Source organism: Onychostoma macrolepis, chromosome 03, assembly GCF_012432095.1.
Source record: "Onychostoma macrolepis isolate SWU-2019 chromosome 03, ASM1243209v1, whole genome shotgun sequence".
In the NCBI taxonomy this organism is placed as follows: Eukaryota; Metazoa; Chordata; class Actinopteri; order Cypriniformes; family Cyprinidae; genus Onychostoma; species Onychostoma macrolepis.
Window position 1 is genome coordinate 26,107,041 of NC_081157.1, and position 144,179 is coordinate 26,251,219.

At 37.6% G+C, this 144,179-nt stretch overlaps 6 protein-coding genes across 23 annotated transcripts in view; 3 read left to right on the forward strand and 3 right to left on the reverse strand.

The window, feature by feature from the left end:
• Window positions 1-604: 604 nt before the first annotated feature.
• Window positions 605-4,084, reverse strand: atp5pd (ATP synthase peripheral stalk subunit d). Of its 2 annotated transcripts, none has more exons than XM_058771925.1 (6): window positions 3,949-4,084; window positions 3,250-3,381; window positions 1,926-2,022; window positions 1,774-1,845; window positions 1,266-1,328; window positions 605-903 (listed from the first exon to the last, which is right to left on the reverse strand). In XM_058771925.1, the coding sequence occupies exons 2-6, from the start codon at window positions 3,369-3,371 to the stop codon at window positions 772-774; spliced, it is 486 nt and encodes a 161-aa protein (XP_058627908.1). In that variant the 5' UTR covers window positions 3,372-3,381; window positions 3,949-4,084; the 3' UTR covers window positions 605-771. The 2 variants fall into 2 exon arrangements, with proteins under 2 accessions (XP_058627908.1, XP_058627909.1); XM_058771926.1 differs by having other exon boundaries at window positions 3,945-4,084.
• A 2,838-nt stretch (window positions 4,085-6,922) lies between these two features.
• Window positions 6,923-22,025, forward strand: slc16a5b (solute carrier family 16 member 5b). Of its 4 annotated transcripts, none has more exons than XM_058771920.1 (5): window positions 6,923-7,111; window positions 9,137-9,503; window positions 16,036-16,179; window positions 16,269-17,132; window positions 17,443-17,894. In XM_058771920.1, the coding sequence occupies exons 2-5, from the start codon at window positions 9,158-9,160 to the stop codon at window positions 17,592-17,594; spliced, it is 1,506 nt and encodes a 501-aa protein (XP_058627903.1). In that variant the 5' UTR covers window positions 6,923-7,111; window positions 9,137-9,157; the 3' UTR covers window positions 17,595-17,894. The 4 variants fall into 4 exon arrangements, with proteins under 4 accessions (XP_058627903.1, XP_058627904.1, XP_058627905.1 ...); XM_058771921.1 differs by having other exon boundaries at window positions 6,924-7,111; window positions 17,446-17,894; XM_058771922.1 differs by lacking the exon at window positions 17,443-17,894 and adding an exon at window positions 20,377-20,508 and having other exon boundaries at window positions 6,926-7,111.
• A 150-nt stretch (window positions 22,026-22,175) lies between these two features.
• Window positions 22,176-38,262, reverse strand: ndel1b (nudE neurodevelopment protein 1-like 1b). Its single transcript, XM_058771923.1, has 9 exons — window positions 38,104-38,262; window positions 34,225-34,319; window positions 31,795-31,948; window positions 29,644-29,792; window positions 29,318-29,454; window positions 28,283-28,456; window positions 27,900-27,991; window positions 27,603-27,748; window positions 22,176-23,491 (listed from the first exon to the last, which is right to left on the reverse strand). The coding sequence occupies exons 2-9, from the start codon at window positions 34,308-34,310 to the stop codon at window positions 23,401-23,403; spliced, it is 1,029 nt and encodes a 342-aa protein (XP_058627906.1). The 5' UTR covers window positions 34,311-34,319; window positions 38,104-38,262; the 3' UTR covers window positions 22,176-23,400.
• A 2,746-nt stretch (window positions 38,263-41,008) lies between these two features.
• LOC131538081 (RING finger protein 222) lies at window positions 41,009-48,448 on the forward strand. Its single transcript, XM_058771924.1, has one exon. It carries the CDS (start codon window positions 41,118-41,120, stop codon window positions 41,709-41,711), a length of 594 nt encoding a protein of 197 aa, XP_058627907.1. The 5' UTR covers window positions 41,009-41,117; the 3' UTR covers window positions 41,712-48,448.
• Window positions 45,820-111,495, reverse strand: arhgap44a (Rho GTPase activating protein 44a). 14 transcript variants are annotated; one of them, XR_009270464.1, is made up of 24 exons: window positions 111,227-111,495; window positions 80,189-80,228; window positions 79,952-80,071; window positions 79,786-79,862; window positions 78,139-78,250; window positions 77,375-77,451; window positions 77,167-77,284; window positions 76,934-77,002; window positions 76,761-76,842; window positions 76,473-76,600; window positions 75,099-75,210; window positions 74,642-74,723; window positions 73,144-73,224; window positions 72,410-72,523; window positions 71,423-71,514; window positions 71,146-71,329; window positions 62,721-62,738; window positions 61,481-61,669; window positions 58,272-58,796; window positions 54,121-54,266; window positions 52,674-53,051; window positions 48,874-49,173; window positions 48,602-48,706; window positions 45,820-45,948 (listed from the first exon to the last, which is right to left on the reverse strand). XR_009270464.1 is itself a non-coding variant. In XM_058771912.1 (23 exons), the coding sequence occupies exons 1-22, from the start codon at window positions 111,277-111,279 to the stop codon at window positions 50,937-50,939; spliced, it is 2,805 nt and encodes a 934-aa protein (XP_058627895.1). In that variant the 5' UTR covers window positions 111,280-111,495; the 3' UTR covers window positions 49,044-49,173; window positions 50,893-50,936. The 14 variants fall into 14 exon arrangements, 10 of the variants coding, with proteins under 10 accessions (XP_058627898.1, XP_058627897.1, XP_058627891.1 ...); XR_009270463.1 differs by having other exon boundaries at window positions 48,602-49,173; XR_009270462.1 differs by lacking the exon at window positions 45,820-45,948 and having other exon boundaries at window positions 48,595-48,706.
• Window positions 111,496-137,491: 25,996 nt separating this feature from the next.
• hs3st3b1a (heparan sulfate (glucosamine) 3-O-sulfotransferase 3B1a) overlaps window positions 137,492-144,179 on the forward strand; it is an 11,173-nt gene continuing 4,485 nt past the window's right edge. The window contains exon 1 of the mRNA XM_058766086.1: window positions 137,492-138,216. Coding sequence (XP_058622069.1) covers window positions 137,729-138,216 — 488 coding nt within the window. The 5' untranslated portion in view covers window positions 137,492-137,728. The remainder of the gene's footprint in view (window positions 138,217-144,179) is intronic.

Consider the following 144,179-nt stretch of genomic DNA (forward strand, 5'->3'; position numbering starts at 1 on the left):
CGAATGAAAACAAATGAAAAAGAAAAGCTTACAGCAGCATGATCGTGACTGTCATGTTAGCCTGATGGGACCAAACTTCCTCTGTAAGTGATTTTAAAACATAAGACAGTACCCAGATTTGAAGACTACAATAAGATTTCACGTCTACTGATAATAACATTTTGGTAGGCTACTATGAGTTGGATAGCCTAATTGTTATATAATTCAGATGGGCTACCTGTTATTTCAATGGTATATCAAAATTCATGTCATTGTTGGTACATTTTACCAGTATTTACCATACTTTCAAAACAAAAATTAGAATTGGAAAAATATGCAATATGAAAATAATTTAAGAATAAATGTGTTTTACAGAGAGAGAGAAAAAAAAAACAAGATTTGGTTTTCAAAAAGCCTTTTTCCAACAGGTACATCTGGAAAAAGGGGGGTCGTCTTATATTCGGGACAATACGGTACTCAATTATGGGTGAACTAGCCTAATCCTTTAACAAAAGCATTTATTGGTTAAAATCTTTAACACATCCTTTCTTGGCTTATTGCTTAATATATACTACAAGTAATTTTGCTTCAGTTATTAAAATACAGTGCAAAAATAATTAAAAAGTCATTATTTAAACAATTTATTTTTTATTTTCATCCACAAATAAAACAGTAATGAGTCATTTCACGATTGGAATCACTTCTACAGCAAAAGCATTACTTAAACCAGATTATACAGAGCAACCTCAGACTGAAAGATACATGACTGAAGCTCTGGGTGCTGCTAATAAATTACAGGTCAGCAATAGGCTTGTGTGGCCAGTATGGATGCTTTGCCTTGTCCAGCTTGGTCTCTGGGAAGGTGTCGTTGAGATCTTCTATAGTCATCTGATCGAAAGGAATCATGTTCCTGAACTTCTCAAGCTGCCAAGGACAAACAGTCAGATGGGGAAAAATGAATTTGATCAAATCCAATCATTTTATTTATGAGCAAAGTTTTACTTATAAGCACAGTCTGACATACTTTCAGACACACTGAGCACCTAATGTGCATTTTTGTGCAAGTGCGTTGCTTCTGTCGTTGTCAACAGACTATTCAATATTAATTGGGTCAGCAAACAATCATTATTTATTATAAATATTCATGTTCTGGTCTATCTGCCCAAACATGAAATGGGTTGGTGCTTAAATGCACTTTAGACTAATTTACTAAGATTGGAATAAACTGCTAAATGACTTTATCGACACATTTAACATGATACAGTGACGCTGCAGGTTGAACTTACCGCCTTCTCGTACTCAGCAATGCGAGTTTTAGATGCTTCCAAGTAAGCAGCTGCGGTTTTGTTCTGAAATACATAAACAGTTATTAAAATAATGAATTTGGCCTAGTACAGTAAAACTACCTGTATTTACAAAACGACATATTGACATGCTGTTAAAATTGTCAAGTTTGATTCAAAATTCTGTTCTCTTCAATCATTAATTTGCATTATTACTCAAAAATACACTGAAGTATTAAAATGTCTAAACTTACTGTGGGCAATTTTGCAGTTTATTACCATGTATTGTTATATAGGTGTATATAAATGTAAAGGAATATCTTTGGTTACTCATTTAATCAATAACAATGTGGAAAGCATGCACCGTTTACTAAAAATAGGTTAAAGTGGCTGTTGGGTCGATATGATGGATCCCCCGTGAAACCAATTCGATACACAACCGACATCAACCAATTCAGAGCAAATACATAAATACTGAAAAACTTTAGCTGAGGTATGACAAGTGACTCACAGCTTCCTGCTCCTGGGAATCAATCTTTGCTGTCTGAGTGTCCACTGGCTCAGGGACCGTCAATGCAGCGAACTGTAGATTGAGAAACAAAAGCCTATAAGACACATAGCAGAGCAAAAAAACTGAGAGACTGAGCAACCACAGGATCTCACCTTCTTCTCAAACTCATCCACCATGCCTGCTTTAGCCACAACACTCCTGTAGTGACTCCAATCGATGGTAACTGGTTTCTCTGGCAAGGATGTAAGTCTGCAAGTAAAAATAGTTCGGCGCAAATAATAATCCACTTGTTTGATATGAAATTTCAGTTTCTGTAATTTGCTAAATCTATTATCTAAATCCAAAAACCTGCGTTTGTGTATTTCAGCATTTATTCACATGACTAGTCAAAAGTTTGGAATATTTAAGATTTTAATATTTCTAAAAGTCGTCTCTTCTGCTCACCAATTCTAGATTTATTTAATCAAATATACAGCAAATCAGTAATATTGTGAAATATCATTACAATTTAAAACAACTGTTTTCTATGCAAATCTAATTTAAATATAATTTATTCCCGTGATGCAAGGCTGAATTTTCATCATCATTACTCTAGTCTATAGTGTCCCACGATCCTTCAAAGAAATCAACTTAATATGCCGATTTGCAGCTCAATTATTAACAATGGCTCTTACTATTATCAATGTTGACAGTTTTTGCTGCTTAATACTTTTTTTCCCAGGATTGTCTAATGAAAAGGTTCAAGAGAGCAGCATTATTTGAAATAGAAATTTTGTGTAACATTATAAATGTCTTTACGGTCACTTTTCATCAATTTAATGTGTCCTTAATGATTAAAAGTATTAATCCTGAATGATAGTGTATCACCGTTTCCACAAAACTATTAAGCAGCACAATCTTATTTTTATTTTATTTTTTTGGAGCAGCAAATCAGCATATTTGAAAATAAATTACATTTTTAAATGCATTCAAATAGAAAACTTATTTCAAATAGTAATATTTAACTATATGTTGTAAACGTTGAGACTGAATCGTGAAGCATCACAATGTTGGAACTACACTGACGACGCATCAGAAAATAAAATTTTTGCCTAATATTGTCTCTGACTGGACTGACACAAACTTTGAAACCAGCCTATGTAGAAAAATATTTAAAACAAGGTGCACAAGTAACTGATTTAATATCTTGAGAAAGAAGAATTGCTAAATAATGCATAAATAGCTTTAGTCAAGTCAAGTCCCCCCCCCCCAAAAAAATACAGTACACTTATTACCAGGACAGCCCATTGACCTGCACCTGACCTATGGTGTTTCACTCAAGGGTACAATGATGATGGTTTATGTATTGCCCCTTGATGGTTCAAAGCCAAAAAAAAAAAAAAACAGCACGGCTTTGAAACCACTGGGGTAATAAACGATGTGCTAGTAGAAATCGTGTAGTTGATGTCCTTCATGTAGAGCAGCAGTCAGACTCACTTTGCTGCGATGGAATCACTGCGGGTCTTTAAGCTGTTGAACATGGCTCTCTGGTTCGGTGGGACCCTCTCCGCAAAAGCCACCCAGTCAACGGCCTTCATAGCTGCACGGCGACCTGCCATCTCTCTGCTCCTGCCAAAACATTTCATGCAGACATGGTTATTAAGAATGACAAATACCTTTCACAAGTTTAGCAAATTGAACCAACTGCATGCAAAGCTAATTGTAGGGCCAGCTGGTGTAATAAGACTTTAAATATAATATAATTGTTATTATTATTTTGAAGCCAAGCATTTAATGTTATCCAGATTAACATACTCAACATGTACATCTAATCAGTCACAGCACATTAACATACACTGAGAAACACACCAGCCGTGTGGCTCGAACTTAGCATACTGAAATAAAAATAAAAAACAGGTTTCACACTTAAAAATATTTCATAACAAGATTAATTGTTCTCCGTTCCTATCAGAAATGAGGTTAATAAGAACATCTGCAACTAAAAGCCTTCTGTACACAAGTGAACAAGACAAGGTCAGCGTATGACTTATATAGGATAAACGCAAAATAACCATCCCAAAATCGCGTCATTTCTCATAAACAGGCAAGATAAAGCCTAATGTTAAATATTTATTGAAATGAACACAAACGGCCTTGTAATATTTGTCAAATGAATGAATTTTGACACGTACTTACTGCTCAAGGATCAAGCCGCTGCAATGACAGAAGCGTGATGGCCGCCGGACAGAGAGCGGAAGCGCGGTTAAGAGAGCCGCGCTCGCTGCTGACACCCAGCGGACTGGAGAAGACACGACACTGCGGCGCACTCACACTAGACGGCGCCAGACATACAGACGTTCATCGCTTTAGTTTGTGTAGCTTTCAGGCCATTCGTCTAAAGCTGACAAAATGTACTTTTAGCAGAACAAAATTCTCTTTCAAGTTTTAAGTTTTTTAAGTTTTAATAGGAAAGAGGTCTGCACACATTCAGTCTAAAATATGAAAATAATTAGGCGATTCATTATGTTATTAAACAATTTTAGCTACCTTTATGACAACCTTGGTGTTGCTGTTATTTTAAAATTTTAATGAACTGTTGTGGGACCTCCCTCGATGCTTTCAGAATAGTGTTTAGTGTCATTTTTATTTTTGTATATTGATGGAACCTATGTTTACCATGGTAACATTTTATAGTTATGCTAAAGGATAGCCTATGTCAACAAGGTAATCAGAAACAAAAATCAGCTGTTACAATAAGTGGATGAGTCAAATAGCCTATTTGTTTATACAGGCCATGTAAAACCTTCCATCAGGAGACTGATGTCAATATATAGGCCTATATATATATATATATATATATATATATATATATATATATATATTTTTTTTTTTTTTTTTAATCATTATTTACATATTTACACCCTTTCAATGTTCAGCTGCCCCATGTTGAGTTGGCTCATTTGTTTCTGTAAGTGGATGACGCAAGTCTCCTTGTTTACTAAGGCACAGCCATTTTAACCTGTGCTGGTCTTAAATTTCACCTGTGGCCTTCTGCCTGTGTGTGACTCTCATTGATTCTCTGGGGCATCCTATAGGAAGTAGTGAAACAGGTTCCATTTCCATTTTGAAAAGGTGATTTTCATAGTAAATTTCTGTATGATTTTTGAAATTAGATAAAATTGTCTTCAGAAAAGTAACAGGGTTGGCAGTTGTACAGTTAAATTACAGTTTCAGTTCCATTTTATATTAGCCTACAGGCTTTGTTATGAAACTACAAGATGCTTTTGAGAAATTTTCCACAAAATATCCACATATCTTTGCTTGTCTTTGTAGAGTTTCTCCTGAAAGTATAATGTCATTTTGTCAGTTTCGGATTTATACACATAAGGCACCGTGACCCTTCTGCTTGTCTTAAAGCGATGCTTAAATGTCTGACTTATTTTTCTGCACTTTAAATATATATATATATATATATATATATACAGGTGTATCTCAAAAAATTTGAATATCGTGAAAAAATGTAAAAGATTTTGTAACTTATTTAAAAAAGTGAAACTTTCATATATTCTAGATTAATTACATACCGCAAGCTTGAGAATACAGTCAAGCAAAGCCGATTCAAACACTTGAGAGCTTCACAAGGAGAGAACTGAAGCTGGAGTCAGTGCATCAAGAGTCACCACGCTCAGACGTCTTCAGGAAAAGGGCTACCAAGCCACTTCTGAACCAGAGACAACGTCAGAAGCATCTTACCTGGGCTGTGGAGAAAAAGAACTGGACTGTTGCTCAGTGGTCCAAAGTCCTCTTTTCAGACAAAAGTAAATTTTCCATTTCATTTGGAAATCAAGGTCTGGAGTCTGGAGGAAGAGTGGAGAGGCACAGAATCCAAGCTGCTTGAAGTCAAAGACTATAGAATACCCAAGACGTGTCACTCGTATAGTTTTGAATGGGGAAAAATGTAACGCTCAATATGGCCGCTCTATTAGAGATTATTTTACTATAGTGGATTTTTGACTTTTATGAACTGTAAGCTCTAATCATCAAAATTTAAAAAAAAATAAAAAATTTGAAATGTTTCACGATATTCTAATTTTTTGAGATGCACCTGTAATATACACTATATTGCCAAAAGTATTGGGTCACCCCCTTCTAATGAACTGTTTTGACAACTTTAGTAATTTCTATGAGTACAAATCTTGATGTTTAAGCATATAATGATATTCTAGGGAATTGTGTGCTTCTAATTTTAAAGCAATAGTTTGGACAGGACCCTTTTCTATTCTAACATGACAATGCCTCTGTGTATAAGGCAAGGTTCAAAAATAAATGATTGAGTCAGTTATTGTGGAAGAACTTGACTGGTTGCAGAAAGCCAAGCCCTGAATTATGTTTCCATCTTTGTTGCCACAGTTTTGGAAGTGCCTTTTTCTGTTCTAAAGAAGGGGGTGTCCCAATGCGTTTGTCCATATAGTGTACGTACAAGTCATTGGTGTTTGTTAAAGAGTTTTTGGCTCAAGATTTGCATTTAAAGTCACACCAGAAGTGTTCAGCTGGGATTAGGGTTTGGCTTTCTGCAGACCAGTCAAGTTCTTCCACAATAACTGAATCAATCATTTCTTTTTGAACCTTGCCTTATACACAGAGGCATTGCCATGTTAGAATAGAAAAGGGTCCTGTCCAAACTGTTGCTTTAAAATTAGAAGCACATAATTCCCTAGAATATCATTATATGCTTAAACATTAAGATTTGTATACTCAAGGAAATTACTAAAGTAGTCAAACCTGTTCATTAGAAGGGGGTGACCCAATACTTTTGGCAATATAGTATATATATATATATATACACATGTATGTATGTATATGTATGCATGTACAGTATATATATTGCATGTGTGTGTGTGTGTGTGTGTGTGTATGTGTATAGCCTATAGTGTACTTTTACGTTTTTGCTTTAACCCTATAACAGTGGTGACTGGGAGTAGCTATAACTAGCCTACCAAATATCAAAAAAAAAAAAAAAAATCCCATTTGCCTATATATACATATTGTGAAAAAGCAAAACCTCACCATGTCTTATCATGGGATGCTCTGCGCATTGACTTGGATGTGACTGGCGACACTGTCGTGTTATTACGTCAGAGTCCGATAGCGTGTCAAAGGGGCAGTGATTAAGAAATCATAACGTAGTTTATAAAGTACAGTCACGGGTTGTGTCTAATCCCGTCTGCATGCATCCCGTCCCTCTCATACCGTTCAGTCCCGCGGGTCACAGGGGCAGGGCGGGCGGTCAACAGCAGCTCACACTCACGGAGGACCACTCAGCGTCAGCTACAGATGTCATCGAGGCTACCTCCTGAAGGTGAGGAAACACATAGGCTATTGGTGTTTATTTGGTCGCATTCAGCCGGACATAATAACCTGCTGGCTGCTTTGTTTGGAGTTCATGCTGAGCAATAGATGGCTGACCGTAAATGAAGCAGGTGTGGTGTCAGCTTAATTTGCGTTATTAGGGTTTGCGGTATGGTGAGCTATCTGGTGAACTAGATACTTTATATCGTGAATCAAGGCACTTTTAATTATGTTATGATCAAATTATTAGGCTATTCGCGCTGTGCCAACATGAAACAACCGATAGCCTGCGGCGCGTTCAAGTTCTGGCTTGTCAAGCCGCTCTCATGGAGACAGGTGAACAAAGTATGAAGCGGATGAACGAATAAAAATCATTTTCGGTCGTCGAGACTGTTAAACGCGTCCGTGTGGATAAGAACTGACTGCGTTATCTGCGCGTGATGCTGCCGCCGGTGAACGTTGGCTTATTATTATTATAAACAGTTACAATGGAGCAGAAAAGAAAAATTAAAAACTAAAAAAGCTACATTGTAGGCTGTCAAATTTATGCTACGTCAAATCAAGTCAAATGAATTCGTCAATTATTCTTGTACAGAACTTGTCAGAAAGCTTAGGCTATTTTGTCCGGGTGTAGGCTACCTATCATAAAGAGACATAGCTGAGATAAATTAAATATGATAGCATGCAATTTTGAAGTAGCCAACGAATAAAATTCGTAATATAATAAAAAAAAAATCTGTTTCAAACGAGGCGAAGTGAGAAGAATATGAATTTAAAATGGACAGTCAGAAATCTGAAGACTTTGAGACCAAATTAAATGTTTCACTAATACATTTCCAAAATGCAAAAATGCAGAAACCCTAAGATCAATAATGCACATTGTTTATAATCCTGTTTCTATATAACCTTAAGTCCAAGTGCAAAATAAAACGTTTTCATACTTAGCCTACACAGCCAAAATATACTATACAAAACTCTAATAATATAATATAATATAATATAATATAATATAATATAATATGAATAAGAATATGCCTTAAATGAAAAAAAAATAATAATAATAATATTATGTATTTATGTTTGCTTTGTCACAGGATAATATGGCTTTCAGTGTTTGACACAAATAATGATAACAGATATAGAGTTACTCAGCACTCAACAATACACACACAGAGTTGTGTGGCTAAATGTTTGTGACAGTTTATATTCATTTAAAAGCAAAGAAGTTTCCAGAGAAATTGCATGCAAAAAGGAGTGTTTAAAATCGACCTCCCTAAAAAAATGTTTCTGTTTGAATTTAAATAAGCAAATACTGAAGAGTCTAGGATTGGATAATTATTGCAGTGATTAATATGTTTCTGGCATGTTGTATGCTTGTCAACAATTCAAATCCTTTAACCCTATAACTGATGTAGAGTGTAGCTTTTATTTCTCACCATCATGTCAGAAGACGTGGGTGAGTGCGGTTTTTCAGTGTGTCGTCAGGGTGTTCTGTGTGGATTTTGGTGTGTTGTTAGGGTGACTGTCAAGTAATTGCTGTTCTGACCGTCAACTAATTGCTTACTAGTGAATTAAGCCTCACCAGAAGTATATAATGTTGATATGGAAACTAGTAAATACTGTAAATTTTGTTATGCTAGCATGTGTGGAAATATTTAAACCACGTGTGTTACAACTAACCCCGCGTTATTTTGTGCCCCGCGCTCCCCTACCCACGTAGGCCTACATATTCAAGAATGACAATGTCAAGATTCATTAGACCCAAATTGTACAATAGTGGTTCAGTGATCACAAGGAATCATTTTCACACATAAACTGTTCACCACAAAGTCCTGACCTTAACCCTTTTGAAAGTCTTTGGGATGTAGTGGAGTCAACTTTAAAGAAGTTTGAATCTCCTGTGACAATACAAGATTTTTATTTTGATTTATTTAAGCATACATTGCAAAATCATCCACAACATAAACCCACATTTAACATGTGTTTAGATAGTACTGTAATAGATGATAATTTGCTTGTTGTCTCAACCCTGTAGACGCTTGAGTGAGGAGACATAATGACGGAGGGTGTGAGGGTTCATCAGGCCCAGGCAAACAGCGCTGCTGTAGAAACAGATCCTGGGTCTGAGGAGCCGGACCAACAGGAAGAGGACTCCTCCAGTATTTTAGAGGTGCAGCACCGCTCCACCGGAGGAGCGGAGGACAGCAGCGGTGGCCCGGTGGCTCCTGATGGTGGCTGGGGTTGGGTGGTTGTTGCGGCTACCGTTCTGGTCTTAGCAATGACTCTGGCTTTCCCTTCTTGCATCGGGATATTTTACACAGACTTGCAGAACAACTTCCAAGCCAGCAACACTGAAACGTCATGGGTGCCAGCCATCATGATGGCAGTGCTGCATGCAGGCGGTAGGGAGGATCTCTAATACTACTGATTTATGTGTTTGATGCATTAGTTCATCCAAGCTTTGTGATGCAATCCTCACGGCGCTCCTGCATTCACCTGCACCACAGGGTTACGTACAGTATCTGAAAAACACTTCTATCAAGTTACTGTACTTAACTGGTTGTGCAACACTGATCTGTTGCATAACATGAAACATTCACAGTCAGAGGATGACAGCAGGAGTTTTGGCCATCTTAAGGGAGATTATAAATTGTTAGGAGTGTGCATTGACATATCACTTCACAGGGAAATGTATCCAGTTATTGCACACCATCCCAGTCAGTACTAACTCAAAGAATAGTCGACATGCTGAAAAGGATTTGGGAGGCCGGCATTTTTATTCAGCTTAATGCAGCTCATTCATCGTTACTAGGCAGCTGTGCTTGAGGACAAAGTACACCAGATATACAACCATTACAATCCATTACCATTGTTACATAACAGTAAAGACACAAATCATACATTCTGTATTTGATTTAAATCACATTAATCTTCATATGAAAAAATCCCATTAATTTAGTAATTCATTTTGAGTATTTCATATAATAATTATTTACTTTTATAATTGATTTATCAATTTACCACAATTAATTTATCACTAAATACAGGATTTCTGAGTATGAAAGATTACGCACTATATACAATACATACACTACCATTCTAAAGGTTGGGGTCTGTAGGATTTTTTAGGGTTTTCGTGTTTTCCATGACTGCATTTCTTTAATCAAAAATACAGTAAAAACAATAATATTTTGACATTTTATTACAATTTAAAATAACTGCTTCCTATTGAATAAATAGTAAAATGTAATTTATTGTGATGAAAAGCTGAATCTTCTCCATCATTACTCCAGTCTTCAGTGTCACATGATCCTTCAGAAACCATTCTAATATACTGATCTGATGCTCAAGAAACATTTCTCATTATTATCAATGAAAAAAAAACTGTCCTGCTTAATGTTTTTGTGGGAATCATATATGTTTTTTAGGATTTATTTTTTATTTATTATTATTATTATTTCTTTGATGAATAGAAAGTTCAAAAGAACAACATTTATTCTAAACAGAAATCTTTGGTAATGTTATGAATATCTTTACTGTAACTTTTGATCAATTTAGTGTGTCCTTGCTGAAACCCCAAACTTTTGAAAGGTATATACTGTACTCACACACACACACACACACACACACACACAATACGGTAATTTGTATTGTACTGAACATCTACAAATATCGCCTTAACTGTATTTTAATAGTCCACTTTAGATAATCTACTGACCATAAGTAACATGTAAGTACATGTCAACTTATTCTACAAACCCTAACCTAACAGTATACTAATGAGAGTTAGTTGACATGTTGTTGTGAAGTTACTTTTAGTTAGTAGAATGTTTCAAGTGGACTATCGAAATAAAGTGTAACCTAGTGCACACTTTATAGGAACCAGTGAACTGAAACGCTTATGCTCAGCCAGACAGCTCTGAATCAGGCAGGAGGTTGTTATTATATTCCTGGACTGGCTCTGGAACAGCCAAGATACCATTGTTTTTCTTTGAGAAAGATTTATTTGTCTTTCCAGCCCTTTCTCTTTGCTGTCAGCTGGGCAAGTTAGTGCCAAAGACAATGTTAAGGAGATCTTATGAGTTTGTTTTCATGCAGTGCCGTGACGCCTAAAGCATTAATTTAAGCAGGGCAAATGTTCAATCTCCCTTGATGTTTTAAAGAGCTTGAAGTAATTTGCACTGTACTAACTGCTGTGCTCATTGCGTGCAAAGTGTCACATCAAATCAAGTTTCTCATTTAACACAAAAAAAAGGTCATAAAGTGATGATGATATTCTTTGACACTTGTTTTCACTCTTTGTATCTTGGGATATGATACCTTCTCAGACTCTAATTGAAAAAAAAAACACTTTTTAAAGGTGTGTAATTTTTTTTTCCCAAGCTAATATGCAAAGACAACCATAAATAAGCCTAATAGGCTGATTTCCCGGAAAGTATAAACAATTTCAGAACATTGCTCAATTTGTTTGAGTGGTTAGACATGCCAGCCAATAGCATGAGTTTTGGACAGGATCAAAGTTAGGAGGATTACATTAAAAAATATATATACTGTATATACAGTGGGTGCGGAAAGTATTCAGACCCCCTTAAATTTTTCACTCTTTGTTATATTGCAGCCATTTGCTAAAATCATTTAAGTTCCTTGAGATGGTTCTACACCTTCATTTGAGTCCAGCTGTGTTTGATTATACTGATTGGACTTGATTAGGAAAGCCACACACACCTGTCTATATAAGACCTTACAGCTCACAGTGCATGTCAGAGCAAATGAGAATCATGAGGTCAAAGGAACTGCCTGAAGAGCTCAGAGACAGAATTGTGGCAAGGCACAGATCTGGCCAAGGTTACAAAAACATTTCTGCTGCACTTAAGGTTCCTAAGAGCACAGTGGCCTCCATAATCCTTAAATGGAAGACGTTTGGGACAACCAGAACCCTTCCTAGAGCTGGCCGTCCGGCCAAACTGAGCTATCGGGGGAGAAGAGCCTTGGCGAGAGAGGTAAAGAAGAACCCAAAGATCACTGTGTCTGAGCTCCAGAGATGCAGTCGGGAGATGGGAGAAAGTTGTAGAAAGTCAACCATCACTGCAGCCCTCCACCAGTCGGGGCTTTATGGCAGAGTGGCCCGACGGAAGCCTCTCCTCAGTGCAAGACACATGAAAGCCCGCATGGAGTTTGCTAAAAAACACCTGAATAAGATTCTCTGGTCTGATGAGACCAAGATAGAACTTTTTGGCCTTAATTCTAAGCGGTATGTGTGGAGAAAACCAGGCACTGCTCATCACCTGTCCAATACAGTCCCAACAGTGAAGCATGGTGGTGGCAGCATCATGCTGTGGGGGTGTTTTTCAGCTGCAGGGACAGGACGACTGGTTGCAATCGAGGGAAAGATGAATGCGGCCAAGTACAGGGATATCCTGGACGAAAACCTTCTCCAGAGTGCTCAGGACCTCAGACTGGGCCGAAGGTTTACCTTCCAACAAGACAATGACCCCAAGCACACAGCTAAAATAACGAAGGAGTGGCTTCACAACAACTCCGTGACTGTTCTTGAATGGCCCAGCCAGAGCCCTGACTTAAACCCAATTGAGCATCTCTGGAGAGACCTAAAAATGGCTGTCCACCAACGTTTACCATCCAACCTGACAGAACTGGAGAGGATCTGCAAGGAGGAATGGCAGAGGATCCCCAAATCCCAAAACTTGTTGCATCTTTCCCAAAAAGACTCATGGCTGTATTAGATCAAAAGGGTGCTTCTATTAAATACTGAGCAAAGGGTCTGAATACTTAGGACCATGTGATATTTCAGTTTTTCTTTTTTAATAAATCTGCAAAATGTCAACAATTCTGTGTTTTTCTGTCAATATGGGGTGCTGTGTGTACATTAATGAGGAAAAAATGAACTTAAATGATTTTAGCAAATGGCTGCAATATAACAAAGAGTGAAAAATTTAAGGGGTCTGAATACTTTCCGTACCCACTGTATATATATATATATATATATATATATATATATATATATATATATATATATATGTGTGACCCTGGACGACAAAACCAGTCTTAAGTGTCAATTTTTTGAAAATTTTGATTTATACATCGTCTGAAAGCTGAATAAATAAGCTTCCCATTGATGTATGGTTTGTTAGGATCGGACAATATTTGGCTGAGATACAACTATTTGAAAATCTGGAATCTGAGGGTGCAAAAAAATCTAAATATTGAGAAAATCGCCTTTAAAGTTGTCCAAATGAATTCTTAGCAATGCATATTACTAATCAGAAATTAAGTTTTGATACATTTACAGTATGAAATTTACAAAATATCTTCATGGAAGATGATCTTTACTTAATATCCTAATGATTTTTGGCATAAAAGAAAAATCGATAATTTTGACCCATACAATGTATTTTTAGCTATTGCTACAAATATACCCCAGCGACTTAAGACTGGTTTTGTGGTCCAGGGTCACACGCACAAACATATATATATATATATATATATATTATTCCAAAATAAATGACTAATTGCTTACTAAAATTGTAATCAATAATGTTATCCAAAAAAATAAAAATAAAAAATATTATTGTAATCCAAATATCAAAACATGAGTATAATTTTACTTACTTTGGAAGATTAATTTTAATTACCTTTGAACTTCATCGCAACATAATCTCATCCTCCATCACAGTAATTGTCATACAGTATCTCACAGAAGTGAGTACACCCCTCACATTTTTGTAAATATTTTATTATATTTTTCATGTGACAACACTGAAGAAATGACACTTTGCTACAATGTGAAGTAGTGAGCGTACAGCTTGTATAACAGTGTAAATTTGCTGTCCCCTCAAAATAACTCAACACACAGCCATTAATGTCTAAACCGCTGGCCACAAAAGTGAGTATACCCCTAAGTGAAAATGTCCAAATTGGGCCCAAAGTGTCAATATTTTGTGTGGCCACCATTATTTTCCAGCACTGCCTTAACCCTCTTGGGCATGGAGTTCACCAGAGCTTCACAGGTTGCCACTGGAGTCGACATCACCGAGCTGGTGGATGTTAGAGACCTTGTGCTCCTCCACCTTCCGTTTGAGGATGACCCACAGATGCCGGCACTGGGGAGCTACAGTTCATCGAGGGAACCATGAATGCCAACATGTACTGTGACATACTGAAGCAGAGCATGATCCCCTCCCTTCGGAGACTGGGCTGCAGGGCAGTATTCCAACATGATAACGACCCCAAACACACCTCCAAGACGACCACTGCCTTGCTAACGAAGCTGAGGGTAAAGGTGATGGACTGGCCAAGCATGTCTCCAGACCTAAACCCTATTGAGCATCTGTGGGGCATCCTCAAACGGAAGGTGGAGGAGTGCATGGTCTCTAACATCCACCAGCTCCGTGATGTTGTCATGGAGGAGTGGAAGAGGACTCCAGTGGCAACCTGTGAAGCTCTGGTGAGCGCCATGCCCAAGAGGGTTAAGGCAGTGCTGGAAAATAATGGTGGCCACACATAATGAAATGCTGTAAAACTGTGCGTCTTTACACATACTAAAAAAACATGAAGAAAACTGATGCTTTAATGTGTTATCATGGACAAATCTACTGTGTGTTGACATGGTAAAATTTCATGCATTTCATTTAAAGGATTTTGGCTTCCATATTGAGAGCTCTTACCTGATTTACATGCACACATTAAGAAAAGTGTAGAGCAAAATCATGACGGATTTCAAATCCTGGCTGAAGAAAACCTCATATTATAAACTGGGGAGTAATTAAACTTGCAGTATGCCTTAATTGAAAGTAACATCATGTGTAAAAATCAAGGACATTTTATTTTCCATTTCATAACCCCTTTACGCATTTTTTACTACCAAAATGTAAACAGTGACAGAAGTATATCAGTTGAGTGCATATAATCCAACAGACAATACTAAGAAGGTTTAGTTCACCCAAAAATAAAAATGTTAATAAAAACCCTCATATCTTTCCGACCCTGTATTTTTATTCTTCTGTAAAACAGAAAATGGACATCTTAGACAGAATTTCTAAGGTTCTGTTTTCATTGAAAATGAGAGCTCTGACAAAAATAACTACTATAATGCTTTTCTTTGTCCTTGTTGGAGCCATCTACTTTCCTTGAAGGGAAAGAGCAGTTCAGACATTCTGCCGACACATCTCATTTTGTGTTGTGTAAATAATGAAAACAATTTTATGTTTGGGTGAACTGTTTTAGAACAGGGTTGGGCAACTCTGGTGCTGTTTTTGAAGCCAGAGTTGCCCAGCTATGCTTCAGAGTCTAAATTATGCATTTATACGGAGCCCCGCACAGAAAAATCCCACAAAAAAACAAATTGTGGCCACAAATGAAAAATTTGTTCTCACAAATTATTAACATGTGGTAACATTTCAGACACAATTCACTCCGTTTCAGTAAATCCTTTAAATTTTTACATCGTTTTGATAAAATCAAAACTAGGGAACCAATAAGCACAAAGTGACCACCATTTACTAAAAAGAAGGTCCGAATAAATAAGTCATGAGAAAAAAATTCTTAAGTTGTGTAGTTTTTCCCCTTGCATGTCATTGTAAGGTTCCATACATTTGAGTGATTTGTGTAAATCTAGTCCATGTTTATGTGGGCAGCATCACATTGGATACATGGAAATGGCAGCCTGATCCCATAATTGAATTCAGGCCTTTCTACCAGAGCTTATCAAATGCAGCGACCAAACTTTAATTTGCAGATATTGAGAGTTTAATTTCCAAATAGCTACCATTGTTTGTCATCATCTGCATATGTGTGCAGACATGAAACGGGATCATCTGTAAGTCAGATGCAGCTAATGTGTGCACACCGTGACACTGTGTATTCGCGAAAAATCGTGTTCATCATTGTTCGCATTACAATGCCTTTGTCTTTCTGTAGGCCCCATATGTAGTGTTCTCGTGGAGTGCCTTGGTTGCCGTGCTACAATAATTATTGGCGGGATCCTGAGCGGACTGGGAATGGCAGCCAGCTCATTTGCACAGACAATGGTAGAGCTGTATATCACTGCTGGCATTATCACAGGTAGGTAGGCCTGTAAATGACCTTCTTAGAAACGTTAAAATGATTGCTCAGTAGGCCGCATGGACTGAATTATCACCTCTCCTTCTCAGGAATGGGATTCTCTTTGTCATTCCAGCCATCGATCACAATGGTGGGCCACTACTTTGTGCGGCGCAGGGTGTTTGCTAACGCCTTGTCTTCCACTGGCACCGCACTCGGGCTGAGCACCCTACCATTGCTAGCCAATTATCTGCTCAGCAGCTTTGGCTGGCGGGGCAGCTTTCTGGTGCTGGGAGGGGTCCTGCTGAACTGCTGCGTTTGTGGGGCCGTAATGCGCCCCCTTGGGGCCAAACCAAAGATGGAAGCCAGAAGCGGACAGACGGACAATCGCCAACTCAAAACCAATTGCCTTTCCATTACTCAGGAACGAGAGGGTCTGAAAGGCCGTCTGCGGGCCACTCTCTCCACCGTCATGCCTTTCCTGCGCAGACACATGGCTTTCGACCTGCTGTGCAGTAACCCGTACTTCTGTGCCTATGCTCTTGGGGTGTCCTGGATGATGCTGGGCTTCGTGGTGCCCCTCGTTTACCTGGTTCCCTATGCCACCGCTTACGGTATGGAGCAAGACCGAGCCGCTCTACTGATGGCCATCCTGGGGTTGATCAACATCACCGTTCGGCCAGCGACGGCGCTGGTTTTTGGGCTGCCTCGCTTCCGTGGAAGCCATAACTTTGCCTACCTGTTTGCCACAGCGGTGCTGATTAACGGATTAAGCAACTGCATCTGCGGGATGGCGACGAGTTTCCCAGTACTGCTGGCGTATGTTATAGTGTTTGGGTTTTCCATGAGCCTCGTCGGCTCCTTGTTGTTCACCGTACTGATGGACACGGTCGAGATGAGCCGCTTCCCATCCGCCTTGGGCCTCATCAGCATTATGGAGAGCGTCATGCTGCTGCTTGGCCCGCCGTTAGCAGGTGATGTAATGCTTTTTTTCTAAAGTTTGCATATGCTTTAGTACTGCATTAGTAGGTTAAAACAGCATGCTTGCTTGTATTTCATGTGATTTTATTTTGTGTAAGTGCATAGACTGTATTCTTTTCCATACAACAACGAAGTGGCTTTCAGGCTCCAAAACAAAAAAAAAAGCACCATAAAAGTAGTTCCTTTGAAGTTCATGTACAATATTCAACCATTAAAGGCATAGAATAGCTTTGTAATAAACAAACCACAATTTAGATCAGCATTTCATCTAATTTGTTTCCCCTCCACTTGTACTGTACTTAGCAGGCCCGGACTGGGCATCAGGAGAACTGAAGAAAGTGCTGGCCGGTCCTATGAATGATTTTTCCTTGTTTTTATTATTATTATTTTGTAATGTTTTTATTTTCCTACTCAGTTGTAAGTGGTTATCATTCAACGCCGAATGGCTTCTGTAAATTACTATACTCATATTTAGTTGGAACAAACCTAAAAATCAGCGGAGGTTACTTTTTTATTTAGTTTATTTATTTATTAATTTACAATTAATTAATAAATATTAAAATATAAATGTTTTAATATTAATTAAATAAAAGTAAGTAATTAAATTAACAATTAAAGATAAATATAAGTAATTACTTTTATTTTCTCTTGTTTGTTTTTAAGTTGGCACTGTAGCCCTGTGGGCCGCGGTATCCGTCTCACTGCTTCCATTTATAGGTCAAATGATAGGGAGCTGGGATAAATTTAAATGTTAGGATCAAAGGAAATACACATTATTTTTTATTTTTGTTTTATTACTCTTGATGATATATATATATATATATATATATACTGTATATGAGCATGAGCATGAGCATTAGACGTCTGGGGCCTCATTTATAAAATGTTGAGCAGAAACCATCCTAAAATTGATCTTACGATCATTTCTCGAATGTATGTGTGATTCATAAAATGAACATACAGTACGTTCAGAAAACATACGTACATACATAGATGTGAAATCTATGAATCGCAAATGAGCTTGAACTTGCTCGCAAATTAATGGTTTCAGTTCTCTGCCTTGCAAACGACTTCTAATTAATGTCATTAGCATGTAAAAGATCGCAGTCATCATCCAAATGATTTAATTTAGAACAGCAAGCTGCAAGAACAGCTTACATTTCCAAAAACCTGCAGTACTCCCACAAGAAAAAGTGTGCACGTCTGCTAAGCACTTTTCCATGTCAAAGACCGTTTTTACAAATATGAGCGTTGGCCTGGATTTAAGCGTACGCACACTCTAAGATCAAATCTGAGCGTATGCACGCTTTATAAATTTTACTCCAGTCTGGCTCTGGGAGTTTGGAATATAGAGCAATAGTTGTATGGACTGCATGGTACTGCTTTTTGGAGCTTGACGTCCCATAGTCATTATATGCTCTCATAAAAGATTAGACCAGCATATTTTGCCTAACATTTTTGTGTGTGTTCCAGGGAAGTACGAGTAAATGATGAGAGAATTTTAATCCATTTATAGAAGGAAGAAAGAAGTCTGGTCAATGTGTGTATTTGGCATTCCTTACTTTATGGGGACCAAATGTGTTATTTTTGACCTTGTGGGGACATTTTCTGGTCCCCATGAGGAAAACAGCTTATAAATCATACAGAATGAAGTTTTTTTTTTTCTTCTGTTTTCTGTGAGAGGTTGGTTTAGTGTGTGTGTGTGTGTGTGTGTGTGTGTGATTCTGTGAGGGTCGTGTCATTGGTAGCTGGTCAGTCGTAATCCTGTTAGTCGATGAGGTTGTCAGTTCATTTACAGGCCGGTGTCCAGAAAGGCTTGTATAGGTGAGCAAAACATCAAGCACTAGGGATCCTCTCCAGTTACCATTACCAAGGAAACTTAAATGTCAAGGCACACGGCAATTAGCTGATCAGTCTATGATAGGAGCACTTCATTGCACAACAGCAGGCTCCCAGAAATAAATATCCATTCATTTTCTTTACAGAGAAACAGATGTTTAGCAATGACAAAACATTTCAAGAAAGAGCTCTAAGGGTGTTAAACAATGATATCAGCCTGATTTTTTTTTTTATTGTCCTTAAAAGGTTAGTTAGAGATTTTTGCATCATCTAAAAAGTTGAATAACTAAGCTTTCCATTGATGTACTGTATGTATATTTACGGTTGGAAATTTACAAAATCTCTTCATGGAACATGATCTTTACTTAATATCCTAATGATTTTTGGCATAAAAGAAAAATCAACAATTTTTCCCCATACAATATATTGTTGGCTATTGCTACAAATATACCCGTGCTACTTATGACTGGTTTTGTGCTCCAGGGTCACATATTTATCCAAAACTGAGTGACTTTCTTTCTTCTGTGGAACACAAATAGATATTTTGAAAAATGCTAGTTACCAAACAATGTTGGTTTCCTTTGACTTGTATGGACACAAATTACTGTTTCAAACTGTAAATATTCAGTAATTAAAACTGTTTAGTTAGAAATATTCTTCAAAAATACTTATTTTCAAATTATACTTTATTCAGAAAGGATTTGATTGAAAGTGACTGTAAAAACAATTATAATGTTGCAAAATAACTTTCTATTTATCAAAGAATCTTAAAAAATATGCATCACTGTTTCCAAAAAAAAATATTAAGCAGCACATCTGTTTTCAACATTGATTATAAGAAATGTTTCTTGAGCAGCAAATCAGCATATTAGAGTGATTTCTGAAGGATCATGTGACACTGAAGACTGGAGTGATGATGGAGAAAAATCAGCTTTACATCACAGGAATAAATTACATTTTATATATTCAAATAACAACAACAACAAAAAAACAGTTATTTTAAAATGTAGTAATATTTCATAATATTGTTGTTTTTAATATAACCCAAACTTTTAAATGGTAGTTTAACTGAGTATTTTGCAATTCTTATTAAATTACAGAAGCAATTAAATGTTATGCCACACACAATATTGTAGTTACTACATCATTTGATTAAGTCAGTGATTCATGGTTTGGACTGTTTTTCAAATTTGAAATACAGTCGCTTTATTTAATTCATGGGTTTTCATCCATGCATTTTCATTTCTGAGAAAATGAATGTCAAACCTAATTTTGGAAACAAAAGCTGCTGAGAAGTGGGGGTCGCCGTTTCTCTCTATTATGTGACTTTTGATTTTTTCCCCCAGGAATGCTGGTTGACAGCACTAGCCAATATGCCTATGTGTTCTTCGCCTGCAGCATAACCGGCTCCACCGCCGGTCTCTTCATCATGCTGTCCTTCTACTGGCTGGACAGACAGAAGTGCAGAGAGGTCAAGAGCTCCTTTACTCATAAAGACATTAACTCACTGAAGCCCAGCACTAAGATGACCATAGACTGTGATTACAGTCCAGTGCCTTTACATGGTAACAATATCAGAGACATGGAGACTGATGTTTGATGTGTGACTCATTTTGTTCATTCAGTGCACAGCTAGTCTTTTCTTATCCTTATCTTGTTAGTGGACAATCAGACGTATTTGCCATAGCTTATGTACACAGATATGGTGCAGAGAGGTTCTTGGACTGCTGTAAAAATAGACTGGACCAGCATTGCTGGTTTAACTTTGCATAGTCCTTTTCTATTACATGGTGCCACATGGGAACTTCAGATCATCTCTCAAAACATTTTGAAAATCTCATTTCAGTTATTACTCTAGCCTCCTTCAGGATTGCTAACACAGGCCAGTTGTAATTGACATTCACACATTACTGTAATTTAGATTCTTCTGGGATCAAATGAATGTAGAAAACACAGAACGTGAGATTTTTTATTTATTACTAGATGCCTTAAATTATAAATGGTATATCTATTATATATTTTTTTTAGTTTTGTGTAGATACTGCTTTTTAAAATCAGTAACTTATTTATATATTTGTATGTATTAAAGGAAATGGTTGCTTTGTGTGTTGTCTGTTAGTTTCATTGTTTGAGCTCTATGGTAAATAGTTGACTCTGCTGAAAGTGTAAAACAGTAATTCTCGAGGACCAATAATAAATCAAGTAATGCTGGACAGTCCCATATTCCCCCTTTTTTGTACACTTTATACAAACAGAGTACTGTGTGGTGTTTGTTCAGGACAGTGCTAAAAATCCAATGACAAATTGCATATGAATACATAATATTATTTGTGTGTTTATTGCATTTAATGTCATTTTAATAGGAATTTAGTGTTAGCACAGTGCTGCTTCTTATAGACTTGTTTCCTTTTAGTAATATTAGTCTCAGCTCCTAAGAACCACAAGAGGGCAGCAATGTAATGATATTTAAATTCTTATCAAAAACTTTGTATGTTTTTATTTGTAGTTTTTTGTTCGTTTTCATCATGAAGATGTCTAAACAGTACACGACAATTCAATTTCACAATTCATGCGATTAAATTTGCATGTTAGTTTAATAAACATGAATTGTCCTGTTATGGAAATAAATGTCTGATTAAAATGATTAATAAAATACATTTTATGAATGCATCATAAGATATTTTACTATAACCATGAATACATTTTATTTCCCGTTATTCACTGGTGAGCATAAGATATTTCTTTTGAGAACACATTAAAAAAAAAAAAAACTTGTGAACTTTAAATAAGGCATCATTCGTTAACATTCCTTAATGTACTAACATGAATCTGATCTCTGATCTTATGGCTGTTTGAGAAATTTTTTTTTTTTATTATTATGTGTATTATATGTTATTATTATCATCATAGAGGATGGATCGTGTTCATAATGTGTTATAAATCATCACACTCTTAAAAGCTATAACCACAAATAACTATTATAATACATTAAAACTGTTCTTATGAATATTCATGAGATAATACAACAAAGTTATTTATAATGCATTCATTATAATGCCTTAAGAATACCTTTATAATGTATTATAAATACGGGCTTCATAGAAGTGTTACCAAGAGTTTAAATAACCCTAAATGTATGGTTATTAATATAAATAAATACATTTCACTTAAAAAGAAAAAAAAAGGTAACTCCAAGCCCATTTTTTCCCTTTATTTATTTGCACATATTAGACAATCAATTTTACATCTTGATATATGTTTTAAACCAATACACAGTATGTAAAATTCACTCATTGTGTCAAAACATGCCATAAAGATTCTCAAATAAATTAAACAGCACATCAGCCCAATTTTAGTATCTACAGACAGGGCATGGCTGCTATGTTTACAAATCTATATACATGGGATATAACAAAACGGCCAACAAAGTGCATGATAACTGTGAAATCAAAGACTCAATGAGGGAAATTAACACTAAAAAGTGCTCCTATACTTGATGTTAAAAGTTTGGCGTAAATGAACTTAAACACTGTGACAAACAAAAGTTGGCTTCAGTTCCACAAATGAAATAAATAAACAGTGAATACTAAACTCACCAGTAGATCCAGCAGAGGCACATGGGATAGAAATGAGGTTCATACAACCAGACAAGTTCTGTGAGGAAGGTCACACCGCACAGAGACTGATTTACAGTCAAAGCAGTCACACGAGTGAAACAGTATTTGTGGTTTGCGCCATGACCACTGCGGCTCGTGAATCTAGACACAGCAAACATTACTCATCTGTGGGATTTTGAAGTGCAGTTTCAGAAACATACATACAAACCTTTTGAAGCCCTAAAATAGTGGTTGCATCATGCAAACTGGTGACCAGTCAGCTGATGTAACTGGGTTAATAATTCATTAGAGTGCTTTTAAAGGTAGCTGATGTTTCCATGCTATTGAACACGTTTTCTTGGCATTCATTCCAGTAATAACATCTGCTGACCTCCACATTTAGACCCTTTACTGAAGCTGAAAACAGTGAACGTGTAAATCAAGGCTGAGGGGACGTTCCGATCTACCTCAGATCACACACACGCATTTGCATCAAGCATACAGTGACGTTCACCTCAAAAGAAAATCCCTTTAACGTCTTTTAAATTGTGCGACACACTGAAACACTCACACAGAAGCTGTGGCCTGACTCAGACCTTTGTCGTTTTGCTGGCTTTAGGTGAGACCTCGTGAGAACAGAGGTCAACTGAAGCTCGCGCTCACAGGAACGGACCCTCACGCCCGACATAAATCTGTCAGACACGCTCGAGGCACGTCATCTCAGTCTCTCTCACGCACACAAACACACACACACACACAATCTCTCAAGTGTCCTCTCCGATTCACATAGTGTCCGAGCTTGTGTGGAGGTCGCTGGGAAAGTCTCTCACACGCTGAGAGGGAGCATGCCGGGAGGAGACACGGCCCGCTGGGAAGCCATGGCTGTCAGGGCACCGGGATCCAGGCCATTCATATTCCTGTGAGGAAAAGAGATGGGCAATAACTTAAACTGTGAGCAATGTGTTATGAATAAGCATTATAAATCTTCAGTTAAACTGCTTGGGGTTGGGTGATATGATCAAAATGTTTCACCCTGTCATATGTACCACTTAACCATGTCTGTGTGTATACATGAGCAAATAGTTATTAGGCGTTTGACTGCACCAAATTGTTATATATTGAACACAAACTCACAGGTTTTGTAAGTCCCAGTATCACCACATAAATGATTAACCTGAATTAATTATAAAACTACTATAAGTATCTCCAAGCTTACCTGGATACACAGCATGTGACATTTTTTGAGTACAGTATACTCGTGTAAAGCAATACCTACTATGTGTGACCCTAGACCACAAAACCAGTCCCAAGTGTCAATTTTTTTATAAATTGAGACATAAATAAGCTTTCCATTGATGTATGGTTTGTTAGGACAGGACAATATTTGGCCGAGAAACAACTATTTGAAAATCTGGAATCTGAGGGTGCAAAAAAAAAATGGAAATATTGAGAAAATCGCCTTTAAAGTTGTACAAATAAAGTCCTTAGCAATGCATATTACTAATCAAAATTGAAGTTGATATTTACGGTAGGAAAATTACAAAATATCTTCATGGAACATGATCTTTACTTAATATCCTAATGATTTTTGGCATAAAAGAAAAATCGATAATTTTGACCCATACAATGTATTTTTGGCTATTGCTACAAATATACCCCAGCGACTTAAGACTGGTTTTGTGGTCCAGGGTCACATATAACAAATCTCTTTCATCACACAACTCTTCATATAAGGTTGAATATATAAGCGTGTCCAACTTTATCTGCATACATATTAGGGCTGAACGATTTTGGAAAATAAACTGTGATTTTTAAAAATTTTTTATTTATATTGCGATTTAATATGCAATTATTTTTTAAAGCTCTTTATGTTCTGTATTATTCAACAAAGACAAGCAATAAATCATTGTATAGTATGACCAACAAACTATTAGATAGATTAAACAAATATTCTTCTCTGTAGGCCAGGCCTATGTGTTACGATGAAATTAGGTGATGCAGGAATTGATATGAATGACATTTTTATTTACTACTACAAATCACAGTAGTTTATTGACTGATTTTTTGAACTTCCAGCCTTGTAAGCATGTAACAATTATTATGACAACAAAGCATTGACAAATAAGCCTGGTGTAAACATTAATATGAAAGTCAGTAACAAATCACACAAACTAAAGTAGACTTTACCACACTTAGTATTTAGGTAATTCATTCAAAGTCACTGTAATTAACATATGTAAAGGTGGATTGCACTTTTTAAACACTGTCTGTTAACTTTAGACAGACTTTAAATAAATAAGAATATCTATATATACAAATAAATAAATGTAATGTAATACTGTTACTGCTTGAGTAATTTCCATGTAGTGTACCACGGTTGCCAGATTTTCACAACAAAACCCACCCAACTGCTACTCAAAAATAGCCAAGTTGCGTTGCAAGGGGGGGGTCCACCGGTAAAAAATAAAAATAAATAAATCGCATTCCGGGGGGGGTAAAATACATGTTTTTTTGGAGGGGTTCTCCTGGTAAGATTTGCATTTCAGGGGCTAAATATAACGCTTTTGGAGGCAAATACTGTAGCGTGCCAACTTGATGCTTAGACCGATCGGAGTGTCAAAGTATTGCGAGAGCTATAAGAGTGCGGACGTCTCCTTATGCTTTCTCTCGCAGTACTTTGATGTCATACACCGATCAGTCTTCAAGTCAAACACACCTCTTTACTTTGCGTGTCACGTGACAGAGTAATCGCAAACTTTGCAGTTAAAAATAAAAAATTAAAAATTTATAATACAGTGTGTGCAGAATTATTAGGCAAGTTGATATTCTGGTCATATTTTTTTTCCAAGAACATTTTACCAATTCCAAACCACATCAATCTTAATAACTACTATTGATTTTGTATTTAATAATTTATAAGTGATATATAATTGTCCATGAAGACTGATAGTCAGAAACTTCTTATTTCAGATGTGCAGAATTATTAGGCAGGTTTTCCTTTACAGATAAAATGAGCCAAAAAAGAGATTGAACTCAAGAATAAAAGTTAAAAAAATTATTAAATGCCCATGAGAAGGATGCAATACTAATGCAATAATAGAATTAGCAAAGTTAAGGCATGACCACTGGGCAGCGAAATGCTCATTGGGTCAGCAAGTTCAGAAAAAACAGGTGGAGAGGAAAAGACATGTTAACTGCAAAAGAATTAAGAATTAAGGTGAAGAATTAGGTGAGAAACCATCAGGAACCATTTAGTCTCCAGCACCATCATTTTCCAGAACTGCAACCTTCCTGGAGTCTCCAGAATTACAAGGTGTCAGGTTCTCAGAGACCTTGCTTGGGTAAAAAATTCTTTAAAATGGCCCTCACTTAATAAGAATAACATGCTGAAGTGTTGTGAAATACACAAAGACTGATTTTTGTATAGGCTTTATGGACAGATAAGTTGTGAGTGACTCTTGAAGGACCAGCATCACATCCTCTTGTGGATGTTTAATCAATCCTGCAAGACAGACTTTTCAGGATAGGAGATGAACTAAAATGAGCTCCCAAAACTTACTGCCAGATTCTGGAAGATAAATTCTTCAAACTGTGGCACAAGAGGATGTGATGCTGGTCCTTCAAGAATCACTCTCAACTTATCTGTCCATAAAGCCTATACAAAAATCAGTCTGTGTGTATTTCACAACACTTCAGCATGTTATTCTTATTAAGTGAGAGTCATTTAAAATATTTTTTTACCCAAGCAAAGTCTCTGAGAACCTGACACATTCCACTTCTGGAGACTCCAGGAAGGTTGCAGTTCTGGAAAATGGAGCTGGAGACTAAATGGTTCCTGATGGTTTCTCACCTAATTCTTGACATTAATTATTTTGCAGTTAACGTGTCTTTTCTTCTCCACCTGTTTTTTCTGACCTTGCTGACCCAATGAGCATTTCGCTGCCCAGTGGTCATGCCTTAACTTTGCTAATTCTATTATTGCATTAGTATTGCATCCTTCTCATGGGCATTTAATAATTGTTTTACTTTTATTCTTGAGTTCAATCTCATTTTTGGCTCATTTTATCTGTAAAAGAAAACCTGCCTAATAATTCTGCACATCTGAAATAAGAAGTTTCTGACTATCAGTCTTCATGGACAATTATATATCACTTATAAATGATTAAATACAAAATTGATAGTAGTTATTAAGATTGATGTGGTTTGGAATTGGTAAAATGTTCTTGGAAAAAAAAAATATGACCAGAATATCAACTTTCCTAATAATTCTGCACACACTGTAATAATAATAATAATAATAATAATAATTCCCAAATGCAATTAATCGATCAGCCATAATACATTTAGTACACTTGCTTAGAATGATAATATATAGATTGTATATTGTTGCAAAATGTAAACCTTATTATCACTAAGATGTAATTTGCTTAATGAAACCACATGGTATGAAGACATTAAAGGTCATTTATTCATCCTAATGTTGTTTCAAATCAGTATGATTTTCTTTCTTCCACTAAACACAAGAGAAGATATTATGAAGAATGGTAGCTATTGAGTTCCATGGTATTTTTTTTTCATACTGTGGAAATCAAAGGCTACAGCCAACTGTTAGGTTACCAAAACTCTTCAAAATATCTTCTTTTGTGTTCAACAGAAGAAAGAAACACATAGGTCTAGAACTTCTTGAGGGTGCGTAAATGACAGAAACTTCATTTTTGGGTGAACTATCCCTTTAACTTAATATAAACATTAACATCATGATTTTCTGTAAAGCTGCTTTTAAACAATGGCAAAATAATGTTATCAGAGTTGAGAGTACTTATTAGAAACTGTTATTGTTAGTTAAAAAAATCTAACAGGCCAAAATATTTAATAATCTGTAATATTAATAACACTACTGATTATCTATAATTATCAATATATATTAAATACTTAATTACTTTAATAAAGAAATGTTCAAATCTCCACAGAAAGCTGTGCAGTTGTGTGGGCCTGGTGAGCAGACAAAATAGAAAGCTAAGGACTTACGTCTTGTCAAAATACGTAGTGTGGAGCGAATGAGAGAACTTGGTTGCGTTGCTGCTGATGAGGTTTCCATTTCCTGTTGCGTAATTTTTCCTTGCTGCCTGGTCCTTGGCAAAGTTCCTACAGGCAGCTAGTTTAGACTCAAGAGCCTGCATAAAAAGAGACATCCCATGTTTTTCCATTAGCATGTGCATCTAATATTAGTTTGAGTCCATTCTGATATGAGATCACAAGTAGTTCTTTCTAAGTGTTAAAGTGAAATGCATGTAGGGCCAGTTTCACAGTCATTCAGGAATTTACCCCAACTTTCCGCAGAAGATCACCAACAATGTTAAGAGCTGAGATCCGTGCAGACGGTGTGAGGGGGGAGCTTCCACAGCCATTGGTCAATGCTTTGGAGGAAAAAATAAATAAATAAATAAATAAAGGTAAAATGGATGTAACTACTAGCAGTCAGACTGTTAAGAGTGCGAGTGAAAAATATTGCATTTAGTTTCAATTGCCAATGTGGTTATGATAATTAGAGAACAAGGTGACCAATATAACGATAATATACAATACACAAAATGCTGATATATAATACACGATACTCAATTGCTGAAATTGATTGAATATTTAAATTTTACAAAAAAATAAATAAATAAATAAATAAATAAATAATCTAAATGACAAATAACACCAACCTTTGGATGCAATGAAAGGATGCTCCATGTTCTTCCCTACAGGCGTAGCTGGGAGGGACAGGGAGGCCTGCACTGCTGAGTCTGTCGTATCAATGTCTATGGTGGGAGAGCTGGGGGCCGACATCCTGGAAACATCTGAAGTCCTCTCTCGTACTGCCAACTCTTGCCTCAAGTCTACAAGAACATGCATATTTAGCACTGATAAACCTGGCTGCACATACTTAATGTTTTGGGTTTAATTCTTTGACAGCATCTTCAGAATGCTTATTACCACAGAAACTGATCATTTTGACAATTCATTTTGAGTTTGACATTTCAGTTTCACTTTCTGTCCAGAATAGAGTGCTGCAGGGATGCATGTATTTTTTTAGGCCAAAACCTGGGAGTAAGTTTAGCATTTGAAATTTTAGCACTTCCAGTTCCATCACCCTGAAGACATTTTTTTTTTGTTTGTTTTTTTAATGGGTCTTTGGTTCATGCCTAAAACAAAGTCTGTGGTTCACACAAACTCAAGATATTATCATGCTTTCTTCTCCAAAATTTGTAATACCCCACTTGGATTTACACATTTTTTTGTCTTGAAAAAAGTGGCTGCTAATAAGTGGCTAAATGGGACTAGAGGTTGTCGAGACATTAAACGTCATAACGTAAACTCATATACAGCTTTATGTTTATAATCACCATGAAATCAGAATGGACAATATTGTAGGGTTTCTTATCAATTATTTATCTGTGCACATCACTTTGTGGGTCCATGTATTGTCCAAAAGCTAGACTAGTTTCAATCCCTCCCCTTCGTTAACATGTCTCTCACACGAAACAATCACCCATTTAGTTTGAAGAGGCCACTTCTACACCGCAATCAATTCCCAATGGACAACCTGAAATCGTGCCATACATTTTTCTGCTTCATTCAAAAAGCCGTTTCACTCGGATACACGCCATAACAGTGAAGAAATGTCAGTCATAATCTCTGCATCATGAGGGATTGTCCGCTATACTCCTTGAATGGCAATGCTGTGAAATGAAGTTTACCTCTAGCTTCATCTTTCAGCCGCTGCACAGACACCAGCAGAGACTCCTTCTCGTCCAGTTCGCTCTCCAGGAAGGCGTTCCTCTCTATCGCTTGGTTTAGCCTCTGTTCAAAGTCCTCCAGAGATGTGATGGTGGCCCTGCACAATCCAGGTTATCATTTTAAACATGTTGAACTGTTAAAGTATCTTTAGCATGTCACTTGCACAATGTATTTTGGTCTGCATTTGTTGGGCATTGGTGACACGTAGGCTAGTTTTGCGTAGTCTAGCAATTCAGGAACTCAGGGCCAAGTAAGTTTAGAATGATAACACGATCCCGTCTCGTACCTCTTAGCTCTCTCCAGGTCGTCGTTGGCCTGCTCCAGCTCCCTGACATATTTGTGCAGCTGCTCCTTGATGCCGCGCGTTTGGACCAGGTCGTCCTCCAGCATGGAGATCTGCTTATAGCTCTGAGCGTACTGCTGCTCCAGTTTCTCCTGCAGTCAAAGACACAGGGGAGACACAGTCTGAGTCATCATCAGAAACAACATGTACTTTCCGCCAGCGGCGGGTGAGAAAATTTATCAGCTATAAATACTTCTTAAAAAAAACATTAAACTGCATTTTACATATTTCTTAACTAAGGATTGCGCAGTCCTATTCAGAAAGGACTATTTTTCCTTGTGTGTTCCTGTACCAAACATTTAAAAATTAAGAGTCAAAACCGTAACAAGACCATGATGATCTACAGTAACTCATCCAGACATCCCCACCTTAATAACTACAGAGAGCCCAATCCTATCCAAATTAGAGAGGTTTTGGTTAAGCTCAAACCTCATTTGGAAAACCAATTCCATTTTTCCTCAGTGGCACAATATAGTGACAAGTTGGTTTCAGTTTACTAACATTTTTATCTGCATTTTAGTTGAACTGCCCCTTTAACGAGGAGCAAGAAACGGAGGAATACCAGTACACATTGCAACCCTCCCGACTTCTCTTGTAGGTAACCTACTTTATCCACCTCATTTCTTTGCTTCTAAATAAGCGTATTGTTTTGGGCCATAGCAAAATAACAAGTGTCCCATATTCTCCAAAACAAATGCAGGGTCAGTGGGCAAAGGCTACTTGTCTTGCTAGTCTTTCTGAGAATGTGATCATTTAATGATCATGCTTTCTAGGACAGCAACGAGATCAAATTTAATTTGTATGAGGAGACCTTGCACAAATATAAATCACAGTCTGTTTGCCGGGTCTACCTAAACCCAAGCCATTAAAAATATATTTCTGTAAGGGTCTTAGAGGGACAACTGTGCTATAAGTGAACTTTTCTGCTTGAGCCATTAGCCTTCTATTTTCTTCCTCTTCATCCTGACATCCAATTACAGCTCACTTGGGATTAACAGAGACCCTTGACGGCTCTCACACTGGGCAATGCTGCATCACAGAACAGAGCGGCTACACTGCTGATGCTTTACAGATAAATCAGCAGATTAAAGGTGTGTGGAGGTACCTCTGCCATTAGGTGCTATTGTACCCATATCTGCACCAAACTGTACAGTTTTATAGCATTTTATTTCCCTGCAGTCCACTTACTACATATTTTTCAGCATCAAGCTTCTATTTTAAATAACCTCTCTTATGACTCACTAACCCTTCTAAGGTACAACTTTTATACTTGTGACAACTAGCATGTCAAATTTATAAAACTAAAATAATATATTATATCATTTGTGTATATTAAAAAAAAAAGCCTATTAAGTTTCTGACACTGCCACACTATTCTCATGAAAATTAAGCATTTTTAAATGCTTAAATATTTGGCATTACAGTAATTAGAATTCGGGTGATAAATGTGTTTCATTGAAAAAATAAAAATACACTAATATTATTACAATTTGAAATAACGGTTTCTTATTACTTATGTATATTTTAAAGTGTCATTTATTCCGGTGATGTCAAAACTGAATTTTCAGCAACCATTACTCAAATCTTCAGTGTCACATGATCTTCAGAAATCTTTTTAATATGCTGACTTGCTGCTCAAGAAACATTAGTGATAAAATAGTTGTGCTGCTTACATTTTTTTGTGTGTGGAAACAGCAATAGATTTTCTTAGGATTCTTTGATGGATTTATTTGAAACTGAAATTTTTTGTAACATTGTAAATATCCTTCCGGTCACTTTTGATCAATTTAATGCATCCTTGCTGAATAAAAGTATTCATTTGATTTGACTTTTGAACAGTAGTCTTTATTTGAAACAAAGATGATCCCAAATAGACTTCATTTCAAGAAAATTACAGTTTTCTATTCTTTTTTTATATTGGAATGAAATTTGACTTGGACATGCTTGAGAGGCATCGTGAGATTCACCCCAATTTAAAGCTGATTTCTAAATGATGCATTTTCAGAGTTTAGTTTCCATAAACGGTCTGGGTGGCCTGAGGAGGGAGCTTTGTGTCATTTCAAAAGAGCAAAGACATTTCAGCTCTTGTCCTACCTTGAGTGTATCCACCTCGCTCTTCAGCCTCTGGTTCTCTGACTGCAGGTCTCGGATGCGGTGCTCGGCCTGCCCCAGCTGAGCCTCCAGCTCGGCCTCCAGCTCTCGACTGCCCTCCTGGAACTCCTGCAGCTCCTCCTGAGCGTCATGATAACTACAGATATGCAAACATATCAAAAACCACACGTCATCACCAGCAATCTGGAACAGCGGCGGCACATTCATCACATTAACTATGCAAAGCAAACTGACACCCAGACTGCAACAAAAGAGCTAACATGCTCTAAGCATTTAGGCCTTGACAGCTGGTGCTATAGCAGATAATGAATTCCAGTCACTCAGGGCTGTGGCCACTCTGGAGGTCCTAAGACCAATTTAAAATAGGACACCCTGTTACCTAACCATGTCCAACAATAACAACACAGCAGAATTCAGTACTTCCTGAATATCAGGAACATCTCATGGCCAGAAGTTATGGAAAAAGATCAGCCAAATGTTCACTTTGAGCCCTTGAAGGTCAGGGGTCGGGGTCACAGGCAGGTTTGAGATGAATAGTGAGGTCTGGCGGCAGGAAATGAGCTCAGCAGACTGAATGCATGGTCTTGGTTGTTTTTAGACAGCGTTTCCGAAGCTCTGGTAGACAGGACATGTCCCTTTAACCCTGGTCACTTGCCCCAGCCTCATTCTGTCATGTGCAGAGGGAACCTTAAATCTGTCACTTCACCCCTCCTTCACTGAAATACCAGACATGTGCCGGCCTGCCTCCTCAGCACAAAACATGAAAACACTCACTCCACAACAGGAAGCTGCTCAAAAGCACATTTACAGTCCTTAATGAGATACAGTAACATTCAAAAGTTTATGGTCAGTACAATTTCTTTTTTTTAAGAAATTAATACAATATCAAACACTGAATTGATCAAAAGTGACAATAAAGACATTTATAATGATACAAAGATGACTATATTTCAAATAAAAGCTGTACAATGATGCTCTATTAATTGAAGGAGCCTCTAATCAACAAATCAGCATGTTAGAATGATTTCTGAAGGATCATGTGACACTGAAGATCAGCTTTGCAACACAGGAATGAATGAAAATTTAAAATATATTACAATAGAAAACTATTCTAATACTATTTCACAATATTCCTGTTTTTACTGTATTTTCCATCAAATAAATGCAGCCTTAGTGAACACAAGAGGCCTTTCAAAAACACAATCTTACCGAGTCTATGTATAAATTTTATTTTTACCTTCCCCTAATGTAAATGTGAGTGGTTGCTTACGTCTTCGAGACTTCATGTTCTGTCAAGCGAGTTAAAGGGGCTCATTTGTGTAACTATTTCCAGGAAAGCATGTTTTGCTCCTTCCTCAGCAGGAAATTCCTGGGATTTGAGATCTTCCTGTGCTCCACCAAAGCTCTGGGGCAGTAAAACCACAGCTCAGGAGGAGCATGTGCACATGCTGAAACTGTGTAGGAGTTCAGAGCACCACAGACAGAGACCACCAGCAGACACACGGTCAGCATTAGCGCCAGCACCAACTGTGAGCTCTGTTTTAGATCAGAGACACTCTCAGGCCACTTTTGGTCAAGTCAAAAACATGGCCCAAGCTTTAGAATAGAGAAGGTTACGCAGACGATTCACATACTAGCATTTTGAGTCTGAAACCACACAAAATAATCACATAAACCAAGTGAAACTTTAAAAAGACATCAAGCCTACCCACAATGTAGCCAGCAGCACAACATACACTCTTAAAATAAAGGTGCTTAAAAGGTTTTTCACAGCAATGCCATAGAAGAACCATTTTTGGTTCCACAAAGAACCATTCAGTCAAAGGTTCTTCATCGAAAACCATCTCTTTCTTACCTTTTTATAATCTGAAGAACCTTCTTTTTGTCACTTTTGTGAAACAGAAAGGTTCTTCAGATGTTTATGGTTCCATAAAGAACCTTTTAGACAAAAAGGTTCGTCTATATATGGCATCGTGAAGATGGCACCTTTATTTTTAAAAGTGTAAGGTTTTAATAAAAGAGACTGCAAGACACTAAACACAACAGCTGGAGCTATGGAGCATCTTCTCAGGTTAACAAAGGGTCTCTTTTATCAAGGGCAGTGAAAGGCTCTCTGTGTGTTGTGGCACTTTCTCCATTTTTCCATGACAAAAAGTGCTGCAGTCATATTTACAGCCATTCATCACCCGCGGGGCTTGTGATTGTAGGTCTGAACACAGAAACAACAATTGTCGTCTCAGCTAGCCAAAGTTTAACTAAAATACTGTGGCCAAGTTTTTAAAAGCCAATCAGCATTGTTTGTCTGAACATAAATGGTTGACTCCCCCATGGCTTTTGTGAGAAGATAAACTGCACACGGTTGTAAAAAGCTCAGCTGGTTGCTATATTTAGTAGTTAATGACTTCGGCCTACCTCTTCTTGTATTTGAGAGACAAGCACTTCCAGTAATCGATTTCCTCATCTTTCGAGGAGAATTTGGGCATCATCTCTGTGTCCATGATGGAGACCTGTGGAAGCAGATGGGAATTAGAGCAGTCCTGATAGACACACAGAGCTTGTTCATTTGCACCTCCTACTGCAGTTTTGTACCAGTACAACCCCACAAACAGATCACAGGGTGAGGTCCCATGGTGTGTGTCCTCATTTGACACAAAACCAATAGCACTTTTTGTTCACTTGGCTTTCTACCAGGCTCACATGACTTACTTCATCCTTTACAAGCTCACAGTTTGACAGGTTGCAGCATTCACTTTCATTTTTGGGGGGATTTTTACTCATGACTAATTGCATTGCACTCAGCTGAACATGAACTAGTATAGATGTTGATTTGTGCTTAGGTGACACTTCACTATGAATGTATAACTGATCGACTTGAATGCCTTGTTGCTTGATTTTAGTGTTCTGGGTTTTTTTTTTTTTTGTGATTGACTTTGTACCTTCAAAAATATATATATTTTTACAATTATTATTTAAAAATTTCTTAAAATAAACAAGAATTTTTCATAAAACATGATGTGAGCTTAATGGGAAAAAAAAATATACCCATTAAGCACAGCCAGACTTTTGAATTTAATGATGTATATCTTATAAAATAAAATGAAATATTTTTGTATGAGAGATTAATATTTTATTTTAACAACTTTTTGTACTGAAACCAATATCTTGTGCACTAAAAATGTCTCAATATAGATTTTGGTGAGCTTAATAGGTACGTTTACCCTAGTTCACCCAAAAATGCATATTCTGTCATCGTTTACGAGAGTCAGCCTCATGTTGTTCCAATCCTGTATGACTTTTATTCAACTTGGAAACACAAATGAAGATTTTAACAAATCCTGAGAGATTTTTCTGTCCCTCTCCTGAAAGCCCATTCCACCAAATCTTGGAGGCTTAAAAATGTTTACAAAGACATTGTAACAATAATCCATATGAACTGAGCGGTTTAAACTAAGTCTTCAGAAAAGACACAATCGCTTTATATGATGAACAAATTAAATTTAACTTGTGTCTCTCCAGAATTTTGGAATTAACTGCTGGATTTACATGGATTACATCTGATGTTTCTACATTTTTACATCCGTGGACCATCGATGGTGGGACAGAAACACTTCGGGTTGCATTAATAACGTCTTTTATATTTGTGTTTTGAAGATTAATGATTTAAAGTCTAATGGCTTTGGAAACTGGAGCAACACGAGGGTGAGTAAAGGAACAGTTATAATTTCGGGATGAACCGTCCCTTCCATAACTCGACTGTCTGATTTCACTTGATTTCTCTATTCTTGATAATATTAAAGAAACAGTTCTCTTAACAATGAAAACATCAGTCATTTTATGGTTAAATCATGGATATCCTGTGTAAGAGCTCCTTCTGTGTTTCACAAAAGAGAGAACATATTTGGAATAACATGGAAGTAAAGGACAACATTTTCAGTTTTAGAGATGAAACGTGAAGCCATTTATCACAAAAGGACAACGGAGTAGTCCTTCCATACATAAAAGCTTGCTCTGAATAAGATTAATGGCCACAGATATCATCCTTTTAAAACATTAAGCACACTTGGATGTTTGTGCCTCTATAACTCACATGTGTCAGAAAATGACCTCTCATTAACATTCTTCATCCTTGTCTTGTTTTGGGACATCATTTGTTTGACCAGCAGCACAGAGATCCAGTGTTTAATTAATTTGTGTCATAGATCTTTTTGCATGCAATCGCTCATTAGATCTGACATGATGAAGAGCTGTAAGCCGAAGCCATCAGTTTCATTCAGCACAAGGCCTCTATCAGCAGACAAACCTGTTTCAGCTTCTAAAACAGGCAGACATATTCCAGACATCTCCGCAATTCTCCTGATTCTTTTCCGGATTCTCAGGAGTGTCACATGTTGTGACCCAGCACTCCTAGATTCCCACTTTAAATGACTACGAGGGATTTCCAAACCAAATTACCCATTTAAATAGAAAATAAAACTAAATCACCTACAGCACCCTCGTTATTGCCAGTTTGCTTGCTTGTCATATTTCCATATTTATGTCAGGTCTGAAATGTTTGAATTAAGATTTTTTCAGTGATCATACTTAAAAATATGTATCCTGTACATTAATAAGTCATTTATTTGATTTTAATGTCACAATATTAAACTTTCTTTGTATTAGGTCAAGTCTGTTTGTTTAAAATGCCATTTTTAATTGAGAATAAGTGTAATACATAAGTACAAAGTCAAATAATTAAAAATGGCAAAAGATAAATGAGTTGTGTAATAGTCATGTTAGGTACTATTCTTTAAAGACCCGATAAACTGAGGCATTTACCGGCAGGATCAATATTAAAGAACAGATTAAGTACTGATTTGAACGAAAAATGAACGAAAATGACTACAGATCACTCTCTAATGTACAGAAACAACATACAAAATCACAGGTGTACATAATAATAAAGCCATCAAACACAAAAGCAGCAGTGGTTTTCTACTCTGGAGCAGAATGGGGTTGCAATGGGACTTGCTCTCCTGAGGGCTGTCAAAACTGATGTCATTTCAATTGTGGTCATTTATAAATGTCTTAAGCCACCACGCAGAGATCCTCACCCCTCCCAAACTGACTCCTGACAGTGAGGCCATCTGTCCGGCCACAGAGCGCCTGTCCCGCACCACAGGACAGTGGGATGGTTCCTGTCTAACGCAATGCTTTCCGCAACCTACACTCTTTGCCAGTAATACGCAGTCAGAGGTTCAGAGGAAAGGCCAGATTTTTGTTTCCAAGTATGACATTATTTCCAGAATCACAATCCAGCACACACACCGTCCTGCTGAGCAATCCACTATAAACATGTGACATACCCTCAAAGATTAGGGGACGAGATCTGTGCTACCATTGAGTTATCTGACCTGCTTGAAAGTAGTGTCCATATAGTTAAATGTACAGTCAGCTTCATGCAAAGAAGTGTTTTTATTTACAACAATATGTTTTGGTAGGACGACAGAAATGGCATCAGACGACAAACTAATGTCACAAAATGTAAACAGAACACATAGTTGCCATACATTTAACTAACAATTTATTTCTGTATTAATGTGCAAGACATAACGTTAGCATTTATCATTAATGTTAAAGCGCAAGATAACTGACAACAGATGAAAGAACCTAACGTAAATCACATAAAGTAAACAGTGAATAATACAAACGGAGTGTTCATGCCGTTACACTGAATATCCATGTAGTTAACGAGATGCGAGTATCATGACTTAGCAAACACATGCTAACGTTACATTTGTTTGCTGAGGTTAAGACGTAAGACCAATGACGTCAGAAGACGACTAGCGGTCATCATTCAATTAAAAACATCACGAGGATGAAATTAAATACTTAACATTAGCACAACAGTTCACTGAAGGCGAGACCAAAGCGCTTCGTTATCGAACAAATCCGCATGTAAATAAGTCAGATTCTCCCGGGAGGACAGCGGGTGTCACCAACATTTAACGTTACAAACGACAGTCAAATATCGAGTCTGTGTCATTTAAATAATCACCATCAAAACTCAATCACCTGCGGTTTAAATTCTCAGCGATAAATCGGTCGGTCAAAGGAATTTGGCTGTACGCCAGAAGAAACCGGCACATGAAAAAAAATCAGGTTTCGGCAACTGTTGGTCTTCACCGGCTAGAAAATGACAGTTTAAGATAACAGTCTGTTTAAATTATAAAACCTTGCATTTCATTAGCGTCCCATCGAACACGGCGTTTCTGTTTAACACTGATTAAATCAAAAATGTCATGAAATGTTTACCTTATCATGTCCTGCTCCTGAAGTCGGCGAACAGGCTCGGTGTCTCCTGCGCTCGCGCGTCCGCTGATAGAGAAATGCCAACGCGACTCCACTGACTTCACTTCAGCTTCCGGTAAGATGACCACACCGCGTCATTGCGTCACGGTAACGTCAGTGGAACGCATGCAAAGCACTTCTTATGAAGCAAGGGTTCTCTGAATCTGGGTCGCCGTGATTTTGCCAAGTAAGACATGTTCCTGGATCAACATCTTTTGTTGATCCTGGATCAACATTATTGTCCAAAAATATAGACTTAACCCAATCTCTACCCCTAAACCTAACCCTACCCATAATTTATTCCTAAAATCAGTGAGAAATGATAGCTGATTAACAAGGGTGTCGAAGCACCTAACCCTGATCATAAGCCTAAAACTTACATTTCCTGAAAAGTTATCCCTCAAATCTGATTGGTTGATTGGAATGACGTTCCAGGATCAACAAAGATGTTGATCCAGGAACATGTTGTACTTGGTGAAATCACGCTCACCCTGAATCTGAGACGCACACGGTATGCGGATATTGGTGTGTAATAAAGCGGGGAATAGTCAGTGGTTCATATTTCGTTTTTACAATTTAGCAAACATCACACCACAAGATGGCGCGTTAGGTCTCCAGTATAGCCTAAATAATAATAATAATAATAATAATAATAATAATAATAATAATAAAAAATGTAGCACAGTTAAACCAAAAATTATTCAGACACCTTCAACATTTCTCACATTATCACAGTTTATTCGCTATAGTTTAGAAAATGGTAATAAAATATGACAAGAACTCAAGAGTCAAACTGTGTCAGACTCGGAACAAATTCTTCTAGATAATCACAAATTACAATCAAACAGAGACCTAATAATATGTGACAAGAACTCATACTGTGTCACAAATTCATCTTGATAATGTCAGATAACTTTGATAGAAAGGTAGGCTATGTAAAAACATGGTCAGGTCCAATTAAGTGTCCATTGTATCAATTTGACTGGCACTGCATGAAGAATCTTTGGGTATAATGTCACAGTTTGCTTTATTTTGCTATCCTCTCTTACACTTATATAAATTAACTATAGTGTCCTGCACCCACTAGTAAATATATAATATATTTAACATAAATATATATTTAAGATATAAAACATAAATTATATCTGGTGTATGAATAGTTTTTGGTTTGAGTTTATTAAGTGTAGATTTTATTTAAATCGTTATAATAAAACAGCATTTGGAACTATTAAGTGTTCTTTTAAATTGTAATTTTATTTATTTCAAACATCTTTGTGTGACTATTATTGTTTTCAGTTTTATTTTTGTGCATTTATTTATTTATTTTTTCACTTCTCTCTAAAAATGTTTCCTATTTACTACTACTACTACTACTGATAATAATAATAATAATAATAATAATAATAATCAGAATCAGAATCAGAATGAACCACCAGCTTTATTGCTAGGTATGTTTACACATACGAGGAATTTGTTTTCGTGACAGAAGCTTCCACAGTGCAACAGAATGACAGCGACAGGACAAAAACACAGATAATAAAAGAATAAAATATAGAACAAGTAAATAGGGAATAACAATATACAAATTGACAACATGCAATTTATTATATTACAATAGACAGTTTTGTATGTACAGGTATATTATGTGCAAATTGAAATGTAGACTAAGTATGTGTGTTAGATAAATAAATGTATAAATAGTGTTGTGTGTTCCACGTTTATTGTCAGGTGTTCATGAGATGGATTGCCTGAGGGAAGAAACTGTTCCTGTGTCTGGTCGGTCTGGTGCTCAGAGCTCTGTAGCGTCGACCAGACGGCAACAGTTCAAAGAGGGAGTGTGCTGGATGTGAGGGGTCCAGAGTTTTGCTCACTCGGAGTACAGTTCTTGGAGACTGGGGAGGGTTGTACCAATGATTCGCTCAGCAGTCCGGACTACCCTCTGTAGTCTTCTGAGGTCAGATTTGGTAGCTGAGCTGAACCAGACAGTTATTGAAGTGCAGAGGACAGATTCAATGATGGCGGAGTAGAACTGTTTCAGCAGCTCCTGTGGCAGGTTGAACTTCTTCAGCTGGCGAAGGAAGTAGAACCTCTGCTGGGCCTTTTTAGCAATGGAGTCAATGTGAGTGTCCCACTTCAGGTCCTGGGAGATGGTGGTGCCCAGGAACCTGAATGACTCCACTGCAGTCACAGTGCTGTTCATGATGGTGAGTGGGGGGAGAGCAGGGGGGTTTCTCCTGAAGTGCACGACCATCTCCACAGTTTTGAGCGTGTTGTTAAGATAACCTGCTATTTATGTTATTATTACAACCTATTATTGTTGTTAAGGTTGTTAATAATAATAATAATTGAAAATGTTTAATAAAATAAGGAAATATTAAATGTTTGTATGAAAATGTAAATGTATGCGTTTCATTTTCATTTGTCTTTATAAATATTTCTATACTAATGATACTTCTAATAATAATTATTATGATTTTATTATTAAATAAAGTATGTTTAATTTTATGCGTTCAACTTTTTCCATTTTTCTCTATAAATATTTCCATATATTTTCGTGTATCAATAATAATGTATTAATATTATTGTAATATAATGTAATAATAAATTATTATTAGGCTATTGTTAATAATAATAAATTCTATAAATGTATTATCATCATTATCATCATTATTGTTGTTGTTATTATTAATACTTGACACTAATAGGCTACTTGAAAACTGTTACGTAGGCTCATATGTGTAAAAAAATAAAAATAAAATAAAAAAAATAAAACACTAATACATGACACACGCATTGTTTACATTGAACTGGATCTTTCTTCTCTCGAGTTCAGATCTAGTTTTTCAACATTTCTGTCGTGACAGCGGCTGTCGTCACGGTGTCCGCATGTTATCTTACGGGAGTATCAGTCACCTGCGCCAGTGTGCGTGCGTGCGTGCTCCCGCGGGCTGCTGTGGATCCAGGAGGACCGGAGAGATATGGACGAGGAGGCTCAAGACAGCGAGTGTCCGGTGTGTTACGAGAGTCTTTCGGACAGCACCAGGACGCTGAGCTGCGGGCATCACTTCTGCCATGACTGCTTAGTACGAACTCTGCTGAACACCAGCCTGAACGGATCCATTAAACGGGACAATATCATCTGCCCCGTCTGTAGACACCTGACATTCATCACAAAGCTCCACGGATTCACAGTCTCAACGGCTGAAGCCAAAAGGATCGAAAAGACACTGGAAGTACCGCCTCTGCCCTCTCCTGTGTTCCCTGTTGGGTCTCACACTGGAGGTCTTGGCTGTATCTGCAGGTGTCTGAGGAGTATTTCAGCATGCAGACTATGTAGAAGAAGACTCGTCTGTCCTAAAGACGCTTCAGAAGTGTTCATCATCAGTGAGCTGGGTCGACCCATGGCAGAGGGTGATGTTATTGATTTGGGGACAACTTCAGCCATGCAGCAGGACTACAGCAGCAACGGACAGAGGCTTTGCACCATCTCCTGCTGCCTTCTGATCCTAATGATCACTTTCAGCTTACTGGCTCTGGTGGCTGCCACACTTCCTTGGGTTTTGTTGGCTTAAAGTGTCCAGAACTGCTTCTATGCGGTACCTCGTGCAAGATAAATCACTTTAAGACTAGCTGTATGATTATTAAGTCTTACCTTTGTATGTGTTACTGAAAACGAGATGGTTTCACAAGACACAATGAATGTTTTAAGCAGAACAGACGGCTATTGTGAGATCTTTTCCAAGGCTTGTTCTGGCATGTCTTGAGGGGAGGCATATGGAGGTGGTTTCCCTACGAAACAGTTAAATATGTAGTGTTGCTTTTTGTTTTGTTCTGGATCTGAATGCACAAAGCTGCTGATCGTGTAAAAACGATTTGATCTTGAACCTTCCATGCTCATCGAGTTACTGTGAAGAGACTGGGCCATTTAAACGTGAAGAAGAAAAGATGAGCTGGTCGTCTGGTTGTCACTTGATCTTGTAGAAACAACATGGGATTCAGTTACAACTACCATAGACACAGCAAGTTTGAGAATGGAGGACGGGGAAGGGTGTGATGAGGCTTGAGCTTTTCTCTACAGCTTGCATTGCCTGGAAGGAATGAAACACACCCTTGCTTGTCCAGAAATTCTTGTCACACGGGCTAGCAACATTTTTTAGCTAGTTCCATCCCTTAAATGACTAATACCTCACATTCTGCGCAAGTCGACAGTCATTACTTGATTGGAGGGTGTTTCTGTGACGTACCTGTACAGCAATGCTATCTCAATGCACTTCAGAATCGTATGTGTACGTGTTTGTACTAGTTGACCCCGTTGACCCATGTGTCTTCTCCCAGAGGTCAGTTATATTGCTCAGAGGTTGCTCAAGTGATGTTAATGGATTGCTCAGTTTGAAGTATCAATTTGTCCCAAATGTTTTTTCCTAAGTCTTTTGGTGAAATGCACACCAATGTAAATGTGTAGTAATTTCAATGGACCCTTTTCACAGACTGTGATGAAGCGTTTCCATAGTTAAAAGCGTGCAACTATTTTTTTCATTAAAAAAAAAATAAAAAATGCAGCTACATAAAACACTACATTTTGTGTTAAACTACCTTGCCATTAAATTACAGAAAATTAGTTATCGCTGCTGTCGTGAGTGTTTCTAATATAGCTAACAGCTGAGAGAGTGACCGAAAATTGGACAATCTCTTATTATGATAAGTTATTATTATTATTTATTCGTTTGATATTGGAGCAAATGGAAAAGCAAAAAAATAAATAAAATTGTGCTGTCAACCGATTAATCCCGATTAATTGCATCCAAAATAAAAGTTTTTGTTTACATGATATATGTATGTGCACTGTGTTTATTTATTATATATAAATACACAAACATACAGTATACATTTTGAAAATATTTACATGTATATACATTTATATATTTTAAATACTATAAAAATATATATTAATATAATAAACAAAATATTTTTCTTAAATATATACATGCATGTGTTTGTATTTATATATACATAATAAATATTAATTATTCATTTTATTTATTTGTGATTAATCATTTGACAGCACAAAAAAAAAAAAAAAAAAAAAAAAAATACTTGTTTTGTAATTGTAGTTTTGGTTCACCACTATCAAAGTTAACACAACTATAGAATCCCAGAAATGTGAAAAGGGCCCAAAGGAATCTACATGATTGTGAATTTTATGTGAGGGTGAAAATTTTGCAAGGGTTTGAAGTTGATTGTGCCGATTCATAGCATTGACCAGCAGAAATTTCACAGAAATGGCACTAATGTGACCATACATGAAGAGTATAGAGCTATAAAATTAATATGAATTACATAGGATCATCTGGCTTTGGAAGTATTAGATGAAAAAAACAAACAAACTTGAGTTAATAATAAAATATATTGTATACAGTATTCAGTCTTTTGCTTAACAAAAAAATTAATGTGGATAATCTTCCAATAGTCAACATAATTTGAAATGTTTGAGTTTATATTTGGATAATCACCAGACTTCAGTTTCAAACATCTAGCTTTTCACTTTTTTTTTCTCTAAAAACATAAATGATCAATATCCTGTCTCCCCTTACATCATTTCAGGATGTAGACATTGTTATTACAGCAGTTTGAGGTGAACAATACACAAGAAAACAAAAGACCAAAAGTATTACAAATGTAGAGTTTAATATATATCTATGTATTTCTGACATTCTGATAAGGACTGCGGCAGGCTTCACAGTACAGACTGTGTTCTTCCACTGATATGCTAAGCTGAGGAGGGTGATTTACAGGCAGATTTGTACATTAGTTCGGTAAGCGGTGGTGAAGAGGGCTGTACATTGTTGGACAATGTGCACTGAACAACTTATCACCTTTGAATCACCTGATCACACATCCCTGGTTCATCGTTGACTCCCTTTATTATCTGGTAATGTTTTAATGAACACACATGTGATTTTCTAAAGGGAATAATTAAATGCATGCTCTGTCACTCCAAATTGCTGGTTTTCACAGGATGATGTAAATGATTGATATACTAACCTAAATGTTCAAAACAGATGACTGAGACATCTTCAGTTCAGTTCGTCACTGTTATAACTTTGTGGCTAATTTGTATCATTAGTTCTTTTTGAACATATCATTTCATGTTGAAAATGTCAGATAAATTAAGAAATAAATGTATCAGTACAAATTATGTCTTTGTAATAGGTGCATTAGATGACTGTTTTATTTGACAAATCCCATTTTGAAAAGAACATTTGTACTATAATTGCACTATAATCATTTTCTTGAATCAAGCAAGTAATAAGAGAATTTGTTAAATCAAATCTGTTTGACTCATTATTAGGCCTGCATGGAATCTGTGCCTGGGAAAGATATCTTTGCGGATTTCTGCCCTTCCCATGTTGGTTTAACATCAATTTTGACTCGATAATAACAAAATATTTCCCATTTAGATTCTGTACTGATTTCCCATGATTTCAGTGCATCAAAATGCAATGAAAAGCATCACAACAACAGGTCCAGGTCAGGGCATTTCACTCCAAAATCGGAAAAAAAATTTTGTTCAATATTTATGACTATCAATATTTTATTGTAATTTTTTTTTGCATTTTGGCATTACATTAAAAATTACTGTTATACAAATTTTTATTAATTTTTTTAAAAACATACAACACATACTATTATTATGATAGTACAAGCACAATTAAAATATATTACAGAATTTTTTAATCGTATTAATGACATTTGGGAATGATATTGTGCTTAATCATCATGAAAATCATTTGATTGAATAGCTTCTTGTTCTTTAAATAAAACATAATTTCTTGATTTTTTCTTCTGATTTTGGGGTGATACATGACCTGTGCAGATTCTGTGTGGGTCAAATCATCAGTTAAAATGACGTATGTACAATTCATCAGGTTTAAAAAGTTCCATCATGGCTATTACATCCATTCTGTTTCGACCAAATCCTTGAACATACTGGATATAAATGTTAAACATCGTCAACCTGTAAATTGATTATCTTAATTTACAAATCACATATCCCTGTGCCTTTTCAACTTAGAAAAGCATGTGATAACAGATGTAGTACTGAACCGGAATGAGAATGCATGTACATACTGTATAAAATCCTCCCACGTCTTCATTAACAACAACATAAGCATTCATTATGAGCGCTAACAGAGAGAGATGAGCATAAAGAAAATAAACCATGCGTCTATTGCAGCTGCTATAAGGCCTTTACTCTAGTGCACTTCCAAGTAAAGGCGAAATCACATTCAGTCAGCACACTCGAACAGACACCACTGCCTCCTCACAGAACACCGCGGGAAACGGCACAGACAGAACCTCACGTACACACGAAACTCGCCGTTAGCTTCAGGTTATAAATACTGAATGTGAGGGCACTTGCAATTATCATTGTGTAATCACTACAACTATAACTCAGTCACCAATAATCATTAGACTATATTTCATCAAGAACACACACTGAGGCATATCACAGATTTCAGCAAAAAAAGTCCTTTTGTCCCTGACGTACACTAATGCTTATTCAAAGAGAGAAATACAAGCCATGGCTATCCATCGTTGGAAGTAGAGTCCTTCGTATGAGAACGGAGACGGTTCGCTGTGCCCATTCCTTCCACGGGACAGAAGTGAGCTAATGCTTGTTTGACCTTAATACAGTTCTGCGCTTTTTGTACAAGTTCAGACAAGAGAAATTGCAGCATCCAGTAGTCTCGTAGTGTTGTATACCCATGAAGCAAATGTGGTATCTCAGTGTGGCATCAGACTATGTGTCTGGGGAAAAGCAAATGAGACTTTGAAGGATCTTTAGGGCCTGATATCTTTGAGATGACATTTCGAAATGCTCCCTGCCAAGTTAGAAAATCTGTATTTTTCCATTGATTTTATGGCGAGATATGCTATACAGTGGCCCTAAAAAGTATGCAGACACATAGTTCATGTGATGAATGACATCAGTGAGGAAATAACCTCATACATCCACTAAAAGCGATACCAGTTGACTACAAGTAGGCTAATTGGACGAAATCACTAGTTAGTTCTAAGAGAAGATCTAATAGTATTATTTTGCAGATTCCACACATCACAACTTTTTAGGGCCATTGTATTTTCATTGATATAATCTACCAGTTTTTATACAAGAGTAAGACTGAACCGATGTTATACGATTATTGTTATCTGGCGACTTCATATATTTTCTAATAATAGTACTGTAAGTAGCTATACAGTTGATTTATGCTGTTGATTAAGGCTGTTATTGATGAGGTCGGTTTAGGGATAAAATCTCTCTCGGGAGTAACTCTACCTAAACTTCTGCCACGTCTGCATTCATATTTCTACATCTAGTTCATGGCTTACAAAAGTGCAAAAAACTCACTTGCTATGTGAACCTGACAAAAAGTGTTCAGGGACAAAATAATACTTAGAACATTATTTCTATACAAGATAAATATGGCATGTCACATTTATGAATATATAATTCATATTTGCCTTTACATTTGTCCTCTCGTTGACACTTATCTACACATCTTTATATACAGTATTGGTATATACAGAAGGGATAGTGTGGCACTGCGTTTGAAGCACTTTGGAGGGCATATGAGTGCGGAAAGACAACAGAAAATGCAAGGCAGTGCATTGGAACAGAACCAGTAGTTGATCTCAGTGGCTGCCAAAAGTATTATATGAAACATTTGCAGTGACCCATTTTAGCACATGCACTGTTTCTGTTTTGCAGGTAAAGAGTGAAGAATTGAGATTTCCAGGGTTCCCGCACTTTCTGACCAATGAATTTCCATGAACAGATTTCCAGGATAAGGATTTTTAAATATCATTATCATTACATAGAGATCGCAAACTCTCACAAAATAAGAAATACTTCAGAACAGAAAAAAATATATACAGACTATAGAAAATTCCATGATTAGTTAGAGGGATTTTAAAATTTTCCATGACTCTATTAAAATTCCCTGATAGTTTCCATGACTGTGGGAACCCTGGCTTTCCTACCTTGCTTCCGTGTACTGCATTATATTGTACTGGCTCTTTAAGAAAATGCACTTTACTGCAGTAGTGGTCACTGTGTTGCTGTATTATGTGCGATTCAGAAAGTTCTGACGATGTTCTGCCACAGATAAATGCACATATCAATCAAAACGTTACAGCAAATTGATTGACTCCCTGCTAAGCCCCGCCCCCTCAGTTTCTGTTGCTGACTCAGAAAAACTTGACTGAATCCACCGAAGGAATGAATTGGACATTTCAGGCCCTGTCCCAAATGGCACCCTAAACCCTCGCGGCCTTCCTCTGAGTCTGCACTTTGGTGACATAATGCCGCTTTGACAGCATCTGATTGCTCGCGAGCACCCTTCTGAATGCTAAAATGATGAATGGGACACCCAGGGTCTCGTGGACTTAATGGACATGCGCGCACGCGGCGGCCACTGTAAGTCCGTAAGACCGCAAGTGCACATGAAGTGTTCCAGTTTACCATTCTACATGTTCAGGACACATTATTCAATTCACCTCATGCAATTCCCAACTTCTAAGATTTGGAAAAGGAAGGAAAATTTGATCTCTCTTTAGTGGGTATATTTACTTTTATATTTATGAATTTTGGCAGACGCTTTTATCCAAAACAACTTGTATTCAACCCAGCAGGCACAGGACGTCAATATAACATCAGAGAGACGTTGCATTTTGGTTGAGAATGAAAATCGGGCTGACATCAGTATTTGATGCCATTTTGACATTGACTTAACATTGGATTTTGGTTACACATCCTAAAAAAACAAAAAACAAAAAACAAATATCAACATCAGCTGACATCAGTATTGGACATCAAATTAACATTAGACGTTAAATCGACATTGGATTTTGGTCACCTGAAGTTGCAACCGAAATTTAACCAAATATGTGCCTGCTGGGAAGGTACATATTTACATTTTATCAGTTCTTGCTCTCCCTGGGAATCGAATCCAAGACCTTGGCATTGCTAGAGCTGTGCTCTACTGTTTGAGCCATAGGCAACAAGGGTTTAATGTATTCTCTGATAGTTTTAAATGTAATTTTACAAAATTACTGTCCATAGATCTACTTTAGAAATGAGCACTTGTCTGATAATATAATGGGCAGCAACAGTTGCTAAGGCCAGATTGGTCAGTAGCACTTTAAGGCGGGACTTAGCAAAAGGTCAACTGAATTGGATTGCTAAAGCAGTGATTAGTGTAGGTTAGAGAGATTGAGAAAGAAAGAAAGAGGGAGAGAAAGAAAGCGAGAAAGAAAGAAAGAAAGAAAGAAAGAAAGAAAGAAAGAAAGAATAACCTCAGCATTGCAAAATTAGACTTAAACATGCTATATGCCACCAAGTCATCTATAAAGAGCATAGCATGGACCCTGTAGGGAAAACAAAGACGGCCTACTCTCATACCATGAGGGTGCGTCTCAGTTCAAAGCCTCCAGCAAGACAAAGTGTATGAGGTTCCTTTAAAGTCAGCAGACCGCTCCATATGTGCATTGTATTGTAATTGCAGCTCTGATAAGGCAGAAATAAAAACATCCCAATCAAACGAAACCAACAACACGACAACAAAATGAAACAGACAGAATCGTTCAGAGAGAAACAGGAATCAGAACACAAAACTCCAGGTTCCTCCAGTGGCAATTTGAACGAAATCCATTCTGTTGCTTTTTTTATGGCACCTGTTGTGTGGTTGGCGTCTTATCGAGTCTCTCATGTAGTATCCGTGACTGAGGGTTTGGCCATGGTGGGGTTCCAGTTGGGCCTCAGCAGGAGTGGATGGGTTCTGGACGAAGCTGGCATGCTGCTGGGTGGGCTCAGGGGTCATAGCGTGGTGCTTTGGCCCTCCTCCTCGGACACGGACTCCCCCTCCGGAGAGCTGACCGCAGCAAAGGAGCTCCGACATGGGACCACCCTGAACTCGTCCAACAGGCTGTCCAGATTGACGTTGATGGAGGGAATTTCCAAACTGAAGAAATCTGCTATAGGATCATGCAAATGAGAGCGATGGCCACAAAGTGAAGCGACAAGACAAGTTTACAGTACAGAGAGAAACGATGGAAATGGCGATGATGAGGATGTTGAAAACGACACAAGGAGAGAGAGAGCAAAAAGCAAATTCAGTTCCAAGACCACTGTTAGAGGCGAAGTCAGCGAAGGGTGTTGAATGTGTGTTGCAGCAGGAGAGGGGCACATCAGACTGTTTCCTGGCATTCTGCACAGGGATTCTGTTACACTGAGCCATTGGGGAGGAAGATGAAATATCTGTTTCATTTGAAATTAAACCTGTCCTGCCTGAGTGCAAAATCTCAGCTATTCTCATTTAACTACATAAAGCTTTTTGCAGTTTTTCAGAAAGTAACAACAGTTCACCACAATCAGTGCTGGGGGATGTTACTTTAAATAGTAACGCGTTACATGTACGATGCTCCTAAAAAAGTAACTAATTAGATTACATTGTTACCTTTTATGAAAAGTAATGTGATATGTTTGTGTTATTTTGTCCAGGCATCAATTAGCCAAGGCACTCGGTCTTCTAGAATGGTGGTTTCCTGCTTGGCTTGTAGATATTTTTAGGTAATTTTGCTGTGAAAAAGTATTTGTCCCCGACATGATTTGCCCACAACAACAAACATAGCATGAAACCACATTTATGGATGTTTAAATGCCACACAAAGACTGCATAAGTGTTTTTACACAACAATTACAATTTCTGGAAACAATGCACTACACACGTGTCTGTTTGTAACATGCTTGTTACAGATTTTAAGGTGGCTTTAGTATGCTATTTATCCGCAACAAAATTTAACCATGTGAAGACGCTTTACGCAAGTTACTTGTAATTGGAAGTTTCCAATTGTATCAGATAATTAACAGAAAAGTAACATTACTTCAACCTTATGTGCCATTACCATTACTTATGCGCTGTTACCATTACGTGTTTACGTAATGTTTGCCAAACAACACTAAACCTGTTACATGTTTGAAAAAGTACCGCAGCGTAAATGTAAAAAGCAACATGTTACTTTACTTGATACTTGACAAGAAATATGCACACATAACGTTATGTTACTTGTAACACGTTACCCCCAACACTGACCACAATGAACAAAATACTCCACACATAGACAACAAGATGGTGCAAATTGAACATGTGGTAACATTAAGAACCTTGTCAGTGGACTATGTGGATTGGTGGACTGTATCTGATTGTGATGACCTCCCCTGTGTCAGAATGAGATGGACGCGAGATGATGTAGTCACGACTGTGGGGGCGGAGATTTGTACTGTCGTCCTGCGATGGACTCGACTCAAAGAGAGTTTGGTTGGGGTTTACCTGGGCCCACCTATGTGGTGGTGGAGATATCGGGAGGGGTAATGGATCACGATGTGAGGTCAGGGCCGGAGGCGTTGAGATGGACTTCATAAGCGACGACGTTGGCAAATGTGTGATGTTGCTCGGAAAAGTAAGGCCGTAAGCCATGCATAGACCAGTCTCACACCATGCACAGACTACACTGACAGAATGAAGAAGCCAAGGACAGCCCCGCGACTGGGAGAGAATGACAGAGCCGGAGAAGGAAGTGTTACGGTATGAGACAGAGAGCAAGGCTGCGGTAGAGGCCCCAGATTCAGCCACAGCACCAGGCCAGACGGTGTGAGATGAGGCTATGGCACGGGCACAGCAGGTTCTGGCTTACCCTAAATGTCCCCCTCACACTCAGCCCACACTCAGTCCCTGGCCTCACACAGCTGCAAGGTGCACAACGATGACAGGGGATAAAAGAGTCATACATCAATCAGTGCTCAGGAGAATGGCTGACAGACACGCCTCACATGAGAGAACATACAATCAGTGCCATACAGCGGGCCACTAGAATGATACAAAGACCACAAAACCTTACTTTAGAGAAACAGTCTCACACTAAAGCTGAGAAAATAACTATAGGGCTTATACTGAACTTCAAAGATGAAGTGTGTAATTCTTTGCATGTTAAAATGCTTCATTCTTGATCAGCCTCATGTAGCCAGACTGGTCAACATAGCAGTTTGTAACGTGACCAACCGAAGTTCAATTTGTTCGTATTTTGTTGTTTAGAGGCAACTTTATGAGAAAACTTGGTGGTAGATGTGACTGCACCTTCAGTCCTGAAAGTTGAATGTAAAGTTAGCGAATCAATTGGATTTGGTGATTTTTAGCAATTTTTTTCTTTCAATCTTTCACCCTCATGTGTAATTCCTGAAATGTGAGTAAACATGTACTCCTGAAAGTTGAAAGCAAAGCTACCCATAAATTTGAAGTTGACGATCTTCAGCAACTGCTTGCCCATTTTTTTTCCATGTGACCAATTTAAACCCTTTGCGAAATCTGCATCTGGATATCTCTCGCCTGGATATTCCTGACCACATGGATTCCTGTTGAAACGGCTGGACCCGTGAAAATTCGCTGAACAATGGTAAATGTGACTGCACCTGTACCCCTAAAAGTTGAAAGTAAATCTAATCAGTTGATTTTCAGCAAGTTCTTGCCAATTTTTTCCATGCAACCAATTTGTGTTCTCTATGAAATTTGTGCTTTCACCCTCATGTGTGATTCCTGATCATTTAGATTCTTATTGAAATGACTGAATTTCACCACTGAAAATTAGCTAAACCATGGTAAATATGACCGCACCTTCAATCCCTGAAAGTTGAATGTAAAGCTAGCCAATCTAATTGGAGTCGAAGATTTTCAGCAAGTACTTGCCAATTTTTACTCTTTTTTTAAAACCCTAAAGCAGGGGTGTCAAACTCAGTTCCTGGAGGGTCGGAGCACTGCAGAGTTTAGATGCAACCCTAATTAAACACACCTGATCCAGCTAATTAAGTCATTCAGGCTTATTTGAAAATAAGATGGTTTGTGTGTTGGAGCAGGGTTGGATCAAAACTCTGCAGGGCTGCGGACCTCCAGGAACTGAGTTTGGCACCCCTGCCCTAAAGAATGTAAACTCAGTGGCGCTTTTAAAACACTGCTTACTTTGTTTGAGCGGTCCGACACGTCCAACAACTTCTGGATCAAGTAATGGTATGAAATTGGTGCAAGACTACCTGTTTGTGGTGGAGCAGAGTCGTCGGTGGAAACTTTGTATAGAAAGTCAATATTTTTACAATTCCATTGGTGGTGCAAGAATTACACACTTCACTTTGTAGTAAAATATATACAGTATGTCCCTGGGCTTAAAGTGAATTCCCTCGGTTTCCATTTTTTCTTAAAATCGTAGAGCTAAAATATAATCCTTGGGATTCAAAAAATAATTATCATACTATACATCTCAAAGGCAACTGAATCTATGGGCACTCCATATTTAAGTCAAATGTCTTCACATTTCATAAGGGGATCTGGCTCCTTAAAGTCCATCGCCTGCGTAGGACGGAGAGACAGACAGTTTGAGAGAGGGACGCTGGACTCCCACTTGTGATGTTGCCACTGAGGCATGTTTACCTGTGGACATGCTCTCCCCGGGGGACAATCCGTCAAGTAGACCCTGCTCCAGGGGCTGGGGGACCGTAGAGGGGACGGTGGGTGGCTGGGGAGGGGGTAGACTGGGTCTCTGCCTGGGCTTTGGGGTAGGTCGGGACTTTGTGAGCGTACCAGTCAGAGAGGGTGGCGAGGACAACGTATGGGGTCCCCCTAATGGGGTCTGGCCAGGGGAAGAGGTGGGCGCGTGTCCAGTGGGACAGCCCAAACCATATGGGGAGGGGGTACTTGGGGGAGTGGGGGACAGGCTAACCGGAGACGGCTGACCTGTGGATTGGTCTGACATCCCCCCCGACTGGCCGTAGGGAACCTTGGGCGGCACAGGGGCCAGTTTCTTAGAGGCTGTAAGGAGAGAGAGAGATAAGACAAAATCAAATATGCATTCAAGTAACCTTTACTCTACAATCCTGTTTACAACTGGTATTAACATTTGTTTTGGGTGATCAGATCACAGATTCAAAGTGCTTCAAGGTGAAAACTGGGTGCAATGCATCTTGGGAATTTCTTTACATTTAATGATTCCGAAGTAAAAATAAATGTAATAATATTTTCCTTACACCTTACAAAATCTGTAACAAGCATGTGAGTATACACATCTTAATCATTTTTTTAAATATACCCTTCAAAAATAAGAAGTATTTTTAACTTTATGAATATCATTAAGCTTTGGGGGAGTTGCATCAAATGACATTTTACAACCTGAACATTGCAATAAATAAATAAATAAACAAAATTAAAAAAATTCTTCAATGTGACTTTAGATATTAAGTATTATTTTCTGAAAAATATATGAAAGGTAACTGAGCTTATGCATAAAACAAGAAAAAAATATCTGTCACCGGGTTAAGAAAAAATAAACTTGTTTTCTCTTTGAATTAAGTTTTTCTTAACCCATTGACAGGTATTTATTATTGTTTTATGCATGAATTTACTTAATGTTGATACATATTTCAGAAATCAAGACTTAATATCTTAAATCATTTTCCTTAATGTAAACAATTAATGAAATAGTTTTGTTAAAATATTCTTGTTCTAAGAAATACGATCTTTCCAAACTAATTAGGTTTTCTTTTCAAGAACTGCATTATTTTAATCTTTAATTTGAGTTTTTAATTTTTCCTTATAATATCAAGACTTTTTTTTTTTAAATTTATGGATATCTAATGAATTTTAATTCAGAAATTAAAAAATGTGTAATAAAATCCACCTATAATCTCATGCACAAGACTTCACAGTACAATAAAGAACAAATACTGATAGTAAGTGATGTATGTCGTCACAAAATCACCTTGACAGAATGAGAAACGTGTTATTACCAGATGCATACAGTGATCTGATCACCCAATTATACCAGATTTAAAGAGGGTTTTATCTGTAGATTGAATTAAAGAGGAATCCCAGTGGGACGAACCTTTGTGTAAGGTGTGGGGGCTGTGCTCGGCAGAGTGGGGAGACTGGCTGTTGCTCTGCTGACCGCTGACAGGGGGCACTGTTGCTCCTGACGCCTGCACAGCCTTGTGGCCAATCACAGGAGAAAGCTCCTTGCTCTTCAAAGTGCTGGAGAGAGAGACACATATGACTGCCTGCCATCAATCTGCACCCACTGTATCATTAATGACTAACAGCGTGCAAGGACCCCTCACGTCCCCCATCATCAAAACTAAAAACATAAGTGCTAAATAACACTCTGCTGGTTTTAATCATGTCTGAATGCACCTTGACATAACTGACATGGGAATAGAACCCATGACCATTGTGTTGCTGGCGTCATGCTTTACCAAATGAACTACAAGAAGGTAAACAAAATGGTGACAAAATAGATGTTACATTTTCGTTGTTGCTTGAACATCCACAACTAGAATCTGCTTTCATGTGGGTGTGATGTGATTTTTTTCAAAGACATGTGAAGGTGGATTTACACCGAATGTTTCTCATACACGTCAGCAGGAGGGGGATTGAGTGTCCTTGCCCAGCAAACACACACACACACACACACACACACACAAACAGCATGTATCTTTAATATAACTGAGCATGTGGAGCTTGTTTTTCACTCTGACAGCTCTATTCGGGCGCCTCTCTGCTAAACTCTGGGGAAGATAAATCTATGTGCACACATGGACACATGAGTCCTCCACATCTATATCCGTGCAGACATGCAGAGAATGATGCTGCAATATCTGCATCTATGTGACTACATTTGGAATGAATCCGCCACATCTATGACTCAATCTCTGCAGTTCCCTGCGACATTTGAATGAAGGCTCGTGAGGGTAGATGGGGAGGGGAACCTGTGCCATTGCAATACACAGTCAACACCATTGGTAAAATGGCTAATATTGGCTCTACTGATGCTAAGCTCTCTAATAAAGATCTTGGATAGATCTTTATTGCATTGATGGTGTCAAGCGATGGGAACTCATGTAATACCACTGACATTCCTGCCACCTTTCAAACAACCCGGGAGATTGATGGTCCAAAAAAAGAGCATTCGTATACACAATTCCCACCTCAATTAAATTTATGGCCTACATTGCTGTGAAACGTCTGAATTCTAATTTGATTTTGGTAATTGTTTCAGCCTTATGACGATTTACCAGTGCATTTGGCTTTCGAGTTCTCAAATTCAGATGGTTATTAAGTAGGGAACCCTTTAATCTTGGTGAAATGATTACATTTTATGTGGCCCTGCTGCTTTTCAAAATCTAGTGAGCTGCCTTGTTGTCCTTCTTGTCAGCAGCTCCCGAATTGTAACTGAAATGAATATCATAAACGAGCACCAGCTCTGTAAACCAATGAAATTATAGTTTGTGCTTTTTAGTCGAAAGTTTTGGAGAACTATGGTAAATGTGACCATACCTTCAGCCTTGTCTATGTTGGTGTACTCCTTAAAGGTTAGCAAAACAAACTTTGAGTAGATATACATTTAAAATGTAGTTTTTGTCTTCAGGGAAAATGAAGTGAGAGACTAAATATAGTGACCTGCACTATCCAAATGTTTGTCCAATTAACTGCTCTCTAGAACAAGAATGTATTTCCTTTTAAAACCAACTATTTCTGAATAGCAAGAGGGAGCTTATCATGGTTCACAGCTAAAGCCCAAAGTATAATATGATGCAAATCCTTAGCGTATGCACAATGGCAAATGCGAAGCCTTTCGAAGTAAACTCCATTTGTTACTGTGCACAAACACATGCACACTAGAATGTTTTGCACAGAAACTAAAGTATACATTGGGCTTTAGATGAAGATAGAAAAGCTAAAGCATTTTGGCTACTAACAAGAAGTCCCAATATGCCCCATGCCAACTTCCTGGTTTAAACACTTGCAAATTTTTCATGGGGTTTTAAACAATCCCTTACGTAAATTAACCATAGGTTTATTATGGTAAAATTGTAGTAACCATGTTTTTTTGACGTATTATTGATTACCATTTGTATAACCACAGTTTTACTACAAATACCATGATTAAACTATGATAGTGTAGCAAAACCATGGTTAATTTGTGGTTACCATGATTTAAAGGGTTACTCCACCCCAAAATGAAAATGTTTGTCATTAATCACTTACCCCCATGTCGTTCCAAACCTGTAAAAGCTTTGTTCGTCTTCAGAACACAATTTAAGATATTTTTGTTACATTCTGACTGCTCTCTGACCCTCCCATAGACAGCAAAGTGATTAACACAATCAACATTCAGAAATGTAAGGAGATCTGCGCCATGCGGATATGCTGTTTATATTGTTTATGTTTTGATTTGAATGAAAACAACGTCTCCGCATTGTGTAGCTGACACAGAAGAGCATACACCGTTTGTGTTCAGCGGACACTCTCCAAAATGGCGCTATAGGGTGACGCGTAGGAGACGAATTGTTGAATAAAGTCATTATTTTTGTTTTCTTTGCGTACAAAAAGTATTCTCGTAGCTTCATAATATTACGGTTGAACCCCTGATGTCACACGGATTATTTTACCGATCTCCTTGCTACGTTTTTGGATATTGATTGTTTTAATCACATTGTTGTCTATGGGAGGGTCAGAGAGCTGTCAGAAGGCAACAAAAATATCTTAATTTGTGTTCCGAAGATGAAAGAAGCTTTTACGGGTTTGGAGCGATGTGGGGGTGACTGATTAATGACAAACATTTTCATTTTGGGGTGGAGTAACCCTTTAACTATTGAAACCATGTTTTTTAAAATTTATTTAAAAACATTTTTGTAGTAAAACCTTAGTTAAGTTTCATAAGGGATCACTGACATCCATTGCCACAAACACTCCTCAGGTACAGTGCACAAGAGACTCAACATTCACAGTTCTTCTAATAGAGTGCTGCATGGATAACACATTTTTGCAGGTCAAAACACAGTTCCTATATAGGTTAGTGTATGTTTAAGCTTTTTTACTTCTGAGGATAGTATTTAGGCTTTAAAACTCCTTAGTGAAGATCATCCTGTAAGAATCATAAGAATCTTTTGTTGATCACAGAGCTAATTTTCTGCAATAAACCAAAAGCCAGTGGAAAAACCCTATTGGGGTTTTGTCGAGGGAACCAGGGTGATGCTAACTTACAAGTTGGCCTACAAAAATAAGTCATCACTGCAGCGCTCTACATTGTCAGAATGGATGCATTTTAATTAGATGGAATTTCTAAGAAATTAGTAAATGTAAAGTGGCAATCAGATTATATATATCATTGCAATTGATTTTGGGAAGTCCTTAAATTTCTTTTCTCAAAGCTAGCTCATAAGGCCAGAATAAATCCGATTCCTACTGTTTGGAGGGGTCTTTGTGTTGGGAGAGTGCCTATGATGACTAAAATAGATGCCTATTGGGCAGCTCATTAGGTTTTGGAACAGAGCTGATGTTAATATTCATGCACATCAAACACAACTCTTGACTCAATGTCACAATCAATACATTCATAAGCATAATACATTCATGTCACCATATGCAGCTCCATCAATGTATTTATTTCTACCAGGGTTAAAACTAAAACTGAAACTAAAACCATTAAAAAAAAAAAAAAAAATCATTCATTGAAACAAAATTAATGTTAACTGAAATAAAACATTAAAAAAAAAATGTTTTTTTTTTTTCAGCAAGCTGCCAAAGCAACATTTTAATTCAGTTTAACTTGATGTACTAAAAGAGCTATAAGTGAAATAAAAATACATACACATATTAACTAAAAACACAAGAAAATTACTAAAATTATAACTAAAATTTAAATAAAAGCAGAAAATAAGAACTGATTCAAAATATTAATAAAAGCTATCAATGACAGCACTGATTTCAGGTGAAGGATCCACTTTCACTAAACGCCAGTAACATCCTCAGTTGCTAGGCAATCTCAGGCTTCCCCGGACAATGAGAATGTTACGGAATCTGCGTGATGGGATTGAAAAAGCAATAACATTACAAAGCAAGTTCCAAAAACAAGATGGAAAAGTGGGAGCCAGTATGGAGTGATCTGAGGTGAGCGCTCAGACAGTGTGGGGAGCCCTGATGGCCGTCACAGTGTGTTTTGCGAAGGCGGGGTGGCCGCAGGCAGGTGGTATTTACCTAGTCAGCCTGGGGGGTCCTCTCTCGCGGGCACATGGACAGGCGGCCCACGGCGGGGGGGCGGAGGAGGGGAGGCTAGGGGGGTTTCCGAGGGACACGTCGTGGCGGGTCAGCACGAGAGGGGTTTTAATGTAGAGGGGTGAGGCACTGACGTCAGGCGGAGCGGCATGCGGCGCGTCACACACGGGGCCGTGTTTGGGAAAGTGCAGGCAGCTAGGCTTGGGGTTGGAGTTGATATCGAGTGAGGAGGAGGAGGAAGAGGAAGAAGAGGATGGGGGTTGTTGGGGCAGGGGAAGGGGAAGGGGTGGGCCGAAGCCTGCCCAGCGCAGGGGCGGAGGCGGGGAGCCAGGAGGCTGGGACTCAGGACCGGGGGCGACTGGCCGAGCGCAGGGAGGGGGCTTGGGGTAGAAGAGGTGAGGGCCGGGATGGGAGGACGAGGAAGGGTACGGAGGGGGTGGACGCTCCTCCGCGTGGGACGAATAGACATGTGAGGAATCCGGCCGATTGGGCGACACGTCGTCTGAGCTGCAGATATTGAAAACAATAAAGAGCAAACACAGGAGAGAGAGCTCTGGTCAACTGCACACGCATGACAGCGCAACAGGAAAGTGGATGTTTAGCTCCAGCTGTGGCTCGCTAGCGTTATACAATGTTGATAATACTCTCAGGATCCTTTGGTCTGCATGTGTGTCTCAAGCTGGTATGAGCATTTAGCCAGTTTAGCACGCGGCAATGAGCGACAGGTTTAGCAAACAGCAAGCTTAGCAACGAAAAACAGGCGCCATCTGACTCCACTGGGAGGAAAAGCACAGCGATGCATTGAAATTAAAAAAGAAAACAGAAAATTACACTGAAAATGACCTTGTGTCTGCGCACTGCACCAAGGCAAGAAAAAAAATCTCTTCGAACGACCAAACGTCAGAGAGTCTGGTGAATAGCGCTGCAAGGTCTCTAAATACGGTGAAAACCCAGAGCAGTTAAACACAGACACAAAAACCCTTTCATGGCCTGAAAGAGTGTCAGAGGGGGGGAGGTAAGCCAGTCAAATCATCAGCCATGACTGAACCATGGCGTGACCTTCACTTCATTAATGTATGTTTTGCATATGGGCTTATGGGTTGATTATTAGTGAAATTGAATGAATAGGAAGCCACAGCAAGAATGTCTTACATTCATGAGACCAATCCTACCAAACTGTGACGGTTTAACCATAAATGATCACGTAGGCCTGTACACACTGCAAAATTGACAACTGCGTTCAAATCCAGAAGTGAATCCTCTAAATTATAGTTTTGGGTGTGAACAGAATACAGGAGTCACTCCTGAAATGGCAAATTGGAAACATGCCAAAAGAAACATACTGTACTGTGTTTCAGCAAAGTTTCAGGAGTTTAGGACACACGTTTATTCAATAACTGTTTTATTTCCTATTTGCGTTTATGTATATGCTTTATTTTTTAAAGATTAAAGGTCCTTGCACACTTATTCCAAAATGTTTGTTTGTGTTTTTCGCATTCGTCATCCTGAAAATTCATCACGCACAGAAACCTTGCACACTGAGTCTGAAATTTTCATATGCGTTTTTTTGTTTTTGTTTTTTCAAAATGCTTGCAACGGATGCAAAAACGCAGAAAATTGAACCTGATCCAACTGTCCTGAGGCAGTGTGTAAAACAAAATTCGCAAAACAATACAAAATGGAGCCTTCAAGCAGTGGGGATGATTTTGTTGTCCTCTCGCTTCTTAAAAAGAGAGAAAAAGAGAAGAAATATTGGGTCCAATCCTGAGATAGCGTAGAGAGGAAGGAGAGTTCCACTTCCTTATCAAGGAGCTGTGGTATTATCCCTAGCGATTCAAAGTTTACTTCAGGATGTCAGTGGCTCAGTTTGATGCTTTGCTAGCGATACTGGAGCCACAAGTTAAAAAGACCACCAATTTCCGTGAACTTGGTGTTCGCTTGTACGGTGGCTCTGAATTGTCAAAACACCTCTCAAAATACTTGCTGTGCATGCAAAAACTGCAGAAAATCGAACCCGATCTGAATTTTTTTGAGACAATGTGAGGTCGTATTTATTTTTTAACATGTGAAAATTTCTGACTCAGTGTGCAAGAACCTTAACTGTCTTTTTTTTTGGGGGTTCCAAGGCATTGTTAGATGCCAGTGTTTCCTGTCGTAGCTATGCAAAGATTTGATGTTAAAACAGTATCACAGCTACTAAACTATTTCTTGTTATGATGTAAATCTGCATTTAACCAGGCCATGTTTTAAAATGATTAATAATTCAAGTGATGAAGGATTTTTAAAATCTGACAGTAATCAGTGTTGAGTCCTACTGTAAGGTTAACCCTGCCTGCTTTAAATATTTGAAAATGATTAATAGTTGAAAACATATTATTATAGAAATTCAGAGAGGTAATCAAAAAGTAATCAAATGTAATCAGTTACACTGCTTAAAGTAATTGAAATAGTTACACTACTAACAGGGTAATCTGTAATCTATTACATTTCCAAAGTAATCTTCACAACACTGCTAATATGCTGCTCATTTCTTATACCAATCAATGTTGAAACAGCAGTGCCGCTTAATATTTTTGCGGCAACTATATCACTTTTCTTTGTTTTCAGGATTCTTTGATCAAAGTTCAAAAGAACAGAAATTAAAAAGTCTTACTGACCCCAAGCATTCAAATGGTGATGTACCTCTTTCCCTGAGATCTTCTTGCCTCGCATCAGAAGAAGAGAGAATCTCATGGGCTTTTTATTACATTACAAGAACTAGTTATTGAGTTTGGTATTGTTTAATGTATATGCGGTTAATCTGAATGCAGATGTCAAACAACTGAAGTCTGTGTGTACAACAGAGGATGAAGAACTCAAAAGAGGACTGGCAATCGTATTTAGCTGCAGTGTGTACACGGCCATACTGTCTGCACTACTGTATGTAAAAAAAGAAAACAAGAATTCTATTTATAGATAAAGACAAAAAATAAAACATTAGGTAAAACAAGGAAAGCATGAAAGAGCAGAGGAAAGGATGTCATTAATACACAAATGCAGGGAAAGCAAGAGAGTCAATTGCTTAATGGAAAACAATGAGGTCACAAGTTAGTTGATGCAACAAGTTCTACTATGAAATGCATATACAATGCATTGAAATGACAATGGAAAACATGTAGAGGATAATGGGAATCGTGTGTTTTTTTTTTTACCTGCCCCTGTCTCCAGGAGGGGGAGTGGGGATTGGAGATGTGGCCAGCTCACCGGGCTGCTCAGTGATCAGGGTGTCCGCAGGAGAGCCGGGCGGTTGTGCGCTGGGAGGCGTGGATGAGGATTTGCGGGCCAGTGTAGAGGAACTTTTGCCCTTCACCCATGATGTGTCCATGACTCTGACACCCACACTGCCCACATAAATACCCACAAACCATCAATCACAACCACTGCAGAAAACACAACGTCTAGATGTACTTTACAGAAACGTTAACCCTTTGATGCAATATGCCAACTAGCCACATTATCTTTAACCATTACCCATAATTCTATATGACTGTTCTCTACATCTCAAGTGTGCTTTTTATTTATGATGTAATATTACAATTTCAAAAAGGCTGGCAAAAGTGTTGAAGGTCATTTAAAAGAGAGGCCAGATGTGTAGTTCTATAAATTAGGATTATATTATTATAATTTTTTTTCTTATAAAAATAAAATGTTTTTGTCATTTAATAATCCATGTGTCAGAGGGTTAAAAAACACTTTATAGTAGCTTGCATAATTACAATCAACATTAATTACTGTAATTGTTACAAGATATAATTAGAGAATAGAATACGATTTTGATTCAAATTTTGAATAATACACATTACTGTTCAAAGGTTTAGGGTTGGTAAGTTTTTATGAAGGAAGACTCTTATGTTCACCAAGACTACATTATTTGATCAAAATTAAATTACAAACAGTAATTTTGTGAAATATTACTAGAATTTAAAATAACTGTTTTCTATTTTAATGTTTTCAGCATCATTACTCCAGTCTTCAGTGTCACATGATCTTTCAGAAATCATTCTAATATGCTGATTTGCAGCTCAAGAAACAGTTCTTACTACTATCAATGTTGAAAAGAGTCAAGCTGCTTAATATCTCTGTAATATATTTTTGTAATATTAAAATATATAATAGTTTTGTAATATTACAGTATTTATTCAAAAATAGAAATCTTTTGTAAAATTATAAATGTTTTTTAATGCCACTTTTGATCTATTTAATGTATTCTTGCTTAATAAATCAAATAAATAACCTGACCACAACCTGAAAAAAAAAGATTTGTTTTTAGATTTGAACATACATGCATGACCGTCTTGTTAAGCAATACAGAAATGAAATGATTGTTAATTAAGTTATTAAAAAGTGTTACCAAAAACAAAGCCACAGTATAACAGAAAAGGTGAACGGTACCTTTGAATTTTCCTAATGCTGCATTAAGTGTGGATAAAATAATGAGTTTAGAGAAAACACAGTGAGTTCACATTTAACAGTAATGTCTGTAGAGTAAGCAAAAGCAAACGACATGGGGACAGGGGAGTACAGCTAAATGAGAACTGTGTAGCGTGCAGTGGGGGACATATGTAGTTTGACAGTGTTTGGAGGATCAGGGCTGTCCAGAGGTGAGAACATGTCAGCCTAAATGAGCAGCTGGCACTTTTGCCTGCTGCGACACCATTAAGCCTCATTTACTCTAATTGCTTTTACCCCGAGAGCTGTGGACATAAACAATCAGACATTAGCCTCCCCTTTACCAAAAACACATCAGTCCTAAAATACAGTGGATCAGAGTCTCTAATTGTTATGTAATCTGTAAAACTTTGAAATGACAGCAGACATCAGGAGCATTTTAACATCAGGAAATGTGAGGGAAACACAAAAATGTTTAGTTGTCATGGAAATATTCATATATAAGATTAAATATGAATGCTTAAAAGCTAAAGCTTCAAGAAAAAAGTTAGTAGCTCCAGAAAAAGTCATAAAAACTTAAGTTAGAAAATGCATAATTTTGTAAAAGATGCATGTTTTCGCCATGGGATAAATAAATTTAAAAGGTGAAAAAAATCTGAATTGTGAGAAAGCAATTAAGAATGCAATTTGCAATTGCGAATTTACATCTCAACTCTAAATTTATATCTCACACTTCTAATGTTTTATCTCTGAATTCTAACTTTACATCTTGCAATTGTGGTTTTTGTTTACGCCACAGAATTTAAAAAAAAGGGCAATTGAGACTTTTAAATATCAACAATTCAGGCTTTTTTCTAATAATTGTGAGTTTATATCTCACAATTCTGACTTTTTTTTTCTTTTTTTGCAAAAATTCTAATCTCATGGTTCTGACTTCTTTCCTCAATTTTGAGTTTACATCTTGCAATTCTTTTTTTTTTTTTTGCCATGGAATTAAGCATAAAAAAACCTTTCAAACTTTCATTTACATCTCGCAATTCTGAGTTTACTGTATCTTACAATTCTGACTATATATTTCACAATTTTGACTTTATATTTCACAATTCTAACTTCATATTTCAAAATTCTCCGACACAATTCTGAGAACAAAAAACTGAATTGTGAGACAAATTCAGAATTGCAGGGAAAAAATAAAAATGCGATTTAAAAAAAAAAAAAAAAAAAAAATTAACCTGTAGAGAAAACGAGCTTCCATATTTTTTTCAATGTAGCCAAGCAAAATAAACATCCAAAAAAGGTAACACTTAAGCGTTTTTTTTATCAAAAATATTATCAAAAAAGTAAAAAAAAAAAAATTACTTAATATCTCCAAATCAACCTAAATACATGAATATTTATATTTTAGCACTTAAATTAGGTAGAAATATAGGTATAAACTGCAGGTCACCATTTCTTTACAGTGTAAGGGAGTGAAATTAACAACGTCTAAAAGTAATGTGGACATGTTCCCTCCAGTTATAATGGCTGCTATTCTCCTTTCATTAATCATTTCATTAAAGCACTTGCAAAAATGATTCCACACAGCCTTGTATTTAATATGTGGTAATTTATCAGCAATTTTTGCCAAATATTTGCCAGAACGCAATATTGGTATTGGATGTTTATATTGGACGTAAGCTAGTCTGGAGTGGGACTGCATCTAACAGAAGTCTGGATCTCCTCCTCCGTATGCGGTATTTTTCCACCTGCTGGAGCATTGCAGGTGGCATGAGTCAGAGCCTGGCACATCTGCCACGTGTCTCTGTCGATAGCGGCAGAAATCCAGCCCCCTCAGTGAATGATAAGCGAGCCGCGGCCCTCCTTCATCACTCCATCCACGTTACCATAGAGACTGTGGCAGCCCATCAGCCCGAGACCAGCTCTATTCAAATGAGGGCAGGTTGTGGGAGTCGCTGAGATGTTCAACTCCAATTGAGAAGAAATGACACTGAGAGGTTACTGGATAACGACGTGACTGACGTCCCAGTCTAAGTGAATTAGTCGCTGAACACATTAGCTATCCGCCGCTGTCTCCTCCGCCACTGCTAATTGGTTTAAGCAGCACTATCGAACCCTGTCAGTAATAGGCAGTTACTGCAATGATGTTTAATTTAAAAGGATAGTTCACAGGAACGTGAAAATTCTGTTGTCATTTTCTCATGTTGATCCAAACCCATGTGACTTACTTTCTTCTATCGAACATTAAAGATTAATAAAAGAATATTTGAAATATATTTATTTCAAGCTAAGCATACTACACGTACATTCACAGTAAATGGTCCACTCATGAGAGAGTCTTCTGAAGTAATAAGACGCTTGTGGTCACCCTCATTATTTTGAAGAGAAAAAAAAATTAAAAATCACTGTACGATCTTGGGGGAAAATGTAATTGTGTTTTTCTAAATAAATTTGCAATTTAAAATGTCATTTTTTCAAAGCTTCAGATTTGTGGTGCTTGTTTAAAGGGGTTGCACAATTTGGCCAAAACTGTTGTGATCACATATCAGTATGACAAAAAAAATAAATAAATAAACACACACACTACATATACATATGAAAATACTACAACTATAAAATACAACTACTACTATTAATAAAAAAAATAAATAAATAATAATAATAATAATAATAATAATAATAATAATAATAATATATATATATATTATATTGGTATTATTATTAAATAAAATATTAAAGAAAAATTACTATTGTAATATTTTACTGTAAATTTAAAAAATAACTATTTAAGTAAAATAAATTAAATTTTACAGTACTCCTGTTAAATTGCAAAATGTCTTAGATTACATATGTAACCCCAGTTCCTCGAGGGAACGAGACGCTGCGTCCAAGAATGCTAGGGGAACGCCTCCAGCATGACCGCGCTCTGATACAAATGTAATCTGTCCAAAGGATGGAAGCATAAAAGCACATGCGGTGGAACCGGCGTCAGCTTCAGGAATGAAGCAACCGCTCGTAGGGATGCCGGAAGTATGGCTTCGAGACGCAGCGTCTCGTTCCCTCGAGGAACTGGGGTTACATACGTAACCTAAGACTTTCCTCTTCAGGAACTCGAGCTGTGTCCAAGAACGCTAGGGGAACGAGATCCTCACGCCGCCAGACTGACAAATCCCTGCCTAGAGTGGATGGAGCACAGCTAGGGCGAGAGAAAAAAGGCCACAGGTGGCTAAGGTGAGTGGGGCATGCGTCGCGAAGGCCAACTTCTGAAGAGTGAGTCTTGATCCCCAAGAGGGGAGAGCAGAGGACTCGAGGCTATGGAATAGCATCCTGATCCACCACATAGCAAACGCTCTCTGGCCGGAGGCCTCGGCCTCTGGAGGAAACATGTACTAGGGGGTGTCTACCCACTGAAAGGCCACCGAGAAGGGCGCGGTAGGCCAGTATAGCCGCCACGTAAACCCTCAGGGTGGAGTGGGTTAACCCTGCAGAGGAACAGGCCCGCACAAACTCCAGAACTGTACCAATCGGGCAGTTGGCTGGGTCGAGCTGGCAACCTCTGCAGCAAGAAGTGAAAAGTTCCACTTCAAGGCGTACAGTTTCCTCGTTGAGGGAGCTCTGGATTGGAGGTAGGTCTCAACAACCTCGGTTGGGAGACCGGAAGCTATAGGCTGTGCCCCCTCAGGGGCCACACCTACAACTTCCAAAGCTCCGGGCGGGGGTGACAGACCCCCGCTTGTGAGAGGATATATCCCTCCTGACGGGAATCTCCCATGGAGAGCCGTCGAGGAGAGAAATCAGGTCCGAGAACCCTGCTCGGCCCGGCCAGAACGGTGCTACCAGAAGTAGACTGACCTCGTCCCAGTGCACTCTCGCCAGAACTCCCGGGAGCAGAGCAATCGGGGAAAAAACGTACAGATGAAGCCTCGGCCACATCTGTACCATGGCAACAAGCCCCAGTGGAGCTGGATGAATTTAGAGAGTACCAGAGGGGACATGCGCTGTGTACTTACCTGAGTAGCAAATAGGTCCACCTGAGCCTGGTCAAACACTCTCCAAATGTGCTTCTTCCCCTCGGGGTGAAGCATCCATTCCCCGGGCCTCTGCCCCTGCCTCGACGGGATGTCTGCTCCCACACTGACATGCCCAGGCATGTGAACTGCTCTCAGCGAGAGGAGTTTGTCCTGGGACCACCCAAGGATCTGGTACGCCAGCCTGTACAGGGGGCGTGAACGCCGACCTCCTTGGTAGTTGATGTAAGAGACCACCACTGTGTTGTCGGTGCTATTGCACCAACACCGGCGATCTCTTAGGTCTGGGAGAAAGTGTTTCGGTGAAACACCGCCAGCATCTCCAGGCAGTTGATGTGCCACATGAGATGGCGAGTACTCCACAGACCGCGGGCAGGGTGAGGGACGCGTCCGTCGCTAGCGTACGCAGCGACATGGAGCTCCCAGCACCGGGCCCTGAGACAAGAACCAAGGATGTCTCCACATGTCTAAGGCACGTAGGTACTGCCGCGTGACCTTGATTACTCGCCTTGGTCTTGAGCCACCACTGTAGGGGTCTCATGTACAGCAGGCCAAGAGGTATCATGTTGGACGCAGCTGCAATCAAACCCAGCAGTCTCTGAAACTGCTTGACAGTGAGTGACTGACCTTCTTTCACTCTCCTAACTGCCGTGAGGATCGACTCGATCCGAGCAGGGGACACATGTGCCTGCATCGTGGTCGAATCCCACACCACACCAAGATAAGTGGTTCTCTGTAATGGAGAAAGCACACTCTTCCTGGCGTTCAGTCTTAACCCCAACACTTTCATGTGAGCAAGGACAACATCTCGACGTTGAGCCGCCATCTGCTCTGATTGAGCGAGAATCAACCAAATGTGGATATGCGGATGCCTTGTAGCCACAACGGAGCTAACGCGGCATCCACACACTTTGTTAAAGTGCGGGGTGAGTGCTAGGCCGAAGGGAAGAACCCGATATTGGTGAGCTTCGCCCTCGAAGCAAACCTCAGGAACTCCCTGTGAGTGGGAAGGATGGAGATATGGAAGTATGCGTCTTTTAGATTGATCGTGACAAACCCGTCCTCGGACCTGATCTGAGACACGGCATGTTTGAGCATCTTGAACTTCAGTCTGCTGACTGAGCAGTTCAACTGATGCAGATCTAAAATGGGACGCCAACCCTCCATCCTTCCTGGGAACTATGAAGTACCGGCTGTAGAACCCGGAATCTCTTTCGTGAGGAGGGACCACCTCGATGGCCTCCTTCCTCAAGAGAGTACTCTACTTCTCCATTACCAGAACCTGCTCGGGGCCCACCAGAGTGGGATTCACCCCGTTGAAACGAGGCGGAGGAGAACCAAACTGGATTCTGTAGCCTCTCTCTACAGTACGCAGGTCCCATGGAGACACATTTGGCAGTAGTTTTCACGCTGCCAAATAGTCTACTAAGGGAACCAGTCTCTCAAGACTGGCCTCTGGTATAACCAGGGCGGCTAGCTCGGTGTCCTGGAACGGCACGCCGGCAGGAGACGGCCAAACTAGCTGCTCTAGAGACCCCTGAAGGGGGTGGCGAGCATCTCAGCTCCGCTACGTTTCTGGGTGGAAGAAACTGAGATGTGTGCTCGCTGGAGATCGCTGTGCCCTGGAACACCGTACGTGGCAGGGTTGGCAGACCGATCTCCTGAGGGCACTGAGGAGAGACGGGCACCGTGTACCGCGGTGTACGCCGCTCTTCCCCAGAGGGGCCTGCCCTCATAAGTTCTGGGCCATGGGCACCAGGACTGCCTCAGCCGAAGTCTCCTATTGAAGCGACTGTCCTCAGACTCGCGTCATCTTCTAGGAAGACTAGACTGGTAGAACCAGAGCCAAAAAAAGTTCAAGATGCTCAAACATGCCGTGTCTCAGATCAGGTCCGAGGACGGGTTTGTGTACGCCGCTCTTCCCCAGAGGGGCCTGCCCTCATAAGTTCTGGGCCATGGGCACCAGGACTGCCTCAGCCGAAGTCTCCTATTGAAGCGACTGTCCTCAGACTCGCGTTATCTTCTAGGAAGACTAGACTGGTAGAACCAGAGCCTGCAATGCAGGACCCAATGAGACACGCTTGGCAGGGGCTCCCACACCGCCAGGTGCCTACTAAGGGAACCAGTCTCTGAAGACTGGCCTCTGGTATAATCAGAGCGGCTAGTTCGGTATCCTGGAACGGCACACCTGTAGGAGAAAGCCAAACTAGCTGCTCTAGAGACCCCCGAAGGGGCGGAAGAAACTGAGATGTGTGCTCACTGGAGATCGCTGCGCCCTGGAACACCGTACGTGGCAGGGTTGGCAGACCGATCTCCTGAGGGCACTGAGGAGAGACGGCACCGTGTATGCCGCTCTTCCCCAGAGAGGCCGACCCTCAGAAGTCCTGGGCCATAGGCAGCAGGATGTTTTAGCCAAAGACTATCCAGCGAGAGTGACGGTCCGCAGATCCGCAGATCCGCCTTCTGCTAGAAGGCCTCGGCCCGGGAACGCCACTCTGACTCCAACATACTGGGGAGTACGAGAAGCGACGCTCCCTATATGAGGAGCTGGAACACAGTTGGGGCTGCTCCACCCAGCACCACATCAACTGACCACATCAACCTCCTCAGAGGAAGAGAGGTAAAACATTGTGCTCTCACTTGAGAAAATCCCAAGTTTTCTTAGGCTCCTTTTACACATACACATCTAACTTCTCCTAGTTAGATGAAATAGATCATTTAATTCCTCAAAATTAAATGAAGAAAAACAACCAGACAAGTAAACACGGTCTGATATGACAATGATTCATGAAACGAACGAGAATGACATAATGCAGTGAGCTCTCACTCAAAGGGGGAAGAACCGCAGATCTGGGGATTGCAGGTGGAGAGAGGGAGAACCCGTCTCCAACCCGTCCACCAGATCTATGTGCGATCCCCGCGATCTCATTCACCGCCGTGCCTCAGCAGTGGCGGACCGGAACCGCGAGGTCATACGACGGGGACAAGCATGATCAGCCCCTTTTTTTTTTTCGAGCTGACAGCGCGAACTCCGTTCCTATGCAGAGACACTGCATAATAAGCTTGTGCAAACAATGCTTGTGCAAACAATGCTCGTGCAAACACTGCGATTTTACAAAGCTCATCGACGCCCTTCACGTCCACCTCCTCAGAGAAAGACAGGAGGAGCGTCGCGCCCTCTCTCTGGGGGGAAGAACCCGCGGGGCTTCCGAACCCAGAGAGCCGGGCGCTGGATCTGATGGGAAGGAAGAAGATAGGGGATCGCCCGTCTTCATTCCCTCCACCTGATCCATCTGCGATCCCCACGAGCGCAGCCGCTGCTCCGCCTCGGCGAAAGCGGGCCGGTAACGCAAGGAACGCAGGTGAAAACTCCCTCCTCAAAGAGAGCCCTCTGAGAGTAAGCATACGCAGTGACAAACGCTCACAAGCGGACAGTCAGCGCCCTCGAGGGCTGACTTCTGCGTGCTCTGCTCTCAAGCAGACCACACACGGACTGTTAGAGAAAAACACACAGCCTGTAATGCTATCTGCTCTCGCCCAAGTGCTAGTTTTCTCTGCACTTTAGACATTGTGGAGCTTATTTCAAGTAACAAACAACACTAAATAAGACTCACAACACAGATCGACAGACACACACAGAGTAGCGGTTGCCAAATGACAAAAGCTGACGCCGGTTCCACCGCACGTGCTTTTATGCTTCCTGGCCGTTACGTCACCCGCCCGTGACGTCTCGCCCATCCTTTGGACAGATTACATTTGTATCAGAGCGCGGTCACGCTGGAGGCGTTCCCCTAGTGTTCCTGAAGAGGAACTAATATATTTATAATATTTATAATAATATTTATGTCTTAATTTCTTAATTTTTAAAACATTAAACCATCAACTTTTTATTTCAGCAAAAAAGCCTTGTTAAAAAGCATCTCTTTTATTGACAAAATGCTTTTCTTTACAAGTTTAGGAAGATGGTTGACATGTTGTGTTCACAAATGCACATTCTAAGCGACTCAGACTAAGAACAGATGCATTTATGGTGAACCAAGATGCTTTGAGAAACTGAAAACACTGTATCATGAGCTGCTCATGTGTAAATAAACACAGTGCTTCACTCTGAAACCCACAGCACACATATTTATTTAATTAATTTGCAGCCCTTTTGATTTGATATTCACACTAAGCCATATTGCAAGGATTACCAGGATATTCTTCAAAAATGTACCTTTTGTTTCATGGAAAAAAGAAAGTCGTACAGGTTTGGAATGAATGAGTAAATGATGACATTTTTGGGTGAACTGTCCCTTTAAGAGTAGGGATGGCATGAGAAGCTAAAGGAAGAGTGTGGGAGGGAAAAGGAAAAGTGGAGAGATGGAGGAGGCAGACAGAGCCAAGAGTGCACAACAGCCTACCCATCCTTCTTGTAGAATTCCAGCATCATGTTGTCAGTAGCAACACTGAGTGGGCGTCGGCTCTGGTCGTGCTGCTGCTTGCGCTCTGATTGGTCCATATCAGGCGAAGGCATGGAGCTGTAGTTGGAGTTGTGGTTGGTGTGGACCGGGCTGCCGTAGCTGCCTGTCAGGTTGAACTCGATATCTAAGAATAGCAAAGACAAATTAGTCCAAATCTCGCAGGAGAACACACTTGTGTGTATGTGCGAATATGTTTTCACGACTCTTTCTATCGAACCTCCAGGGAAGAACCAGTCAGCGTGCTGGATGATCGGCTCAATGATGCCAACGATTTGCAGGGACATGGTGGTCATCATTTCTGTCATGTTCCTGTGAAAATCAATGACCCATTTGATCTACACATTACATATGTCAAAATATATCTTAAATAATATATCAAAATATATCTAAAACTACTAGATACATTAAAGAAGTAGTATACCTAAAAATGTAATTCACTTATGTCCATCCAAAACTGAATGACTCTTTCTTTTGTGAAACACAAAAGGTTACATTTTAAATAATCCTCATGTAGTTCTTCTCCATAAAACAACATTTCACAGTGACCACATCTGTAGAGCTCCAAAAACGTTAAATAACAGTCAGTTTTACACAGAAAACATTCGCATGACTTCAAATGGCTTATATAGTGCAAAAGCTGTATGAACTATTTTTATAGTGTGTTTTTATCATTCTTAAAGCTTGACAGACATGGTCACTATGAACTGTTATAGCATAGATTCTTCAAAAATATATATATTTTTTGTATTATTTATATATTATTATAGTAGCCGTTATTATTTTGAATTATCTTTTATTTGTAAATTTTTAGATTCAATTTACAGTAGCTTAAATAATTTTACGTGCTTTGCGAATTTTTCTTTTTCTTGGTCAATATTTGTATTTCGATTTACTTTATTTTTTGTTTCTGTTTTAGCAATTTTAGCACTTCTTGAACTTCTATTTTTATCGTAATTATAAGTTTTAATCTAATGTTTATATCTTACTGTAATTTTATTTCACGAAAATGATTTTCATTAGTTTTAGTTTACATTAACAACACTCTGCTCCACAGAAGAAAAATAATAAAGTCATAAGTCATATGTACAGTACGTAATAACAGAGTTGTCATTTTTTCAGTGAACTGTCCTTTTAAATTGCTTTGTGAATTTGCTGCTCTCCACATAAATACATGAAATAATCCAAATGGAAGACATGCACTCACCCTTCTGAATGTGTCCACAACAGGTTGGGTCCAAGAACTATTGCAATATTACCTGGCGTCATTTTATTAGAGTCTTGATGCTCTGTGAGTTTGGCTAAGAACTTGATTAAATATCTGTTTTGGAGAGAAAAAAAAAACACTTCAATTACAATCTCAGTTTGGCCAGAGTCGCTATTCTTGTCTCTGTACATTATCAACATTAGGTCTGACAGAAGGAAGGTGCAGTCAAACATCCAAGACCAACAGAAAATATCTGGAAACCTTGGCTAGAAGTAAAGACCTGTCAAATATCCACAGGATTTGATTGTTGAATTGTAAATAAAATGCATAATCCATATGAACGGGCATCCTTACGTTCTAAAACGGAAGCTTTGTTTGAACTTAATCCTGGGTTAATGACGTATTATTTATTGTGTGGCTCATAGTCTTTGGCCAAATCAGTCAAGGCTAAATGAAAGGCTGAATTTGTATTTGCCAGAGACAGCGTCTGTATAGTTGGCACACTAAACACGTTGGACTGAAGGACTCAAAAATATTCTCTGTAGGACTAATGAATTCTGATTATTTCAGAAACATGCCCACTTCCTGTCAGTGAAGGAACTTCTGCATCGCTGGCGATATGACAGAGATTTGACACTTCTCTCTTCTAATGAGCTCTTGCATTCATGACTCATTCAAAGACAAAGGCCTCATCAGAAATAACAAATAATAAGTAAATAACAAGCACCACACACCTGAAGTTGTTCAGATTGTCTGCTGGTAGTTTCTCACATGTACACAAAAGGGCTTGGAGTCTTTTATCCATATCTTGAATACTAGAGAAAAGACACAGGGAGAAATGCATTAAGGTACAGTATACAGAACATGAATAAACTTGACATTTTTTTCCACAGTGCTATTAACAAACACAGAAAATAAGCATTTGCCTGATTTTACTGACAAATCTTCCACTGTAAATTTAGTGTTAAGTTCACTTACATACAATTCAGTATAAAAACTATTACACTAGTAGTTTACAGAGTGCAAAACTAAAAAGTGGGTTACTACTACTAATACATTGACATTAGTATATTTACTTCACAAAGCATACTTGGAAAATATACTTGAACTTTATTTATCTTTTTTGTAAGAAATTTAGAATTGACAACTCATATTTGCCTTTATGAAAATTAACCATGGCTTTACTACAAAAAAACAAAAAAAACAAGGTAATTATAGTTAAACCATGGTAACCACATATTAACCATGGTTTTGCTACATAGTTAACCATCGTGTTTGTAGTAAAACTGTGGTTGTACAAAAGGTAACTAGTATGCCAAAAAGCCATGATTACTGGTAAATTTTCGGAAAGGTGATTCCAACTGAGTTTAACATTAGCACATGTTGCTAAGCTAACATAACACTCTAATAAGCATACAAACAAACACAAATATTAGGATAAGATTTTCAGCGTCTTAAATGCTATCCACCTTATTTTTCCCGTAAGTGCAGGCACGGCCATTTGTAAAATTAATGTGTCTGGCTTCCGGTGTCATTCGTGCCCAGCTATTTTTAGCTGAACAAAACTGCTTGTTTTGCTGCTTAATACTGCAAACTGTTGTGTCTTACCATCTTATTTTAATGTATTATCCTAATTATGAGCACACTGGTTTGTAGTGCAAACAGTTTTACCGTTTACTGCACGTTGTTATTCTTCTCCTTATTTCCCTACAGAGGCTAATGAACCCAAAGTCTCACAGAAAACGTCTTACTTCCACGTTGAAAAATAAGGTGGATAGGTAGACAGCTCACTACCCAGAGAGTAAGATTTCAGTTACAGAGGGCTTCATCTGCAAAACATCTGTTGTGTACAAACAGCTGATATACATCTTTAAAAAAGCAGTTTTACATATAAGTCATAAACATCTTTTCTAGATGTCTACAGCTGGTCATAGCTGGTTTAGCAGACTAGTTTTAGAAAGGTTTTGACCACTTCAGATTTCAAGTTGGTCTAACCAGCTAAAACTATCTGAACACCAGCATCCTGGGAGATGTATTTTAGCTGTTTTTTAGCACAGGAAATGTCTAAGAGACATACTACACATGAGCACACACTTTAAAAATATATCTTCCAGATAGACGCCTCCGTGATATACATTTGCTATCAGGGTATGTTTTGGAAAGGTGAAATCTGAAAATGGCAAATGGTACTGGGTAATGGAGTGTGTGTTGGGGTAGACCATCGATACTTACTTTGAAGCTTGAATCCATTCATCATAGAGTTCAAAGGTCATTAGAGGTTCAGGAAGTTCACGCAGATAAGACTTCAAGGCTCCTGAGGGAAGCAGATGAGGAAGGAAAGAGGTCAGAGGGAAGGAAAGAGGCAGGGGCACGCTGAAAGAGGGATAGGACGTGTGATAGGACGTGACTGGAGGTGTGATATTCTCTGCTTGAAATACTAAAGGGAAGCCTGACAAATGAGTTGTCAAAAGCCACAATCAGCGTGTAGCGCCTGTCGGCTGTGGCCCCCTACCTGATGGCTACTAGGTCACGCTTCAGGCCCAGAGTAATGAGATCAAATTAACCTGGGACAGAATTTAATGCCAAATGCCGTGGGGTCTGAGATTTTGTAGCTGCAATCCACTAAAAGGACACTGCGGGTAGATCAGTGGACATTACAAAAGCTAAGAGGAGAGAGGGAGATGCTCACCTGCGATGGCATGTGGGTCGGCCGAGTACTCCTGCACATCCAGAACCCCGCAGTCCAGTGACGCCTTCAGTTTCTTCAGCTTGGAGGCCGAGGGGGCCACCCGAAATAAGCCCTAAAGTGACAGGAAGAGTGAAGTTAGACCTTTTTGATCATAAAATCCCAAGCCCTGTTCCAAATGGCATCCTTGGCCCTCGTGGTTTACTTTTTAGTTTTTTGCAATAGACCTGTGGTTCTTAACCTGGAGGCCACTAGGGGGTCTCAGCAAACTTCCAAGGGGGCCTCAAGATAGCTAAACAGTATTTAAATTAATAAATACTCAGTAATTACATTTTTAAAGGGGTCATCGGATGCAAAATTCACTTTACAAGTTGTTTGAACATAAACATTTGTGTTGGAAGTGTGTGTACATGTTTTTTCTTAAAATTCCTATTTTAAAATCCCCTTTCTCAAATCAGGCTGTTCTGAGATGATTGATTCTGCGCAGGCCGCTCTGACGATAGTTGATTGACAAGGTCAAGACGAGATGTCCCTGATTAAGCAATTGAGGTGTTTTGATGTAATAATGAATATAACAGTCGTCATTTACTCCCGACATCTGAGCCGCTGAAGACGCAGAGGATTAATGTTACTTTCATTTTGAAGGGAATGTGCCGATCCCGATCTGCCTAAATGCGTCTATGTTCGCGCGAATCATTTGTGATCCAGCTTCATCTACAGAAGAAGTGATTATAAGGGTTTTTTTATGAATCTTTGCAAATCGCCTTTCCTAATAATGTGCTAGTTAGCCAGTTTCGTGGCTAAAGTAAACAGTACTGCTTGTCACCCCACGGGAGAAAGGGGCGGAGCCAGCAGAGTCATTAGCATTTAAAGCAACATGGACTAAAAAAACGGCTTGATGAAAACAGAGGGTGTTTTTTACACTACCATTGAGAAATTTTCATCAAAGTATGTTATAGACTTTTCATTAAGACCCTAAAGAATCATATCAACTTGTGGAAAATGGGCATCCGATGACCCCTTTAAGTAAATTTAAGTGAAGTTCAAGTATGAATTTAACCAAGTATGTTTTATGTAGTAGGTACACTAATATCAATACACTGTACTAACAATATGCTTGTGTACTATTTAAAAAAACATATATATATATTATTTCTAAATTAGTTCTCATATATTAAAATAATCAAACTGTAACCTTAATTAGATAAACTTGATCATCTGTCAAGGTGAAAATCACAGGGATTTTTCCAGATCATTTCAGGTTATCTGCTGTTGATTACAACAGACAATCAGACACTCATCCCTCAGTTTGTAAAAACAAACTGTGTTTCCAGGTATAAATAAGCCATGTTGTGTTATTTCTCAGCAGTCTCGCACCTCTTCCTGCATGCCACATTCAAGCAGCATGGTGACGCACGCCTCGATAGGAAATGCAATCTCCCTGCCGCTGATGGCTAGATGTTCCTCCAGGGCCTTTCCATACGATGGCTTCTCTATCCAGGCCTCTGAAACACACCATGATGGACATTAAAATGCAGTCTCCAAAAAGCAACAGAAAGAAGTTTACTGACAGACCCACACACACACACACACACACACACACACACACACTTGAAAGCCACCACTTAACCAAACTTGTACGCAAGTGGAAGTGGAGAGTCTCACCCTGGTGAGCTTTGATCTGTGGCAGCACACTCTGCAGAATCTCCAAAGACTTCCTGTGATACTCTGCCTGAACCTCTATGAGCTACAGCAAGACCAATAAGAGGACACACACATGTTGTAAGCTATTGCAACTAAAATTAAACACTTCACCTTTAGTGCCCAGAGGTACTTGCCGTTTGAAAGTAGTTTGCATAGTCTATTTCTTTGGCCATAAAGTTGTACATGTCTGCTGATAACTGGTCCTACAGAGAGGAAGACACAAATCACAAATCTTTCAATTTTCTAATTAAAAAAGGACAAACATTTTAAGATGGAGATTATTAGGTAAGAGTAGCAAACTAATTTTGCTTCGCATTTGGTTAAGTTTTTAATTAAATGCGGAAGAAAGAGTGAGTGGAATCATCACCCTGCAGATCTCCATCCGATTGGCTGTCTCCTCCATTTCTTCTCTCAGGGAATCAGCCTTAGCTCCGCCCTGCTGCACATTACTAGGGTGACTTGAAGATTTGGATGACTGTTGCCACCTAGAGGTCAGGAGGATGACAATGACATTGTCAGAGCACAATGTGCATTAGAATCAAGGAATCAGCAGTAATATTGCTCATAGTTCATACCGTGTCCTTGCAGAATCCATGTCCAGAACGAGTTTGGCTAAATGTTTTCGCTGTTTCTGAATGTTCGGAATTTCCACCTAAACAGCAAATCATGTCCATATGAGAAGAATTAAGCAATATGCACAAAATCTGTAAGAATTTAGGGATTAGCATCTAACCTTATAAAGTCCACTGTATTATATTTAATATGCATATTTGATACACAAAGACTGCTCTAAAATATGAGACATCAGTGTTTCATAGGACACATGCTTCTTTGATTTGAAATGAATAACAATTGAAAACGTTCATTAGAAATTTAGAAAAGTAATCAAAAACTATTCAAATGTAATCAGTTACATTACTTTAATAATCAGTTACATTACTTTAATAATCAGTTACATTACTTTAATTACATTTTATATAGGGGAACTTGTAATCTGTATTCTATTACATTTCCAAAGCAACCTTCACAACACTGTCTGTTATACTGTTACCAAGAGCTCACTGATTTATATTGCTTTCGTCTTTCCTTTTGACCATATAAATATCAGCAGCTGCACAAAAAGCTATTTTTTTGTTTTGTTTTTCCTCCTCAGTTTTAAGCTCCATATTCTTCTGTATCATACTACACCATTGAAGCCAGATGTATCAAGTACGATACTCAATAAAAAAAATAGCTTATTCTTACTTTTATTTCATATGTCAGGTACTAAATGGTTAGATGCAAAAGAAAAAGGATGCAATACGTGTATTACAAACTTTGTCAGGAAAAACACACTCACCTCAGCCAGCACATACAGAGGCTCCACAACATCTCTTTCAATCTGAAACTCAAAGACGAGCAGCTCTTGGGCCAACTTCTCCTCTGTCTCACCACAGAGCTTCAGCATCTTACTGCAGACGGAGACCACAGGTTAGTCAAAGCAGTCAACCAAACTAATTCACAAACTTCTCAGTGAATGTCACGAAAGATCTCAAGAGCTTAAATGTGAGCAGAAACTACCCATATGATGTTGATGTCAAAGGGTGTGTACCTAATCAAACTCTATATTTTTGGTGCTAATTCATCTGTCCCTTGGTAGAAACTTTCCAAATTAATTTGGTGCAAACCAATGCAGGTTGCGTGACAAGAGACATTTAGAAAACAAATATTGACCACAAGAAGTCTGAATAAGATGTGTCAGGTTAACATGATCCCATTAGCCCCTGCTGGTAGGTTGTAGTAATTACACCACATGGCTGGAGAGAAAAAAAAGAAAGAAAAAAAACCCATCTTTTTTCTTCACTGGTTTACTGGCAGGTTGCAAACTAACTTAAGTAGATGCATATTACTGCCACCTATTGTGCTGGATGACAACTGAGTCTAGGTTTTAAAGGATTATTTTTTGGGCTATATCCTTCGCAGTTTCAAATCACTTTAATGACAATCATTTTACCTGCTTCTGGTAATTTTGTGGAATATTTCGTATTTTATGTAGATATTGTCCAGTCTGACAGTGATCTAATTGTTAACCAAATTTAAAAGCAAAACAACAAAACATTAAAATAATGTTGTTGTTTTTTTAAATGCTAAAATTAATAATATAAATCTAATAAATATTAGATGAACAGATTTATATAATTAAATTTAAAAAAAAAAAAGCATCTTTTTCTTCACTGGGTTTACTGGCAGGTTGCAAACTAACTTAAGTAGATGCATATTACTGCCACCTATTGTGCTGGATGACAACTGAGTCTAGGTTTTAAAGGATTATTTTTTGGGCTATATCCTTCGCAGTTTCAAATCACTTTAATGACAATCATTTTACCTGCTTCTGGTAATTTTGTGGAATATTTCGTATTTTATGTAGATATTGTCCAGTCTGACAGTGATCTAATTGTTAACCAAATTTAAAAGCAAAACAACAAAACATTAAAATAATGTTGTTGTTTTTTTTTAAATGCTAAAATTAATAATATAAATCTAATAAATATTAGATGAACAGATTTATATAATTAAATTTAAAAAAATGAATGTTGCATGTGTATGTGTGAAATGAGTGAAGTGATATCACTGAATCTGAACATATCACAGCTTTTTTGGCATCACTTCCTAAACTCAACCTGGAGACATTTGTATAGCCATTTCTTAGTGTACACTGACGTCCCATCTGTTAATTTCCCACATTTTCCCTTTTTAAATTTTAAGACATTTACTTGAGAAGCAAAATCACATTCTGGAAAACAAGAAAAAAATATCTGCCAAAATGGGGAAAAAAATTATGTAAGTCATAAGTCTTGTTTTCTGAAGAATTTGTCAAAATTTAATTTATGGTGGGTTTAAAAGCATAACGCTCCATTGATGCCCATTTGATTGTAAATTATGATGCAGCTCAAGGGAAACACTTTGAAAAATCTGGTTAGACATCAAAATACAAAGACAAACTCACCCAAGAAGAGAGTCGTCTCCTAACACAGCCGCTCCCTCCACCATACATTGAGCAAGTATCGTCAGAGGCAACTTTTTCTGTTTAGGGAAAATCACAATCAAGCTGTTATGAGTGTAATTAATTGCAGTGCAGAAAACGGGAGTGTGAAGTGTGAGAGCTGATGTACCGAGGGAGATTTGACTGATCTCTTGTCTAAATCGGTGCCTTGTTGTCCCTGCAGACAGGCGGTCAGCTTCTTATGTGTGCTATGAGAGACCTGCTTTACCAGGTCTAAACGCTTCTCCACCTGAATGCAAAATAAACACATGTGAAACATATGAGCAGTGCAGTAGAAACAAGAGTATATTTAAGCAATAGATAAATATATCCAGCTTGTGTTCACACTGATCTGATTTCATCTCACCTGCAGCAGGTCTTCACTCAGTACCTCTGTTTTTTCTGCCCTGTAATATCAGAGAGAAGAGGCATTTAGGTGTTGCACTAGCAAGAGGCTGGATAGTTTTGCTAAACACATTTTATGAGAGCACCTCTACCAGGGGAATGACTATAAATCCCTTCAGTAATTAATTAAACACAAGTTATTTAAGACACTTATATGCAAAAACACATGCTCTGCAGATTTTTGAATGGATTTGGAAAGCAACCTCATAAATTGTGATAATTTGAATAGTAAAGTAAATAAAATAAAATGAGGATGATGTGACCCTTCGGCAGCAATGCACGCATAGTCCTTCGCTCTGCTCACTTTGTCAGAAATTGTACATATCCTGTCAGTAAATCTTGAGCCACTCTTTATTTAGCTCACTACGAGTACCCCAGCAGTCAAGGACAGTTGGAAAAGAGAGAGTGAACAATCGGCAATAAAGAAAAAATTCAAAAATTCCACCATCTCCAGAGAGGATCTCACCGCTGCTATAGCTAACGGTATCAAGCTAGCGCTTAAAGAGCAGCAAAGTACTCTCGATTCGGTAGTGGCTTCGACTGTAAGAGAAGAGATAGACTCTGTACTGACCCCAGCACTCCGTGATCTACATTTGGATATACCAACGACCAATGATTCTGTAAAAGAGCTAAAAGCAGAAGCTGAAAAGCTAGCCATTGCGGCGAAACAGACACGTGACCGGGTCGATTTTGTTCAAGCAGCTGCAACTTAAGAAATCAGCTGGAGCAACTCACTGAGAAGATGACGGACATTGAGGATAGGAGCAAGAGAAATAACGCGTGACTGGTGGGGTTACCGGAGGGGGCGGAAGGCTCCGATGCAGCTGGCTTCCTCAGAGCTAATCTTTCCAAGTGGATCCCTTCCCTGAAAGCCCTTGACATCGAGATTGACCGGGCCCATGGCGTGTATGACAGAAGGAAAAACTCAGATTGGCCGCGTACTCTCATCTTCCGTGTACTAAGGTCGTATGACAGATCGGCGATCCTGAAGGGTGCTTGGCAGGCATATCCAGTGAAATACATGCAGGACAATGTCACACTACTATTGGATTAAAGAGCTTTAATCCAGTCTTGAAGAAGATGACAGCACTTGGTCTCCAACCCTTCCTCACCTATCCGGCGGTAATTAAACTACGGCACAAAGGTGAGCAGATGATGTTCGACTCTCCTCAAAAGGCGGAGGATTTTGTTACTTCACTGTTACTGAAGACGTATTCTGCAGCGCTACAAAGCAGCGGGAAGGCGTCAGCTACCGTCTCCATCCTCTCAGCTCAACGAGAGAAAATTAACGATGAGGTCTGTGGTGATCCTAACTGCCCTGAAGAGGACAATAACAAGGTGGCCATGGACACTTGTTAATTTCTTGTTGGCCCTGTATGTTCGTCCGCTGATTGGTAAATAATAATGATATTAGAATATTTGCACCGTAAATGGATTTCCTGTGCCCAAATACAAGAGTCTCATTTAAAACAATGCGATGTGGCACATTTTTAAATCAAGTATTATAAACTGGCAGCCTTCTCTTGTGCTCTTAATAAAACTAAGGGGGTGCTTATCTTAGTCGATAGGAAGTTACATTTAACTATTGAACATACCGGGAATGATGATGAAGGTAGATTTGTTTTTATACACTGTAAAATACATAATGACAGGTTAGCACTGGTCTCCATTTACTGCCCGAATGCATTTTTCACAAATATTTCCAATATATTACTTGAGCAGATTGATTGTCCTTTAGTGATGGGTGGTGATTTTAATGCTGTTTTAAATCCTGCACTGGATAAATCTCACCCTGATACTACAGCTAACCCATCCTCTAAGTTATTGAATACATTTTTACAACTTAATGTAATTGATCTTTGGAGAGTCCAGAATACTACATCTAAGGACTTCACTTTTTTTCTAATAGACACAAGACTTTCTCTAGGATAGATGACATATTTCTCAGCGCATCTCTAATTTCATCTAACTCTTTCATCTCTATATTACCAATTTTATTGTCTGGTCACTCTACAGTATTATGTAATGTTCACCTTTCCAACATTAAGACCAAGACCCCTAGGATCATTACTAAATAATCAGACATTCATTAATTCGCTAAAAGATCATATAAAGGAGTTTCTCGCAATGAATATATCTTGTGACGTAGACCCTCAAATATTGTGGGAAACGACGAAGTGTGCAATACGAGGATTCTGTATATCTTTTTCTCCTGCTCTTGCCAAAGCAAAAACCCGCCGAGGGAATGTGAGTCTAAGGCATACATCAGTGCAATAAAATCTTCGGATGACCAGGTAACCACAAATCCTATGATAATTAACAACATATTTAAAGGGTTTTACACAAAACCTGATTTTGATGGGTCAGTTTGTAAAGAGTACTTGGATAAATTAGAAGTGCCTAGGGTCACACAGATGGATTAAGACTCTTTGGAGGCCCTCAGAAGGGCATGTCACCAGGCCTAGATGGCCTCCCTCCTGAATTATATTTAGAAATATGGGATGTGGTAGGGACTCTCATTGATTCATTTAATTTTGCGACTGAGTATGGTACATTTCATAGAGACCAAAAAACATCTTTGATATCACTGCTTCTTAAAAAGGGTAAAGATTTGTTAGATTGCTCCAATTACAGACCAGTAACACTCATCCCATGCAATCTAAAAGTTTATGCTAAAACTCTTGCCTCTCGCATGGAGAAAGTAATTCATAGCTTAATTAAAGGGGACCAAATCGGTTTTATTAAGGGGCGTCACGTGTCCGATAATATGCGGCGACTGTTTCATGTACTTGATTTTGCAGACTCTTTTCCAAGTCCTTGTGCGTTTTTTTCACTTGACACAGAAAAAGCCTTTGACAGGCTAGGGTGGAACTACATGTGGGCAGTTCTGCAAAGTTTTGGTTTTGGTAAACATTACATTTCTATGATTAAGACACTTTACCACTCACCTGAGGCATCAGTCTTAACTGGTAATATTATCCCCTTTATTATTTTTTATATTATTTTCTCTTTTCTATGCTGCCACTTTCCCCTCCTCCAGGTTACTTTAAGAAGATCAATTCCATACTTTCCTAGTTTATCTGGAATGGTAAACGACCCAGAATAAAACTTTGCACATTGCAGCGCCCTATACTTTCAGGAGGATTGGCTGTGCTAAATTTTGAATTGCATAATTGGTCGTTCCAACTTAAGGCTCTTCATATTTGAGTTGATCCTCAATCTAAAGTTTCATGGAGAGTAATAGAAGCTGACAAGGTCAAACCACATATAACTCCAAGATATTTTAATTGCTGGCATAGGAAATAAAAATGATAAATATAAATTTGGCCCAGTTGTGGCCAATTCTATTAGGATCTGGAAAAGGATGGAACGTCTGATGGGAGGACCTTTCAAATTTTGTAACATCACACCCTTATGGCACAACTTAAATTTTTATGTTGAAATCGGCCATTTGTCCAGCCCTCTTGGTCTACATTGGGCAGAAACACATGCGGTGACTTATATGATAACCACGGACTCTGCTCACTTCAAGAACTCACTAAGAACTAAAAACTCATCATATTTTGTCTTTTTTCAGTTACGTTCTGCTCTCAAGGCCTATGAAGTTCCCTGGGCATCCCCTATTTCCTCTCATTCTATATGGGATTGGATCGCACCACCCTCTGGTCGGCCATCTGTTTCTGAAATATATAGTAAACTTAATGATCACACTGCAAAGTCTCTTTCTATTAAATCTATCTGGAATCGTGAATTAACAGATTTTGATTTATCGGTCGAGGTTTGATATATGGGAGAGGGTGTGGTCTAATCTAATCTTAACTTCTAAAAACTTGGCTCATCGTCTTATCCATTTCAAAGTCATCCATTGAGCATACATAACTCCTTACAAGAGGTTTAAAATGAAACTGCAATCGACCTATAACTGTCATATCTGTAACACTGTATCAGCAGGTACTTTTCTCCACATTTTTTGGAAATGTTCAATTGTTGTCAGTCTATGGGCTCATGTGAATTCTGTTTTGTCCTCTTTACTACAAATTGATTACGTGTCTAATCCAGGTTTATGTCTTCTCAATGACGATTATTACTTCTGTATAAGTTCATTAAAGAAGAGAATGTTGTTTGCTGGTTTTACAGCTGCAGAGAAGGCAATAATACGAAACTGGTTTACTCCGCATATGTGTGCAAAAACATTTTGAATTCATAGCCGCCTTAAAATAGTGACTTGTGAATGTACAACAGCACGAATTAACAAGGCTAAACCTAGTACCATCGATGCATGGCAATGTTTTTCTTCCAACATTTTGGACTATATAAAGGAATGACCATATAAAGTTTATTTATTTTTTTTCTTTTCTTTCAGATTGTGATATTGTTGATGGTGTGTCTGTTGCTCCCCCCTCCCTGTTGTTTGTTTGAATGGATGTTGTTTTGTTGATTTGAAGAAAATAAAAAGTTGATCACAAGAAAATAAATAAATAAATAAATAAAATAAAAGTTGTATTGTAAGTTAAATGACATTATTCTATACTACAGGGTCAGTATGTCTTTTACTAAGAAATTAATCATTTTATTCAGCAAGGATGCATTAAATTGATCAAAAGTGACAGTATGAAGACATTTATAATGTTACAAATTATTATTCGATTTCAAATAAATGCTTCTGTTGAACTTTCTATTTATCAAAGAATCCAGAAAAATGCATCACTGTTTCCACATAAATATTAAGCATCACAACTGTTTTCAACACTGGTAATAATAATAAATGTTTCTTGAGCATCAAATTATCATATTAAAATGATTTCATGTGACACTGAAGACTGGAGTAATGATGCTGAAAATTCAGCTTTGAAGAAATAACAGAAATAAAGTACATTTTAAAATATATTCAAATAGAAAACAGCTAATTTATATTGCAATATTTTACAATATTACTTTTTTACTGTATTTTTTATCAAATAAATGCAGTCTTGGTAAGCATAAAAGACTCAAAAACATTAAACGGTAGAGTATGTATAAATTTTCTTTGTCCAATTGACTCATACTGGACTTATTATTATTAATTATTATTAATTAATCATCATCTGAGCACCTGCACGTTGCTCAAAACACAAACATTTTTTTTGACACAAATGTCAACAAAACTTCAATTTAGATAGATAGATGATAGATACGTAATCAGATTACTTTTTCAAGAACTAGTAAAGTAACAGGTTACTTTTGAATTTACAATAAAATATCTGAGTTACTTTTTCAAACAAGTAATCCCATTTTATAATCAGTGTCTTTGCTGTTGACCTTCAAAGATCAAGAAAGAAGGGCTTTTACATTTGCCAAAAAAAATTGAAGTTTATTTATATCAAAAATAAACAAGCAAGCAGGCCAGAAGAGAAATACTAATGCAAAAGTAACGTAACGCATTGCTTTCCATAAAAAGTAACTAAGCAACTTAATAGGCTACATCTTGAACTTCTAAAAGAAACTACAAACTACTAAACACCAGCTACTTAAACAAGATTATAACTGTTCTTCCTTTATTAACATTCTGTCATTTGATACCAGACCATTAAATTAATCTCGCCTGAATACTGAGAATATCATAAGAATAACAACACAACAGTTCCTATGTAACTAGCTGACTGAGAGTGACTACTTTGAGCAATTCAAACTGGGGAGAGGAACTTTTCTCAAATGAGTGGGTGGGGTCGACTCCGCCTCCTTCAGCTCACATGCATTCATGAGCTATGAAAATCAATAAAAACTAATTTCACAATCCCCTATGAATGCGCCATATTGAACTCTGGCCATTACATATTCATAATGAATCACAGCGAGGATGCAGAGCAGGTTCTGTTTCTGCTGAGCCTCAGATAAGCAGCATGACCCATATGGCGCTCACATACATACAGAAGAGAAGGTTGCCATGGCAGCAAATGCCGAATGCGAATGAAAATAGACACCAGCACATCTCCTTCCCATCCACGATGACTGTGACTTGTTAAAGTGTAAAACAGGGTCTTGATGTAGAAAGAGGTGCATTTTATATCGAAGACAGAGACAGCAGCGTGCATGTTTTTTTGTTTTGTTTTGTTTTTTTTAAAAGAGACAATTTTAGAACTATGTAATTTGCAATAATTTACAAGGTTGGAAAATTTAATCTCTCCTATAATTACGTATACACGTACTGTATGCTTGACTTTCTTGAGAAGCCTGACAATAATGACACTAACATCTCATTAAGTAAAACCTTAACGTTTTAAAAACATTTTAACATTTTATATAGAAAAGGTGTGGAAAAGCACTTCAGAGTGCATCATTGACATGCATAAACTGATAAAAATGTACTTCAATGCAATGCATTTTGCAGATTAAAGCATCCGTCAAATGCTTAAATGCAAATCTGACATAAAATACCTCAAAAATGTCTGTGCAGCTATCTTTAATGATGAAATATGTGGGCATATTGACCCACAAACATGATAATTGTAATATAAATTTTGTACGCACATTACACAACAGATCAGACACAACACTTTTGCAGGCATTTTCATGACCCTAAATTAGAAAAAGTCACAAAATTTCAAGAAAAGCATCATAGGCTAACCAGTATTTCCAACAACTCAAAAACCAAAATGTGTCAAACTGACCTGCAACAGTGAGAAAAATCATATTTACTGAAGTTCATATTGTTTGGCCATTCATCAAATGTTTATTTGGAAGATTGCTAAATCTGATCCAAAATTAATTCATTCAACATTTTAAATTAGATATTTATTCATAATTATTTAATATTTAATAATGCAGTTATTTAATATTTAACTATGTTTTATTTTAATTAATTAAATAGATAAACTTCAGTAGGTTTAAGCCATATTTAGAAGATTTCTTTCTTTCTTTTTTTCTTTTCATTCAGCTTGACTGCATAGGGTCTCTGAAGGCTAAAAAAAGGTCATGCGTGACTTTTGAAAGTCTAAAGCCTTGAAATATTCCCTTCACTCCCATTTTGCACATTTTAGCAGCAATTAATAATTAAAAGACTATTATCCAAACAACAGTTTTCAATTTCATTTTTGCCCTTATTAAAATCAGTATGCTGGTTTTCCTTCTGTTGGTGACTCATCACTGAGTCTGTCTGTTCACTTTGAAGACGCCATGAAACAGACCCTATACTGACTCGCCATAGAAATGTCCCTAGTCTTATTGTGTATGACTAATCAGTGCACACTATTATATAGACAAAAGTTGTTTCATAATCTTTCATTAAAAGTCTCTGCAATGTCTATGTTTCGTCTACTGACGTAACCAAGTCTGTGCAAGAAAAATAATAAATATATAATGTACAGTTCCGACTCTTAATGTGATTAGCCATTTAAACTAGCCAATATGTGAGCAGACATACTACATTAATGGGACAAGATGCTACACCGCATGCCAATCATAAAAAGCCTACAGTTAATTAACTTATTAAATCTCCCACATATAACTATTTATTGAACAGCAGTGTTTTTGTTGCTACAAAATGACTATAATGCACAGATTCTAAAACAAAATCTGTGTTATGAAATTCTCCCTCTCCTGTTTTCGAACAGCAGTATCCTCCGGTTTCAGGTCGGTTGATTAAAAAAAAAAAAAAAAAAAACCCAGGCTGCCTACAACAGATGCTTCAAGCTGAACCGCTCTCCTACACTGCAAATTTCCCAAGGCAAAGACAAAAACAAACAAGCGGCCTGGCAGAGGAGAACAGATGATGCATGTGAATGACCTAGTGCTCAGTGAGACAGGCCTGCTGGGGCCGGGCCAGAGATGAGGCACTGACCGGGGACTTGAGAGCCCAAAGAGTCCCGCACATATCTACCCGGTCCATCAGGAGACTCACCAAAGCTCTCCTCCAGTCACTCTTCAACATGACTCATGGGCAGCAGGACAACTCTCAAAGATCGCAATTGGTTTGCAAACATCTTGAAGAGATGTTTCTTTTTATTACGGTTTATTACGGTTGAAATTGATATTTCCCATTCCTCAGACCTCAGTATTAAATTTCTGAAATTAATTCAGCGCTAAACATATAGATCATTTCGGCCAAAAGTGGGTTGCGCTCTTTGAAAACTTTTGAAGACAATTAACAGTTCTAATCTTCCATTAGCTTTACGAAATGTTTGGCATTCATGGGGCTTTCATCAGCGCAAACCCTCATTTATCGTTAAAAAACTACTGTCAGGATTTACTAAAGACGCAATGGGAAATTAGCAGTGAAAAGGCGTGGACACGGTTATTTTTGTGACTCACCTTTCACAAATGCATATTCAGTGAGTTTCCCTTTTGATCGGTAAACTTATGGGAGGAGAGTATTTAAATGAATAACGCAACGCGATTAACTAAGATTTGCGCTTACTATTACATTATTTAATGCCCAAAAAGCATGTCTTAAAGGGTTAGTTCACCCAAAAATGAAAATTAGCCTGTTTTTTACTCACCCTCGAGGCATCCTACACTGTAAAAAGTGATAAGTTGACTTAACTTAAAAACATTGAGGAAACCCGTTGCCTTAAAATTATTAAGTACATAATTTTTAAAAAAAAGTTAAGTGAACTTGACAATTCAATTAACTCATTTTTTTTAAATGATCATTTACTTAAAAATTTTAAGGCAACGGGTTTCCTCAATTTTTTTAAGTTAAGTCAACTTATCACTTTTTACAGTGTAGGTGTATATGACTTTCTTCTTTCAGACGAATCCAATCAGAGTTATATTAAAAATTGTCCTGGCTATTCCAAGCGTTATCATTGCAGTCAGTGTTTCTGTTGAACAGTCCGCAAGACGTCAAATAAAGTGCATAGGCCCATAATTTCTTCACACATTCCCGGGGGAAATGACGTCATGACAGTGCTGATTGGTTGAAGTCATCACAAGAAAATCAATGGAAAGTTTTAAAAAGCTTTCATTGCATATAGATGCTTTTTGCTGCCGAGAAGTGCAGCTATCACTAAATGCCCATGATAACCAGTCAAACCCTGAAAACCCATGCAAGTTCGGATTCAGAACATTAACAAGTGTCTCAGCCACGGGTTGAAAACATCTGTATGAATTTTTCCGATTCCATTCGTACATTTTCATATGACCTGCTTAAGCCCAGAGATGGGGTAGGGGGTGGAGGTTCATGCTTATTTATTTCCTAAAAAATCTTCATTTTTGTACAAATGTGACCCTGGACCACAAAACCAGTCTTAAGTCGCTGGGGTATATTTGTTGTAATAGCCAAAAATACATTGTATGGTCAAAATTATCGATTTTTCTTTTATGACAAAAATCATTAGGATATTAAGTAAAGATCATGTTCTATGAAGATATTTTGTAAATTTCTTTATCAGCTTTCAGATGATGTATAAATCTCAATTTCGAAAAATTTACACTTAAGACTGGTTTTGTCATCTAGAGTCACAAATCATATTGTATGAATTTACAAGACAATGCCATAAAATAGTTATGTTTTCTCATGAGATCAGTTTGGATGAGACTGATATTAAAAGCCTTAGGTAAATTCAAATAAAGGTGCTTTACCAAATGGACTTGAAAAGCCCTGAATTCATATTAAAAAGCCACATTTTCATTACTCTTTTAAGGCATTTAACAATGTTTTATTAAAACAAATGCATATTTAGCAATGCTATGACAATGGTACTATATCAACGCCTCTCTGTTCTCTGATTTCATCATAGAAAGCTGCATCTGAATTACTCGATTAAACGTTTTATCGATGAAATACTTGACAGATTAATTTGATCAATTACTAAACTAATTGTTACTCTAATTGCAGCTCTAACTGTCGCCATACATCGATTATCCAAACATATATTTAAAATAATAATTATATATCAAATATCCTAGGCAACAGGTTTATTTGATATAAAAATATGTGTATATTATATCCAATTTATTTATTAATCAAATAAATGTTTGGCAGATTAATTGAATCAATTACACTAATTGTTGCCATATATCTATTATAGAAAACCACCTAAATCCAGCTGATATCAAAGTAGCTCAATTAAATCAAATGAACAAAAATTAAGTATATTTTCATGTTGCTTTCATCAAAATAAACAACATAATTCAACATTTTCGACATACACAAACAACATAATCTGGCGACATGGGTTAACAAAACATAGATAACAAGAGGTGTTACAAAGAAGGATCAGAGCATACTTTTAAATGTACACCTGCTGTGGTGTTTCTTATTTGTCATCTCTATTTTTGGTCTGTGTAATACTGAAAAAGACACTGTTCACCACAGGCTGTGAAGACAGGGCTGCCTTTTACAATCTGTTTTAAAAAAAATAATTTATGCATGACATGTTCAGGCAAGAAGGGTACAAATTTTAAGACCTGAGGGGTCTTCTAAATGTGTCCTATGACCATCTTCCATACACATCCCTCTAATACCTGGAAAACTGAGTGAATGAAATCCCAGCCATTCAGGTCTATTATGAGCACTGTCCAATCACAGCCAAAGAATTCCAAACTCGGTCTGTGCACACGGCACTTCCTGTGTGAGCGGGCTGGAGCCTGACACCGAGGGGACAGCAGGAACAATGTGTGTACGGACGGCCCTAATCACAGACCTCAGGACAGTCAAGACAGCAGCCACACAGACTCACGCCCTTTCTCCTACCCACTTCCTGTCCTGTCTGCAAAGCCTCTTCCTGCAATTGTGACTCGAGCAGAGCCACACCACTGCCGGGCCGATCCACATAATAGCCATTCTACTGCTTTTAAAGACAGAATGAGACTTTATCACTGCAGAGAAGAATAGTGCTGCTATCTGGGCTCTTATCTGATGCCAACAGCCCTGTGGTGGAGGGATTGTTTTTGCCATCTGTTCCTTGGCTCCACTTCTTCCTCCATCTTATTTCAAGCACTTCATCAGGCCTACAACAGTTGGCACTTTCCAAGAATAGGGTACAAAATAGGGCCTGAAACTCTTAAAAAAATAAGAGTTTTTTTTTTTTTTTTCAATTGGTCAGTGAAAAGAGCTGCTCTAACTAAATATTATATGAGCTGCTCTTTTCTATTATTTTATATGAGGTTTGCATTTTTTCAACCCTGCATTAAACAGTCTGTGTAAAGACACCTGAATGCCATTTCAGAAGTGCTTCTTTGCCATCTTTGCTGTGTCATTTTTTGGAATGCACCAATATGAAAATTTTGGCTGATAACAATAACCGATAATGCTTTATAATTAAAAATCGATAACCGATATATTGGCCGATATATTGTGCATTCCTAGTAAATTTGGCATAAGACTAAACGCTGGTTTGTACTAGTTATTATTAAACTTATATTGCCCTTAATTTCAGTGCAACAATGGTGGAAACAATCATAATAAGTTGGTGAGGTTATACGTAATATCTTGGTTATACATAATTTTATGCACACAACGTGGATAAACTACAACAGGTTATCATATCAGCTGTGTGGATGCACTTTCCTGTGAAAAAAAAAAAAAAAGATGCTAGAATAGTTTGTTTGGCTACTGTACTAACTGTACTAGCCATATTACCTAAATTTAATTACCAAAAATGTATTTTTGGTTTCAGTTTTTGACTAAATGAAAACTTGAATCAAAAAATTTGTTTAGGTGCATCTAATGTTAAGGTGAATTTAATGATATATAACAGTTCATCAAATATTTAGCTCTAACAACAAGAAGTTTCAAATGCTGGATTGATTAATGCTTCAAAAGGAAGTAATGTAGACAGTGCTCTGCATTTGTGGAAAGCACTAGTTTTTCCTGAAGCTTTAGGCATCCTTTTAAAGAGTAGCAAAAGGACAATACACTAATAATGTTCTTAGGGAAGATAGAAAGGTTACATTTGTGTGTTTATGAGTGAATATTACATCCAAGCATTCTTTAAAAGGCTCATATAGTGGGATATGAGGACAGTTATCTAGGGCATCACACACAGAAGTGGACCACCTCTTTCTTAAGGATGTTCTACATGTAGTCAGAGAATATAATATGGAGAGATTGTGAGCAAAAAGAAGTCATTTTAATTGCCTGGCAAAGGACCAAAATACCAAATATGGAAACTGAACCTTTTGCAAAGACCTGTCCCCCTTAGTTACTGTTGCTACGTCCGACAAGACATTGCGCTCTAACACTGCACATCATTTTCTCACGCAGAGAGAGAAATGTATTGCGGAGCAAAGAGAAAACTGACAATGCACCAACAGACAAGACAGAGCAGTTTACTTCTGGTATGAAACAATCAAATTTTGTTATTTTTTTAAAGAAATTATACTGTTTTGTGGCTCTTTAATGTGTTTTGTGACATGTCACTGTAGCGCTTCAGTTTAAGTGGCACATGAAGTGATCATTTCTTTCTCTTTACTAGTTAGGCCTATAGCGCAAAATAAACATGAATGAACATCAGAAGGTATCATGTTTCAACCAAGGAAAGACGTCAATATTCAATACACACCATTTTTCAAGCCCACCCATGTAAACCTATTCTTCCATTACTCTCTTGACTCTTGTTTGTCGGACAAAATAGCAGATTCGGTGTTGATTGGTCAGATCACCTGTAATTCAAACTTCCAGTGAAGGGTCAATTAACAGGTGTGTACACAGCGCTACAAACACAAACAAACAAACAAACAAAATTCTCTGTTTACTGGTATTCTACACCGTTATTTTTCTTCATCCCGATATATACTCCGCAGATCTACACACAACATGATACAGAGAGCAGAGCAGCTGTGGGTCTGTCATATGTGCAAACAGCCCTTGGCAATGAGGCAGAGTAAGGGTGTCTACACATGAGAGAAAGCTATGGTGGAGCCTCTGATGGAGAGAAATCAGCCACAACATTAAAATCACCTATTATAGTGTATGTCCCTCTCATGTTGCCAAAACAACTCTGATGTGTCAAGGCATGGACTACACAAGACCTCTAAATTTGTCCTGTGGTATCTGGCACCAAGATCCTTTAAGTTACGAGGTGGGGCCTCCATGGATAGGATTAGATAGATCAATTGTTGCCAATAGGTGCTCAATTGGATTGAGATCTGGGAAGGCCAAAGCAACTCCTTGAACTCTTTGTCATGTTCCTCAAACCATTCCTGAACTGTTTTTGCAGTATTTTGGCAGAATTTTACCATGTTTGTCATGCAGGGGAGAACGTGGTCTGCAACCATCTTTATGTAGGTGGTACATGTCAAAATAACATCCACGTGAATGCCAGGACTCAAGATTTTCCAGCACAACATTCAGTCCACTCTGCCACTGGCCTACCTTCTTCCCATACTGCATCCTGCTACCATCTCCTCCTCATGAAAACAATGCACACTCACCTGGCCATTCACCTGATCTAAAAGAAAACGTGATTCATCAGACCTGGCAATCTTCTTTCATTGCTCTGTGGTCTAGCTCTGATACTCACATGCCTATTTTTGGCAGTAGACAGGGGTCATCATGGGCACTCTGACTGCTTTACGCAGGCCATTCACAGCTAAATGTGTGTTTTGACACCTTTCTATCATGGCCAGTGTTTTTCAGCAATTTGAGCTACAGTAGCTCTTTCTATGTGATTGAACCAGATGGGCTAGCCTTCGCTCCCCCCAAGCATCAATGAGCCTTGGTTGTCCTTCCTTGCACCATTTTTGGTAGGTACTAACCAGTGCATACCAGGACACCCCACAAGACTTGCCGTTCTGAAGATGCTGTGATCCAGTCGTCTAGCCAAAACTATTTGGCCCTCGCCAGAGTCCCTCAGATCTTTCCAGTTACCCATTTTCCTGTTTCCAACATGTGAAATTCAAGAACTGACTTTTCACATACTGCCAATTATACCCCAGTCCTTGACAGGTGCCATTGTAATGTTGTAATGATATAATCAATGTTATTGACTTCACCTGTCAGTGGATTTGATAATATGGCTGATCAGTGTATATACAGTATTTATTGTTCTGAATCATGAACATGCATTAAGGAGTATAGGGTCAGTTTTCATTCATATTCAATTTTGAATTTGAACACTTGCATTCTTCCTCTGCATCTGGAAACCAATGGTGCGTAGACGCCCTAAGGTTGCAAGAGACTGATACCCAGAGGAGTCCAGCAGGCAGACATATCCATCCAAGTGAAGCCATCCTATACACTGGGTGGCTATTGTCTACCGACTCTGCTTCAAAGAGCCATTTGAGCCCGACAGGTAGTCATTCCCCTGCTGCCATGTCTCGGACAGAAGATGAGTACCAGAGAGCCAGCAAGATGACAGGAGCATATGTTTAAGAGGACACTTGAGTGTCTCCCACAGCCTGTAACACAGGAGGCCAGAGGGGACTGTTACCAGAAACAAGATCAAAGCCAGGGGTCTGTATCAGCATGGATCTTTACAGAGACAGACTTTACACTGCTTATTTTCAGAGGGAGGAGTTTCCTCCTGGGATATCTGACATGCATTTGGTCTGCCTATCACGTCAAGTGCCAAAAGCCAATTGCATTCTGGACAGGACAGGATATAAACCCAAACACTGTGGTCTTATTAGCCTTATCGGATGTGGAAGGAAGGATACCGTAGTTTGTATGTGTGAGTATATGTGACTTGTATACTCTGTATGACGTGGCCTACATATCAACTTTATTAGAAGTTGTTAAATAGAGGGGTCTGTGCTCATAATCGTGTGGGTAGAGTCACGTAAAAGCAGTTTGAGATGGCCATCTGTCACCATCTCTCTGTACATTAATTACAGAATTGAGATGCCTGAACCTGAAGCCTTAAAGCGACAGTTCACACAAAAAGGGTGAACACATTGGCCAATCAGCAGTGTTTAAGAATCGGCTCAACTGTGCTCAAATGTTAACGGAAAATGGATGTTTTTAAAATTTCAGTACCGCCTGGGACCGAAGTCAGTACTTTTGACAACACTAATTTCAAACATACGATATGAAACATGACTGATATTATTATTATTATTTTTTTTCTGTGGAATAAGAGAAAGAAAAGAAAATTTGTGCAAAAACAATTCATGCTGCTTTTTGGAGTTTCAAGTCTGTGGTTAAAATTTCTGTTTTTGTTCTCCATGGCAAAATAACAGAATATGGGCATTATAAGTTTGGGGTCAGTTAGAGTTTTTATTTATTTTATTTAACTTTTTAAAAATAAATACTCAACCACGACACATTAAATATGTAAATATTAAATATGGCAGTAAACACATTTATAATGTTAAAAAAAATGATTTCTGTTTCAAATGAATTGACATCTTTTGAACTATTCATCAAAGAATCTTGAAAAATGTATTGCGGTTTCCACAAAAATATTAAGAAGCTAAACTGTTTTAAAATCGATAGTAAAAAGAAATGTTTCTTGAGCAGCAAATCACAATATTAGAATGATTTCTAAACGAGCACTGAAGACTGGAGTAATGATGCTGAAAATTCAGCTTTGAGCACAGCAATAAATTACATTTTAAAATATATTCAAATAGAAAAGTTATTTTAATTTGTAATAATACGGTATTATTGTTTTTGATTATATACATGCAGCATATACTGTGTAATGATTAGAAATAGATACAAAAAAAAAAAAAAAACATTCTAGATAAGCTGAATCATTTTAAATGCTTCATATATTTGCTTTAGTGGTGGGTTTTTTGATTCCCCTGAGAGACTAGTTTCAATCATTTCACTTAAAAAGCTTTATTCTGATTCATTCACTGATTTATTCAGTGGCTGAACGAAGGTTACATCAGTACACCTGAGGCAGGGTGTTTCCTCCGAGAAGGCAAAAGAAGGCTGTGATTCCTCAAAATGACAAAGTATGTACAAGAACATTAAAATATGAGCAATACAACAAAATTCAAGAATAAAGTGTTTAATGCACTGATTCTAGTTAATCTAATACTGATTAACTGTGAAACCAGCAGATCTCTTTTCACTGAGCTCCTAAAGCATGCTGTTTCGGGGAAACGACAAGATACATATAAAAAGTCTACATATAAAAAGAGGCATTGCCTCCACATTGCTGTGATTGGCTCATTACCCTGTCAACATGATCAAGCCCACCTCTCGTTCACAAACGGTCTGTAAACCAACCTGAATGATTTAAACTGATGAAAATGGACAGACTAAATAATAACAAAGTAATTATTTAAAGCACAACTCCTTGGCTAAAGTAAAGATACACCTCAGTGTCTATGACCTTACAGAGAATTTACTGACTGAAAAGAAGAGTATTATTAATAACAGTCAAACAAAACTACCAAAGCATTTACTGGATTCAAAGCAATCCCTTCAAAAGAGAGAGGTGAAACATGGCAAGTGAACTAGAACGATTTGTTCACTTCTTAAAATATTTGCTAAAAAAAAATAAAATAAATGCTGACTGTAACCAAAACACAACTAGTTTGCTGAAATATTGGAGCGCAACAGCACTTTTCTTCACACTCTGTATCATAAATCAAATCAGGAGCAGAAGACTTTTCTACACTCCATCATATTCTATATTCCCATTATGTTAGGTTTCTTGCACCACCAGCCTCTTTTTGACCCTTTGAAATAAATCACGTTTTGGCTCATGTACCTTTAAAGGGTTACTCCACCCCTAAATGAAAATGTTGTCATTAATCGCAGTTTGCGTTCAGCGGATATTCTCCAAAATGGTGCTATGGTGACACGGAGGAGACGGATTGTTGAATAAAGTTGTTATTTTTGTTTTCTTTGCGTACAAAAAGTATTCTCGTAGCTTCGTAAAATTACGGTTGAACCCCTGATGGCAGATGGACTATTTTGACGAGGTCTTTCATACTTTTCTGGGCCTTGACAGTGGTATTTACTTGGCAGTCAACGGGACAGTCACAAGCCTACCGGTTTGGAACGACATGGGGGTAAGTGATTAATAATAAAATTTTCATTTTGGGGTGGAGTAACCCTTTAAGACTTCTATGTAAATGACCTCTATTATGATTGGCTAATCTCTGTTCACTGTGTTGTTCATCAAGCCAGGCCAAGTTCTGAATACTGAATAGGCACTGATATGTGAACGTGGGCGGTCATACTGTATGTTCACACGCTCATGGTTGTCAAGGCAATACTATCCCGTTTTTTATTTTTGGTGGCTATTTTCCATAAAAGATGTGTGTGGAGTGGGAAAGAAGCTTTGCATTTTGAATGTCAGCATATTTCTACACAGTACACCGAACTCATATATTCCAAAAGAGCAAATAAAATCCTATTTTCCCTTTGACAAGCTCCTGCCTTTAACCCCAGGAGTGATTTTAAGACTTCAGCCTTAAGACGTTTCAGCTTCATAACTGAATATGAGATGATGTGGCTCAGAGGAATATTACTTGCTAGAGGTCACACTTGCAATTTGTCATTTTACCTTCCAGCACAGTGCGGTTATGAAGCGGATATTTATTGGAATTAATGGTTCCACAAAGAACCTTTAACATCTGTGGAAACTTTCCATTGCAAAAAAGGTTCTTTAGATTATTAAAAATGGTTCTTTTGAGAACTGTTCACTGAAAGGTTCTTTGAGGAACCCAAAAATGGTTCTTTTGTGCCATAGCTGTGAAATACCCCCTTTATTTTTAAGTGTGTAAGAAAAATGGTGCAGAGGAAACTGGCAGTTCAGATTCTTCCTCCTCCTCCTCCTCCTCCTCCTCACTCTGCACCTAAGATGAGTATATCTGATCTAGAGAGAGTAATGCACTCCTATCCCACTGTGCCGCCCACTCTCCCTCTCACACAAGAGATGCTACATTTTAATAACTGGGAAACGGAGAGAATGAGAGTGTGAGAGAAAGAGGAGCAGGAGGAGGCCTGGAGCGTTGGCGGTGAACTGCATTTTCATGCGAGACCTGCTTTTAGAGGATCTCTACAGAGTATATTTATGAAAATTTCTACATCGAAATGCAGCAAGAGACATAAATGCGATCCTAAGATGAAGATGAGACTGAAGGACGGGGAATGACACAAGACGAGTTAAACAGAGAAACCCACTTACTAGGGCTGTGTGATGAACTAGGTCACCACTCTGTTAAATATGCAAGAATAACTGCAAGGAACACACACACACACACAAACACATTCTGAAACATCACTCATTCAGGGAGTGTAAAATCTGATTTATAAAAATAGCATTGAAACTTCCTGCCCTGCAGCACAGCACATATGCCCAGGTGTCTGACCTAAAGGTACAACGTCAAATGAAGCACACATTTTTTGTTGCACTTTCACAGCTCAGGATATGTAATGGAGTTCTTAGTTATGTTTTAAGCAGCACCATAATTTGAGATGTTTCTCTTAAATCTTTTTAGGAGAAAAAATAAAATAAACACAAATAACAATATTATAGAGATACAGAGCTATAAAATGAATGTGAACAGCATAACTCAGATCATTTAAATTTAGAAGAATCTGATTTGAGGTCATATTGAAATCATACTGTATTTAGGCAAATTTGAGCACCATTTAAGTAGTTATGAGATCTCTTCAGACATTGCAAATAAAACAAACATGAATTCCATTCACCATTGACTTTGACTTCCATAGTATAGAAAAAAAAATACTATGGAAGTCAATGGGTACCGCTTTCTGTGCATGTGCTTCGGATGTGTGCGCTCAGAAAACCTTATATCAGAATTTTTAACTGATATGGCTTTAAAACACATGATTTCAGCACGACAGACATGATAATCAAAACCAAACAGATGTTTTTGTTTAGCAGAGTATCTAAAGTACAAGCTGTAAAGGCACAGCCTTAATCTGGAAAAGGGGTGGGGAGCAGCAGCTCATTTGCATTTAAAGAGACATGCACAAAAACAGCATGTTTCTGCTTCCGCTCACAGGCATTTTCAAAATGATACAATAAGGGCGAATCCCATTTCTCTGTCTTACCCCTTCCCCTTACCCCTTCCCCTTAGTTTTGCGCGTTCACGTGAGAGTAAGGGCTATCCCAATTCTCGTTTTGATTGAGGGGTAGGGCTAAGGGGAAGGGGTAGATACCCCTTAAAACCAAGCATTTTCACGAGCTTACTTGAAACCGAGGGGTACCCAGAACACACTGCGCAACCGGCAACAATCAAGTATTTTCGGCTTAAATAATTTATTAAAAAATTACGACAGTCTTGTTTTGTGCTCTAGACAGTCCTGTACATATATATTTGCAACCATGTTCTTAATTGAAACGTTTTAAAAAAAATCGCTAGTTTGCTACGCTAACGTTACATTGCTGATTTGCACAACAGTCCCGCAGACTAGCCTTGAAAGGACTCCATGCATGTCTACAGTTTTAACAAGTTTGTAAAACGATCCAAAGTTTGTGATCAACACTTGTCGGCTCTGATGATGTAGCATCCAGCTAACGACGGTGTATGATGACGTAATCGTAACCAAGTGGTGTCTCATTTCATAGGGGTATGTTTTCACCCCTAGCGCTTACCACTCGGTTTTGAGGGACAAGGGCTAGGGGTAAGACGAAGGGGAAGGGGTAAGACAGAGAAATGGGATTCACCCTAAATGATCTGTGGTGTATTTTGAGCTGAAACTTCACAGACACATCCTGAGACTTATATTATATATTGTAAAAAGGGGCATAATAGGTGCCCTTTAAGCAGATGGATTGATCAAAGAACATCGCCAAAGAGAAGTCTGTCACTTCACTGGAAGATCCAGTTATGACATGTTGATTAAACATTATAAAGTCAATTTAAAAAAAAAAAATTAAACCTATGCATGAATGAATGTTCACTATAACATCAATAACATGTATTTACAAATAGATTTGAATTTTCATGCCAACTTTAAAATGCAAGAAAAAAATTGAGGCATTAAAAACATCTTCTAAGTGACTTTTCTTTCCTATGGGTAACACAGTTCTAAAAGTTGATTATAAGGCTATGCTGCACATTACACAAATTAAGTCCCCTAACAAATAATATGCAACCATTTAATTACAGCATATTTCTGTAGGGTGCATTTGGATCTCGGATGCTTGAAGCACAGGTCTCTGCTTTGTCTTTTCATCTTCCTGAAATAACAGGATGTAATTACCAATATCAAGTAGGCAGCATGCTGTAGATGAGCAGGCTTTAAAAACCGAGATGCATGGTTACTAGGCAACCAAATGTGAGATTCCTATATCATTAACAGCCAAGACAAAGTTCTGAAAAAAAATGGACAGTGACAGTGAGATGAATACAGATCTGGAGGGGGAATCTGGCCTGAGGAACAAACTAAATGGAGCTTTAATTCAAGAAAGATTAACCAGATCCATAGCATTTAACAAGCCAGAAGGAAACAGACTAATTTATTGCTGAATTATACAGTAGATATGGTAAACCTCTATTTCAGGTCAAATTAAAAAAAGAACTGCTGAAAAAGTACATATTGTAGAGATATGGAGCCTTTAAAATGAGTGTGGACTGGATAACCCTGATAATTTAAACTTGAAAGTATATTTGAGGAATATTCCAGTTTATATTGAAATCACATTATGATATCTTTTCTGACATCCCAAAGAAGACATTAAATCTGTGGTGTCTCTAATATCATTTTAAAGCAAACGCCAATTACTTTTTAGATACTGAAGTTATTTTAATATTATTTATATAGTATTTATTATTATATAATAAATTATATAATAAATATTATTATATAAGTTTTAGTAATTTAGTAATTTAGTAAGTTATGCGCTTTTGTCTCTTCTTTTGCATTTCTGTTTAGCTAATTTATTTGTTTAATTTTTATCATAGTAAATATAGCCTACTACTTCAACTTAAACTTACGTTATTTCAGTGAATTACCAAGGCAATATTTCAGTATAATATATATTTTTTAATTAATTAATGAATTAAATTAATGCATTTTTTTTTGTTAATTTTAGCTTCATTTACAAAAAATAAATAAACAAATCTTCAATTACCAAAAGCAACTTTTAATCGTTTAGTTTTAGTTAGCTATAACAACACTGACCCCAATATCTTGGATATTAATCGAGCGTCAAACACAACAAAAGTAGCTGAAAAGTGGCCTGGATCAACTCATGATTCCTATAAATTTATTTCTAATTACATTTAGGACTATGACAGTGATGCTATATGACTTCAGATGCAGACTATGCATGATATCTGGCCAAACTGTGAAGAGGCCTGCAATATCATGACTCAGTTTCAACTGGTGCCTACTTGGTTAAATATTTGTAATTGCAAGATGGTAAAATCTTTTGTATTGCCAGCCAGCACTAATCAGTCAGCAGCTGTACAAATGAACATTTCCATTTCAGTAAGTGTATAATGTTAAGAAGCAGCTACGCTGCCGGCCACTATAATTTTCTGCCACTCAGCAATCTATCTTTTATTAGAAACTCCTGCAAAGACCAGCAAAAACAGCACTTTTATCAAGCCTTTACATCTATGAGTAGGTAATACCTCACCTCTGCAGTATGCAAAATTTCTTTTTTGCCTCTATTCTCAGTTCCTCCATTGCTAGTGCTCATTGAAATATGGCCATGTTTTATGCATATAATAACTTTAATAATTCAAAAAGGCATCTTAAAAACCATTCGCGGTCACTTCAGGGAGCCAAGGTGTTACCAAATGCTTGTGCATGTTCAAAAATACAAAGAAATTGTGCACAAAACATGTCGTGCTTTTAGTTTTAAAAACCTATTCTCTTTTCCCCTGTCTAAATTTCTTGTGATGCAAATAAATCTGCAATTTGTCCACATGCAACTTAAGGCATGCAAACTACACTAAGGTTAATGGATAAGGTTCAACCTTCTGAACAGTTTTATCACCAACAAAAACGCCCCGTTGTGGCCTGCATGATCCTGAGGCCTTCAGGAACAGTTAGCTACCGGAGGAGGGCAATTTAGCAGTTATCCAAATAATATGCTCTGTAAGTGCTCTGAATGAGCGAATGAGAAATATATGAGTCAGTCTAATAATGAGCGCTGCCTAATTCAGGTAAGAAAAGTCCTGCAGAGTCTTGAGCAGTAATGACATCTCCCTGATTCAACCAAACATCCAGTCATGCAAGAACTCCTGACTGAGAAAGCCTTGTTACATCTCAAGAACTGAATGATCTCACCTCTGCTGTTTCTGACCAGCTCATCACAGCTAGAAACAATGAATCACATGCTCAAAGTTGATGCACAAAGTTGAACAAAGTTCTTGTGCATGGCCATGAAAAGAGAAGAGAAGTGCTACTCATTGTCAAGACAAAACTTTCAGGTGACTCTGATGTGGCACTTCATTACACAGAATTACACAAAATCAAAGCAACTTTGGATAAAAGCAACACCGCAGTGTTCTCTGGGAATCAAACCTATTTACTTGCCATTGTTAGTCTCATGCTTTACTCTACATCTTTACAATATGGAGGTGGCACTGATGCACCTTAAGCTGGTAAACCAAAGCCGGTTTAACACTCCAGATCAAATTGGATGCGTCCAACATCCTGTTGTTAGAGCTGCCAAACAGTAAAGCTCTGTGCATGTGAATTAGTTGGTATATTGCATGTCTAACTGCAAAAGCTTTGCACCGCCATGCTGTTGATGTTACACTGAATCATTGCATAATCTGTAATCACATTGTGATTCACAGCATCAAAATGGAATCACGTTGGCTGGACATCAAGCGTAGTCTCTCTGATGATGCTGGTCGTGCAAGGTAGTGTTGGATTTTGAAGAGGCTAGCAATAGTAAGAAAGCTTTGAAAGAATAAGATCCCACCCTCCTTGCATAATCACTCTCCAAAGCCACACTCCTCCTAAACAAACGAATGCACACAGGCAGACCAGAGGCTAACCAGGGACACGATGAGAGACAGCACTGGCCGAAGATTGAATGCAATGCTATCAGATTACCTCATGTCTCATTCACAGAGAAAAATTACAGTACAAAGCACATAATATTACAATAATAACACTTCCATTCTCATTCGGTCTGCAATAGTGCAATGTAACAGGCCGATGACGTATCATGTCTGCACGAACAGGGTGCGCAGAGGTATGCAAATACATACGTTAACAGGCAGGTAGGACAGGTAGATGAATCAAATCATCTACCCTGCCTTTATGCCAGTACTTTAGTTTCTCATTCTGGGGACGAACATCCAAAACACAACATACACTGGTAACCAGCTATGATCATTTTTTTCAGCATAACAAGAAGGTATAACCAAGATCCTTTAATGTTAGTCAATTTGCAGCCCCTTTGGTAACTCCCTCAGTAGCTATTTTCTATATATTGTAGGTAATAGGCAATAACTTAGTATAACTTACTAACTATTGTCAACTTGAATGGGGTAAAACTCCGAAAATACTGATTAAGTTTATAATAACATCAGATTTGAAAATCAGGCAGGTTCTTTGGAAAAATGTGCTTGTGTTGACATTTCTTCAAAATGGTATTACTTTACTTCTTGCTAGTTTTTTTTTATAACACTTTGAAAGTGAAATGTTCAGTGAGTGCTGCTAAAAATGTGTTCCGCTTTAAACGAAACAGACAAATGAGAATCTATGAATGTCAATGTTTCTTGTTGTATGCATTGCAGCAGTTTGGAAATGAAATATCTGGTAAGTGGCACTTAAAGTTAATGCTCTATTGTGTTAACAAAAAGGAAAAGTGACATAAAAATGCATTTGCTGCATCAACCGTGCCATTTTGGCTTGCTTCTACAAGTGTTTGATCTCTTTAATCATGCTTCACTGGAGCTTCGCAAGTACACTGCTATACCAGGTGAGCTACCGAGCAAGTTTACAATGTCAGAAAAGCCAAACATATGGAGCTGGTTATGTGACGCAAATGTCAAAATGTACAAGTTTAAAAAAAAAAAAAACATGCACTACGGGAGGTCATAAAATGGTATTGTGCAAGGAACAGCATGAAAATACATCTTTATTCATTCATAATCTGCCCCTAGATATCATAAGTTGTGTGAAAAGGAATAAAAGTTGTTGGTGTTTTACTGCCGCTAGTTATCATAGTGGGCTGTTCAAATTTAACATGATTACATTTTAATTCTGCTTTAGTCACTGGTTGGAAATCAAATAATTAATCTTCCTTTCTTACACCTGCCATATTTAGCGTTGTACTTTTTCCCAATCATCTTTTATACAAGTGCTCTGTCCATTCTTCATTATACTGTCTCTAGTTTTACCTCCTTTCACAGACCATGCATTCTGACACACAGTCTTGAGAAGTCTCACACATCCCAATCACAGAAAGCAACAGTCTCTTGCTTGGTAACCCTAGTCAATCTGGGTTCGATTTGTGACTGCAAAAGCTTGCTTGTGGTCAGTAGGACGTCATGAGAAGTTCATGTGCCAGCTCAGTGGTAATGTATTCCGGCTTGAGAGTGTGTGTTTTCTGAGCCAGGCAGAGGGGTGAGACAGATTGACAGAGACAATGAGTGAGAAAGAGGACTGTCCATTCCAAACAGTGGATTTGTTCGGGTAATTGGACCGTGCATTAGAGAGGGGCCGCCTGCCCTTAATTGCTCTACAGACATCTATTACTGCACAGCAACGAGCATTATTTCAAAAGGCCTGGCCTTTGGAATAAGAGCAGGGAGTGAGAGAGAAAAAGGGGGAAGAAGGAGAAAGACATAAGTGGAAAGTGTGCCGGTGGCTACAAGGATCTGACGCTAGAGGTCTCAGATAATATGTTCTGTTCTGGAATATTCTGTAATCTATAAAAAGAATCAAGATGTGCTTTATTAATCAATTACACTTCAACGTTGCTTTTTGATGTCATCACAGGATTCATCCGGAAGGTCTGCTTTGAAAATACAGAAGAGTTCTTTATTGAAGGGAAAGGCCTTCCTGCCTTTTAAATTTCAGGTTATTAGTTCTGATAGACCATTCATCTAATCATTTGGCCATAGATTGGTCTATAATGTCTTATATATTTGTCCACCAATGAGAAAAGCTTCTGTTACTTTGGAAATGGTAACTATGGGAAATGTTTAACATAAGGCATTGCGAGTGACTCAGATGAGTAATCATATGTGAACTCCACATCTAAAACAACATACATCAATGTTGAAAAGTTTGGGGTTGTAAGAATCAGTAAAATACAGTAAAATTGTGAAATATTCTTAAAATTTAAAATAATAAATATTTTAAAATGTAATTTATTCCTGTGATGCAAAGCTGAATTTTCAGCATCATTACTCCATTCTTTAGTGTCACATGATCCTTCAGAAATCATTCTGTTGCTGATTTGCGAAACAAAATAAAAACAAACAAACAGCATTTATTTGAAATAGAAATCTTTTGTAACACTATAAATGTCTTTACTTTCACTTTTGATCAATTTAATGCATCCTTGCTGAATAGAAGTATTAATTTCTTTTAAAAAACTGACCCCAAAATTTTGAAGGATAGTGGAAGAATATGAACATTTTGCAAAAATAGAAATAGAAAAATTCAGTTATTCAGACAATTAGCCTACAGACTTTAGTCCATAGTTCTCTATTGCATCATCTCATATAAATATTAATTCATAATGCTTCATGAAAAGCTCATTACCCTATAAAATAGGCACACAATCTAGTATACTTTTTTCTCCTAATGCTTGCTTTTAATCAAATGTTCTAATACTATACTATTATTCCATTATTCATCTTGGAGCAAGTTCAAATGAAAGGTCTAGAACTCTTTATTGTATTTTTGAAATTCCAACAGCAAAAATGATTTTCAGAAAATCAAAAGTAAGGCCACTTAAAACGTAGGTGGTCACTGCTGCACTCTGTTGCCAGTGAAAAACTCCTACACTCTCAGAAATAAAGGTACAGAAGCTGTCACTGGGGCGGTACCTTTTCAAAAGGTACACTTTTGTACCTATTAGGTTAAAATATGTACACTTTAAGTACTAATATGTACCTTTAAGGTACCAAAATGGACCCTTTAGGTACAAACATGTACCTTTTGAAAAGGTACCGCCCCAGTGACAGCTTTTGTACCTTTATTTCTGAGAGTGTGTCAGTCATCCACTCTCTCCCACTGCAGGGACTGATCACCACTAACCAGTGAAGACCAGAAGCTGGCATAAGTTTAGTCTTAGTGCTGCTGACATTGCACACCTGCACGCCCCCAGAGACACTGGGGTGGAGGCTGGAGGAGAGAAGAGAAGGAAGGAAGACCTCTTTATAGAAGCGTTTCCCAGCTAATTAAAAACTAGGCCACTGCAGATACATAGACGAAGAGACGCCATGATGTCTGAAAAAAGACACTGTCCCTGTGACTTACATCAAATATAGGCTAGGCTAATGATAGAGCTACAGTAGCGGGGCTAAAGACTCGGCTTCTGAGCCCAGGCTGGCACACACTGACCCTGCCTGTGTTTTAGGACAAGTTTTAAAACTGGAAAATTATCTGAAATTGGAGGCATCACATTGTCTTCAAGGAAAAGAATGATGACATCAGAGAACAATACATAAACTCAACCACTGGACTATAGGGATGAGAAATATATTGAAAATAGACTATATTGGTATAGAACAACCGGCCAATACCAGAAGAAGATAATGCTCCATTCTAGTGAGCTGACTTGTTGTCTACTGCCTATAGACAGCTATCTTCTAAGGCAGCAATCTAACCCAAATGAAAAATGATACATGAAATCATAAAACCACGCTAACAGCTCAACACTCTTAGCATGTTATAAGCTAACACCAATTATAAACACTGCACACACAAATATTAGGTGAAACAATTACTTTTCAATTAAATGAACCGTTCTTATTGTCACTTATCTGAAATGAATTAACTTGTTTTTATAAATTAGTTTCTCAAATCCGCCCACAATTTTCACAATGCATTCTGGGATGCTGGCTTAGAATTTTATGTTAAATTCATTTCATAATAAGTTTTGTTTCTATACTATTTTTTTTCAGTGCCTATTGTGCTTTATATATGTGAATTGATTGAAGTTTATATGTAAATAAAAGCCTATTAAATCTGTTCATCATATAAAGCAATCGTGTCTCTACAGAAGAAATGGATTAAACTGCTTGATTCACATTAATTACTTTTGCTATGGCTTTATTAACGTTTTTGTAGCTTGAAAGTTTTGGTTGCATGGGCTCATTGGCAAAAATGTGCCTCTACCTACATTTCTGTAAAACTTTTCCAAAATGTACCTTTACACACAATTCACTGCAGATTCCAACTGAAACGAACACTAGTGGCAGTTAAACACCATCGACTTTCAGTGTTTTTCACAGAAATTATAATTACAGTGGCAGATGAAGAGCATTAACCTTTTATTGTCACTCACCGTACCTTTCATTTTCAATCTGCCTCAATACACACAACACATATTCAGGTTCATCTGTTTCAGACTCAACTGAGTAATATAAATCAAGCACACTTTGTGCCGAGATTCATTTTAGCTTCAATGAAAAAGATAAATCTGCATGTGTTATGAGTCTCAATCTGATCATAAGAAACTGGATTGCTTTTCTGTATGTTATGTAAGTCCTGTTTGATTGCTTGGTTTAAACTCCTCTTTATGTTCTCACAAGCCTTTGACATATTATTTGTCTCCAAACTGCAGCATATTTACATAATCAACAAAAGTACCACCATGAGTACTAGTGACAGCTGTTTACCACAAGTTAACGACTCTGAAGGAATCCACAGTTCAAATGAACTATACTTCAGACCTCAGTTTTACTCAGGTTTCATATCAACTAAAAGTATGACGATTTTACGTGAAAACAATGTACTAAAATGGAAACATTTTTACAGACAACAATGTTGTCAAAACGATCCTTGTTTACACAGATCCACCAAAAATGACTTAAAACACTGTATTATGCATTAGGCCACTATAGTTTGTATAAAACACATGCGGATGAAATCAACATTTTCACAAATTCATTTTTTGTAGTTTACAAGGAGACGATAACAGTATCGTTTTCAAAAACTTGCACTTTGAAACACGTGGACCCAAAAACGCCATTGTTGTGTGAATGAACAGCCAAAGATATTAAACCCCTTAAATATAAGTGTTTGGTGTATATATAAGAAAGGATTCCCTGCAATGTGTGGGCACTCCCTGTTGTGCAAGCACGTTTGTAACGCAGGGCCATTAATCAACATACACACTGTTCCCAAGCTCTCTGCTGACGGACGAAAAACACACACAACTCCATAAGCACTTACAACGTACTGTTCCCAATAACAACAAGCTGGCAGTTCTGAAGAACATAGGAAGAGGGAGGCTGCCATACTTCCTGAGAGAGAAAACACTACAGGCAGTGCACAGCCCCACCAAAAACCCTTACAAACACTCACTGCCACAAAAGCATGAATGAGAGGACTATAAATATAGTCACAATCAGAACCCAGAGAAAGAGCACAAATACTGGCCCCTGAGCCAGATAAACACAAATACACAGACACACAGAGCAGGGGGTAGTCATTTTCATCACAGTGGGCAAGAGGAAATGTGATTTACAAATGATGAGAAATGAAAACAGCGGGGAGGATGGGGGACACAGCTATAAAATCATCTGGACAAATGTCAAATACATAAATACAAATGTATACACTGGGGCTGCACAGTATTGCAGTGTGATAATAGAAATGTTCGTTAGATACAACATGAAGAGGAGTTTAGTTGTTTACGGTTGCTATACATTTATCAACTATTTTGTGTATCTGCTATTTTACAATGGCTTCAAACATGGCTCGTCGAACAGAATTTGGTTTGCATAACACTATCATTTAAGTTTGGGGTCAGTATTTAGTTTTTGAAAGCAAGGTTGCATTGAATATATTTTAAGATGTTATTTATTCCTGTGATGCAAAGCTAAATACTCCAGTCTTCAGCGTCACATTCAGCGTCATTCTAATATGTTTTCTATATTTGCTGCTCATTTCTTATTATATTGAAAACACTTGGGCTCCTTAATTTCTTTTGTGGAAACAAAGTTATAAAACAGCATTTGTTTTAAATAGAAAAATTGTTTGTAACATTATAAAAGTATTTACTGCTAATTTTGTCTCGTTTAATGTTTAATTGCTGATTAAGAGTACTAATTTCTTTCATAAAAAAATTAAATCTTACCGACCCCAAACTTCTGGTAGGTTATTCATTTAAAATGTTGCTTTCACTGTTTTGAGTCTGAGTCTGCTGTTTTGTATATACATTATAAAAAGTCTTCTCATTCATTCATGTTAATAAATACTTTCAGTACTTTTGGAGTTTTCGTTCATCAAGTTCCGAAAATAATCAGAAAATAATCAAATAACTGAAAATGCATCATATTAAGAAAAGAACATTGATTGTAATTTCTATTTCATGTCAACTTTAAAGTGAAAAGCGCGCATTGAATCCTGAAATGAAGGCAGATCTGAGTGTGATTGGCTTGACTGCGTACGTAAGCAGAGAAAAGTTGGAAGAACAAGTTATGACATTTAAATTCAAATTTGGTCAAAAATGCATTTATGCATTAAACATTTTGCAGAAAGAAAATCTATATTGATTTCATGCTGACTTTAAATACTGGCAAAGAAAACTGGTGTTGATAATGGATAACAAAAATCAGTGATGTAACAAAAGTCATGGATCATCTCTTACACTGCATTACCTCTGCACGAGTCAGTCAAGGTCATGAACACAGTGTCTAAGTGCAACTCTCAGCTGATATTGGGAGATGTGACTCTGCACTTCCAATACATGATAGGAACATGCAAATCTATTTTCCAAAGCAAACATCAGTCCAGCGTGCCCTCCCAGACCCTGGAACATTTTATTAATGAGTCAGGACACTGTGTTGTTTAGGAAACATGTTGTTTCTCATTACCGCACAGCTACAGACAGAATGCCACAGTGGGCCGCTGCCACAGTTCCCTGGACATTACCAGGGAAAGGTAGAGAATACTAATGCAGGGCTTACACACAAACACACACACACAATCTCATGCCCTGAGCAATGCTGGAACCGGGTTGCCATTTTCCACTGGCCTGCTGATGCCAGCCAGAGGCGGTAAAAGAGAAGCTTCCCTTCTACCCACCCACTGAGAACGGATTTGAAATGATGACCCACAACACTGTGGCATAATCACCCAGCAAGGAGCTGCCCTATAGTGACACACACCTTCTGGCCTTTAACAACGCCCTGTGCATGACAAGAAGAGAGGTGGGTGAGCGAAGAACGCAAAGAACAATCAAAACATGTGAAAGGTCAAGCATCGCACACCCACTCCAGCATAAACAAGATAAATGGGGTAAGCAAGAAAAAAAAAAAACGGCAGCAACTTTTTCGCAATCCGCACTATAATGCTCTGGATTTGGAAATTCGAAGCTGTGCTTTCTGAAGCAATGATGACCTTCTCCATCACTGACAGATCTTGCTGATGTACTGCACCCAACTCCTCCTCTTTTTTTTTTTTTTTCCAGAGATCAGTGTGCAATGAAAACATTGCGCCTATGCCATTTTCCTCTCATCCGCATCCATCCGCATCAGCTGGCACTAGAGACAGACATGTCATTCTCACACCTCTCATTCAAATCAACGTGAGCTGATACAGCAGTGCTACATTGAGCTGCATTTGATGGAAATGCATCCGGGAGCCTTGTGCAGGGGGTGTAGTGTCAGTGCCATGGGGAACCTCCGAGAAGAATTTTGCTGGAAGAAATGCCTCTGCAGTGAACCCGTTACGCACAACACACGGATGCAAGCACAACCTCCAATCATGCCTTTATAATAATGATGTCTAATAGCCTATCGCATGGGTGTGATAATGCATAAAGCTATTTTAAGATGCATTGCGCAATAGCTTAGACGCTATTAGTAGTAATGGCTACTAAAAAAAAAAACAATTAAATATGCATTTATATATTTAGAAAACAGCGAAAGTTTGAATGGGAAAATATATGTGAGTTAGGGATTCTTTTCTGCAAATAAATAAGTAAATAAATAATAAATAAACTTCGTCATGGTGTAAAACGATCGTATTTAAGATCATAGCGCTCACCTGCCAACAGTCTGGTTGGCGAGCTGTCGCATCCGATTGAATTGCTTCTTCATTTTTGTATTTTTTTTTTTTTTCTGCGTTAACACCTCGAGCGCAAAACAATCCGCATTTCTCTCAAAATAAAGGGACTTAATCCGGTGCGAACATCCCCGTTATTCCCATCACACGCCCTCATGGCAAACCGAAAGAGGGTGGAAATGTCCTAAGATGCGTATTTCAGTGCATTTTTGCGCTGCTGCTCGGCTGAGATGCTGCTGGGCGATTCTCACATCGGCAAAGTGACAGCAGCGGAACGACGCGAGCGCGGTGCAGCATGGGAAGTGTAGTCTTATCACACATGATCCATGTGCCGAGCGCTTTTCATTTAGTTCGGTGGACAGGCAGCAGGTATGCAGTGGTGGCGTTTAGTTTGCACTGCAGTGCAGTTGACTCGTGGAGTAAAGAACGCTTTCAGACAAAAACAATACTTGGTCTTTCGCAGCACACTTAACCCTCTCTACTTAAACAGCAGCAGGGCAAAAATGTTTTTAACCATGAAATTCTGATTCAGAGCATATATGCTTGTAGAGGGGTTAACCCCTAAAATGCACAGTTGTTTAGCAACAGACAACCAATCATAAACAGCCTCTGTTCTTATCTCATTAAATATTCATGACTTTGTACAGTAGAAGCAACAGTAGGTGCGTTTACATGCGTGACAGCACACTGATAACTATTAAAATGAGCACATTAGATCCACAATAAGGCAAGAAACCGCTTTGCATGATATTTGAAATTAAGCTTATTTTCCCATTTTTGAGGGTGTTCACGTGCAGAGCGAATGTGGTAATGGGCAAAAATTATTATTATTTATTTATTTATTTTAATTAGTATTATTATTCAAATAAAATTATTAATTATTATTATTAGGCCTATTTATTTATTTATTTTTACTTAATCAGATTCTGACCTTTTCAATAGGCTACATGCACATGACATGTTGAGAAATCTTGAATGAAGCACACCATAATGCGTTGAGTGATAAGAGACAAGTTGTGTCTCAAATGACACACTACGCTATGCACTTATTCTAGGCACTGTAGGCTACTCAGCCGTCTAGAGTAAGTATTATATAAGATTATTTTGTCATCCAACATCGGAGTAATAGCCCATCCCCCTCCATCATCCGGGCATGTGGAGTGCACTTTTTCTTTACAGAATATTCGTTTTGCACTAATCACTCTATTTATAGCCGACTAAAACGGCATAGACTAGTGCTAACCATTTTTGCCATTTAGGTGGCTGCAATTAGGCCTATATGGGTGACAGTTATTACAGGGATTTGTCCAATCAGTTACGTTGACGTTATAGGCTTTAGGCTATATGAAAATTAAAACTTTACAGTAACAACGATTAGGCTAATTAATTAGGTAGCCTACTAACCCAAGATATAAAGTATGAGTAACAGATAACCCTATTATAGGCTATTATCCAAAATGCCACTCAAAATTTTACCAGATCAAAGAGCCAGTAAAAAAAAAAGAAAAAAGAAAAAAAAAAGGACCAACATTATATTAAGTTTTGTGAAGGTTATTTCCACAGGGAAATGAACAAACATGAGCCATATTTGCGAATGTTATTTATTTACACTGGGAACCGAACACGAGCGGAAATCTGGGGCTTTGTGAAGATGACACTGCCACCTTGTGGCTGCTTTCATGCAGTTATTTGACCAGTATTTAAAGGACTTTCACAGCCTCCCGACACCCAGCGATTGCATTACTGTTCATTGTAAGAGACAACATATTGTATGATATCTTAGGTTAATTTCGGTGAGATTTTTAAAGCTTGGTATGATTTATATTCATACATTTTTGGAAACCTTGTTGTAACTGGACATCAATACATTTTCACACATTACAATAAAAAGATGCTGTGAAACAAACAAAAACAAACAAACAAAAATGCATTTGTTATAAGAATAATAATTTCCAATATGTAGTTTTTTAATCTTTTGAATTGTAACTAAAAACATCATTGTGAACTCATCTCAATTTGTCCTTCCAAAAATACTTGCATAATTTTATATGAGAAAACAATTAAACTGTTCATGAGCTGTGTAACTCACTATGATGGGGAAGATGAAATCAAACTTGTTAGATGAAGAGATGAGAATTAGAAATATTCTGAGACAATTAGTATAAAAATAGAGGCATTGAAATGGCGATGACAGGCAACAATATGGTGTCATTTTAACAATGTTACAAAGGCTAAGATGATTGTGATTCACAACAATGACACAACAGCATATTGTTCGTTATTTGACAGATGCAATAATCCAATACCATGTAGGCCTACAGCAGCCTAAAGTTGACAAAACTGAAATGGTTGAAAAATATTGAAAAAGTTGGTGCAGCACACATCAGATGGCCATCAAAGCCATTTTTCACTTTCCATTGCTTGTTGATTGCAGGAAAGAAGATCTACAATACCTAGTGAAATCTATACAGCATTCCTGTTAATCACAGTTGCTTGGCTCTAATCACTGTTTGCGTAGTTAAGCCACATTGCCAGATTGTCATGGACTTCACTATCAAGTTAAAATGCTCAGTTTATTATTATTATTAACATTTTAATATTAATCTTAAATTGCAAATGTGTTGTAGCAAGTCAACAGAGGTATGTATTTTAATATCAGCTAGCAGTGTGATATGGCAACAGGCAATGGCTCTGTAGCTCGACTTCACAAATTTTATTTATGTTTTTTTTGTTTTTTTTCATGTTTTGCTTTTTTCTGTCATTATTAGCATTGAAACTTGTATGTGTAACTCACTGATATGCAAATATATCTGCAGGTGACAATCATTGTCAAGTGTCAATCTTTTAGCCTGCAAAAAAATGTATTTTTATCAAAAAATATATACAAATTAACCAAACAAAACAAACTGTTGTATTACTGAGGATAACATGTTAGAAAAGTAAATAAATCAATAATTCTTGGGCTGCAGGTGCTCCTAGAAAATAATATTAGGCCTATAGGCTACTATACGTTATTTTAAAAGATATTATAAAATATTGTAAAACTGTCTCTTCAGTTTTAAATAGACAGCAATATATTTAACCATGAGAGGTAACTTGACCAATAAAAAATAATAGATCTAAATAAAGCATTTCACATATGCTTTAACAAATTGTGGTTACGAGGGCGCCCCCTGCTTCCCACCCACCCACTTGCAGGCGATGATCTACTTCCAGCTTCAGGAGGTCCTAAAGCTAAACCCACCCAGTTCTAATCTAAACTGAAGTATGTGGTCATCCTGTAACCCCAGGGTGTGCATGTGAAACCAGGTACCCATGTAACCAGCGATGAGCGCTCATGTGAAGCTCTAAATATTCATGACGTCAGCTGCCAGTGGCACCTGCATCTGGGGTGTATTCCAGAAAGCGGGTTTTGTTGTAAACTCAGAGTTTGTTAACCCCAGAAAAGGGAAACTTCCAATAAAAGACAAAACGGCAAAAGTCTGTGAACCCTGGTCAGGAGCAGGTTTTCTTCCGTAAAACCAGAGTTTCTTTGGGTTTCCTCCCCCTTTATAAAGTGTAAGCGATGTTTAAATACCTCATTCATTCATTAATGCTGCAAAAATGCTTTCATTGCTGAGATTTTAGCCTTATTTGAAGTACAAAAATCTAAAAATTCTTAAATCAAGATGCAGTTTTTATATAAAACAAAATAAAATACGATATTTAGTCTTGTTTCCTGAGGGGTAAGAAAAATAATCGTAATGCAAATGGAAACAAGATTATTTTTTTCACCGCACTACTTTCATTTTATCATATAGACACTGTAAATGTGACAAAAAATGGCATGTCTTTTTAAATGGGATCCTGTAGATGAGGAGGCTGCATTAATTAGCAGGGAGTTACATTTACATCAGGAGAGGATTCTATTTTATTTTATTTTACTTTTCCATATCCATATCCATATTTGAGTGCGAGCGGTACCACTTTTAAATGAAGTTCACTTGATAACATCTTTCAACCTCTTGCACTTGATAACCTCTTGAAGTAACCTAATAGCCTAATTAGAATTTCCTTCAGGATCTCCAGTGTGGTTGGATGCATTGATGACATGCATATTCCCACCATCTCACCTTCTAAAAATGAAACTGATTACTGTATGGAATGGAAGGATGCCATATGAAAGGGTAGTGCGAGACATGTATGCCTTAACCACCACCAGGGGTCATCAGATGCCCATTTTCAACAAGTTGATATGATTCTTTAGGGTCTTAATGAAAAGTCTGTAACATAGTTTGGTTAAAATTTCTCAATGGTAGAGTAAAAAACTTTTTTACCCTGTCAAAAACAGCTCTTTTCAGAGCCAGCCGTTTTGTAGCATTTTCCTTTAAATGCAAATGAGCTCTGCTGACCCCGCCCCTCTCTTTGGAGCTGCTCTCTGAGGGACTGTTTACTTTAGCCACATTCGTTGTGAAACTTGCTAACTAGCACATTATGAGGAAAGGCGATTTGCAAAGATTCATTTAAAAACCTTATACTCACTTCTTCTGGAGGTGGAACACGAATGATTCGCGCAAACATAGACGCATTTAGGGGTCATTCTATAATTAAGGGTACATTTCAAGTCCATTGGTTGTATTTATCATTTTTACTGAATATTCACTTCAAGCAATGATCACTTTTATATTTGGGCACATTCCTCTTTATTTCATGCATAAAAGTCAACCAGTTCCAAAAGTTAATTAGGAGAAAATGCATATGCTGTACTGGAAATAACAGTTTTTGTGCTGTCCGATTTGCTAAAAGTCAAGTTTTGCCTTTCAAATGAACACTACAATACATGTTTTTGTATATTATTTTCATCATTATTTGTTAAAAATAATCATTAAAACAAGGCAAATGTATTTTAAAAACTAATTCACTTGTTTATATCTATTAAATTATTAACTTTGTGTGTGTCCGAGAAATCTTTGTCAACTGTGTTACCCATTGACAAAACCCCTATAAATCAGCAATCATGTGATGTCACAACCTTCAGTGGTGGGAATTTTAAATACAGTGTGGTAAGTTTCTACTCCTCCTCTTCAATTTTTAATCATTATTATTGTCTACACATAGAATAGATGAATTGCTCATCAACTGTGTTATCAACATGGTCGTGTGTACTTACTTTAGATATTATATTTACAAAATGTAGATAAAATGTATAAAAACACTAGTTGATCAAGGTAATGTGGGGACATGTTCAAGGTCTACAGTTAGCACAAGGCCCTAAAATGGAAGAAATGTCAACTGTGTTACTTGTCAACTGTGTTACCCATCAAGTGTAACACAGTTGACAGGGATTAACACGGTTGACAATGTTGGCTGGGTTTCTTGTCATAGTTTATGCCTATATTGAGTATTGTTGATAAAACATACATTAACTATTGTTATAACACAGGAATGACATGGTAAAATATGAACAAGTGTAATTACATAGTAATAGTTATTTTATAAAAACATGTGATTCACATTAAGGGATTAATTTAACTAATCTTAACACTAATATTATCTATATATTGTTTTGTGAATGAGACTAATGTAGTATTAACAGCATTTTTTAAAGTTTTTGTTTGTTTTCTCCATTGTTTCAAGAGAGTTAATTAATTACTTGTTGCTGACACTTGTCAAAATAAAAGGTTTAATTTTAAAGAAAGGTTTCTCTTTTTCTCCTAATGCATCCTGTCAACCGTGTTACTTCTGTCAACTGTGTTACTTTATCTGTCAATTGTGTTACGTGTGATTTTTGTGTCATAAATCTTTAATTGTAGGCAAAATTTTTATAAAAATTATAAAAAGGACATCTCTAGAGTGAACAGTATTACATAAAGACGTTGAATAACTCTAGATTCAGTGTAATGGAGAATTATGTTGAAAAAATATCCATCCTTGATGATAGTATACCAAAGAATATCCGTTATTCAGTTTAAAATTCATATTTTTTAAATCAGTTAGACATACAACCTCAAAACCCCTGGTGAATAGACTCAATAACAAATGTTTTATCATATGTGTAGTACTTCATTTATTTCTTCTATGACACCACTTTTGTCTGTAACACAGTTGACAAAACAATGAATCAAATATTTATTTTCATTTAAATATTTAAAAAGTAATTTGAGCTTAAGCTTGGCAACTAATGAATTTAGAACAATATGGGGGTATATTATGGAAACAACTAGATTATTTTGCAGAAAAGCACACTGATTTCTTCACTTTTTTGTTGACCTGAAATGTACCCCTAATTATAGAATGACCCTTAGGCAGATCGGGATCGGCGTATTCACTTCAGAAACAAATGTAATCCACTGCATCTTCAGCGGCTCAGATGTCGGGAGTAAATGACGACTGCTATATTCATTATTACATCCAACAACAAAACACCTCAATCGCTTAGGAGACATTCTTGTCTACATCTGCTCCGGTGTCAAAACAATGGCGGACTGATGACAGCTCACTCAGGGCGGGTCTAAGGTAAGATGGCAGTCCAGTCTGTGCTGAAACGCTACTGTCAATCAAACTATCTTGAGAGGAAACTATCGATTTCAGAAAGCCCAGATAGCAAAATTCTTGAGGCCCAGATCAGGCCCACACCAGACACTTTCATCTGGCTCACATACTGCGTGGAATGATGGCACTTGGGCAGTCCACTCCTGTTTGCCAAATTTAGGCCACAAGTAAGCCAAAGGAAGGCCCAATTTCAGCCATGAATAAACCAAATAAAGCAGAACTGGCCCAAATCTGGGCCACATTGATTTTAATTCTGGCCCAAATCCAACACCTTGTTCCAGCCCAAATATTGTGAAGAATGATGGCACTCCTGTTTGCAAAATGTGGGCCACAAGCAAGCCGCAGGAAGGCTGGTCTTCCCCACATTCCTCATGTGGCCCACATGCTGCATGGAATGGTGGCATTTTGGCAGGCCACTGCACAGCCACATTTGAGCTAATAATTAACCAAATAAACCATAAATATACATTATTTTGGCCACACTAATCCTTAAATGAGTTATGCATCAACAATACTCAACAAATTTTAAAGAGAAATTTAAAAATGTCCTCCCTAAATGTTCAAATAAGTTCTAGAAATGTGTCCTACTTGGTAAAAACATCCTGACCCAGGTTTTGCACAAGCAGCAATTCAAATGTTCCATTATTTTAAAATACGTCCTTCACAAGTTTGAACCTAAATGCTTCTCACTCAGACTCTACCTACACAGTAAGTCTGTAAGTGTCACAGCTATGCTGTGTTAAAGAGCGCACGATGAAGATGAAAGGTTACATATCATAAATCTTTAATCCAACAAGGGTAAATCCAAGGAGGGTCAATCCAAACCAACATGATCTCACAGAATTCCGTGTAATGTTCACGGACTTAATTAACCTCCGAATCTGTGGTGGCATCACGGAATCGCCGAAAATTCCGTGATGGGCTCACAGAAAAAAATCCGTGATGGGCTCACAGAAGTGGTACCAATGTAAGTCAGTGACAGGCATCAGCCGTGCTCCACGCACGGATCCACTGGTTCAACACTTTCAATATGCCGACGCGATAATTATCGTCATCGTTCAGAACTGGGTAGGTTTAGGGTAGGGGTGGGGTCAGGTACTCCAGTGAAAGTATAACTGCATCGGAGTCACTCTTTTTACGTGGTCCGATGCAGCGCTGGTGTTGAACCAGTGAATCCGTGCATGGACCACGGCTGATGCCTTCTGTGAGCACATCACGGAATTTTCGGCGATTCCGTGATGCCTCCACAGATTCGGGGTTAATTAAGTCCGTGAACATTACACGGAATTCTGTGAGATCAGGTTGATCCAAACACAATGTAGCACAGCAACATTTAAGACATGTAGACTGTTGCGTTTCTATACCAGTATAAATGTCTAAAACTCATAATTTACATCTTCATCATCCATAAATAGCCCACAATCAACGAGTGCATAATTACCTCTTGTCTGGATAGATGTTGTTAGAAGTTTCAAGTAATTTCCCCCGGTGACCGTTCTGGCTCGGTCACGTTCGGACCACTTTGAGCTCGATGAGGTTGTGTTCAGGTTCAGATAACTACTTGAATGAATGAATGAGGCATTTATATAGCGCTTTATTGTGTATTGCAATACACCCAAAGCACTTTACAATCATGTGGGGGCATCCAGTGTGCAGCATCCACCTGGATGATGCAACAGCATCCACAGGACAACGGCGCCAGTGCACTCACCGCACACCAGCTACAGGTGGAGAGGAGAGAGTGTCATAGAGCCAATCAAGTGGGTGGGGATTATTGGGAAGCCATGATTGACAAGGGCCAGCGGAGGGAATTTGGCCAGGACACCGGGGTTACACCCCTACTCTTTACGATGAGTGTCATGGGATTTTTAATGACCACAGAGAGTCAGGACCTCGGTTTAACGTCTCATCCGAAAGACGGTGCTTTTTTACAGTATAGTGTCCCCGTCACTATACTGGGGCGTTAGGACCCACACAAATAAATAAATTAGTTACTATTAATTAATCACTCAGAGACTTGTTTTAAAAATTTTACGAATCACCAAAACACTGGTTTCGTTTTATTAAAAAACAATAACTCATAAGCAAATAACAGAATAGTCTTCACCACAAAATGTCGGCCTCGACAAATAGTCTAACAAGCATTTACATAGTCTTTGCATATCATTTGCATTAATCTCATTAAAACCTCCCAGAACTCTTCCATCTTCTGCCAATGCTTGTGACTGCCTCCTCCCTTTAAGACAGGAAGTATGACCTTTGTCACAGAGGCTGCACAAGTCAGTGTCAAAAGTTCAAAAGGAAAAATTATAACAACTCTAGATAACAAGCGTGTCTGCTTCTATTTTAAACTATAGGAAAAATTGTAACACCTTTCAAAACATAAGCTATACATGAGCACATATGCTTAAACCACAATAGAACACCTCTAGCAGGTGTCAAGAGCATTTTATGCCACGGCTACATAGAAGTTCCATTTTGCATTCGAGTTGCAAAGTGCATCCCCTTGTTTTTAACCGTTTCGTTACAAAATAAGCAAAGCAACTATACAGCAGTTAGATCCACAAAGCTATCATGTGATCTCAACATAGGATACACTTTTACACAGCTTTCAACACTTATACTTTTATAACAGGAGTCTGGAGTTTCACTCTCCTAAATCATTTGTCAATCTTTGTAATTCAGCTGAAAAATCACACAATTCAATCATCTCTCTTATCAGTTTCATTATTCTTTTATTTGTTGATTCTTGCTTCCTCATCAACCTCAGAATTGCCTTCATCTTGAAGATGATCTTTTGATCCTCCGCTCTCTCTTGAGCCCGTCTGCGACGTTCCTTCTTCTCCTGTTTCTTGACCTCCCTACTCCAGTTTCATGGTATCCCTTGAACTAAAAAATCATCAAAATCAATTTCTATTTTCTGTTATGTTCCAGGGTTAGTTCACTTCAGCGCTATCAGAGCATGTATGATCTACTGACGAGCCTTCAGTGGGCGTGACAGATAGCGCACAATATTATATATTATTACAATACAGTTATGTATATAGCCTACTATATATATATATATATATATATATATATATATATATATATAGTTGTATGCTATTTTAATGATAAAGCACTAATATAAGTTATAAATAAGGTCAGCCTATATATTGCTCTAATATGGTTATTATATTTTATTGGCATATATAACAGTTATCTGTATAAATTATAAAACACTATTATGACAAGGTAATGTTTAATTGAATATATATATATATATATATATATATATATATTTATAACATTTTATATTATCATCTCACACATGGATCGGCATTTTCTATAATGTATTTCTATAATAAAAATACATATCTGATATGACTTAATATATAATTAGCATCAAACAAACAATATAATTTATAAAGCCTACATGACCTTTGAACAGAAGAAGAAGAAAGAAGCAGTATGGTGCACTTATTCTTAGCGTCCGTTTCCATAGTGACTCGTCGATTCGTCGCTCTGTTGAGAATGTCTTGAGTCTTAACCAGGAACATACTCTGAGTTGAATAAACTTACTCCCGGACGCGTTTTTGGAACCACATACCTCGAGTAAGCAAGGTTTGGGGTTAATCAACCGAACGTGCAGGGTTTATCTGACGGTAAGTTAACCATACACCCCTGGTCGGGAGCAGGTTTTCTTCGGTAACAGTTAACTTAAACCCGGAGTTTCTTTCCGTCTCCTCCCCCTTTTTAAAGTGTTAGGGAAGTTTAAATACCTTATTCATTCATTCACGCTGCAAAATTGCTTTTCTTACTGAGTATTTTTGTCTTATTTCAAGTACAAATATCTAAAAATTCTTAATATGCATTTTATATATGAAAAATGGTCTATATTTAGTCTTGTTTCCTGGGGGATTTTCCTTTTAAGTGCATATTACATAAAACAAGTAAAATTGTCCGCCATAGGGTAAGAAAAATAATCTTAATGCAAACAGAAACAAGGATATTTTTAATTTCTTACCCCATTAGAAGATAAGAAATGCACTTTAAAACATCGGAGATGCAGAGCACATTATAAGTCCTCTGTATGCAGATTTTAAGGAAAGTGTGCATCCCTCTCACACTCATTCTGAGAATTTTTTCCTGGGCACAAATCCGTCAAAGAGGGGTTTCACAGGACTGTAAATCAGTGGTGTAAAAATCGGTTTAAATGAGGCTAATCTGATAAATGATGTTCACTTGATAACATCTTTCTATGACGTCTGGAAGTAATCCAATAATCAGAATTTCCTTCAGGATCTCCAGTGTGGTTGGATGCATTGTTGACAAGCATATCTCCACCGTCTCACCTTCTGAAAATGAATCTGATTACTGTATAGAATGGAAGGATGCCAGATGGAGGGGTAGTACGAGCCGTAACCACCACCACAGCTGTTAAATAAACAAATTATTCAAAAATTTTTGGTCATCTTTATTTCCTAATACAAAAGCAAAAGTTATTCTTTTTACTTTTGGATTTTAGAAATCTTCCAATACTTGACCATCTCCTCTTCATCTGTCAGTGGTGCTGGTGCAGGTTCTCCCTCTGCCTTCTTGCTGTCGACAAGTCAGTAGTTAATTTTATTAATTGAGAAATGTAACAGGTTGGATTAGAGAATATTTAATTACGTGAAAAGAGTGTTAAGACTATGTGGAAAAAGCTGCAGCGCATTGAAATAGACATTGAATGGTATTTAATGTGTTTGTAAAGTAATTTAGCCCACACCCATGAAACTTTCATGCTTAAAGTTTTACCTTGATTGAATTGTGTTTTTATACTTCATTTTTACAACTACTGCCACGTTCTTGTTTCTTTTTGTTCCTTTTTTTTTTTTTGTGTGGCCATGGGATACCATTGAAATGAATATTAGTTCAATAATTTACAGTTTTCACCTCTGATATTGACAGTTATTAAGAATTAAAGTTACACATTGACATAAGTACATGTGCTGACGTCTTTTTGGCGGGAGCTGTTGCCATGGTGAATCGTAATTTCGACGCTCCACTGATCATGACTTTGCATAGTCGTGGTGCACGCGCTTAACTCAGAGTCAACCTACTTAGAGTTGAGTAAACTAACTCAGTTCAGCTGTTCTGTAACCGAAAACTCAGAGTTTCCCATCTCAGAGTAAGTCAACTCTGAGTTCAAGTTTAAACTCAGAGTTGGTTGAACCTCCTTATTGAAACGGGCCCCTGAACCAGTGATAGCCTACCATTAATTTGCGAATGAATAATGTTTCTGAGTCCTTTCTTTACAGTGAATTGGCAAAATGCGTCGATTCACTTTTTATTTAGACATTTAGTCTTGGATCTTTTTAACTTTTAAGTCTATTTATTGGAATTAGGCTACTTAATGTGCTCAGGACACTCACTCGCACATCAATGTTTTAGCACCGAAGGTCGAGTGAACATTGCAAAGCTTAATTCGCGAGTCTGTTTCCAGAAGTAGTTTGACCAGTAACATGCAGGTATTGTACATAATCGACCAATCATGGCACGTGAGAAGGTGAGATCTACAGAGAACAATCAAAGCGATGCAAATACGCGCACATGTAAGGTGTGTTTGTTCGTTCAACTTGAAGCGTCGCTGCACACAGATCATAGTATGACACCAAAGTACCGCGAGAGTGATTTGAATGCATGAAGAGCCGTCTGGTTTGCTCTTGCTCTCGTGAATGTCATACAACGATCGATCTGCACAGTGTAAACAGCCAAAACCTGGATATTTTAGACAATATAGAAATCCTGGCAAAAACGTGTCCTGTAAAAATGGCCCGTGTGGTCACCCTACCAAATTTCCTCTGCATTATACCATGAACCAGTTACAAAGTAATGCAAAGAGCCATGTGTATTTTTTTATAGGCCTATATTGTGTGTCTTCCCTAACATTTGTATAACCAGTGTTTGAAAAACCATGCTTAATTTGTGGTTACCATGGTTAAACTATAGTAAGCAAGGTTTTTTGGTTTTATTTGTAGTAGCTAAAACCATGATTAATTTTCGTAAAGCTTTAAGTGTAGTTTTAAAGAAATGCTATATATAAATGTTGAAATTAACATTAAGCTTAATAAATGCTTTAGAAGTGTTTTCCATAACCAGTTTACGTTAATTACTGTAGTTAACTAATGTTAACAAATGAAACCTTATTGTTAAGTGTTACCATTTTGGACAATAGAAGCCACAAAACTACAAATCTGGTTTATTGTTCTTGTTTAAGCACATAATTGTGAGATGTTACTCTTTAGTTTATGGGAAAAATCTTTTAAAATTATCATACATTTTTAATGACATCTCAAATTTAGAAACAACATATTTGTACTTTTAATAATTCATTGGTCACACTGCAGGATTACCTGAGTGAACTGTAAAACAACTAAAAGATTATTATAATTGTGAAAACCATATTAAACATAGTTAAAGCACCTAAAAATGCACTTTCCAAATAAAACTCATTTACATTTTAACCTAAAATCTCATTGTTGAAGAAGGTTCATGGACATTTGTCAAGTTATTTGTCAACTACAAATAGAACAATCAAAGCTTTTCAAAGAAACTACAAAACTAACTCAGCCTTGTGTCACCCCTCCTCTGCAAACTGGCGGTTGTGCAGTCCATTAGTAGTTAATGGGGCAACAGGTGGGCAGTGTACTGAGGCCTAAGGGTTCAGAGGCCTCACTGAGTAAGTGATACTGAAAAATAGCCACTCGCTGCTCCTACCACAGGGGCCCCATTAATCTGGATAGCTGGAAATTGAGAGGACATCCTATGAGCCTTGATCTCAACCCTCTGACCCCAACTCTGTCATTCGTTTTTATTAGTCTGGAGTCAAATGTTAATCACATCTGAGCATTGACGAATCTTTTAGTGCTGCCAGACCTGTGCAGGAACCATGCACCAGCAAACAAGCCGTTTTGGATGCTCTCCTGACTGTCTTAAATCAAAATGAAAGGGACTCCCAAGCATGTACATTCCCCAAAAAGACCCCTGCCTCTGAATTTCCTTCCGAAGCTCACTTTTTCATCTCTTGTCAAACTGAGAAGAGACAGGAATGTAAGAGGGGAAGAGGTCAAAGGGGAAAAGGCATAGTGAAGATATTACTGAAAACATGAAGCTTATGAAAACAACACAATTATAATTTCATTAGTGCAAGGATGGTGCTGTGTGTTTACTTTGTGATTTACAAATAAATCCATGAAAAATACTAACCTTAAAATTAAGTTATTGTTGTGTCTTTCTTTGACTTTGCTCTCTGATGACTAGTGATCATCTCAAAGTACAACTGTTACTAAGCTAATAAAGCTGTTTCCTCAAAGTTCACGACCTTTAGTACCCCTGACCTTTGCTGTTGATCGTACTAAAATGTTCTGCTTTCCATTTGAACTTGCATGTAGGATATTAATTAACTGATTGTGAAAGGACTGTTACGATTATGTGAATCGACTGTCTATTGTGTTTCTGCTTTTGTACAGCGTCCTTGAGCTTGGGAAAGGCGCTATATAAATTAAACATATTTTTATTATTATATTTCTGCTTGATATTGCCGACGTCTGACCACAAAGGTGTTCCTGACTTTAAGAAGATGATGTAACTAGCAAGTCTGCTAGCAACCAAATTGATATGCTGGTATTTCCTCTTCAGTTGATTAATGCAGAGGGTGTTTTTTTACATACCTGTCCTTGCAAACATTTGCTGTTTTCACTGTCATGTAGAAATCTTTTTCTTATTGATGGATTTTATTTGATTAAAAACAGACGTTTAGCATTTACTGTGTACAATACAACCTGGTCTCATTAACGTGCATAAACGTACCTGGGTGCACTTTTTAGCGAGGGCGTTTTTACGTACCTTACTGCATGTTTCGCCACAGTTTCAAAGAGAAATGTCCACTGAGAGGTGCTAAAACATGGTTCAATACGTAAACCCTGGCACGTTTATATTACATTGCTTCAGGTAGCCTATGTATTGCAGCGGTTCAGAATTCAAATATCCGGGGACCGTCGCTAGAAATTAATGCTCTATCGTGTTGGAAATATGCCCTACACCAAACCCAACCCTAAACCTACCCGATAGTGCTGACAAATGCAAAACTGATATAAAAATGCATTTGTTGATGCAACCATGCTATTTTGACTTTCTTACATGCAGATTTGAACTGTTTTGTCGAACCGGAGCTCCTCAGCTCAAATCTCCCAGCATATTAATATTGTTTTGAAGTCACAACATGATATTCTTCAAGTAATTGTGCGAAAATTATGCTTTATTAATCGAAACTCTGTAAATTTGTGTAGTGTGCCTCTAGTGTTGATTTCTTCTGGAAACTGCAGTGATAAGTGATAAGTTGACTTAACTTAAAAAAATTGAGGAAACCCGTTGCCTTAAAATTTTTAAGTAAATGATAATTAAAATAAGTTAAGTGAATTGTCAACTTAAAAAAAAAAATATTTACTTAATTTTAAGGCAATGGGTTTCCTCAATTTTTTTTAGTTAAGTCAACTTAGCACTTTTTACAGTGTACTTATTGGTACGTATTTCGCGTCTCGCTAAAAAGTGCATCCAGGTACTTTTATGCCATGAGACCAGGTAGGTACAATACTGACCCTTGTGAAAAAGATGTACACTTTAGCACGCTTTTAAACTTATTACAGAAATAATATACTACACAAAAAAGTTAAAATTGATATCAAATACAATAACTTCAGAGTGCTTTTCTGACCCACTTAAATAGGATATAAGTACATCTTTAATGTAATTTAATAATTAAATTAAAATAAAATGCAATTTAAAGTAAAAATTTAAGTTGGCATTATTACAAAGTGCAATTTTTTTTTAAAGTGTACTTAAGGGTGTCATGAAAGTGTCCTTTATTTCATTAATATATTATCTGCAAGTACAGTTGAAGTATACTGCAAGTGGACCTTCAATACAGTTAAGCACAAGTGGGGGTAATGATCCTAAATTTTCCTAGATTAAAGATTAAAGTCTTTAATCCTTGTATTTACACACCACTTAAATCACCACTTCCCTTTATAATGTGGCTTTTTAAAATGTAAATGTTGTTATCTGATACCCTTTTCATTCTGTTAGCATTGATTAAGAACAAAGCTAACCTGGGCTAACAGGCACAGTTGATGTTAGCGGTATCAAGTCCAGGTTGTGACCTGTAGCTGGACCCTCCCTCCGTCTGCAGGGGAAGTTCATACACAACGTGTGTGATCAGACTTCTTCACAAAGAGTGTCATTTTACCATCTATTGAGAAGGAGTTGTGTTTGAAGCTGCGCCTCTATCTGCTAATTAAGAACTTCATTAGCAGTGCATTGCTTCATAGACTGACTTCTAAAGCATATAATGTTAGAGGCCAAAAGCACTGTTATTACTAACCTGTCTGTGCATGGCACATGCCTTTAAACAAGAGTACTAGGATTAAAATGCTCTTCCAGACTGGAGAAGTGCAGAGACCAATCTTTGAAGGGTGCTGGAGTCATGACTATCCCCCTCAAACCTTGGCTAATGAAAATGCTCTGAAATTAGAAGCGTTAAGAATTTGCAAGTCTAGAACTAGAAAGGTTATTTTTAGATGGATTGGGTGACAGAAAATGATGGCTATCTCCACAGCTTTGAGACGTTAAATGCAGGGCAGGACGATGGACCTGATAAGCCAGTGGCGATAAACTGGCGTCTCTCTAGATGTATATTTTGCTTGTAATGAGCATGCAATATTTCAGGAGGTGAATATGCAAAATTCGGCAACAGAAACTTATGGAACTATGGATTGGAAATTCAAAATATGAGACTGAAAATTATGTCCAAGAGCTGCAGCAGATTATAATAAGGATACTCATGCCGCTCGTTGCAACTAATGCTAATCAGTTTTTAATCTACTAATTTGATAATAAGGTATTTGCTTAATTGATAATCAAATATAAAATGGCCAAATGTTGTTGTCCAAACAATGTGAAAATTGAAGGCTGTGAAAATATAGCACATGTACTGTATCTGTGTAAACATAATTATGTGCAAAGACAGGGGCTAAAATATAAACATGCATGTACACTATAATAAAGAAAAACAAAAGACTTGTTTGCCCATCTGGATATTACATTTATACCCCAATAATGCCTGTACAGTTATTGCTCTCATAAAAATGCAATTACTTTTGTTACATGTAGCATTTTAACCCACATTTAACGTTCAACAAAAAGTATATTTAATGTAGCAAAATGTAAATTTTAGTCAGAATTATTGCACCACCCTTCTTTTGCACTAATTTAGTGCAATCTGTAAAGACTTGATTGCTGTCATTTTGCAAAATTGAAATACTACTGTGGCGCTACATTTATATAACCTTAAAATGTAAGTAATGCACTGATGACTCAAGCTCACAGGAAAATGTAACTGTTTTATGAGGTGGCAATTTTTTATTAATTGGAATGATGTGAATCAAACAATAATATGATTTTTAGAAAAAAGAAAGATCGACCCTTAAAATTAGCCGTCAATGGGGTGTAAGCAGTTCATACAAAAATGTACAAATGAGATCATATGAATTCATACTAATTAGCCGGCAATTCTCCAAAACTTACAATAGTTAAAAATTGCTATGAGAGTGTCAAAAAAAAAAATCTGTAATGCATTGCATGACACATCTGTGAGAGCACCTGATAGGGCAAGATGCATTAAATTATATACTAATTCATTCATTTGAAGCTCATAATATAAACAATGCTATCTCACGACCAATTCGTACGCATTTTACGAGGTGGCTAATTTGTACGAATTTGTACGATTTATCTAAACCCCAGTGAAGGGTAGTTGTAGGTCATTCGTACAAATTTATATGAATTGGCAACTCGTAAAATACCTACGATTTAGCAAAAATGTATGAATTTGTACAATTGAGGTCGTACGAATTAGTCACCTCGTAAAATATGTACGAATTGCTGTGAGATCGGGCTGAATATAAAGCATTCACATGTAGGCCTACAGGACAAGCTGGTGCACTTTTTTCGCAGCAGTTCATTCTGTGTTCCTCGCTATTTTCCACATGTGTTTTGTCCTTAGATATGCATTGTTTTCCATATACAGCATGCAGCAAATGCGATTAATCAGTTATCATATTCATTCGATTAGTTTATGTAGCCATTGCGGTATATTATTGTTCTTTTGAAGCTTGGAATTAAAAATTAACTTCCACTTTAAATGTATAGAAAAGTGCAGCTGGGACATTCTTCAAAATATCTTGTTTTGTGTTCATTGAAGAAGAAAATCATATAGGTTTGAGGGTAAGTAACACTATTTTTATTTTTGGGTAATCTATCTTTAAGGGTCAGATCAGAAAGAAAAAGTTCCTTATGGTTACAACTCATGGCACAAAATGTTTACCAAAATACTACTGCATGCCTGCAGTCAAATGAATCACTGAATTTGAATTCTCAGACAAACAGAGATATTATCTTTACGTCTATATTTATCTATTTCAGACATTTAACACTGTTGTCACTTAGGCCTCCTGAGAAGCAATTTAAAACAGTCTGGGGCTGCCAAAGTCAGTCTGTAGGTGACAGGTACTATCCTCAGGCAAGGCCCACCCATGCAGCTTAACATCTTCTTAAATTGGCAGCGTCTAGTGCACACCGTAACACACACCTGAAGAGGAATGACCGAAGGTGTACGGCAGTGTGTGTGCGGTTTGTAAGTGTAAAACAGTGACATAGAGCAGCTTCTCAGGAGAAAACATTACCGTCATGTTGACACAGAGTAGAGCAAATGAAAACCAAAGTAAAGCCCTCTTTGTTTGGTTGTTTAATGACGACATTAACTGAGGCTATTCATTAAACTACATAAGACAGTTTGAGACCAGATTGACCACAGTACCAATGATGGGTGCCAGACATCTGCTCTGCTTTTGGCTTGACAGATTAAAGAGGTGTTCGGATCATGCTTGATTAGATGAACGATAGATGGATGAAGTGATTCAATAGGTTTTCCAGTGTATGTGGATCTTTCTTAGATCTGTATTTTAAAGGTATAGTCCTAAAAAATGATCATTCACTTACCCTCAGTGAAACCCATATTATTGTTTTTATCTTCTATGGTAGACAAAAGATGGATTTCTGAAGCATATCCTGGCCACACTTTTCAGTGAAGATGGATAGGTACTGCCTATGAAGACATTTAGACAGCACTTTTTCATAAAATGAAAGCCTACATTCACCAGTGACTGTCAAACTCCAAAAAGAACAAAAAGCCAGCCAAAGATTTTTAAAAATATTTGTGCTATTCTTAAGTCTTATGAAATCTTATACTTTTTTCTGCATCCATGTCAACCAATTAGAGCAAGCCAGGTTGCCAGGTCTTCAAACAAAACTAGCCCTGTGGCCAATCAAAACGTGTGACGATATGTCAAAACTCAAAATATGCCATTCCCATGTTCAAAAAAATCTAACGTATTTTACAGTCATTGTTAATCGTAATACATAAATTCAACTTAAAAGTCACTATATAGATGTAATGATAAGCAAAGTCTGTTTATATAAAGGAGCTCACAGGAGCTCAGTCTTCCTCCTAAAGAAAACGTATCTAGCACAGTTTTATCATTGGTAGAACATTAAATGAGTAAATATTTGAATATGGCCTACACATTTAGATCAAATACAATTTATGTAATTTGTCAAACCTTTAACCCACAGAAAAAATAAATAAATAAATCAACCCATGACAACAGTTTGAAAGTAGCCCAATTTTGAAGAGACTTGGCAACCCTGAACTGCAGAGTGTTGTGAATTGGTGTAAAGTTAACAATGAATTAAATCATAGAAATGTCCAAACCATGTGTGACAATGTATACATTTGATATCATCAACATTTTATTTATTTTTTATTTTTTGCATTTTAGAGACCTGTTTGTTTCTCTCTTCTGTTTACAGTTGAAAAGGTCATTGTTGACTCCAGGTGATGTTTGGACTGAATCCTTCAGCTCTATAGTATTCCAGAAATATTACTTATTACAATAACCCAGCTCTGCTGTACCTACTCAAATCGTCTTTTTAAAAACCTCAAGATGAAAGCTCTCCTGCTGGAAGGCTCTTGAATGCTAGTAATAATCTGGCTTTATTCATACTAAAATTTGTCATGAAGAATGCAGGCTGTGGCTTTAATTGTGTTGCTTTAATGGATGACCTTGTTTCCCTCAGCCTCTGGTTGAACTCCATTTAGATGAGACTTCAGTCTGTAATTTAAGGAAGCCTCTTATCATTTCTCTCTCTTTCCGGCCTGAGGGGAAATACGGTTCACCGATGGTCACAAACTTTTGGGTATGATATGTCAGCAGGGGTAAATGCTAAAGAGAGCACGCAAACTGAGTCTAATATCATGTTTGCAATGGAAACGATGGCAGATGTCTTTAAACAGATGTCTATATTTGATGGTCCTAGATGAAGAGAGGTTTTAAGTATCTGTATGTGTCCCTCAGCCCCCCTTTCATCATGTTTTGGCTGGGGATGGCTGAATACTTTGGGCGAGGGACCTCACAGGTTTCTCTTATTGGTCCAGATCAAAGAGAACAATAGACTTGGCCTCTGGTGAAGTTAATGGGATAGTTCACCCAAAAATAAAAATTACCCCATGATTTACTCACCCTCAAGCCATCCTAGATGTATCTGACTTTCTTCTTTCAGATGAATTCAATCAGAGGTATATTAAAAATTGTCGTCTTCCAAGCTTTATAATGGCAGTGAATGGGGGTTTTGAGATTTTGAAGTCCAAAAAAGTGCATCCATCCATCAATCATAAAAAGTACTCCACACAGCTCCCGGGGGGTTGATAAAGGCCTTCTGAAGCAAAGCGATGCGTTTGTGTAAGAAAAATATTCATATTTAAAACTTTATAAACCGTAATCTCCAGCTGTTTTGTAAGTCATATATACCTAGGATGGCTTGAGGGTGAGTAAATCACGGGGTATTTTTTTATTTTTGGGTAAACTATCCCTTTAAAGGTGGTCTTCAGTTTGAAAAAAATCCTCCACCACAAAAACTGCAAGAAGATCGACTATAGAAAAGAAAACCACATGCTTTTGGAACATGAAGGTTGGAACATGGCTTCATGAATTCATTTCAATTCAATTCCAAACAAGCATAACATAATTTACCTGACTTGCAGTAGAAAATCCTAGAAGAGTTTGAACAATTAATGCAATCAGCCATACTCATCGGAATTAGAATTGTACTGTGATTCTGATGCCAGACTTTAACACTGATTATTTTGGAACAATATTATTCTGCTCTAATAATTGCTGTTGGTGAGACATGACTGTGAGGGAACTCACCGGAAACTCTTCACACTATTTTGCATTTGAACATTTCACCAGTTCTCTATAGGTATGAAAATTTAGCTTGTATAATGGGGACCATTTAGGGCCCCCTTCCCCCAACCCCTTCACCCCGGCCCCTCAGTATCTTTCACCCAGATGCCTAATTTCCTGGCAGGGAACGTCTTCTGCAGACAGGCTGTTCAACTTCAAAATTATGCTCTACATCCTGATCAGTTTCCTGGAGCAGTTTGGCACAACTTTTGCAGAGCTATTTCTCAACAACATTTCCAAATTGGTCAAACTCATCTCAGAATTCATCACAGTCTCAGCGAACAGAGAACAGTTGTAAAACAACCAATGAAAACTAGAAAAGTAAGCTGTGCCAAGACAAACTATACTGTTGGCTTGGCAAAGAATAGTTTGAAAGTTTTGAAAACACCTCAAAGTTAAAAGTATATTTAGGGCTTTGTTTGAATGCTGTAAGATCTGTACAGCATTAAGAGTTGGATGAGATCACTGATCAGTTTCTGTGTTTTAAACTACACCATTTCAATGGCATTTTCTGTATAGAGGAACTGGTCATTAACCCTCATTATTGAAGCAAATGACATTTAATTTCAAGGGAGCTTTACAGAAATAATGTTTTTAATATGATCCCCACAGTTGGATACCATGTTAATTTTTCCCTTATTTGGAAAATATGACGTTAAACAAATAATATCAAGCTATCCAGACAGGCTCTTTAAATATACATGCTTTGATAAAATAATGTTTACTTGCAACCCTAAAGTGCATAAAAATATCAGTTTTGAGACGCCTTTGGGTTCTGTATTTAGCCTCAGTCGCTAAATCAACCCTGTCACATGAAGTAGATGAATTACATCTGGACTTCTTCACAGCAGTTATTGAGACTGATTGTGGTCCATTATAAACCTGAAGTTGACTGAAAAAAAATCCTATTCATTTCTGTAGATTTAATATCTATCTATCTATCTGTCTATCTATCTATCTATCTATCTATCTATCTATCTATCTATCTATCTATCTATCTATCTATCTATCTATCTATCTATCTATCTATCTATCTATCTATCTATCTATCTGTCTGTCTGTCTGTCTGTCTGTCTGTCTGTCTGTCTGTCTGTCTGTGGTATTATTGTTTTGCATTATAGAGTTCATGAAGATGTGGATCATCAGGGCTGATAAAGTCGTCGTAGAGTCTCTGAGAAAGAGAACCAGGGCAGAAGTCAGAGGTCAGAGACACTGAACACACAATCCTGCTGAAGAGCCTTTAAGCTCAAATGATTAAGTGGCCTTTTGCTTTATAACATTTGCCAGTGGCAACATAAGGACAAAATAGCTGGATAAATCTGTCTCTAAAGGATAATGCCCTGAAATCCAAGCGGACTTGGACCTCAGAGAAGAAGATAAGACAGAAGTTCAGCAGGCTGGTGGGAATTTATAGACATTTAAAACAGTCTTAGCCTGAGCAAATTACTCTGGAGCGTGACTTAAGGACCCTGAGCAGTGCGTTGATCTGCTTTTCTGCATAGTTAATGAGCCTGTCATTAGCGTCACTGGAATCTGCTCTTCCTGTTGTGCTGTTTGTGCTCCTGCTGAAGATGGCAGCTAATGAGGGCACAGACTGCTTTGCTGTCATCTGTTATCTGAGTCACTCATAATGCTGTAAGAACTTACTGATATAAATGGGTAAATTAAACATGTAAAATGGATCAGATGTTGTCAGAGACACATTATGATAATGATGGAAAATTATCAAGACAGGACATGAGAAAGCTATAGATCAAATATCAAAGGATATCCACTGAAACTTGTACAAATTAACAGCAAAAGGATGTCTGATTTGTTTTGTGAATCATTCAGAATGATTTGTGAAGTTCAAATTTGAATTTTAATGATTTTAAAAAAAACGTAATCGCAAATGAATGTAAAGGCACGGAATGACAATGGAAAAGTCATGGAAATTCAATGGTCAAAAAGGGTGGGAACAATTAAGTACATTATTTATGTTATACATTATTTATTACATTATCATGCTAGACTTACAGGCAGTTAGACAATGTTATGGATGCAGTGTTTTGGCCTATCAGTGTTTGATAGAAGAGCATTGCAAATGGTGTAGAAATGGTTTTAGTATGTGACAGATCAGAGGAGCACATGTTAACATGGTACAGTTACAGATATTCCATTGAGGGAGATGAACAAGACCACCAGTCCTTTGATGTGTCAACTGAACAGCTCCCAAATCTCTCTGAAAACACACAGGCGGCTGGTGTGTGTGTGTGTCTATGCATCATGAAGCATAACGGACTGAACTGATCTGCCCATATGCTCTCCCGGATGCTGGAGCAGTCTATGGTCTAGATCTCTGCACTCCCACCCCTCAGGTGTCTTTTGTTCCCACCACGGTGTCCCTCCCTTCTAGTCACAGAGTTACTTTGAAGTGCCAATCAAATCAAAAGGAGGTGCTCACAAAGAACAAACCGCTAGCACAGAATATATGACTTTTTTCCTTTGTCTCTCACTCTATGTCCTTTTGTGCATTTTTCCACTTTGTCAAACTCCTCAACACGTAATGGAATTTTTAGCACATTGAAAATGTAACGATATGACATATCAGGGTCATGGACAGCAGGGAAAAACAATGCTAAATGTGAAAGTAGAATTAAACTAACATGTTCCAGCATAGTTTTAATGGCAAAACAAAAAGGCTTATCAACTTTTATAATGATGGAGAAAACATTCCCCATATATTTTATTACTAGATGTCCAATCAAACTTGGAGTATTAAGGCATTTGGTTGAATCTGTGCCAACAAGACAACACAAACAATTTGACACCCAAACATCCTCAAAAAACATGAACAAAATGATGCAGGTAAAAGAACATTAAATTCACTTTTAAAAAATGAAGGTTTCAGTTTTTTTCCCTCAGTAATGTCATAGAAGAGCAATTCTATGTTCCTCAAAGAACCTTTCAGTGAACAGTTTTTTTTTCTTTCTCCATATTGTGAAGAACATTTTAATAACCAAATGAACCTTTTGTCCAATGGAAAGTTTCCGAGGATGTTAAAGGTTCTTCATGGAACCATAGATACCAATAACGCACCTTTAGTCTTGTAAGAACTGTTCAAAGTAAAGGTTCTTCTATATGACATCACTGTAAAAACCCATTTTGGAACCTTTATTATTGACAGTATAATTTTTTTTTTTTTTCACATTTTCTGTTTTAGTTCTTTGTAAAAATTAATACATTTGAATGTTTGATTTTAAAGACATTTTGTTTAATAAAAACTTATCTCTGTGTTGGGTTGCCACGTTCAGTGTAAATTATGGATCTTGAAACAAAGCCAGAATTGCTGGTCCATGTTGAATTTGCATTTTAAATAGATTTACTGACCAGAATCAAGCATTTGACATCAGTCTTGATCTTGTACACCTTTCCTAGAAATGATTGCTGTCATTCAATTGATCTCACAGTCCTCACTTCACTGTAAATGTAACACACACAAAAAAAAACTGATGTATAAACAATTTTCACTCAGAAACTGCTTGTCAATTTCACGATTAATTGCAAAGAAACAGCACGTATGAATAGTATTTCAATTTTGTATCTGTTATGTTCATGTTTATGACAGATGTTAGTGTTTGTTTTGTCACTTTTTATTTGTGGAGGGGTTGTCCTGACAGGAAGCAAATGTGTTTCACAGACACCAGTGCATGCAGGAAGTGCAGATACAGTCATCTCACACACATACACACCGTGTGGTAGATGAGATAAAGGGATTAGTGAACTGCATTTGTGTGCTTCAGCTCAAACTCTGATTGACATGGCAGCTCTGGCGTAATCCTGATAATCCTGTAGAATGCTACAGGTGCTGGAGGTCCAAGGCCTCTGACCTGAGGCCAAACTCACTCACTCACTCACTCACACACACACACACACACACAAGCGGTGAGATCTCAAGTTCAACAGTTCCTTAACTTTACCTCCCTATTCTAGAATAACATCATCTTACCCTATATCTCTTTTCTTGCTAAGTGTTTGGTGCCACTGTGACATGTTTATATCCAAGAGCGAGAGACGAGCAGCGGGAGATGTACAAACATCTGCTGGAATCGTGCCTAAACAATTCTGCATCGGGAATCCTCCGTGAGATGACTGTCGTTTCTCTCACAACACTTAAACAAGCAAAAAGAACTGTTGTTCATTTTTATTGCACAGCTCATTGCATGAAGAATTGGTTTATGTTTCTTTAAGTCATTCATCTTGAAAAGACTTGTGCAAAGCCTGGTATTCTGCTTTTTAGAGGCACATTTGCCAGTATAATTGTCAAAGCAATTAAGACCAAAATTGCATGTTTGTGTTTACATCCTTGTAACATTTTCTTAAGGACAGAGAAAGATAAGTCTGGGCTCATATTTCTTATTGTTCTTAAAGCTATTGTTACTTTCCTTGTCATTAAATTGCTTTATAAATTATAATGTAAAGTTAATTGTTTTAATCTAATGTAGTCATGATGATTCGGTCATAATAAAGTATAATGTAACTTGAATAAAACTAGTGAAATTAGTTGAATTATCACGTTTGGCTATACTTGACAACCCATTTTCTACAGTGTGCAGCACATTTATTATTTATTAGAAATCAAATAACATTGTTTAAATGTAGCCTACCATATGAATTTGCATAAGGGAGACCACAGCTAGTTGTCAGGGATACAGTAAGGATTCAGTTTTTTTTATTTTAATTTTAATTTTTAATTTTATTTTAGTTTTACGATTTGTGCACAGCACAATGGTCAACAACTGTTGTTTTGTTGTGCTATATAAATAAACTAACCTAAAAGTGACTGTAAAGACATTTATACTGCAAATGAAAGTTCTTCTAAATAAATAAATAAATGCTGATGCTGAAAATTCAGCTTTGCATCATAGGAATAAATTACATTTTAAAAGATATTCAAATAGAAAACAATTATTTTAAATTGTAATAATATTTCACAAAATTACAGTTTTTACTGTCTTGGTGAGCATAAGAGGCTTATTTCAAAAACATAAAAAAGAAACTCACCGACCCCAAATTTTGAACAGTTTTGTAGTTCAAATTACAATCATTTTTCTTCAAAGCAAGCTGTGACAGTTGTATAAGTTAGCCCACATACTTATTCATGAAATAAACTATTATTTGGCAGGTTCCTGTTGTTTTCAAAATTAAATCTAAATAATAATAAAAAAAGATTAAATAAAATGCTTACGCCTTAAGAGCTTGGGCATGAGTTCCGATTGGCCAATCCCGCTGCCAATCACACGCCCCTCTTCTTTAAATAGCGTTCACGGCCCGTCGTTCACTCAGATGACAAGAATCAGTGGGAGGCGACCGAGTGATGCGCAAAGACGCGCTCGTGCCAGTGTAGCAACGGTGACTTCCTACACCTCTGCTACATACCAAAATGAAATGAATTCAACATCTTCCGGGGACTCATGCTCCTATGTTTCCTCTCCCGCGGAGATGTCTGCATGTTACAGGGACCTATGCGGAGGAGCAAGTAACTTTGCCAATATGCCCTGTTGGACATTGACATTACACACAGGAAAGTCCTATGGAATATAGTCCGCACTGTCACGCCACTCAGCCGGTGAAAAACAAACTTTTCGTGTTCTGCATCATGCTGTCACTGTGGGTGTACATGCTGTACTGCTGCGTGGGCTACTGCTCCACCACACCGAGCTTCATGATGGAAGAAAGGAGCAGTAGGAATCCACTCAGACCCCTCCAGAAACAAGACCTGGAGGTGTTCCTCAAAAGCCAGTCCAGGGACTTACTAAACAACGAGAGTGATGCTGACAGCAAAGGAGACGGCTGGGAGGAAAATAAGGGCGATGTTGCTTATGACGAGGACTTGGGAGTAGCAGGTGCCCTGAACGGGTCCGAGACCAAAAAGTTGCCCCAAGCGATTATAATAGGGGTGAAGAAGGGCGGGACGCGCGCTCTGCTCGAGTTTCTGCGCCTCCATCCTGATATCCGCGCGGTGGGAGCGGAGCCGCACTTTTTTGATCGCAATTACGAGAAAGGACTCGAGTGGTACAGGTACGTTTTTATTTAGTTACTTTATTTATTTTTTTAACACGCTGTTATTCATACGTAGGTGACGTTTATCATATCGTCAGGATAAAAGCGGATTAAAACCGCGGAATGACAAACAAAAGGTTGACGATTGTTTTATTTTTTTACATAGCCTATACTTGCACATAGCCTAGGTCTACGTTTCGTGGGGTTTTCAGAAAATCGAAAGAGCAAATTCTAAAATAGAATTGGCCTATATTAATATTAATAACGGATCTCAAAAAACGACGACCTATAAATAAATTGCCATGACCTTTGTGATTTAGCTTATAATATTGCAGAACCGGAAAACTTTTCTTGTTAAAATGTTTTGTGTAAAGGATTTAGTCATTGGTTATTACATTTTACATATCACAAACATTACCAATGCTGGGCATTGTAGGCATATGCTACATTAAAAGAAATCGAAGGAGAGAAAAGGCAGCTTTTTTGGATGCAAACATGTACTATAGCCTATTTAGTCACACCGTTATGTTGGACTTATGGGAATAATCCTTTCCAGCACAGTGTAGTTTGGTAATTGTGAACTAGACCTAGATAAAATGTTGGAATGACTCAAGACAAACATAGACTAAATAAACATTAGGCTCTCTGCTTGTGTAACACCCCTCACAGTCAGGTGCACTTGCATATCCTTATCAATCCATAGAGGTTTGACCCTCACCTTTGATTCCTAGTATTTTTATTCTTTTACCAGACAGCCATATAGAGAAAACAGATTAAATAACTATGTTTTCCCTAGTGTGATTTTACATTAACTTTGAGTGAGTTGTAATAGGGGTTAATCAGGTTAATGGGGACATTTTCCCCCAGTCATCTCCATGGCAGAAAGTGTCCCATTTTACCTGGATTCACCCCAACACAGAAAGTTGTTTTGGCCAGGTCCCAGTTAACAGGGAACGTTCTCAGAACTTCCCAGGCTAACGTTCTGGCAATGTTTTCTAAAACTTATTTCAGAAACATTAGTAGAATTTTCGTTCAAAGTTATCTATCTGGTCTTTAATGATGTTCTCATGGCATTAGCACAAAAATTTATTTATATGTAGCCTAATTCATGGAACATTCCTGAAATGTTTCAGTTGGATGTTCGTCAAACGTTTTTTAAACATTACTATTGGTTTCAGAACATTCAAAGATCATTCAGCAGTAACAATAATGTTTGCAATATGATTAAATGAATGTTCCCTTGGCTTATGTTCATGTAACCAAGAAAAAATGGATGGATTGACTATCATCAATAAATTTTGTCCATTTTGCTAGTTATTTTGGCCAAGAACTAGAGTTTAGATTGGCCAATCATAGTTCAAACTAATAATCAAACTATGCAATTTGTTTTATATAAACATCAGTATACACAAAATGAAATGCTGACACATTCTGTTGGAAACAATAGCAAAGGAAAATGCACCCCAAAGCTTTTTATTGTTTGAGCTGAGACTTTCTGTGGAGGAATCTGAAGTCCCAGTTCCTTCGCTATTGACGCACAGTGGGAATACAAGGAAGAGGCAAAGAGCAGGATGAGCCCCTTTATCCAGGGAGCCGAGCAGACTAATTGTGAAGCAGAAACATGGAGAGACAAGCATGTAGCCAGGTGGCAAAGTCTCCTGTGGAGGTATTGAGCTCTGCTGCACTGTTAGTCCAACACAGAGGAGTGTGTGAACACCATGTGCTCCCTGTAGGAGGCGTTCAGAAGGGTGACTGAGCACAGCAGGGCTTTAGAACTGTACATGCAGTGTGACTTTTCATACAATGCTTTTGCAGAAACAGAGGCTGATCAATTCAATAAACTGGCCATTCATTTGTGGATATTTATGTTTCTGTTTCAAATATTGAAATATTTACCCCTTAACACATTACAGTTATGCATAACAATATGGCATTACAATATGAACCCTGTAAAGTGTAAACCCTGAAATATTAGTCAGAATATGTTTTTTTTTTTTTTTTCAGTTGAAAACTTGAGGTTTAATGGACCTTCAGACAAAATATTAATGAAAATATATAGGTAGAATTACTATAACAACTCAAAGTAACACCTCGATTTTATTCAGAGGCCCAAATTAAGCAAAAATATGAAATTTGGTGCAATTGTTGATATTTATACGGCTAAATATATAAAATGATTCCTTGTAATATTAATCGATGATATCTTAATAACAGTATAACAGACTACTTGTATAAAATGCATAGAAATTTAAGTTTTCATTCACAATTTCTCAATAAGATTGAATAAAATCAGTTAATTTTATGATCCAAACTCTTTATTGTGACAGTCAAAACACACAATGTCATTCAATACAGTAATGACTGACGGATATAAACAAATAAACATTCCTGAAAAGCCTCATGTAGCATAGTTGGCACTCACATTTTTAAATGATTTTTATAAACACTTTTATAAAATGCGTTTATAGTCAAGTTAATGTCAGTTCAGTATGTGTAGTGTTTATCTTGAAAATATTAGGCTACTAAAATATAAAAATGATTAAGTTTTCAGCAAAAAGACGATTATGCTAACAGGCGTTTTACTTGCTAAAAAGCATAACCTATCAATCAGACTACTTTATACAACAGGTTTTTCAGCAAATTTTTGATTATGCTGATAATGTAGAGGCCTTTGAAATTTCTGTATCAAATATGATACAATAAGTTTAAGAGGGTTTATGGCATGATATATGTGTGTATATATATATATATATATATATATATATATATATTTCTTTTTAGCTACAATGGTACTAAATTAACATTCATATAGCATTCAGTATATTCTAAAGAATAATGTGGTATTACAATGGTAATTTAATCTTCATATCTTGTTTTCAAATAATCGTGATTATTAAAGCCATAAAATGTTATGTTGGTCAAGATTACTTCACAATGTGGCAGTTTGAGAGGACACGAAAAAATAACAGAGATGTTTTCAGAAAAGGACTTTGTGAAAAGTTCTGACACAATCATACTTATTGACTCCGAAGCAAACATCCCAGTAGTCTGATAGAGTTACAAGGAGTAGCTTGTTTGTGGATGGCAGATGCTGGCAGTAAATTGAAAGCGAGTCTATTGAGTGAGATGGTGAATGTTTCAAAAGAGGATCTGTTGAACCCCTGAGGTTCTGCATTAACCCCAGTGAGAAAGAGCAGGCAATTAGAGTGAATTGTGTTGTTTCTTTCTTCACTTTGTATGCAAATGTGCTCAGAGGGTGAAAGTGCTTCTTGAGAAACCCAGCAGGATCTCCCTCCAAAAAAGCCCTGAGAGGAGCAGAATGAGGGGTTTCTTAAAACATGCACGTAACTTTTCCTCAGTCTTGAAAGATTTTGCTGTTGTGTTTACTGATAAAATTGCTGCTAGCCTTTGTGTGGGATGGTAAGGCACAACTAGAATGGTGGATTTGTTCTGTGTAAAAATGCACAAAGCCAGTTTCTTATAATTTATAATCCCTTGGCTCTTCTCCTCACTGGCACATAAAGCGAGTGTAGCGTTTCTGTTCAAAAACCTAGTAAGCAACCTTCCTGTCAACTGCCTAACAAAAAAAAAAACTCACATGGATCCAAGCTATACTCTCATTTATACAGCACACACTCGAATATTGTGTGAAATAGTCCATTGTATGTGAAGTACTATGATGCAATGAAGGCTGACCTACAACCTATATTTTTTGGCATTTTAAATTTGCAAAAAACATTAAAATAAATCTGATCATCCACACTTGTACCTGCAGCTACCAAAAAAAAAAAAAAAAAAACAGAAAGGAAAGTCAGCATCTAGTTAAGTGGCCTTGTTTAGTCTAATGTAAACAAGTCATGGTGATATTTTGTGCTCATGTAATGTTATCATTGAATTGAGGGACAATTCAAAACTCAAGTGTCTTAGAGATTTCCAGACTAGAAGTAAAATGATTTCATTTTCCCTATATTGTCCTATATCTTTAAACAGATGTAAATTCTGAGTTATGAGTGCACAAATGCGAAGACGTCATAGATCAGTCATGAAAGGACCCGCAGGCCCCCACCTTGTGCTTTGATGCGGGTCTGGAACGTGTCCCATAGAAACTCTGTCAGATTATTTGAAGTAGCTGCATACCACCACTTCTCGTACCCTCCTGGGTTTTTTGACAAAGTGACATTCCCACAAGAGTTCCTTCACAGGTTGGGCCTCTGCTCTCTTAAAATGACCCAGGCTAAGCACTCATTTTGCTTGTGAACAGGTGGGTAGGATATACTTAAGCAAAAGGGTACGAGGTGCTGTGCTCTATTTTAAAAATCATGGCTAAAAGGGCTTGCATAGGTGTAAGGACAGGATACAAATTTTCTTTAAATGTTATTTTGTTAAGCTAATTAAAAGAGATGGCACTAATGCCACTATGGGTGGTGCACAGCAAGGCTAAATAATATAATATATAACACACCACTTTTAAAAATAAAGGTTCTTTATTGGCATCTGTAGTTCTATATCTTTTTGAAATAAATCTCTTATGCTCACCATGGCTGCATTTATTTGATAAAAAATACGATAAAAACAGTAATATTGTGCAATATTATTCCAATTTAAGAGTTGTTTTCTATTGTAATATATATTAAAACATAATTTATTCCAGTAATGCAAAGCTGAACTTTCAGCATTACTGCAGTCTTCAGTATCACATGATCCTTCAGAAATCATTCTAATATACTGATTTGCTGTTCTTGAAAATTAATCTTTTGTAAAAAGTGTATATTCTTAAAAAATAAAAAATAATCTCATTGAAAGAATCACACTGTATTGTAAGTGTCACTTGTGTCCAAACATGTCATAAACATCTTCAAAGAAGCTGATTTACGAACAGTCTACATAATCATCAAACACAAACGTAAGTATTGCAAAAGCAACCTAGGTGTGCTGTCAGAGCTGTGATTGTAACAACTAAAAACATTGAGAAATTCCACTGCACAGTTGCATAAGCAGACAGCAACCCGTTAAATCCCTGCTGCAAAGTGCTGTTCTATGACGACCATTGTCTCAGCATCTCAGACTATCCTGAGGGGTCTTCAAACAGCACCGAAACTTTAAAGGCATAAACAACAGCCTTTGAACATTCTACCTGATAGCAGATAATGTAAACATAGGTTTACAGAGAGCTCTTCAAAAACAAGCTCAAGAGAAGACACAACTCACTTCCCTCTAGACAAAACAAGGTAATAACAGCCATCTAACACAGCAGGCTCTCTAATTTAACACTGTGCTGCTGGAGAACTTTATTTCTCTAACGTCCAAGAGTGCAGTTTAATCCTAAACTGTGGCTAGTAAAGACTTTATCACTATCTGTAGATGTTTGGTTTTCCTCTGTATTGTTCTTCGCTGCAGAGTTTGCTTGCTAAAAATCCCCATTGACTCATTTTTTACGTATTTATTAGTAGTGCTTGTGTATATACACACACACACACACACACACACACACACACATATATATATATATATATATATATATACTAAAAATATCCAGAACTTCAAAAAAATAGTAGTTTAGTAAGAGTATACTTCATAGTGTACTTTCATAAACTAACCTTTGGTGAGTTTACTATCGTTACACTTAAAGTAAACTTAAAAATATACTTGTATAAACCAAAAAGTGGGCCAATTTAGCCTTAAGAAGAAGTACTGAAAAGCAATAGTATACTTATGAATGTGCTTACAAGCATTTAAACTAAACTAAAATATACTTTATTGACATTTCTATGGAAACCTGTATGTCATTAAATATATTTGTAATTCAGTACATTTAAAATATAATGACTTATATTTTGTGCTTTACATGTTCTTCAGTATGATCAAAATTAAGCACGGCAAAAGATAGTGATTGAAAATGTACTTTAAAGTAAACATTTGACATTGAGTGCACATTAAGTATACTTAAGTTTGTTAATAAACAGTCATGAAAGTGTACTCTC

Coding starts and splice junctions, on each gene's coding strand:
- atp5pd (XM_058771925.1), bottom strand. CDS start 3,371: ATGGCAGGTCGCCGTGCAGCTATGAAGGCCGTTGACTGGGTGGCTTTT. Junction 2,023..3,249: donor AGTGATTCCATCGCAGCAAA/GTGAGTCTGACT, acceptor TTTTACTTGCAG/ACTTACATCCTTGCCAGAGA. Junction 1,846..1,925: donor TGGATGAGTTTGAGAAGAAG/GTGAGATCCTGT, acceptor CTCAATCTACAG/TTCGCTGCATTGACGGTCCC.
- slc16a5b (XM_058771919.1), top strand. CDS start 9,158: ATGACGGAGGGTGTGAGGGTTCATCAGGCCCAGGCAAACAGCGCTGCT. Junction 16,180..16,268: donor CACTGCTGGCATTATCACAG/GTAGGTAGGCCT, acceptor TCTCCTTCTCAG/GAATGGGATTCTCTTTGTCA. Junction 17,133..20,324: donor GCTTGGCCCGCCGTTAGCAG/GTGATGTAATGC, acceptor TTTTTCCCCCAG/GAATGCTGGTTGACAGCACT.
- ndel1b (XM_058771923.1), bottom strand. CDS start 34,310: ATGGACACAGAGATGATGCCCAAATTCTCCTCGAAAGATGAGGAAATC. Junction 31,949..34,224: donor TCTCTCAAATACAAGAAGAG/GTAGGCCGAAGT, acceptor GCATATCTGTAG/TTATCATGACGCTCAGGAGG. Junction 27,992..28,282: donor TCCTTTCATTGCATCCAAAG/GTTGGTGTTATT, acceptor TTTCCTCCAAAG/CATTGACCAATGGCTGTGGA.
- LOC131538081 (XM_058771924.1), top strand. CDS start 41,118: ATGGACGAGGAGGCTCAAGACAGCGAGTGTCCGGTGTGTTACGAGAGT.
- arhgap44a (XM_058771908.1), bottom strand. CDS start 111,279: ATGAAGAAGCAATTCAATCGGATGCGACAGCTCGCCAACCAGACTGTT. Junction 80,229..111,226: donor GCCAACCAGACTGTTGGCAG/GTGAGCGCTATG, acceptor CTGATATTACAG/GGCAGAAAAAACAGAGGTAC. Junction 77,452..78,138: donor CTCTGTATGTGCTGGCTGAG/GTGAGTGTGTTT, acceptor TTTGCTGTTTAG/GTGGAAATTCCGAACATTCA.